Source organism: Myxocyprinus asiaticus, chromosome 4 (assembly GCF_019703515.2).
Source record: "Myxocyprinus asiaticus isolate MX2 ecotype Aquarium Trade chromosome 4, UBuf_Myxa_2, whole genome shotgun sequence".
Taxonomy (NCBI): Eukaryota; Metazoa; Chordata; class Actinopteri; order Cypriniformes; family Catostomidae; genus Myxocyprinus; species Myxocyprinus asiaticus.
Window position 1 is genome coordinate 19,255,508 of NC_059347.1, and position 144,179 is coordinate 19,399,686.

Here is a 144,179-nt window from a genome sequence, read left to right on the forward strand (position 1 = left end):
CAATGACTGAAGAAAAAACAACATGCATTTCATTGTGAGGGTCCACTGATGAAAATATACTCAACTATTTTATCCAAAAAAGGGGTCGGCAATCTATGGCACGCGTGCCAGCATTGGCACGCAGAGGGGTAGTCACTGCTCTAGAATTTCAACTAAATAAAATAGTCTACTCCTCTCTTGCTGTTGCTGGCATCAGCAACAGCGAGAGAGGAGTAGACTATTTTATTTAGATGAAATTCCACACCTGCATTCCAATCTACATCTTGATGTAATCCTTCCTCATGATCACACAAAATGTTTTCATGAGCTGAATGGGAGACTAAACAAAAAGTTAAAATGTGATGAGACTGCAGTATACCCAACAGACTCCTGCAGCGCGTGCAAGCTATTCGCACATCACGAGCCGGCAGTGCTTCACATTCGCTTAATCACGCGAGTAAATGCCATTAACTAAGAAAATAAAAAATGGCACTCCATGTCAAAAAGGTTGCCGACCCCTGATCCAAAACATTGAAAATAGGTGGTAAAATTGGGATAAAACCCAACTGATCCTATATTTTTATGTTATCGTGTAATCAAAAATGTCTAATTTCAATAAAATATTGATACTAATTCATTTTTATGCTATCAAAATAGAAGTTTCCCCTATTCTGTGGACTTTTCTGCGTATTTTGAGCCAACCCACACCTTGATCTGTGATTCACAGCCAGGGCTCTCATTCAACACAGATCAGACACACCGAGGTATTACCAAATGCGCATTGGCTATTTGCCTGGATCAATCCGGCCAATAGATCTCTAGTAATGGTTTGACTGGCAGGTCATGTAGGCAATAGTGTGAGGTTTCCTTGGTTACAAAAAGCTGTAACATGTTTCGACTGGGTTGGGCAGAGGAAACGGGATTCAGATATGGGTTTCATCACTCTTTTATTAGTACTTCATAACTCGAAGTCAGTTTGCTTTTCCAGTGTTCATATTCTGCACACAAACATGTCATTCTTCATGGTGTCTCTCTCCCTCCTCTCCTCTGGTGTGGGCTACTCTTATCACCTTGTCAGGTGTCACTCTTCCTGGATTACTGTAATGAGAAACAGCTGTTAGTCCTAATTATCACCCAGGGATGAATACTTTACTGCTTCTCCTCTCCCCAGACGAACGCTCCACCATGTCCTCGCCACACACCCCCACTGCCTACCACTCCCCCCCCATTTCTGGAGAGGAAATCTGCAACAGCCATCTGTACCCCCTGCATGTGGACCACCTCAAACTTAAAAGGCTGTAACTTCAGATGCCATCGGGTGATCTGCATGTTAATATCCTTCATGCGGTGGAGCCACTGTAGCTGGGCATGATCCGAACAGAGGGTGAAGGCCCACACCAACAGGTAGTACCGGAGAGTGAGGATAGTTCACTTTATGGCCAAGCATTCCTTCTTCACAGTGCTGTACTTAGTCACTCTCAAAGAGAGCTTCCGACTAATGTACAGCACAGGCCGCTCCTCCTCCTCCACCACCTGTGAGAGCACCACCCCCAACCCACGGTCCTATGTGTCCGTCTGTAAAATAAAAGCAAGAGAGAAGTCAGGTGTATGTAAAAGCATCCCACCACAAAGCACAGCTTTCACCTGCCTAAATGCCTGTTGACACTGCTTCATCCACTGGACCAGATCTGGTGCTGCCTTTTTAGTCAGATCAGTCAGCAGGCTGGTGACGGCCGAATAATTAGGTACAAACCTACGATAGTCTCGGGTAGGCCGCAATTGCTGCAGTCTTGTCAATTTGGGGATGCACCTGTCCATGACCCAAGTGGAAGCCCAGATACCGTAACTCCACCCATCCAATTGCACACTTCTTTGGGTTTGCCATAAGCCTCGCTCGCTTCAGCGATCTCAGGAAGGCCCTCAGATGTTGTACATGCCGCTGCCAATCATTGCTGTGAATGATGATGTCATCTGGATAGGGAGCAGCATACACCGAGTGTTGTCTGTGGACTCAGTCCATGAGCCGCTGGAATGTAGCTGGAGCCCCGAACAAACCGAATGGAAGTCTCACAAATTGATGTAATCCAAAGGGTGTGGAAAAAGCTGTTTTCTCACAGGATATTGGGGTTAATTGAATCTGCCAATAGCCCTTTGTCAAACCCAGTGTCGAAAAAAACGAGCTCTACCTAACTGATCGTGCAGTTCATCAATACGAGGCATTGGGTATGCATCAAATTTAGACACAACCTTTGCTTTCCGATAATCCACACAGAACCAGACCAACCCGTCACTCTTAGGGACCAGCACCACCGGGCTGGCCCAGTCACTGTGGAATTCCTCTATTACCCCCATCTCAATTCTTCTCATATAATTTTTTTTCTTGTGCTTGGGAAGTTGATAGGGATGAGTACGTACCACTACCCCAAGCGGAGTCTCAATGTGGTGTTGTATGAGATTTGTACAACAAGGCAGGTGTGAGAAAATGTCTGCAAATTATTTTGCAATTTGGCAACCTCTGTGACTTGAGATGGTGAGAGGCGGTCCCCACAAGCAACCGGGGTGATATGATTGGCTTTTAGGTTCACCTCCAGTCTGTGCTCCACCCTCTCTGGAACCACCATTGCCAACATCACAGGGACCGGCTCCCTCCATAATTTCAGGATGTTGAGGTGGTATATTTGACATGTCACCTCTATCTGTTCATTTCACCTCATAATTGAGATCTCCCACTCGTCGTGTGATCTCAAAGGGCCCTTACCACTTGGCGAATAATTTGGAGCTCGATGTTGGGAATAATACAAGCACATTGTCTCCCGGTGCACAATCCCATAGCCCAGCTCCCCTATTATACAGCTGGCTTTGACGTTCTTGAGCTTGGAGAAAATTCTCCTGTGTTAGTTGACCCAAAGTGTGGAGTTTTGCTCTAAGATCAAGAACGTACTGAATTTCGTTTTTACTGTTAGAAGGTCCCTCCTCCCACGCTTCCCGCATGACATCGAGCAGGCCATGCGGCCGATACCCATACAGCAGCTCCAATGGGGAAAACCCTGTGGAGGCTTGTGGGTCCTTTCGGACTGCGAATAACAGGGGTTCGAGCCACTAATCCCAATTTCTAGTGTCCTCATGCACGATTTTATGAATCATATTATTCAATGTTTTATTAAACCATTCCACCAACCCGTCTGTTTGTGGGTGATAAACACTGGTGTGAATCGATTCAATACCCAATAATTTGTACAGTTTGCATAGTGTATGTGACATAAAAGTAGTGCCTTGATCAGTGAGGGTTTTATAGCCTCCTTGTTAGTGCATCCGCCTCCCATTCCGGGGATTCCCGCTCGGGGCGGGTCAAGTAGGACCGGTGACACTGGTGCCATGACCCTGATGGGAGTGAGGTTTAGGAGGATGAGTGTAACGGTAGTCAGCTGGTACATGATAGCTGTGCAGTGTGTAAACCTCACTCTCCTGACCGTAAGAGATGCATTAATGACAGAGGCTAGAGGCCATGGCTTTATAGCCTCCTTGTTAGCACATCTGAATCCCTTGCTGGGGTTCACCAGTTCAAATCCTGCTTGGGGCAGGTCGAGTAGGACCAGTGACAGCTGGTGAAGATTTTTGCACCAATCAACATGGTTGGTAGTCATGGAAGATACTTAGATTCAAAATGTATGGAATTCGATTTTTAAAATATGACTTTCTATAGCTTGATATTATTTAAGATTTCACAACATAGTCCTACTATCCCCATATGAGTACATACATTTTCAGTAAAACTATATGCACTTCAATTTATTTATTTATTGCATGTTTATTATGTGCTACTAGGTACCAATCAAAAAGAGAAATGAAAAATGCACACACCAGTCACACTTGGGTCTCAGGTGGTTAGTCAATGGTGAGAGTTTGGGGCAGGACTATGAGTTTGCCTGACCAACTGGAGATGCGGGAGTGTTTGGGAAAAACAAAAATTTCAAATCCAGAAATTACACACTTTACCTTTAAATCTTGCACTGTGTGTGGGCAAGGTGCAATTTGTTTATAATTTCCACAGGGTTAACTTCTCATTCATGGAGGCAATGACCCAGAGTTCTAGAGAGTTCCCTATACATGAAAAGGATGTCGGTCATAACAAGATTGGTCTGCTATGAAACTGTAAATCTGGACTAAAAGTCACCAGAGAGGTTTAAGTCCATCCTGACTAGACATATTGGTTCAGTAAAGTCATGTTATCCCTTGTGTTTTAATTCTGGTGACCAGATAGAAAACACAATGAACTAATGTAGAACACATGTGAATGTATAATTACCAACAAGTTACACAATGGATATTGTCTGCACAATTCCAGATGTTATGTAGAAACCAAAAAATAAATCTCTTGGCATCAATGCCCCCTAGTGATGCTCAAATATTAAGTAATTGTCTGACAATGCAAAAGACATGATTTAACTGTTACTTGAGGTTCAGCCTTAGTGCTTGACTACACTTGTATTCTACATTGCATTAGGAAGATGTCATTAGCCAAGTACATGAATATAAAAGTCTTCAGGCAGCAATGCTCCTTAGTCATATTACATGCCACCACATCAATTTAGCACTAAATATTTGAGTCCTCTGAGAAATTTCTCTCATATAAATGATGTTTGTAGAATAATACTAAATGTACAACTTGCTGGTTCTTGAGCCCTCACATGGTCTTTAAAGAGAAATTGTCCTTTTTTTCCAAGACCACACAACCTCTGCAATACACAAGCATAGCACACAACCCCAGCCGATGATGTCATCTCTAACTGACCCATCCCCCATCAGTGAAGAAGATTCAGTGCAGATTCGAGGGCTTGTGCACTGAGACACCTCAATGGTAATTATTAAGCTGTGTCATGAACATCCTCTCTTTTTCCATTTTCTCAAGTCAGTGGGATCCAACAGACATTTATTGCAGATGTTTATTAGATAAATGGACTGTAATAAATTTGAGAGCTCTACATGGACTCCTTTCTTAAAATTTCATTATCATCGTTTTATGTTTTAAGTTTTATAATAATATAGATTTTTAATATAAATTTATTAGTCAGTATTGTCATAAATACCTTTGGCTTGCCGACTGGACATAAGGCATTATTCCTGCTAAAGCTACTTTGGAACAACATGTATTGTGAAAAGAGCTTTATAAATAAATAGAAATGATATCTATGCTCAAAGCATTACCAGCCTTATGTTTCATTCTTATTAGCTAGGCTATATGATGAGCATTTAATGTTTTTGGGAAATAAAATTCATTTGTATATTATTTAAAGTCTGATGAGCAGAAATGGAGAGCCTTTTCAAATACCTTAAACCTATATCTTTTGATGTTCCCCTCCCACTAGAGATCAGTTTTTCTTAACTTTCTTAGTTCTTTGACATTTAGGATGATATTTTGTTCAACAGTGTTGAATGTAAGTGCATCACCTCACTTCTCTCTTCAGGCCATCTGAGGAGAGGTCTTTGCTAAAGGATCCTTTTGTTATTTCTCCTTGAACCCATGTGCTCCAGACTAAAAGAATAAAATATATGTCTGGATATCAATGAATAATAAACTGTTGTTTGAGATAATAAAGGTCTTTAAGACCACACTTCCTTGATCACGTGCCAAGCATCCTCCAGAGAGCAAAGAAAAAGCAAACTACTCTCAGAAACGTCTACAGTTTCACGTTCTTTAAGAAACCATAGGTTTCTTGTGAACTTAAATTCTTCTGCCATATGTATGTCCCAGTGTGAACCTATATCCACATGCAAGCACAAAAAGAGTCATTAGTTGGTCAGATGTTGTCTTTGGATCCATAATCGTCTACAACTGTTATCTCTGACTGTGGTCTTTATGTCCTGAAAGAATGTATTAAAACTAATGTATACTTCTCTAAAATAAAAAATATTTTTTCTCTTTTAAGTATAAAAAAGACAAAGGCTGTAATGTCTCAGTACTGCCAAAGCAAACAGCCTTTGTGTGTGATAGATTCACATCTGAGCATACAGTCCAACCTAGGGAAGCAAGCTCTCTGAAAGGGGTTATCAAAATGATCATTCATACCATTCAAAAAGTAATACATCAGAATTAATCAATGTTACATGAGCAAGAGTGTTGTTGTAAGGGACAGACACACATCTCTCATGTTAAATATCCTGTGAGTGTATCCATTTGGTCTGCTTAACTGGTGGACAGTTTTCCAAATTGTGATATAAAACCTCAAAGTTTGTAACAAAAAAAGATACAAACAGTGAATTGTCCCAGTGCTGTTACCCTTTAAAAATGCTGCATGTCAAATCAGATTAAAAGACCGAAATTGTTGTATTGTATAAATACTAATGTTAGTTTATAAATTTTAGGTTTTTGTATCATAGACTGGAAAACTGTCTACCTAGAAAGTTAATAGACCAAATCACTCACAAGACCTTTAAGTTGAGAGAGGAGTCCCTTTCCATTCTCTCATGCCTGTGCACTCATTCAGTACTGTATGCCTGATAGACATGATGTATGTGATGACAGACGTGAGGATCTGAATGATGGATGGCTGCATTTCCTAGGTTTGTTTAGAGTGTAAGGGCAGTACCAATCAACATATGCATACTCTTCACCTCTCATAAACAATGAAATAAAATCCTTTCTTGGACTTACCTGCTGTTTTGTTTTTGTTCTCCTGATTGAGCGCATAGAAGGGGAAAATCCAGTGATGTTCAAACTGCCAAAGCTGCTAGTAAACTGCTGTTATAACTGCAAAACAGTTACAATGATAGAAAAAGTGAATTTCATGGATTCTTGCCCATTTAAATATGGGCAGTACTACAGCGACACTACTAACTTTTTCAGCAGCATGACAGTAGCGCAGAAGTTTTTTTTATAGTATTGCAGCTGTTTCTAGTAACGGCCTACATTTTCCAGTTTGTGTTGTTGAGCGACCAAACTCCAAGTTCCTGTTTTTCTCACATTGTTTTGTGCACACAAAGCTTCAATCCTGAGCAGGTTGGATGAAGTATCAATAAGTGATGTTTCGTTCGTGAACTAATCGACCTTTTTTTTATTCTAATCTTTTAAGTGTATGAATCTTTCTCGTTCAGCTCAATCGCATGTGCTCTCTCTCATGTGTGGCATTGGAAAGTCATATTCATTCTACAGCATTGACTCATACTAAATGGTCCTCTCTCTCTCATTTGTAGCGCTGAAAGGTCCGATTAATTTGATTGAACCGGATCTTTTGAACAGTTCATGTAAATTAACAGATTCAACAAAAATATTCACTGATTCAAGTCCCCATGAGACACTTGGGGTCTTCATTTATATAGTGGAATATTTAGTTAAATTTAGTTAAACATCTGCTTGAAGTTGATTCTGCATCTTTTTGCTCATCAAAGTCACGTTGAATCTACGTAGTTCACGTCACTGCAAACAAACATAAAATGTATCTAATTGGTTTGCTTACCTCAGTTGAAACGACGTTGATTTCAGTTGGGTACAACAATGTCAACATATTCTCTACTTTTGTTTTTAAAATCCCAAATACTTAAAAATGAATAAATCAGCATATATATGTACTCTTTATTAAACACACAGCACATTCTGTAACGATGCTGGCAAAGACAATGATGAAGACGATGACGACGATGAAGAGATGAGCCCAAGTGCAGTTTATTTTTCAAATGTGGAATCCCAAAACCCTGACTACAAATGTGAACTAAACATAAACATGAACTTGATTAGACTAAAACTAGACTTGACAAAACTTGACTTGGCTTGAACAAAACAACAAGGTTACATTCACACAATACCTGACCCCAGACAATGGCAAACATGAGGGCTTAAATACAAGGACATGGTTAACTAGTAAACAAGACAACCAATCACAAGACTAAACTATAAACAAGATAACAAGACTAAAATATAGCTACAAGCAGCGATGACGGGCCCAAGCACCATGGGTCCATTTCCACTTGGTGGCATTCGGAAAACAAATCATGATGGACACAGCAACATCTCAACATTAATGTAAACTTGGACCCTAAACATACAATGTGTATTAGATATATGCCATATATGCCATGTAAAATTTTCCATCAGCAGTGTCTAAACAATTTAAGCAATTTGGGTAAATGTAAGATAACTTTTTCAAAGTCTGTTGTAAGTGCCACACTTCCTGCTGCCAGTGGGTGGCGCTATGACCGTGACCCACAATGCCCACATACATGTGATTAGCCCCCAAGAAAAAAACTAAATTTTGAACTAAATCACACGATGAACGCAGAAGATATGAGACACTTCCTGTTTGCCTATTTTTGCCATTAATTTAGTGAATCGCCATGGCAACACCGTACGATATTTAAAAATCAGTTCGCAATTTAGCATCTTCGATGTCTTGGCATAATGTTATCTAAATGTGGTGAAGAACAGTCTCATGAATCACCATTCAGAGAATCTATCTATCTATCTATCTATCTATCTATCTATCTATATAAATTTTTAATTGTAATTGTAAATTTTTTACTAGCTGATTAATTGTACATTTTTGCTATAATTTAATTATTTATTGAAAAAAATATGTAGATCTAAAGATTATATTGCAATGAAAATATTTACCATTTTTATTTATCCATAAACGTCTTTAAATTAGATTAACAAATGTAATTCATGGCATTAGGTGTTAAGGTAGTCTAAGTAGATTTTAATATGAGCACAGAAGTCATTTAGGTTTGTAATTTCGTTGCAATACAGTTGTTGCATTTTTTTTTCTATGTGCACTGTCAAAATAAATGAAGTACATTAACTTTGAGTCTGCATTCATTATTCATACGCACAACTGTTTAAATAGCCTCTAAATTAATGTAGGGCAAATGAGGACATAAATTAGTTTAGAATGCTACATGTTCACCCATAGAATAATTATTCAAAGCATAAACTACCAACTGGTACCAACAAACAACTATTTGTCACGGTTCCAGCATTTGTGCCAGCTCATACTGTTATTTGTTTTTCTCTCTCCCTCGTGTCTCACGGGTGGAGATGGCACGCGATCAGCATTTCCATGGGAACAGTGATCGATCTCGGGGAGATGCTGATCACAGCAATGATTTAATCGCCTGTGACCATCTGCTTCACTCTGATTGCACTCCCTACTTATTCATTGTGTGTCACCTCATTATTTGCCTGTTTATGGTTAACTGTCATGTTAAGTGTGCTCTTTCATGTAGTTGGAGCATGCTCGTGTGTCTGTCGGTTGCCCCTCTGTAGAGGTGCGGTTACCTTCCTGCTTGCCGTCACCCTCGCCAGTTCTGTGCGCAGTTCATGTGGAGGAGAATTCCTCGGCCTCTGCCTGCGTCTCAGGGACTATATCATCTGGGCTTTGCTTCGCAACACACCAACTTCAACGGATTCTCTTCGGATTGTTCCTGACTTCCACAGAGCACACTTATCATACGAACAAACCCTTCACTAGCCCATTGCGGCTCGTTGGATTTCAGCCTTCTGCAGCCGGCGCCAGGTGCGCCTTATCTTGACATTGAGAACTTTGTTAATAAAACCATTGAACCGTCATCTCTGCTTTTGTGTCCTTTGTCCCCTCCGTGACACTATTGAACCACGACCTTGCCACAATGTCATCATGACGGACTGGCACTGCTCCAAAGTTACGCTGTGGCAACGAATACAGAAATTACACTTTTCCGGTTGTCACAACGTAATCAGTTACATTGCCACAACTAAAGTTTGGTCATCAAATTACGGTATATTTAGGAAATGGCCATGAAATTTGGCTAGCTGGAATTACAAAATGGCTGAATTTGCTGCTGCTTTTCTCAAATTTTGCAATGCAGTTTTCTGCATTTTTTGGGGTTGTTTTGCAGTGAAAACCCACAAATCATCATTATTTACCTATGTAATTGTGTTAATTACATTTTAAATGCAATTACATGTAAATATTTTAGTGCATAATAACTGAATATTCAGTTAGCAACCAAAAAAAAATTCACACAAAAATAACATTACAATTTTCTCCTCAGAGAATGCAATAAAACTTGTCTAGGCCTTCAGTGCGATTCATGCCATTAAGAAAACACAGTTTCACAATGAATAAGACACCGTATGCCCATCATCTATTACGTGGCAGTCAACTAATAATACCAATTGACATTTTAAAAACACGTCCACACACGAAAGCTAGAACCAAGGAGGTCTAATACAAAGAAAAAGCTCACTAATAATATTTGCGATTTCAATTTTGTTTGCAATCAATTTTGTTTCGTCAGGGTACATGGTTACTTTACAAAACTTGATCTGACACTGAATGCTCAAACAGCCTAATTTACACTTAGAAAACTCCTGATATTGCTATAACAATGCAAAAAGCACCTGAAGTGAAAATGTGCAGCAACAAATAATAAAGAATTGGCAAGTGTGATCAAACTTTTCTACAGAGTTCTAGTCTTACACTGAGAGGCCGTTCATATTGAGTGCGTTTGTGTCTGTCTGTGCTGTTTTATATATGATTTCAATGTAAACATGCGTTAGATAGATGTCTTTGACGGCTTGTTTGTATTTTTAGATGCCATGTCAAGTTAAAAACAATTTAAACTGTGAAACGTCTCGAGTCAAGACACATATGTTTTGCTCTTTTGTGGTGCTGCATGTAATTTTAGTGCAAAAACAAATGCATTCAAGCATGTGAACAGCACGTTGCATAAGAGGTTAAAGGTTCTAATCCATCCATATAAAACTATATACTTTAATTAACAAAGATTGCATCCGCACCTAAGTTGATGTATATAATGAGTGGGGACACATTTATTTGCATTTTTCTATGGGATTCGACTGGAAAAGAGTATATTCTAAAATCTTTTGAAGCAATTCAGGTTAACATAATAGGGATATTTCAAAGTCTGTTAAAAGTGACACACTTCATTCCGCCAGTTGGTGGCACTATGGCCGTGACCCACAATAGCCACATCAGTGTGATCAGCCTGCAAGGACAAACATTTGGCTAAATTGTTATGTAAAATCACACCATGCATGCAGAATATATGAGACACTTCCTTATTCCATTTTTTTTACGTTATTTTATCATTTGTCATGGCAACACCGTTCGATATATCAAAATTCCCTTCACAATTTAGCATCGTCAGTGTCTTGGCATGATGTCGCCCACACTTGGTACCTGTAACATGAAATCCCTGGGAGGAGTATATCAAATTCCCGAGCATGCATTTTTCAGACAATCCCAAATGGCCAACTTCCTTTTGGGCAGAGCTTATGACTGTCAGTGCAAAAATTGTCTGGCTTGATGAGATCTATATGTGTACAAAGTTTGGTGACTGTAGCTCAAAAGGGATGTGCTACATAGCCCCCCAAACATGCCCATGTTCTAGGTGGCACCGCAGAGCCCCTCCCGCACCCCCCCACCTGTAACTCTGTCATGCCCTAATGGCCAGCGACTCTGATGTGTGTGCAAACTTTCAAGAGTTTTCACGCATTTTATGTACCCCAAAAGTACTGAAAACCTTGAAAAGAATAATAATAATAATAATAATAATAATAATACAAATAAAAATAATAATCTTTAGAAGAACAATAGGGCTCCACACTTTCAGTGCTTTGGCCCTAATAATCCTTAGAAGAACAATAGGGCCTCCGCACTTTCAGTACTTGGGCCCTAATTAGGGAGCTGGGGGGTCCTTGACATGTGGCCTGGTAAGACATGGCGTGGGGTGTGGCCTGGCGAGACAGGGTGTGGGGCATGGGAGCAGGGCAAAGCCAATGGAAAGTGGGGCCCTGAGAGGCTCGAGGGGCAGAGCCAATGGGGCTGAGGACCAAGGCGGAGCCATAGGGATGGATGTCCCCGGTGGAGCAGAGGCAGGCCTGGACCATGGAGTAGAGGCGGGCCTGGACCGTGGAGCAAAGGCTTGCTTGTGGCATGGCATGGAGCAGTTTGGGACTTGGCTGTGACATGGCATGAAGCAGAGTGAGATGTTATTTGGACAGGCTCAGGCGTTGTTGTGCCATGGCATGGAGCAGGATGAGGCGTGGCTGTGACATGGCGTGGAGCAGGCTGAGGCATGGCTGTGACATGGCATGGAGCAGGCTGAGGCGTGGCTGTGACATGGCATGGAGCAGGCTGAGGCGTGGCGGTGACATGGCATGGAGCAGGCTGAGGCGTGGCGGTGACATGGCATGGAGCAGACTCAGCCACGGCGGTGACATGGCATGGAGCAGACTCAGCCACGGCGGTGACATGGCATGGAGCAGACTCAGCCATGGCGGTGACATGGCATGGAGCAGACTCAGCCGCGGCGGTGACATGGCATGGAGCAGACTCAGCCGCGGCGGTGATATGGCATGGAACAGACTCAGCCGCGGCGGTGACATGGCATGGAGCAGACTCAGCCACGGCGGTGACATGGCATGGAGCAGACTCAGCCACGGCGGTGACATGGCATGGAGCAGACTCAGCCACGGCGGTGACATGGCATGGAGCAGACTCAGCCACGGCGGTGACATGGCATGGAGCAGACTCAGCCGCGGCGGTGACATGGCATGGAGCAGACTCAGCCACGGCGGTGACATGGCATGGAGCAGACTCAGCCGTGGCGGTGACATGTATGGAGCAGACTCAGGAGTGGCGGTGACATGGCCTGGAGCAGACTCAGGCGTACTGGTGACATTGCATGTAGCACACTGAGGATCCGGGGCAGAAGGTGGCGCAAGCTCAGTGACCATGACGTGGAACTCTGGCTTGGTGGTCATGACGTGGAACTCTGGTTTGGCGGCCATGACGTGGAACTCGGGCTTGGCGGCCATGACGTGGAACTCGGGCTTGGCGGCCATGACGTGGAACTCGGGCTTGGCGGCCATGACGTGGAACAGTTGTGCGGGAATGACCTCTGTGGTTGTGGGCATAGACAGAGACTCAGAGATGACCTCTGTGGTCATGAACATGGACAGAGACTTGGAAATGACCTTTGTGGTCATATACATGGGCAGAGACTCGGAGACAACCTCTGTGGTCGTGGGCATAGACAGAGACTCGGGAACGACCTCTGTGGTCGTGAACATTGGCAGAGACTTGGAAACGACCTCCGTGGTCGTGTACATGGGCAGAGACTCGGGATCAGAAGCCTTTCTCCTCCTCCTCCTCCGGATGGCCAAAGTTGGCAACACTGTCTCTGGGACGGACGAGGTTGGCAACACCGGCTCTGGGACTGATGAGGCTTCCAGCTCGTTGGCCGTGTCAGGCGTGGGCATTGGCTCATTGGCCGTGGCAGGCGTGGGTGTTGGCTCGTTGGCCGTGGCAGGCGTGGGCGTTGGCTCGTTGGCCGTGGCAGGCGTGGGCGTTGGCTCGTTGGCCATGGCAGGTGTGGCCGTTGGCTCATTAACCAACTCTCCTACGTTGAATGGTGAATCACCCATCAGTAGGGCAAGGTCGATATACCGAGCAAGGCCGTCGGCACACCGACCGTTTGGCATCAAAGAGGAAATCGGCTCTTTCAGCCGAAAACAGAAACAGTCTTTGAGGGCCACCTCATTAAAATCCACCCTGCAGGCCAGAGCGCAGAATTCCTCTACATAATCCTCCAGGGGACGACTCCCCTGGTGTAGACGAAGGAGTTGAACTACTGGGTTCATCTTGTGTAGGTCAGGTATTCTGTAACAATGCTGGCAAAGACAGTGATGAAGACGATGACGATGAAGTGACGAACCCAAGTGCAGTTTATTTTTCAAACGTGGAATCCCAAAACCCTGACTACAAATGTGAACTAAACATAAACATGAACTTGATTAGACTAAAACTAGACTTGACAAAACTTTACTTAAACTAGACTAGACATAAACTAGACTAGACATAAACTAGACATAAACTAGACTTGACTTGACTTGACAAAAACAACAAAGTTACATTCACACAATACCTGACCCTAGACAATGGCAAACATGAGAGTTTAAATACAAGGACATGGTTAACAAGTAAACAAGACAACCAATCACAAGACTAAACTATAAACAAGATAACAAGACTAAATGAACTATAACCAATGAAGAGACAAGACTATTAAAAAAGTAATCAAACAATGAACCAATGAAAACAAGACACATGAACAGGGGAAACACATGACAAGATCACATGAGGGAACAGGAAATCACATGACATGACACCATGTGACCTGAACAAGAACTAAACTTGAAAATAAAAGACATGAAAACAAGAACAAAACACATAAACGTGACACATTCAGATACTCATTGTTTTATTTATACAAAATATAAATTTACGAATACAAAATTCTTTGGAGTGAACTTTTTCTACAGTATATAAATCCTAATACTTAGCCAATTATAGGAAAAATGCCTTCAAACTGTTGCATTCACAAATGGATGTATAATAACAAATTACAGGCTAATTTAAAGGTAGTGTCAATTTTACAGTCTAAATGACCATACAATATCTAAAGGTTTTCTTGAAGTGTTAGTTCACCCAAAAAAAAATAAAAAAAATTATTATCTTATCATTTAGTCAACCTCATGTCATCACAGATGTGTATGACTTTCCTTTATCTGCAGAACACAGCTTAAGATTTTTAGAAGAATATCTCAGCTCTGTAGGACCCTACAATGCAAGTGAATGGTGACCAAAACTTTGAAACTCCAAAATCAACCCAATCAGTTTTTGGTGAGAACAGACCAAAACATAACTCCTGTTTCATTATAAATCACATCAGCAGCCTCCTTGGCGATCATGATTTAAAGTTTGATTACACTTCCTAGCGCCATCTAGCACTCTGTGCATGTGTCAAGCACTAGGAAGTGTAATCAAGCTAGAAATCATTACCGTGCCTAGAGACTGCAATGGCAAGATGTACAGAGAGAAAGGAGTTACATTTTGGTCTGTTCACACCTAAAACCAACTGGATCACTTCAGAAGACACGGATTTAACCACTGGAGTCGAATTGATTACTTTTATGCTGCCTTTATCTGCTTTTTGGAGCTTCAAAGGTTTGGCCACAATTCATGTGCATTGTATGGACCTACAGAGCTGATATATTGTTCGGGGGGGGGGATTGTGTTCTGCAAAAGAAAGAAAGTCATACACACCTGGGATTGAATGAGGGTGAGTAAATGATCCAGAACGATCCAGTGCTGGTCGGACCAATCAGACTCTATGCTACAGGACTGTTTTGATCACACGGACTGGGAGATGTTCCGGTCCACCTCTGATGACGACATCGAGGTTTACGCTGATAGCGTAATGTTTTTCATCAAAAAGTGCATGGAGGACGTAGTTCCGACCAGAACAATATGGATCTATCCAAACCAGAAGCCATGGATAAATAGCGATGTTCGCCCGGCAATTAATGTGCGGACCTCCGGTTTCAATTCTGGGAACGCGGAGGAGCATAAATAAGCCAGTTATGCCCTCCGAACAGCAGAACAGCAAAATGCCAGTACAGGAACAAGATTGAAGGACAGTTTAACACCACCAACTCTAGAAGCATGTGGCAGGGAATTAACATCATCACGGACTGTAAAAGGAATAAAAACTCCGCCATGAACACCGCTGCCTCTCTTCCGGATGAGCTAAATACTTTTTATGCTCGTTTTGAGGGAAATAACACCACCCTCGCGGAGAGAGCTCTCGCAGCCGAAGCTACAGAGGTTAGTTCACTCTCCGTCTCTGTAACGGATGTAACCCGATCCTTCCGACGGGTGAATATCCGCAAAGCCGCGGGCCCAGACGGCATTCCGGGCCACGTCATCAGAGTGAGCGCGAACCAGCTGGCTGGTGTTTTTACAGACATTTTCAACCTTTCCCTCTCTTTGTCTGAGTCCCCACATGCTTTAAAACGTCCACCATTGTGCCTGTTCCAAAGCAATCAAAAATAACTTGCTTAAATGACTGGCGTCCTGTTGCTCTGACCCCCATCATCAGCAAATGCTTTGAGAGACTAATCAGAGATTACATCTGCTCTGTGCTGCCTCTCTCTCTTGACCCATTGCAGTTTGCTTACCGCAACAACCGCTCCACTGATGATGCCATTGCATCTACACTACACACTGCTCTCTCCCACCTGGAATAAAAGAACACTTATGTGAGAATGCTGTTTGTAGACTACAGCTCAGCATTCAACATCATAGTGCCCTCCAAGCTAGATGAGAAACTCCGGGCTCTGGGCTTAAACAGCTCACTGTGCAGCTGGATCCTGGACTGGTTGTTAGAATAGGCAGTAACATCTCTTCATCACTGACCCTCAACACTGGAGCCCCACAGGGCTGTGTTCTCAGCCCACTCCTGTATTCCCTGTACACGCATGACTGTGTGGCAACACATAGCTCCAATGCCATCATTAAGTTAGCTGATGACACGATGGTGGTAGGTCTGATCACTGACAATGATGAAACAGCCTACAGAGAGGAGGTGCACACTCTGACACACTGGTGTCAGAAGCACAACCTCTCCCTCAACGTCAGTAAGACAAAGGAGCTTGTTGTGGACTTCAGAAGAAAAGACAGAGAATACAGTCCCTTCACCATCAATGGAGCACCAGTGGAGAGAGTCAGCAGCTTCAAGTTCCTGGGTGTCCACATCACTGAGGAACTCACATGGTCCATCCACATTGAAGTCGTTGTGAAGAAGGCTCATCAGCGCCTCTTCTTTCTGAGACGGCTGAGGAAGTTTGGAATGAACCGCCACATCCTCACACAGTTCTACACCTGCACTGTAGAGAGCATCCTGACTGGCTGCATCTCTGCCTGGTACGGCAATAGCACAGCCCACAACCGCAAAGCACTGCAAAAGGTGGTGCGAACTGCCAGACACATCATCGGAGGTAAGCTTCCCTCCCTCCAGGAAATATATACAAGGCGGTGTGTGAAAAAAGCTCGGAGGATCATCAGAGACTCCAGCCACCCGAGCCATGGGCTGTTCTCACTGCTACCATCAGGCAGGCGGTATCGCAGCATCAGGACCCGCACCAGCCGACTCCATGAGAGCTTCTTCCCCCAAGCAATCAGACTTTTGAACTCTTGATCTCCCACGATCAAAATACATCAGCACTGCACTTTATTACTCTTACTCTTATATCTCACACCGGACTGTCATAAATTATATTATTATTATATTATATTCTCTCTTAACAACTTACTATCAACCAACAGCCTGAATGTCAATACAGTACAATACAGCCTACTGTACATTCTATATATACTACTATATATACCTTTTTATTTTTATTGAATAATGTGTATCTATATTGTGCGTATTGTATACTGTACAGTGTATGTTATTATTTGTATATTGTTGTGTGTAATTATGTGTATATTAGACTTTAAATTGTGTTGTGTTAATTTGATGTTATTGTAAATTGGTATATGTCTCATCACTGTCACGACTGCTATATTGGTTGGAGCTGCACCCAAGAATTTCACATACCATTGCACTTGTGTATATGGCTGTGTGACAATAAATGTGATTTGATTTGAAATGATGAGAGAATTTAAATTTTTGGGTGAAATATCCCTTTAAATTAAGGGATTCTCTGCAACTGGATCAAGTTCTTTGCTCTTTGCATATTTGCATATATCTAATTTTGAAGAGAACTTGCAAGTAGACAGCCATCCGTATAAATGCAGAAAAAAGTCTTGTGTGGTGTAGGTAGGACTGGAATAGACGTCTGTACAGGTTGACACAGATTAAGGCCAACATCTGTAAGTTCTTGGTCTTCAACTGGGGCTCACAGAAAAACAGAAGACCTGCGATAAAAAAACAATGCAATTCAAATATCGCCATATTACTCACTTCAGTATCAAATCTTATCTGGTCACAGGAGTATTCCCAATACTATAACAACTCTTATGATGCCTTTTAAACCCTTTAAAAGAGTTTTGTATCCTGAGCGATACAGCATTTGAGGCTGAAGCGAGGAGCAGTGAGTAAGTTGGCCAAATTTCTGTGAAGATTATTAAAATTGAGTCCCTGCAAATACTGAGGTAATGTGACTTTATTAAAACTCAGGCATCAATTCACAATCTTAATTTAAAGTAGCATGGCAGCATTGTGAGAAATCCACTAACCTCATGGCAAATGTCCCTACCTTTTGCTTGTTGTTTTCATGAAAAATAGGCTACATGCTGCAAAATTGTCTATAAAAGAAGTATGTTGAAAAAAAAAACCGTAAATGTCGAAAAAAATGTAATATGATAGAAAATAGCAATACATTAATTTGTTTTCATAAATTAATTTATGGGGTATTTTTATATTCTTGCCCTTTTAAGTATGTTCTATTTTTGACCTAACAATGTTCTGATGTACCGACCAAATAGTGAATGTTGATTCAACATTGAAAATTGATCAATGACTGATCCCGACCCTTACAACAAAAAATGTACGTTGAATCGACATCTCCTTGCTATCAGGGTATGTTTTTGACCTAGTCATACATTCCAGCATTTCGTTGACATTTGGCCTTTAAAAATGTTGTGTGTTTGTGTGTGTGTGTGTGTGTGTGTGTGCGTGAGAGAGAGAGAGAGAGAGAGAGAGAGAGAGAGAGAGAGAGAGAGAGAGAGAGAGAGATTTTATAATATATCTTCAATTAAAGGTCACAGATCATGATATTACTTTAGGGGATTAGCACTCGTGTTTCTCAAAGATGATTGACATGCAACTCTGGGGACATGAGGAAATAGACATTATCAAAGCCTTTTTAGCAAGTCAGTTCACTTGGCGGCCATCTTTGGAACGTTCATGGGCAGCTATATTCTATGTAAACAAGTGGCATACATGCAGCTCCTTTCTACTTGAATGGGCAAAGGCTGAAATCTCCAAATGGTTGGTCAAGATTATGATCAAAGAACATTTAAATCAGCAGTAAAATCTCACTACACTGGTTTCTTATATTGTGCTTCTTTCCCTCAGATGACCCTAAAAAACAAAATTTTCATGGCATTTGTAGCTGATGTGCATGTGCGTTCTTGAGTTGATTGAAAGGCGACATCTGTATCTGAAAGGTGATTGGCTCTTTTACCTGTAAGGTGGGACTTCCTTTCTACATCTGTTGACCGTTGGGCATTCCAATTTCTCCCATTCATTTTAATAAAATTGACATGTCTCTGCTAAACCTTATTCACAGTAACACTTTGACGTGAATGAAAATGAGGCTGTGAGGTATAGACTTAAAGTGTCTTCAATGCCATGCGCTGTGTAAAGTTGTATAATGATCGTGTACATCACATCTCATTTTCCACAACTCGTGTTATTTGTCAACTAAAATGTTTATTTGAAATGTTATGTTTTTATTTAATATTTTTTCAATATTTCCTTAGTGGAACAATCCAAAACACTTTAAACAACAGTACAACCCATTGATAAGACCATACGTCTATCCCACACAATCTCGTTGACATTACCATCAAAAATCAAACATAGCAGTAACTGTGAAAAAGGTCCAATAATTGAAAAATATTTATGTTATTTAATATTTGACTTTTTGACCCATAGCAGTGTGTAACATTATAAATAGTCTTTATTATTTTTGCCAAGCCTATTAAAATAGTGATCGATTAAAATTAAACAATATAAACACCATTACTTACTGAGGACTTAAATGTCACTGAATTGTAGGAATGACCAATATAAGTTAGGGTGTGCTCTCGTTTCTTAGCTGTCAGCTATTTATTATGAATTTATCTGTTCAAGTTTGATGCTGACAAGATTAACAGAACAAAAAATCTCAGATGAAACAAAATTTGGATGATTTTTATTTGATGGTGTCCAAGACATACAGACAAGACATATTTTCTTTCCAGTGTTTTGACTGTTGCCATTTAGAGTTCCATTCTCATACAGCAATCTTTGCAAGCTTCAGCTCACCCAGAGAGGATGTGCTTGATGAAGGATGTGTAGTTAATGCAGCCATTGGCGTCTTCTTGTCCGGCCATCAGACGGTCCACCTCATCTTCTGTCATTTTCTCCCCAAGAGTTGCCAAGACATGACGAAGCTCAGCACCCATCACTGTTCCATTCCCTTCTTTATCAAAGACTCTCAGGCCCTCAACAAAGTCCTCAAAAGTCCCCTGGTCCTTGGCTCTTGCGATATGCTGCAGCATAGGCAGAAAAGTCTCAAAGTCCAGGTATTTGGTGTTCATTTCTTCTGCCTTGGGCTTTCCCAGAACGGTCAGCACATCAGCATTGGTGGGGTTGTGTCCCAGGGCCCTCATCACATCTCCACACTGGCCATACCTGATCTTCAACTCCCCTGTTGGAGTTTCATCAAAGAGAGTAAAGGCATCTCTGAACTCTTCAATCTGGTCAGCAGTGAAATCCAGCGGGACACTCTTCAGGTCTAGCTCAGGCTCTTTGGGTATCTCTGGAACTGGAGCTGGAGCAGGAGCCGGGGCCTCTTCTTTCTTCGGCTCTGGTTTTTTGGGATCTGGCTTCTTAGGTTCTACTTTTTTCGGTGCCATAATGCTGAGGTTGAGTGTGGAGATGGGAAGATGGAAAGTGTGTTGTAGGATCAGCTGTTGTGCTTTTATACTGACATGTCACAGCATATGATAAGACTTATCAGAACTGGAATAGTGGCAGACTATAAAAGGAAATGAACTAAAACAGACTTGAGTGGTGCTCTTGCCACACTGAAATGCTTCTGTCTATTAGATAAGACCAGACTAACCACCCCTTTCCTCAAATGTAATGAACAGTTTCAGTGAATGCTTTTAGAAAATAAGTAACTCCAACTTTATCAGTAATAGTCTGCAAAGTTATTTTCCATAATCATATAAGCTTTTTTATTAATAGGATAATTAAGTTAGCATAGACACTTAACACATAAGGGCAAAGTGTTTCTATGACTGATAACAGAAAATAGCAAATGATAAAAACAGTTTTGATAAATTAAAATTAAGTGAAAAAAGCCTAATAATTTGATCAACCATGATCAACAAAGGTAAACCATGTGCTTAGGAACACAATTAAGAAAAACATGATTTTAGGAGTGAAGAACATATTTTCTAGCAACTGAGTGCATAAGACCTTAGAGAGTAGAGAAGTGTGAAAACCTTCAGAGCAACAGTTTCAGTGACGCAATTCTGTTCAGGCTCTATGCAGCTTCCAAGGACAAATTACGTATGGTAGTACAAAATTAAGGAGGATATTTTTTTAACATCATACAAAATACAGTGCTTTTGTTTTGTATTATATAGGAGCAGTAATAAGCAAAACTGTACATAAAAACACTTTTTTTTAAAGGTATAATTAAGTAGGTTTTTCCCACAATGACATTTAGAGCTGCTAGTATCTTGCCAGTCTGGTGATAAGGATGGATCTATTCTGAGAGCCAGCACATACCATCACTCAGACACAGTGATGATATTTGTAGCAGTATTTTAAAGGGATAGTTCACCCAAAAGTGATAATTCTCTCATGATTTACTCACCCTCATGCCATCCCAGATGTGTATGACTTTTTTTCTTCTGCAGAACACAAATTAAGATATTTAGAATAATATTTCATCTCTGTAGGTCCTCACAGTGCAAGTGAATGGGTTCCAAAATTTTTGAAACTCCAAAATCCACATAAAGGTATCATAAAATTAATCTATACAACTCCAGTGGTTAAATCCATGTGTTCTGACACGATATGATAGGTGTGGGTGAGAAACAGATCAATATTTAAGTCTTTTTTTATTTATTTATTTTTGTATTAATTCTTCTCCCTACCCATTAGGGGGTGATATGTGAGAAGGATGTGAATCACCAAAAACAGAAGAAAGAGAATGAGAAAGTGAAGAGGAGATTGACTGAGCAGGGAGGAGAATTTATAGTAAAAAAGGACTTAAATATTGACCTGTTTCTCATACACACCTATCAAATCACTTCAGAAAATATGGATTTAATCACCAGAGTCATCTGGAGTACTGTTATTTTGCCCTTATGTGGATTTTGGAGCTTAAAAAATCTGGCAACCATTCACTTTCTAAAAATCTTCGATTGTGTTCAGCAGAAGAGAGAAAGTCATACACATTTGGGATGGCATGAGGGTGAGTAAATGACGAGATAATTTTCATTTTTGGGTGAACTATTCCTTTAAGGACACTTAGCACAAAACGAGATCCCAAAAAAGAGACAGAGAGATACCAAGACTGTTTATGATTATTTATGATGAATATCAGTATCTAGTCTAAAGCTTACTGAGGTACATAGGAGGTCAAGCTTGTATTTAGCTAGTCTCTCTCTAAAACCATCAAACCAGACCAGCAAACCACCTTAAGCTTGTTTAGCTGTTTTCGCTATCTTTTTTTAAACTGGGGAAAAAATTACATGAGTTACAAACTGATGCCTTTCAGGCTAAACTTGACCACATAATTTTAATAATTTTTGCACATCCATATACTAAGGGTCATAACACTATTGCATTAGTATGGCTGAAGTGGTTATATTCATGGGGTGACTCTGGTTTAATTTCTCTTTCAAAACGGTTCCTGAGTTTATAACGTCACGATAACTTTTGGGAAATGAAAGTCTGCCATCTAGTGGCTCTAATGTGGTTCGTTCATTCTTGGACACGTGTTCCCAAAATAGACATCTAAAATTATTCAAGTACAGAATAGTTAGTTTTAAATCAAAACATATTGAAGTGTGATAAACTTCATAACTACTTGTTATGCCACTACTTTCTGTGTACTGTGTGTGTCTGCAGTGCATTTTATTAATTGCATGTGTTGCTTTTGTTTAAATACTTCTTGGTATTTAAAGTAACATTGTTTTGGCACTTCGAGTTTTTGGCCAAGGTCTGTCAGCAAGGGTACCAAGTGTGTGCATTGATGTCCAACTGTGAGAAAGTGGCACAGCTGGAATGAACATCCATTAATGAGAATACAGCCTGAGGACACATCTGTAGTGTCTTTTTTTTTTTCCCTGTCTGATGTGTCAGACTCAGGGCTAAAAACAGCATGCCTTTAGCACACCAGAGATGAATGTGTTTATGAATAAATGGCTTTTCTAAAGTAATTTGTTTAATTTTTTTAATGTCTCAATTGTTTCAGTGACTTTCATTGACTATATGGATTGTCTTCATTTAAATAATGCACTGTGGTGTGTTAAATTAATGTTATTTCTGGCTTAAGGTTCAAAAGTATATCAACCAATTACAACATTAAGAAACTGAAAAATTAGAATATTATAAAATAAAAGATTCTCTTCCACTTTCCTGCTGAACTGTACATTGGAGATATATAATAAAAAAGGTTGTACAGAAAAAAAAAAACCCACACACACACAGTGAACTACAAGGGGGCAATGTAAGTGTATGAAATACATTCCCTCACCCCTTGGGATATTGTTGAACATTTAGAGAAAAAGAGAATATCTAGCAGGCTGGTTGTAAATCACATTTAGGAATTTAATGGCAGCAGCTGTTTGTTTAGATGAAAGTCTTTCTACAGATCCTCAGTACTGCTCTGCAGGAAGAAAAGTAACATTTAATCTATTAAGTATTATGTATAAACACTCTTTCATTTTTACATTAAACAGAAAAAAAATTGTTTGATGGTGAAACCTTTAGTAAAAACCTACTGCATTGGAGTCACCAGGGAACAGTCTCTCTTGTACAATGGCACAAATGTCGGTGAAAATGTCATCCTCTTCACGATCTGCATCCACCTGACCAAGCACAAGGAGATGTGTGTTTTTAAAAACACAAAAAAAAGGCAGCCTTTATACCATGGTGGTAAGTACTGTTATATTCACAGAACTGCATGTTCTGGTTAGGCCCTTACCCTTACAATAAGTCCTCTCTCCTGGTAGTACTTGGCTATAAGTATGATGTTGTGTTTGAAAGTATCTAGTCTCTTCTCAATAGCATGAGTATTGTCGTCAGGACGACCCTGTTGGGAGGCTCTCCTCTCAAGACGCTGACGGAGTTGCTGATTGGAGCAAGCAAGCAAGATCACCATGTCTGGAGAGCCAATCTGTGGGAAACATGGTCAAATGGGGCTTTTCCACTGCACGGTATGGCTCGACTTAACTCACTTTTTGGGGGTTTTCCACTGTGGATAGTACCTGGTACTTTTAGTACCACCTCGGTTGAGGTTCCAAGTGAGCCGAGCCGATACTAAATGTGACGTCAAAACCCTGCAGATCACTGATTGATCAGAGAGAATCTATAAGCTAGATGGCAGGTTAGCTTACCCTCATGCGTCATCTTTGAGCTAACACAGTGATGTCCTCATCTGTGCTATGGTGTACGATTACTCCTATTTTTTTAGCGGTATTTTGTCTTGCTGCCGACAGTCTCTTTTGAAACAAAGATTGTGGCTGTTTTTCACAGCAAGACATGCTGAGAATCAAGAACACCATTCATTCGATATCCTCCATTGCTCCTTTGTGTCACATTTAAGATGTCATGGCAGTAGAGGTGGCGCAACTATGACGATCATCCTATAATCCCACCCATGTTGAGGCTGCACTAAACTACAGTGGAAAAGCAAGCAGAGTCGAGTCGAACCGTAACGTGCAGTGGAAAAGTGCCAAAAGGGTCCTTAAAGGTGCTGTAAGCTTTTGAAATACCATGCATGAAATGTACTGTATATTACTTCACAGATATCACGGATATAGGTGTCCCGAGAAATCAAGCCTGCCTCTGTGAGGACCCTAGGCTCTGTAAACTGCACAAATGAGTCAGAGGAGTGGCCCACCAGTTTTTAGCCAATCAGAGACCTAGTCAATCAGAAATGCTTTGTCTGTGAATAATTTTGCATGGTCCGGTTTGCTGACATCAGGTTTCCTGATATTTGTCTGAATATTTTAGAGAAAGGGCGTAGGGTGGAAAATCATAAAATGGCAAAAGCAAGCAGAATGGCTGAAACTGCTTATGGTACCTTTAAGCATTGCCACACCATACCAATGCATATCATTTAAGTTTTCAATCTAAAAAAATTAAACAATTTTAATCTTTGTATTAATAGTATTTACATCATTCTGCACAAAATAACTTACCTGCTCATCAAAGGTAAATGCCTGTGATATCTCTCTGGGGAATCCATCCACAATGAATCCTTTGGCATCCTGCTTCTTAATAAACTGATGTTTCAGCTCTTCAATGGTCGTCTCCTGAAGGAAATCATGCCAATCCATGAGTAAGATGGCAAGCATGAGGTGACTTAAGTGCAAGCTCAAGCCAACATTGAAAATCTACTATCAATACTATAGCTGTGAATGTGCCAAGTTCTGACAAAGCAAGCAGTTAAAATATGGAGGGCCAAATGACTCATTTAAATCATTAAATAAAGTGAATTCATTAAATAAGTTAAATATTGAAATGATTAAATACATATAGTGAATTGCATGCAAAATTAAATATAATGTGAGGCAGGCGAGGAATGAGGATCTAAATGCAGCTTTTAATGGAAATCAAAAGATAAACAAAAGTACTCCAGAATAAAACGAAACAAAACATGGGAAACCAGGCACAGAACATAACACATGTGAAGACTGACAAAACCAGGGGAAATACAAGGGCTTAAATACATTGTACAAACTAACAGTAAAAAGGAACTAAACAAGAATTTCAACATAAAGTCAACACAAGAACAGTGAATGTGACAGAACCCCCTTTTAAAGGAGCGGATTACAGATGCTCCCAAAAAAAAAAAAAAAAAGCCAATTGTCCATGGGGTGTGGGGGAAAAAACAGGTAGTTTGGGGGCACAAGGGGCAAGGGGATCAGAGGAACAAGATAAAGTCAGGGAGGCTTGGAACCAAGGCAGAGCTGGAGGGATGTAGAGCCAGGGCGACGCTGCAGGCTCAGAGGACCAAGTAGACCAGAGCAAATCAGGCGGCCGGCCCGGAGACCAGAGCAGATCAGGCGGCTGGCCCGGAGACCAAGGAGATGACCTCAAGGTGGGGACTGGGTCAGAAGTCCTGGGAGGCGGCCGCAGGGCCGAGACAGGGTCAGGAGACCTGGGAGGCAGCCACTGGACAGGGACAGAAGGCAGCCGCAGGGCTGAGACAGGGTCAGGAGACCTGGGAGGCGGCCACTGGACAGGGAGGAATAGTCTCTGGGGGAGGGGGTGGAGCTGTGGCAGTCTCGAGACAGAGTCCTGGATGAATGGGAAACATCCTCAGTGGTCACGAACATGGGCGGAGACTCCGGGAACGACCTCCGTGGTCGTGTACTAGGGAACAGAAACTTTTCTTCACCAGATGGCCGAAGTTGACAATGCTGGCTCTGGGAAGGATGAGGCTGGCAACTCTGGCTTGTTGGCCGTGGCAGGCGTGGGCGCAGACAATTTGAGGTAGGTTCTTCATGGACCTACGCAGATCATCAGTGGCAGATCATACAACTTGGAGACAGGGGCCGTGGAAGGCTTCGAGACAGGGAGCCAAAGACGAAAGTTTTGGCCCGGGGTTCCCGCCATAATCCACTGTATAATAGGAACCGCAAAGTTCCAGAGCCTTCTCCATATATTTGCAGAGCATCCAGTGAGGATTAGCCGGAGGCATCATTTCCCTCAGTGCACTATTCAGACCGGCCCAGAAGAAAACCACCAGAGAGCGTTCTGGATAGTGCACTTCATTTGCCAGCTCTAAAAACTCACGGACATGATCCTCAACTGGACGGTCCCCTTGTTGAAGGAATAGAATTCTGACAGCCACTAGATCCATTCCTTGGTCAGTCTTTCTGTGAGGAGACAGGTGAGGAATGAGGATCTAAATGCAGCTTTTAATGGAAATCAAAGATAAACAAAATACTCAGAATGAAACTAAACAAAACACAGGAAACCAGACACAGAACATGACAACACATGTGAAGACTGACAAAGAAACCAGGGGAAAACAAGGGCTTAAATACATGGGGGCAAACAAGGGAACGAGGAACACCTGTGGAAACAATTGGGGAAAACCAATCATAAAATGAAACTACAAAAGGACTACAAACTAACAGGAAACAGGAACTAAACAAGAATTTCAACATAAAAGTCAACATAAAAACAGGGAATGTGACAATTAAATACATAATGAAATTGTAAAATATATATATATATATAGCATTTATGAATAAATTATTAAAAAAAGTCCCTTGCATTTCATGTTAGCACTATTTCATTTCCATTTTCTTTTTAGGGTTGATTTTACAGTTAAGCATGAGCTTCATGTCTTTTCAATTTCAGGGTTATGGTTATCGGCATGTCACTCAATGGCAGTTGGTGTCACCTTTAAAACTGATTTCTTTGGACCTTCTGGTAGTTTGGCACATTTCTCACAATGCAGCTATGGCTTGGCTTGGTACAATCAGAGATTTCTTGTTGACTCTTGCAGATGAAGTTGCTAACCAAAACATTGCAGCTTCTGTTCTGTCTCTGTTTCTTCTTCACTCTTTATCAAACTTTGCACGTTTCACACTCCCAACTTTGGAATGCTGACATTCTAAACCAATGAGTAAATCTCAAATGAGTGCTGATTACACCCACCTGTTTTGATTGGCGTGTCAGTAATTCTCTTGCTTAAATTAAAAAGATCCCAGAGCAAGCTCTTAAATGAAAATGGAGGTAGAGAGTGTCAGGAATACCCAGACTCGAAGATGGTGTTGAACCCAACGGAAGGAGTTTATTGCAACACAAACACAAAATAAACAAAAACCAACAGGTGAATAGTAATCAAACGATTTGGTTCAGATGTGTAGTGACGAGCAGTGATGAAGGACTGGGATAATTCTGGAGATGGATATTCTTAAGGTGGCGAACGTACAGTTGGGTGCTTACATAGGAGAGGAGGATATCAGGATTGCTGGAGAGGAATCGCTAGGAGTCTTGCAAGGAGGATGCTTGGAGGACCAGGTAAGTGAGTCTGTGTTCTTAGTCGAGACCAGAAAATGATTGAAAGTAGAATGGGGTTTAAGTAGAGGAGCTGATTGACGCGGTGATGAGAGGCAGGTGCAGGTGATCAGTAATCAGGAGAGAGAGAGAGAGAGGGTAGAGTGAATGTGGTAGAAGGGTCAGGTGGATCCGTGACATTATCTCCCCCCCCCCCCACGGACCACTCCAGAGGTACGAGCTTCCCAACGCTGTGGCTGACCCCTTCCACGTGGAGCTGGTCGGTTAGGGTGAGAATCGTGGAAGTTGGAGAGTAGGGTTGGGTCCAGGATGTCATCTCAAGGAATCCAAGATCTTTCCTCGGGGCTGTAACCTTCCCAATCCACGAGGTACTCGAGACGACCCCTGCGGCGTCGGGAGTCCAGGATGTCTCGGACTGTGTAGACCGGTCCATCTTCTAGGATAAGCGGCTGGGGAGGGGGTCGTCAGAAGCATCCGGTTCTGAGGGATGAGAGAGAGAGACGGGTGGTAAAGTTTTAGAAGGGAGATGTTGAAGGTAGGGTGAATACGATATTGGGGAGTGGGAGTTGGAGTAGGTAAGTGACAGGATTAATTTGTCTGGTGATGGTAATGGGACCAATGTAATGGGGACTTAGCTTTTTGCATGGGAGGCGTAACCTCATGTCCCTTGTGGAGAGCCACACCTTCTGCCCAGGTTGGTAAATGGGAGTTGGGGACCTCTGGGCATCAGCATGGATCTTCTGGTGACGCACAGCTCGCTGCAGGTGGTGGTGAGCTAAGTCCCAGACCCTCTCGCTTTCTCTAAACCAGTGGTTGACAGATGGGACATCAGATGGTTCTCCAGACCAAGGGAAGAGAGGAGGTTGGTAGCCGAGTATGCACTGGAAAGGTGTGAGGTTGGTGGAGGGTTGACGTAGGGAGTTCTGTGCGTACTCGGCCCAGGACAGGAAACGACTCCAATGGTTCTGGCAGTGATGGCAGAAGGTTCTGAGGAAGTGGCTGATCTCCTGGATCTTCCTTTCTGTCTGCCTGTTGCTTTGAGGATGGTACCCAGATGTGAGGCTGATGGTCACTTCCAAGAGAGAAAAGAAAGCCCTCCAGACTCTGGAGATGAACTGGGGACCTTGGTTGGAGATTATGTCTTCTGGAATACCATAATTTCAGAATACATGGTTAAAGAGCACCTCTGCAGTTTCTAGGGTGGTGGGAAGTCCCTTGAGGGGGATTAATTTGCAGGCTTTGGAAAAATGATCCACGGTCACCAAAACTCAGGTATATCCCTCAGAGGAAGGCAGATCAGAGATAAAATCGACCCCTAGATGTGACCAGGGTCAGCACGGGACGGGCAGCGGAAGGCGTTTACTATATTGCACACTCCGGACATCTCTGGACGAACCTTCGGACATCTTTATCCATGTGTGGCCACCGGAACTGGTCCTGGATAAGCAAGAGGGTCCTATTGGTCCCAGGGTGGCCAGTGCCTAAGGAGGAGTCTACGGAGTCAATGAGTGATAAATGCCGGGATGGAAGGGACATATGTTTTGTTGGTGGGGCACCCCAATGGAGCTGGTTTAGTGGCGGTGGCTTCACGAATGCTATCGTCCAGGGACCATCAGATGGGGCTTACTACGACCTGAGGAGGGAGAATGGTGTTAGGTTCCTCAGGACTCTCTTCAGGAGTGTAGAGGCGGGAAAGGGCATCTGCTTTGAAATTGTCACCTGGACGATAGGAGATGGTGAAATTGAATCACGTGAAGAAGAGGGCCCATCATGCCTGGCAGGGATTGAGGCGGCGAGCCTCTCTGTGGTACTCAAGATTCTTGTGGTCAGTCAGCACCAAAAAGGGATGTTGAGCCCCCTCTAGCCAATGCTGCCACTCCTCCAGGGCCAATTTGATAGCCAGAAGCTCCCGGTTTCCAATGTCGTAATTTTGCTCCGCCGGGGAGAGCTTTCTGGAGAAAAAGGCATATGGGTGAAGTAGAGATGGTTTCCCCTGCTGCTGAGAAAGGACGGCTCCTCCATCATTCATGGAGGTGTCAACTTCAACTACAAATGGTTTGTTTGGATCTGGGTGTACAAGGAGTGGGGCTGAGGTGAAAGCATCCTTAAGGAGTTGGAAGGCGTGTGAAGCCTCGGGGTTCCATGATAGTGGTTTGGGTTTAGATCTGAGAAGGGAGGTTAAAGGAGTAGAGAGGGTACTGTAGTTCCAAATGAAACGACAGTAGAAGTTGGCGAAACTGAGGAAGCGTTGGAGCTCTTTGATGGTGGTAGGAGTGGGCCAGGATTGCACAGCCTTCACTTTCCCCTTGTCCATATGAATGCCCTCTTGGCTGATGATGTAACCTAGGAACTGGAAGGAGGTTTGATGAAAGGAACACTTCTCAGCCTTAAGGTACAGATGGTATTCTCTCAGCTTTTCCAACACAAGTGCGACGTGTAGACGATGGCGAGTCTCATTCCGGGAGTATACTAGAATGTCGTCGATGTAAACGAGGACAAATCGATGGAGATACTCTTGGAACACCTCATTCATGAAGCCCTGGAATATGGAGGGGGTGTTGACCAAAACATACGGCATCACCAGGTACTCATAATGGCCAGTTGGAGTCACGAAAGATGTCTTCCATTCGTCCCCCTTCCGAATCTGAATGAGGTTGTATGCACTGTGAAGGTCCCGCTTAGTGAAGATAGTAGCTCCTCTCAACAGTTCCAAAGCAGAAGGGACGAGGGGAATTGGGTATCGGAACTTGACCGTGATCTTGTTGAGGGAGTGGTAGTCGATACAGGGTCTTAGACCTCCATCCTTCTTTGCTACGAAGAAGAAACTCGAAGCAGCAGGGGAAGTGGAAGGCTGGATGTAACCCTGATTGAGGGCCTCCTCAATGTATTCCTCCATGGCCTTTTGCTCAGGAATGGATAGAGGGTAGATTTTGCAATGAGGCACTGGCTCACCGGGAATTAGGTCTAATCCTATGGTCTATGAGGAGGTAGTTGTGAGGCGCGTAAGGGGCAGAAGATGTCCTGAAAGCAGGAGATAGCAGGATGGGATTTCCACAGGGATGGAAATGGTGGGGCTCTCAATGGAGGTTGTGTTAAGACTGAGGAGAAGAGTTTTCTTGGCAGAAGCCTTGGGTCTAGGAGAGGGAAGATGTGGAAAACAGGAAGGAAAGCACCGGGGTCCCCACTTCAGGATGTCACCGGTAGACCAGGAGATGACAGGGGAATTTTGAATGAGCCACGGATGTCCCAAAATGATGTCAGCGGTGGAACTCTCCAGAACCAGTAGGGTGATGTCTTCAGTGTGAAAAATTTCTACTTGGAGTTTGATGGGACCCACACAGTAACGTATAATGCTCCTTCCTAAAGGCTTGCCGACTATGGAGTGTATTTGGAGCTTGGGGTCACATGAATGTCTTTGGAGTTGGAGCCGGTGGCAGAGCGCGTCCGAGATGAAGTTGCCGGCTGAGCCAGAGTGGAGGAGTGCGTGTACCAATAGAGAAAAACCAAGAGCTTGTGTCAATCAGCTCCTGGACTGGGTCCGAACCAGCTGGGTTAATGGCTTTTATCAGTCTGGTCTTCTGTCAGGAATACCCAGACTCGAAGATGGTGTTGAACCCAACGGCAGGAGTTTATTGCAACACAGGTGAATAGTAATCAAACAATTTGGTTCAGCCGTGTAGTGATAAAGGTCTGGGATAATTCTGGAGATGGATATTCTTAAGGTGGTGAACGTACAATTGGGTGCTTATGTAGGAGAGCATGATATCGGGATCGCTGGAGTGGAATCGCTGGGAGATCGGGATCGCTTGAGTGGAGAGGAATCGCTAGGAGTCTTGCGAGGAGGATGCTTGGAGGACCAGGTAAGTGAGTCTGTATTCTTAGTCGAGACCAGACAATGATTGAAAGTAGAATGGGGTTTAAGTAGAGGAGCTGATTGACGCAGTGATGAGAGGCAGGTGAAGGTAATCAGTAATCAGGAGAGAGAGAGGGTAGAGTGAATGTGGTAGAAGGGTCAGATGGATCCGTGACAGAGAGCTATTGTTTAAATTAAATTGATTCAAACCTAGTGCTGAAATTAAATACATGGGAGGTTTTATGTACCGAATTAATGATGCATTTAATTCATTCACTACATATTTAATGATTTATTAAAATTTTAAATTATTTATTTAATGATACATTTAATTAATTCACTATGTATTTAATGATTTATTTAAATATGTATTTAATGATTTAATGATGCATTGAATCAATTCACTATGTATTTAAAGATTTATTTAAAGATTTAATGATTTATTTAATGATGCAAATAATTAATTCACTATGTATCTAATGATTTATTTAAATATTTATTTAATGATGCATTTAATTAATTCACTATGTATTTAATGATTTATTTAAATATTTAAATATTTATTTAATGAATTAATTTTGAGTAATTTGGCCCTCCATAGTTAAATTGCCAAACCTGAGGTGCAAGTTCTCCGTTGGCAATGATCTGAGCAATCAACTCCCATTTCCTGTCACTGGCGGCATGATGCAGCAACTGGTTCCTTAAAATTTCCCCCACCGACACATGCTCAAAATCATAGTGATGTGCAATCTTTGCTGTCTGAGTGCCTTTTCCACTGCCTGGTCCCCCTGGGAATTTTTGCAACAAGATAAATCCCATTTTACATCACAGACACAGCAGAATGTAAATGCTAATATCAAATTATTATATCAATTTCTACTAAATTTCACATCAACCAGCTCAAAGCAAATAAACTGATGAATTCAGAAAAAGATCAGATCAGACTTTATATTCAGGACTAAATTCTACAAAGCACTTGTGTAGTTTCTTACGCCACTAATGGCACTAAATGGAATTACAAAAATAATGACTATTTTCAAGCGAGTTTCCCACAAGTCCCACCCCAAACAGATGCCATAGGTCATGCCAATGTTGCTATGTCAGGTTGATGAGGATGCTCAAACAGAGCAATGTTTCGAAGTGCCACAGATCCACAGTGTTAACACTTTTCAGGGAAATCAATGGCGTATAGATGGCTACACATTAAATTGGGATGGGGGAAAGTATTTAATTATCAAAAACATTACACTTTTCACCTTAAAGTAACTGGCCCAAAGAATTTAATTAATACCCAGATCATCCCCTACTAACATGAAACTAAATCCATCCAAAAGTTGTGGCCAACATCACACTCTACTGGTTGAGAGTGACTCACCTATTATGAATATGATATGTGGCCGTGATTTAGATGGGTCAAAGACATCATACTCCTGTATGAGCCCAGAGGACTCTGTCATGTCTGAGTCACTTTCTATGGAGAACTGGGCCTGAATTGGTGGTAGCCTGTCATATCGACGGTAAGGTCCAGGGCCAGGGCCAGGGCCAGCATCTGGGAAAAGAATGGATAACATTAATGATTTCTGTATGACATCAGAAGCCCTCTTACTTAAAATGGAATAAATTATCAAATTCATGACTGTAAAGCAAAAGTATTGTTTAATAAAGCTACTTTCAATTGCTTGAATTAGTAGCTACAGGCTTCAATGTGGCTAGACTTTCATTATTGAGACATTTAGCTAATTTTCAAACATTTGAACCATCTTGAACCTTCCTTAATTTCTTTGCCATTCTCTTAAGTCTTCATTTTCATAGCTGTCCTTCAGATTCAGAGCCTGATTAAAACGATTTTTATCTAGAAAATGTGGAGGATATTTCAGTGATTTACAGGTAATGGAGGGACTCAGTATACTGAAAAAGAAAATGATAAATTTACACTGCATCTGAAATGCATAAAAGTATTAGAAAAGTATCTCACTGTACTGTATATATGTCACGTATAACTAACTAATGTAACGAAGTCCATATTTTATTATTAGCTAAGACAATGCTCTCCAAATTGGCTAAATTACCAAGCTTGCAGGGGGCTTTCTTCCCTTGTGCAGGGGTGATTGGTGGAAGTGGTTTTCGATCAGGTGTAATGAAAGTGTCCCAAGACACACACTCGGGGCCTCCCAAATCTCGTGTTTTCCGCAGGCAACCTTCCAAGAATACCAAAGGGTCCTCAGGCCTGTGGTACATCAGCCCTGTTAACATGCTCTGTGAGATAAGTTAATACAATGTTGTTATGTGAATTGCTTATAATTGCCGTGAGTGTTACAGAAATATGACTGCATTTTTTTCAAGATTAACAATTCCATTACACTTGACATTTTTTGGCATTTAACATATTAATCTGAGTTTTCTTGCTTATTTATCTCAAAACAAAGTACAACATGGGAACACATTTCATTCATATGTCCATTTCCCAAACAGAGCGAAAGCATTTCTGGATGATAAGGACATGTGCGATAACGAGAGTTGAGAGAGTGAGAGACACAGATAGAAATTAATAACATCTAGGGGGCGAAAATAATAATTGCAAATTGTTCTATTCATCCCACACGTGTTAGCAGCAATTCAGAGTGAGTAGGAATGGAAAATCCAGCCTCTAAATAATCAGCTGTTATCTTCTTTTGATGCAAATACAACTGCTTGAGAATTTACATGTCAATCCGCATGGGTATCAAACAGCTAAAGGCGCATTCAACCTGAATAAAGGAACAGTGTCCAGACAGAAAGAAAACAAAAGGCTGAATTTGCTTGTGATATTAGTTTCATAAAAGACCATACCATGTTTAAGAACTAAAACAGTATCAATATGGAGAGGAAGCATTTGAAAGAAAAGTGTTTTAATTGTGACTCACACTGATACACTATCTTCTTCAACACAATGTTTCAATGAAATAATGTCAGAATATTTAGTTAACATACTTCAAATCCACCTTAGTAAATGTAGCATTGGGATCTTCCATGCACTAAGTATTGTATCTCATGTGCAGTCACAGACTGAGGACTGAGATGGTAGACCTACTGTAGTGGTATGCACATGAAGTATAACCTGAATGTTTGCATTCCTCAATGAACTGTTCAGGCACAAGACATGCTTGCACACATTTGCTCTCTCTCTCTCTCTCTCTCTCTCTCTCTCTCTCTCTCTCTTGATTTCCATTGCCTAGATTTCCCAGGATGAGTCATATAAAGTAAATAAAGTAAATTTCTTGTTGCCTTGGTGACAGCCAAAGTGTTCCTCATGTGCTAAAACTCATGTTTACAACCTTCACCCTTTGTTTCCTGCCAAAACAGATGTGCCTGAAATATAATGACGACCTACACGACACCTGAAAAATTGCACATGGAACATAGTAATAGAATAAAATAATATTGATAAACAAACCACTGTCAGAATGGTTTCTCATGTGATATGTTCCTCATAGATGGACACTGTATTTTGTATGCAACTGAATATCTCCCACACAAGCACAAACACTTGTTGACGCTGTCTGAGGAGAATCCTCCCTCATGCAGACAAGATTTAGACTTGCCGCTTTGCAATTAGAGCACCCTACTTGAGGATCACCATAGAGACACCTTCAAGTACTGTATCTAATTTACCATGTAATTTTGCAAGCTAAAGAGATTTTGATTAATTCATGTTCTCATCTGATTCATTACTCTAGTGAGCCTAAGATTATCTGACGTAATGATAGTTGATAGTGCATATAGCCACCATTCTATCAATATTTATCATAAACTCTAAAGAACTAAAACTAAAGACCTGTTGTAAAATCAAAATCAAATCAAGTGTAAGGTGCATAATAGTAAGGGTTATTTGTAGCTTTAGCTCTTAACCACCTATTGTAAAGAGACATAAGAGAGATGTTGCAGATGTGTTTTACACTAACTGTTATTGCTAGGCTATTTTACATTATATATGAGAGAGAGAGAGAGAGAGAGAGAGAGAGAGAGAGAGAGAGAGAGAGAGAGAGAGAGGGCTGGATGCTTAACCTCACCTCAAAAAGGTGCGGGATCTGTCGTTTGGAAAGGTATTCCTTTGCGTCGCTTGTGTTCATTGTGTTCAAATATCCAGAGGAGCGTTTGTAAGTCAGTAGCGCAGCAGCTGTGTGCTCATCTGTTGCGCTTCACCCTCAGTGCAGCTGCGCTGCCTTTGACTATCTCTTTGGTGTGTACGCCGCTGGGCTTTGACGCCGATGACCTCCAGGTGATGTTTTTATTCAACAGCAGTTTTAGTCATGCTCACGAATACAATGCACAAAGTTAACCTTAGCACCACAGATAGACTATTTGTAATCAGTACCAAGTTTTGACAAACTAAAGATTCCTGAGATAGACGTTTTCGGTATACGATTTTCTAATGAGGCTATTATTAGTTTTTTTTCCTTTCCAGTGTGACGATCTTTTATGTTGTGACAGAAAAAAGCATGCCTACCATATTCTACCTACTTTGATCAAAATAGCAGCCACAGTTCCGCACGACTACTTCATTTTTCTTACTATACTAAACATATAAGTGGTATAGTCACCAGTGTAAAAAAATAAACAACAAAAGGACAGAAATATTCTAAAAGATTCTTGAGGGCTATTCACACAAAATGAGGTGCTTTTTTGTACGCCCAGTGATGTGCACAATCCAGGGATGACAAAAGTTGATATTCAAACTGTTCTGAGGCCAGTTTCCATAAGCAGTCCATTCATACAAAAACTCTGTTCGTTAAGCTATAAACTGATTAGGCAGCAAGGCACAATGTCAGCTGCTTTCGTTCGCAGCTCTGAACAGAAGTGTTCCACGATTCATAATTGAAGCCTATATTCATTTTCCGGTCTCCAGCTTTTTAGTGGATAATGTGATTTTTAGTGTATTCAATAATAATAATAAAAAAAGCTAAATAATAATAATAATAATTAATAATAATAATAAAAAGCTCCAAAGTGCCCATACTTTACAGAATCATTATAACCATCTTTTGACAGGGCTTCACACCTCAGTAGTGGGTTGATGCAGGCTGTTTCTGAGCTTATGGGGGCCCTAAGCAAAATTCTGATTCGAGGCCCACTGCTGTCACATCTTGCTACAATTCTTTCCTTGCAGTTACATTCACCCTTCCCTCTTATGCCAGAAGGAGGCCCCCTATAACTGTCTAATTGAGCCGTAACAGCTGCCCTAGTCTTACCTGCAGCTTTTAGTACATTTAAAAATAAAAATAAATAATAAAAAACGGCCTTGCTTTGTGGGGCCCCCTGGTGGCTTGGGGGCCCTTAGTGGCTGCTTATACCATTTATAGCTAGAAACAGCCCTGGGTAGATGACAAATGATGACACATGGTTAGTTGCGTTGATATCCAGGGACATGCACAGATATTTTGAGGGGCAGGGGTTCTAAATCTTTATGAGGGAAAGTCACTTCAAAATTGTCTGGGGTTGGGAGTGGCATTAGGGGAATACAATCTCCGTCTGACAATAACATTTTTGCTATACTTATTTTTTTTTAACCCTGTGGTACTTTTAAATACTTTATATAGGTGTACTTTGTATAGGTAGGCCTGTTAATGTATGAAAATAAAGTATGCTTAATAATTTAAGTATTTTTTATTCATAAATATTTTGAATCACTTCATCTCCTGCCTTCTGTATCCCCCCTGCTGACTCTTGGGCTGGTAGGAGAGTAAGTTAACATAACAAGCTGTTGATGTTGACTGGTTTTGGATATCAGACAGAACTCTGATATATGGATATCTTCTGACGGAGAGAGAGGACTCGTGTACACTGGATCTAACATGCATTTTCACTGCCTCATGTTTTCATATTCTAAGCATATCATTGAATATTGTACATGGCATCGCATCTCTGACTATAGGCTATATACATAAGTGGTGGGTGAATGAATTGCAGGGTAAAGGTACATCAAATAAAATTAAGTAAATAAATAAATAATATTTAAAATACAAATACATTTTTCCCATCTGAACCCATACATTAATTTCAAGATTTTCAAATTGTAGGTTCTACCTACTGTACAATGTTCATACTCCATACAAAACACTCCAAATGAATAAATAGTTGATTATTTTTATTTGCACAGATACCAGTATTCATACTGATAATTATACATCTCAAATTTATGCCTATCAATCCATCATTCTTTATATAACACGTAATACTCGTGCGCATGACGTCATCGTTTTCACAAATTCGCGTTTTTGTATGTTTACACGGAGACGATAACGGCATCGTTTTCAAAAACTTGCACTTTGAAACCCGTTTTCAAAAGTTTGAGTTTTCAGGCCCCAAAACGCCATTGTCATGTAAATGAACAGCCAAAACGCATAAAAAGTTTTCCGTTTTTAGTTGAAAACATTGTCGTGTAAACGGCCCCTTAAAAAGAAAGGAATAGAAAAAAAAAGAAAAACAAATTGAGTTTAGTTTACATTCACTCATTGTTGTTACGTTAATTATTGAGCCGAAATTATCACAATGGGGTGACGGTGTTGACGCATTGAAGCTGTGACCTCAGAGACTTAAACATTGTTTTTGTTAAAAATAAAAAAATAAAAATTAAACTTACCAGACCATGTGTCCTACTGTTGCATCCACTATGAGCAGGAAGTGGGAAAGGGGTACTCAGACTTATAGCTGATCATGATATTGTCTGATTTATTCAGGATTATAAAAATATCTGTTGATGCAAAGTGAGGACATAACTTTGATAGGCAGTTTTTGATATATATATATATATATATATATATATATATAATTTAAAGTTTACTTTATGTATTTCTTGATATCTTACAAATCCCTACCTTTCATTTGATATTTATATGAATTGCATTTTTAAACACTTTGTTTGGCAGTTTAATATTGTGACCTGTTGCTGAGGACAGGAGAAGTTACATGTGCTTCCAAGTATAGTGCATGCATTAAAAAAAAAATAAATAAATAAAAAAAATGAATGCCCTGACTATACACATTTCCTTTAGATTTAACTTTTTCAGTATTTTTATTATTCTGAATTTCTTGTTTTTTAATATAAAGAGGACTTTTTCATGTACGACATGTTTTGTCCCTTATCTCAAGAATCAGTGCAATAATTGAAATATAAATAAAAAGTCTGATCTTTAAGCCAAGCAGGCACACAGAATAAAAACTTAATGGCGTGTAACACGTTAAGGACAAAAAATGATGGCGAGTATCGGCGCAGTACAGTATCGCCTATGTTACCAAGTGTATTCTCCAAATATTTCACAATATGCATAATGAATTGCAATTGCCGAAGAAAAGAACAACAATTAACTTATTTTGCTTACTGTATAGAGACGTGTGCAATTATGAACGAGGCAGAAATCGGAACTAAATGTTCTTAATTTAAAGTGTGCTTTGTTTCCTCAGTCACGCATGTTGCGAGAGTGCGTGTGTAATCTGAGATGGCCTCTGTAACTCATTTGGGTATTATTATAGTCATTATAATTGATTTTTACATTCCGTAATCGATGCATCGACATTTCAATATAATATTGATGTATTTTACAGCCCTAAATACTATTGTTAAGTGTAAAAAAAAAAAAAAGTAATTTAATTTAGGTGTGCAAACTTTCATTTTGGGTGGCATTTTAGGGGCACCTCAGAAAAATGGCAGGGGCTCGAGTCTCTAGAGCCACCCCCTCTGCACGTGCCTCATGCTGATATAATTTACTACTTCGAGTTGTTATAAGTCATGGCAGCTAACAGCTGTACATGTTGAGCATGAACTCATTTTTACTCCAAAGTTACACTTAAAATGGTTGTTGTTCTCCATCTGGATTGCTCCTTTAGTTTTCACATTGCTTCTGATGGGGCCGAAACCAGAAAGCAGTCCAGCGGCATGAGGACCATGGTTAGTCATGAAAACTGTGGATGACTATGCATTGCGATTTAGCTTCTTTTTTTTTTTTAGCGCATGAATGCATTTGGTCTGAACGGCCCCTTACACCGTTTGATGGAAATTCCAGCAGTAACAATAAATGTAGTAAATACGGTATGTTGGGGGAAGCTACGGTTACCATGGAACATAAGGGCACTGATCACACTATGTCCATTGAAAAAACAATGTAAAGACATACTGAAATCATACCTACTAAAACATCACTTGAAACAAAAAGCCATGTAAAACAGTGCACCTTAAAATGACTTTATCCACTTTTCACAGACAATATATATATATATATATATATATATTCACAATTTTAATGCTACAGATGGATTAAACTTTACATCTTTATGGGAATCTGTTACTATTAGTATTTAGTTCATATTACTTATCAGCAGAACTAGATGAACTGATCCCAGCCATGGAAATCCAGTGTCATGTCAAATGCATTTGCTTCTATCTGCTGGGAATCAGCAAATTCATATTCAGGGTGCTGAAACATACTTTCCACTTGCTTCTAAATTATGCAGAACAGTTGTTTGTCACACCGATCTATATCGTGTTGTGTGACAGCAGTTAGTACTATTACCTTTCAAAGGCCTCAGTATGTTAATAATTTTCCATGGTGTTGTTTTCCTTGAAATCTGCACAACCACCTTTGTAAAATAACAATTATTGGAACAAATATGCTCCAGCAAACAGGTGAGTTTCCATTCCCTCTGAATGACATCAGGTTTTACGATCACCTCTGTGTAATTTGACTGCAAAAATATGAAATAAATCAACATGAAATAATTTTGCTAGTGTCCTAAATTACTACCCCCTAGCCCAAACCTCTGAAGATCTCCTAAAATGAGCAGCCAGAGAGTCCTGTTGGGGATTTCTGAAGCACTTTGTGGAGGTCACATCAGAATGAGCAGTCTCTAGCCTGAGTCCTCAAAGGTTTTGGACTTGTGATTTAAGTCTGTTTCATCCTTTTTATCAGAGTGAAAAGAAACCCGTTGTTCATCCATCCGTTTGGATTGCACTCTCTGAATTAGGCTAAAGAAGTCTTCATCTGGGTCTGGTGCTGGAGGCAAAGAGCATCTCTGAGCATTGATTCTGGAGGACTGGGGAGGAAGAGATGTAATATGGTAAAAGGTTCATGCAGTCAGGTCCCTTTAAATTGATAATGATCCAAAATAATAAAGAGAATGACAAAGAAACCCTGCTTTCATGATGAGTTAATGGGCATTTGAGCAGGGGCGGATCTACTGTGGTGGCATGGGGTGGCAAATGCCACCCTAAGAAAAAGCATTGCCACCCATCTGCCACCCCAGCATAAGTATCCAAATGTATTAAATACAAATTTAAGTATATTATCGTTGATTTTGACATTGTGTAGGGGTTTATTCATGTCAAACTGCCTAAACTCTCACCGAGCAGCAACCAGTCACAGCATCGACCAATTGCCTACCTACAATTGCAGTGCATGTACAGTGTTTGGGCTCTTGTGGGTTGATGAGCTTATTTGCTCAACAACAAAGACCACATGGACAAATACGTCTAAAATGAAAAATTCTCAGTTGTTTCCAAGTATTCACTGACTGATTATTAGATACATCGTTGTCAGATGTGGGTTGAGACGGGTAAGAAGTGTCCTCACCACTTTTTAAAATAGCTTTCATCAGGTATGTGTATTATCCAGATGAAACATCTCCAATTCTTGAGTAGGAGTTTCTATTTCATCTGTGTGTGTTTTGACTGGCGATCCGGCGCTGGAATGTTTTATTTTGAATGTTATGATAATTGTTTGTTGCGGCTGTTATCAGTGTCGTTTAGTGTCAGCAGTTTTGTGATCTTTTCTGTGTCCCCCACTGTGATGGCTTTCTTGGCCGTATTGTTTGTGTGTATGTAGTGTGTGTGTTGTCTTTTTCTCTTTCTCTCTCTTAATCACTCTCAGGTATGGGGTAAACAGGTGAGCTGATTGTTGATGGGGCGCACCGGTGTGCAGTGTGTTTCCTTCCATATATAAACTGAGTGTTTCATGGCTGGGTTGTGTGATGGGAGACCGTTGTTTGTGAACTGTGTCATCTCGTTCAAGAGCACTTAGGTGCATTCCGGGTTCCCGCTGCTGGTGCGGAGAGTTTGTGGTTGTTGCTGTCTGAATTTCAGAGTTTGATGTTTTTCATATACAGAACTGTCAATAAATATGTCTGTGTTTCTCGTCTCCCCGCATCTTTTATTGCATTATATTTTTAAAGTGTAACACCCATTCACTGACGTACAGATGCAATCTTGTTTTATTAAAATAAAAAGTTATATTTGGGTGAATTAGAATCCAAAACCTCTAAAAACTAAAGGCTAAAGGTTACCACTAGATCAACCAGTCATGTTCTTAATCAAAGTGCTGATCTATGTACTCATCTACTGATTAACAAAATCCCAAGACTGATAGTGGCAGATGTAGAAATGAAATTACCATATTATGTGAAATATTTATTTGGGTGCTTGAATCGGACATTAAGAATGACTGTTGATCAAAACAGGTCATTTAAAAGAATCTTTTAATGTGCATAGCATAATAATTAATTAATTAATTAATTAGTTTTGCAGCACTGCCCCCCACAGTACAATTTTCTGTACAGTTTATTTTTATTTAGACCTAACTTTGTCTTAATATTCACTTTCAAATGGATTATTCCAGCTGTTACAAAGGTGATAGGCCTACAGGACTTTATTAGCAGAATAACATGGGATATGCATGCATTTTATATCCATGTGTACACTTAACAAAGGTGGTGACATTTAGTCCAGATTGCCGGTTCTATATGTGAAGCATAGGAACATTTATAATTTGTTGATGTGTTTAATAGACAATGTCTTGGTGCTTTGGAGATATATTGTTACTTATTTTTTATTATACAAAAATATATATATTTTTTAATGTTGGCAAATTAGTATCAAGATGTTTGCTCTGTGGTTGCTCTGAAAATGCAGTTCTATCACAAATTCATGGACATTTATAATTTGATAGTGACTTCAGTTAATGAACTAGTACTTGTTGCAATGTAGCTTGGTACCTCAATCCATAAGAACTCCGCATGGGTGCTTGCTTTAGTGCTGCCACCCTTCATAGTCTGTATGCCATACAATAAAAAATGTCTAGATCCGCCCCTGCATTTGAGACTGCTGAATTTAGGCTAAGCGTTGTTTAAAGGGATAGATAACCCAAAAATAATAATTCTCCATTTACTTTTATTTTCTGGAAAAAAAGATGCAATGAAAGTGAATGGTGACTGAGGCTAACATTTTGCCTTACATCTCCATGGAGGAAAGAAAGTCATACAAGTTTAATGTTGACAGAACTTCCAGTTTTAGATGAACTTTCCCTTAAAGTGTTAATCCCTCATTTATGATTTTATATTTTATTGGGTTACCTGATATTTTATTAGCATGTTGAAGAACTCATCACTAGGTTCCTGTGGACTACATGCTTCACACAACTGTCCCAAATTGTTCTGTGCTATTCTGATGCCCAGGCGATCCCCTATACTGGCTCTCTGGTCATCCAGTCTGCGGCTCTGGGAACTGGCTATCAGGTCAAAAAACTCCTCAGTCTGGGTAAGGGAGATGAGGGAGGAAGCTCCAGACAGTAAAGTGGACTCAGGCATGGAGGACAGTGACCCGGGTGAGGCCTCTTGGGCCTGGGCATTGGGTTGTTGAGGGTGTTTGCAGCACCGGTTCTCCATGCCGCTGCATGTGGGGTCTCTGAGCACAGTGAAAGGGCAGACCTCATTAGAGGTGACTGGGCCTCACCTTTAAAAAAAGAATACAGAGCAAATTTAATACATTCTTTTGTCAATTCATGAATTTGCTTGTCATGATGCCTCGTTTGTGACAAAAGCACATGGTAGCCAATCTCACACAAGTGACAACCTTGAAAATCACAGATCAGATGAAAATTAGCTGAAAAGCATGGGGAAAGTGTTAGTAACCATTTCAGTTAGATTGTTAATAATCAAGTCATATGCGAAAACTGTGTTTTCTCATTCCCAAAATTAAATAAATATATTCTGTCCTCATTAAGGTTATTATAAACGTATTATATTCTGATAATGCATAAATGTTTGGTTGTATTGTTAATGCACGCTGGCTTCTGTGAACCTGAAAAGTTTACTTGCCAACATGTGAACTGTGATAATAACTTATTTAGAGCTGGCATGATGCGTAAGTTGTAGTCCTGCAAACAATTTGAATTAAAAACAGCATTTACAACCATTTGCTCCCTTTAAAAATAACAATAATAAATAAAAACATATATATATATATATATATATATATATATATATATATATATATATATAAAACTGAATACAAGAAGCTTTTAAAACATAATTATAATATTGTAACATCACAGAAAACCTTTCATATAGTTTCATCATAAATGCATCATTTAAACATGACATATTTCAGACATGACAAAGTTTTGAAATGACTTACAGTTTAATCCTTTAAAAAAAAAAAAAGAATCCAAAAACAAATAAAGTTCACAAAGGCGCTCTCTGGGACCTCATCTGAAACCAGCCATACAGCAACTGCCACATCCTCTGGCACTAAATTATTTTCTTTGCAGAAATGATAAACAGACCTTTCTCTCCCAAGATTGAAACGTGTGATAATGAACAGGTGGTGTCCAGCTTGCAAATCTTCTCTAGCATAAAAACAAAATAAATTCAAGGAAAAATGGCTTATATTCCATCAACAATGTGAATGACTTCCCTATCTTCCACACCCAGCTTTCATGTGTGCTGGGCTGTCTGTTTTAGACAGAGAGAAAGGGAGAGAGTGTGTGTGTGTGTGTGTGTGTTGGGGGGTGGGGGGTGTTTTGGGTTGCCATAGGAACTGGAAACCGGCTTCCAAATCTCACTCCCGTTGTTCACTCACACAAAGACATAAACACACCAACAAAAACACACAAACATACACACACTGTCTGGCACATATACACACACTGGGTTGCATTCCTGCATTGTTGAGTCCCATTCATTGCCTCCTGGGGGATCAGTTGCCTCTCTCTTTCCACAGTCAGGAAAACTGGAGCACAGTTATACTAGCATACAGTTGCCAATATTGTTGTTATACCTGACGTTTTCATGTCTTTCTTGTAAGCGATGCTGAGACACTGTTAACAGAGCATAAGGAGGAGGGGGTTGCTTGGAAGCAACCATAAGGAGGAGGCAATAACCAATAAGACTGGAATGAACCAAAGGAACATACTGTTGGCCTTTTGGGCCCTTTGGCTGAAATGAATGGATGAATGCCACTCCATTTAGAATTCCCCGGAGGGAATGTTCCATGTGCCAACCAGCAGGCAGCTGCTAGTGCAGTACTCCAGATCTTTAGTTCTTACCACAATACATGTGCAGTACACATCAGTACAGCAGCAGGAGTATTAAAGTTATACAGTGACATTCAGAAATCATCTAATATGTTGGTTTCAAATACCTAGTTCAATGTTTTTGTGTGTGTGAATTTATCATCCAAACTAAAATTCATCATATATACTTTTTATATACAGTAATTCATTTTTTCTTTTTAATATATTTATATATTTTTATTTACTACATGATATATTGACATATATAATATCATCATATATTTACTATAGTTGTTGGATACACTGTGAAGACAATGAAAGCACAGACTGGCAAACATTCAGGCAAAAAATGTATTTATTTTTAGTACATTTCAGTTCGGGGCAAGTTGTTAAATTTTTTAAAGCAAGTTGTACAATAACTTTTTGAGGCTAAAACTTTAAGGTTTGTGTTTATAAAGAAATTGATTTTCAAAAGTAATCCTACAACGAGAAATATACACTGGAGTAAAAAGTGTGAAAACTAGCCCCGGTCTCCCCTATATTGACATTAATTACATCAGCAAGAAGTTAAGGTTTTAAGTTCAAAACTTAGAAATAACCTCAAAATTAGAAAGACATTTCTAGAGGTTGAGATGGACAGCAGCACTGTGGATATATTAATGGTTTGCATGAATGATTCAGGTGGACCAGCAAGGGGTGTGTTGTTGTAATGAGCTTGGATGGTATTAGTCTCGCATAGCCAGATCTTTGACTAAAACGGGATAGGTTTTGTCTATAGAATTGGCCAAGAATTTCCCACTTAGACAGGAAGAAATGTCTACCTGACATGTAAAGCAATCAATCACAGTGTCAGGTGTATTTTGTTGATTCATGTCTTTTATTTTGAAATTCTAGTTCCTGGTTCATGTCATGTGTTCCTGTTTCCCTTGTCATGTGATTTCTGTTTTCCCTCCATGTTCTTGTGTCATGTTTTCATTGGGTTATTGTTTAATTAGCTTGTTATCAGTTCTGTTTGTTCATTGGTTTATGTTCTCCCATGTCTTGTATTTAAACCCTCATGTTTTCATTGTGTAGTTGTCTAGTATTGAATGTGATGGTATGTGTTAGTCAAGCCGTAGTCAAGCCGTAGTCAAGCCGTAGTCAAGCCGTAGTCAAGCCGTAGTCAAGCCGTAGTCAAGCCGTAGTCAAGTCTAGTCCATGTTCATGTTTTGTAGTTAGGGTTACTGGTTCACGTTTGTAAATAAACTGCACTTGGGTTCTTCATCTCATCATCGTCTTCATCATTGCCATCATTGTCAGCAGCCAACAACGTTACAGAATACTTGACCCAACCATGAACCCAGCAGTTTTACTTCTGCACCTACGTCAGGGGAATCGCCCCCTGGAGGACTATGTTGAGGACTTCTGCGGTCTAGCCAGCCAGGTGGACTTTAATGAGGTTGCCCTCAAAGACTGTTTTAGATTTGGTCTGAATGAGTCCATTTCTTTTTTGATGCCTGGCGGTCGCAGTTCCCTCAGCCTGGCTCAATATATCGACCTCGCCCTATGGTTCATCGGTTCCCCGTTCACTGTGGGGGAGGCGGATGCCGAGCCAGAGTTCCACGTCACGGCCGCCGCCGAGCCAGAGTTCCATGTCACAGCAACGCCTCAGCCTGCTCCATGCCACATCACAGCAACGCCTCAGCCTGCTCCATGCCACGTCACCGCAACGCCTCAGCCTGCTCCATGCCATGTCACAGCAACACCTGAGCAGTGGGACCTGGAGATGGTTCCCACCCTTATACCCACCCTTAGTTCTCCTGAGCAGGCAAGGGGAACTTTCGGCCCTCCGATCCCGCCTGGACCCTCCAAGCCCTGGACTTCGCCTTGGCCTGTCGGTCCCTCGACATTACCTCATCTCGGCGTTCCCTCGGCTCCACTACGGTCCTTCAGCCTGTCGGCTGTGCCGGGGTCCCTCGTCCCTCCGGCTCCTCCTTGGTCTGTCGGTCACCTGGCTCCGCTTTGGCTCTCCGATCCTCTGGCTGCGCCTCGTCCCTCCGATCTGTCAGCTTCACCGGGGACCTCCTTCCCTACGGCTTCATCTTGGTCCTCATTCCCACCGGCTCCACCTCAGTCTTCCGATCCCTCAGCTCCGCCTTGCTCCTCCGAGCCTCCAGCACCGCCTTGGTCCTCCCTGCCATTGGCTCCACCCTGGCCCTTCGAGTCTTTGGCTACTCTCCGGGCACCATGTTCCATGGCTCCGCCCCTCGAGCCTCTCATGGCTCCACCCCCCACGGACTTTGCCTTGGTCCCATGCCCCTCGCCCTTTCTTGCCATGCCACGCCCCACACCTCAAGACACCCCCCCCCCAGCTCCCTACAGAACTTTGAATTTATGTCGTGTTTTACGTGTTTTGTTTATGTGTTGGGGTGTCAGGAGCCACCCCTTAGTGGGATGGATATGTCAGGTGTATTTTGTTGATTCATGTCTTATTTTGAAATTCTAGTTCCTGGTTCATGTCATGTGTTCCTGTTTCCCTTGTCATGTGATTTCTGTTTTCCCTCCATGTTCTTGTGTCATGTTTTCATTGGGTTATTGTTTAATTAGCTTGTTATCAGTTCTGTTTGTTCATTGGTTTATGTTCTCCCATGTCTTGTATTTAAGCCCTCATGTTTTCATTGTCTAGTGGTCAAGTATTGAATGTGATGAGTGTAGAAGTTTATGTCAGGCCACGTTTATTGTCAAGTCAAGTTTTTGTCAAGTTAAGTTTTTAGTCAAGCCATGTTCATGTTTATATTTAGTTAGGGTTTTTGGATTTCACGTTCTGTAATTAAAACTGCACTTGGGTTCTCATCATCTTCGTCTACATCATCATTGCCAGCAGCCAGCACACGTTACACACAGTTGGTTTTGACTGCATACAATTTAGGAACGAGGTTACTTAAAGCTAGACTAAGATTTGTTTTGTTAGAAATGAACAAAATGTAATGAATGAGAAAGTACACCAACAACCTGTCTTCCAAACCATGTTTTTGCCTTACCCTGATTCACTACGGTACGTCTACAAAAGAGATTTTTATATAGAGCTGTCGGGATGGATTTGGCACAAAATCACAGGCATACGTCATTCGTCCTTGCATGTTAACGTCATGTCCGTAAGTTCAGAAAGAAGGTCCGGCCCTGGCACAACTCATGCGAGTGTTGGAGAAGCAGGAAGCGAGTGCAACAGCTGTTCAGCAGTGGCATGAAATCACTCTCCTCATGGATTTTTAACTGTTTGGTGAAGTTGTTTACATGCTATAATGCTTGCGTATGTTCTCTGGTAGCCTAAGGTTGTTATGCTCTAATGATTCAAATGTGTACTGATCGTGATGTGTTTATAAGTTTCTTTTTTTTTTTTTTTGCAGTGAAGTTTCTGTTTACTAATATTCATGACTTCTGAGCATTTTATAAAATTGCTGAAGTTTCAAGATTCCCAAAGTGTGTGTCTCTAACTATGTGTGTGCCACTGTTTTCTTAAACTTTTTTTTACCTCAGTCAAAGAAATGCACAAGTTGAAAGATTATTATTGTTATTTATTTATTTATCTTTTGCCTGATGAAGACCTGATGGTCTAAACAATGCAAGCAAGTGTAAGCCAATAAAGTATTTTTGGAGAAATAAGTGTTCAGACCTTGCCATTTTTTTCCATTAAGCAGATCCCCATGAATGCATGCTCATCTCAAGTTGTTTAGAATGTACCGATTTCATAGAACAGTAATGTACTGTATATTAATTTGTTTAGCTTGTAACCAACTCTCTGTTGTTACTTTACTTCCAAATAAATGATTAAACATTCTTTAATTGTAATATTGCATATTTCTGTGAATTATTTTCATGTTCAATAAAGCATATACTCATTATTTATATACAGTGTTATTGTCTGCAGTGCATAGACCTACTATTGTAGTATTATGTTCACTCACATTCCCCACTGAGGCTGTTGACTGTAACATAAAATGTCGTCAACTGAAGTCATATCAGCCATTTCACGAGTTTCACCTCTTAAATTGATATGTGTAGTACAATGCAAACACTAATGTGTATTGTGTAGTGGATAAAACACTTTAATAATCATATTAAAATATAATTAAGAATGTTGTTTATCTTCCTCAAAGTAAATATCAGTTATAAATGTTAAAGCGAATAACATAATATCAACATGAAAATAGCTCGTCATGACTCCGCTCTGCAGGTAATCTCTGAGTGATCGCTCAAACCATCAGATCCATCCGACAGAAGAGCAGTGCCGAATCACAACTGTTGTGAAGTGTTCCTCCGCAAGTGTAACGTTTGCTAGCAGTAACAGGCAGACGAAGATGATGACGTAGTGAGAACCCAAATGCAGTTTATTTACAAAGTGCTATCCAAAAACCATAAATCCAACGTGAAAACAAAACAGACATAAACAACTAGACTTGACTTGACTTAACATGAAAGAACAATGACATGATGTTACAAGGACATGGGCAAACACATGACAATGATAACCAATCACAAGACCAAACTAATAACAAGATAATCAAACAAAGATCCAATGAAAACAAGACACATGAACAGGGGAAAAACAGACAGGCTCACATGAGGGAACAGGAAATCACATGACATGAACACATGACTATAAAACAGGAACTAACCTAAAAAATAAAAGACATGAACACAAAACATAAACAAAAACACATTTAAACATGACATATGCCCCCCACAAGGGGCAGCTCCCAATGCCAAAACACAAACAAACAATAGGCTCGGAGGACCAAGGCAGCGCCAGAGGTTCGAGGACCAAGGCGGAGCTGGGGGATTGGAAGACTGAGGCGGAGCCGGTGGGGCTGAGGACTAAGGTGGAGCCATAGGGATGGAGGTCCCCAGTGGAGCCGAAGGATCGGAGAGCCAAGGCACAGCCGGAGGATCGGAGAGCCAAGGTGGAGCCAGGTGACCGACAGACCAAGGAGGAGCTGAAGGGACGAGGAACCCCGGTGAAGCCGATAAGCTAGAGGACCACGGTGGAGCTGAGGGAACGTAGAGCTGAGGTGATGTCGAGGGATCCAAAGGGCCAAGGTGGAGCCCAGGGCTCGGAAGGTCTAGGCAGAGTCAGAGGGTTGAAAGTTCCCCTTGTCTGAGATGTCACAGGGGGCGATGGTCGAGCCGGTGACTTGGGGGGGGAACCGGCTGATTAGGAGAACTCAGGGTGGACACAATAGAGGGAACCAACTCCAGCTCTAATAGCGCAGTGAGAGCTGGCTCTGAGATGGACGAGGCTTGCAATGCTGGCTCTGGATCAGACGAGCCTTGCAACGCTGGTTTGTTAGCTGTGGCAGGCGTGGGTGTTGGCCGTGGCAGGTGTGGGTGTTGGCTCGTGGACCGTGGCAGATGTGAGTGTTGGCTCGTAGACCAGAGGCAAGCCTGTGACATGGAATGGAGCAGACTGAAGCTTGGCTGTGACATGGCATGGAGCAGATTCAGGCGTGGCTGTGACATAGCATGGAGCAGACTCAGGCGTGGCTGTGACATGGCATGGAGTAGACTCAGGATCCGGGGCAGAAGGTGGTGCAAGCTCTGCGACCATGACATGGCACTCTGGCTCGGCGACCATGACGTGGGACCCTGGCTCTGCAACCATGATGGTGGACGGCTCTGACATGGCAGTCAATGTAGGAGTGCATAGTTCCTCATCAGCCACTCCTACAGTGAAAGATGAACCACTCAGTTGTGGAGCTAAATCCATGTATTGAGCCAGATTGAGGGTAATCCGACCATCAAGCATCATGGAGGAGACCGGCTCATTTAGCCCAGAATGGAAATAGTCCTTGAGGGCAATATCTTTAAAGTCCACAATGTAGCAAAGTCCACAAAACTCCTCGACATAATCATCCAGGGACGATTACCCTGACGTAGGCGCAGGAGCTGAACTGCTGGGTTCATAGTAGGTCAAGTATTCTGTAATGTTTGCTAGCAGTAACAGGCAGACGAAGACGATGATGTAGTGAGAGCCCAAGTGCAATTTATTTACAAAGTGCTATCCAAAAACCATAAATCCAGTGTGAAAACAAAACAGACATAAACGAATTGACTTGACCTGATTTGACTTGACTTGACTTGACATGACATGACATGACATGACATGACATGACATGACATGACATGACATGACATGACATGAAAGAACAATGACACGACGTTACACCAAACAATACCTGACAAAAGACAATGGAAAACATGAGGGCTTAAATACAAGGACATGGGCAAACACATGACAATGACAACCAATCACAAGACCAAATTAATAACAAGATAATAAAACAATGAACCAATGAAAACAAGACACATGAACAGGGGAAACACATAACAGGATCATGTGAGGGAACAGGAAATCACATGACATGAACACATGACTATAAAACAGGAACTAAACTAAAAAAATAAAAGACATGAACAAAAAACATGAACAAAAACACATTTAAACATGACACCAAGGAACATGCAGTTTTATGCTTCAACCGCTATAAGGCCAAAAGTTACATAGTATAGCTTTAAAAAAAAAAAAACATTAATGGCGCAACAGTCTTGTGAGTGGTTGCACATAAACGCACATAAAAATAATGGAAAATGTGTAGAGAGTCTACACACAGGACACAAAACCACAGCACAGACTATTTCACAGACATAAAGAAAACAAAGCTAAATGTAAAGTTCTGCTTGTGGATATCCACTTTACTTGCTACAACGGGCCTCAAACAAAACTCTGAATATCTTCTAAAGATTTGATGTCACTAACCTGGAAAACTTTGGAAAATCCAGTGATTGTTTCATCCTTAAAAGTACTCGTTGTATCAACCCAGAACATTGTGAACACAACTCAGTTTCCAGGCAGAATGATAAAATGTTCTGCGTGCTTTTACTCACCGAAGGTCCATCAAACCTGTCAATTGGATTGCTGCTTAAAAGAGATAGAAAGCATTTTCCAGTTTTGAGTGCAATATCCATCAGACGGTTATTGCACGGACTGAGGCTGAGACAACTGACTGATCATGAAACTGGTGAAAAATGAGATTTTGTATAAGGACACATGTAAATAGATAGAAGAAATTCTCTTGGCAGGTTGACATATGGTAAGACATAACATACTCTATTTTGCTATTTTTTTTACATGCAGTTGTTATGATCATATTAAGTTGAGAGACTACATGGAATAGTTATACCTTACGCTCATATTTGTCACCATAGGACCATTTAAAATGAACTAGTGAATGCAATAAAATGATTCAAAATGGTGAAAAAATTAAGAAAAATGGTGACCAAATACACCATATACACCAAAATACATACACACATTTACATAACTTATAATCTAAAATCTTGTTTTTTTTTTTGTTTTTTTTTAAAGCTTTCATTGTCATGTCAACTATGCAAATACACTCTTTGGAAATTTAAGATAATTTCTCAAAAGCACTACATGAGCCATGTGAGACCTGCAAATACAAAATGCACCATCTTCTGATGCCCTATTAAGCCATCAAGGCCTTTACAGTCTTTAGACACAGCACTGGAGAGAGAAAACAAATCTTTCTGTTTAAATGCACTGCCAGAAGCTTTTCAACTCTCCATTAGGGAAATGCTCTGTCAGATAGGAAAATCCATCAACTTTTGTTAACAGACCCACTGAACCATACCTGTCCATTCAGGGTTATCACTCTCCATTTAGCATTACATAGACTTACACAAAATCTTCATTTGTGGATGCAAATTTACCTGCCAACATAGGTAATGTTTGCTACAGCATGTGTGTCAGAGCATCACAAATAAATGCATTAAAGGCAATATCTATTGGTAGTGCATCCTTCATGTTGATGTGACAGGAAATTTCTTTGGCTTTCTATGTGAACATTTGGATTCATGTGCAAATATTAAATTGGGCACTCTGTAAGGGCAGGAACACGTTTACTGAAACACCCAGCATGACTGCAAACAGGATGCCACCACCTGTGCACCATGGGTTCCCATTGATCAGATGCCCTTTATTATTGCCACATAAATAATATTACAGTTAAATTTTTTGGTCCAGCTAAAGCTAGAGAATCTCTGTTATCTTTCCTATTTCCACATCTTTTTTTTTTAGCATGTTTTTAGGTAATTGAGATGATAAAAGTTGACTATAGTTTGTGCAATACAATCAAGATAACGCTGAGAACGTGAGACGAGTACCCCAACAGTTTTTTTATTTATTTATTTTTTCAACCTTAACTGGCAGTTTCTTTAATTTCAGGCATGTTTAGCATGAACTTGTTTAAAAGTAATAAAAGTAAAGTCTTGTTTTAAACATTTTTCACACTATTTTTTTTTTTTTTTTTTTTTGTAAAAATTTTTAATTTTTTTTATCTACTAACAATGTAAATCACAAAAGATGTGACGTTTTTGTAATTTTTTCTTTTCTTTTCTTAAAGTCATGAATACTCCCATCACAGTGTCAGTTTCACCACATCTCAAATTCTGTATTGTGTTTACTAGAATTCTTTTGGTGGAAAGATAAATGATAAGCATGGTCTTCACTGACACTTGTTAACTTGGTCGATGCTAACATTTAAAATTATAATTTTAATTGTAATAATAATAATAATAATAATAATAATAATAATAATAACTTTATTAGAGGTGAAATTGTTTAATGTGGTGGAATTCATGCCATAAATGTGGGACAGTCGTAATTTTTAAAACATTTACAGAAATCATTTTCACACTACAAATCTTGATATGGTTTATGTTTCTTTCACTCTTTGTTTAGATTAGTGTACTTTTAAACATGTACTAATTAGAATTTTTATAATGAATTTTCATAGTTTATTATTGAATGTCTGTTTGGGACAAGGCTGAAACAACATAATCTATACATAATAGCCATATGAAAAGTACAAAAAATAAATAATGATGGCATGGTAAAAACGTCATCTATTCAGTAATGTGACCTTCTTAACAACAAAAGTTTGAAATCTGTTAGTTTTAATAAAAATCAACCTATGACATTACAATTAAAGAAACACCCAAATGACAGAGTATTCAGAAAGTCTGGCATTTCCATTTAAAAACTGCTCACAGTTAAAGTCATCAGTCCGTGACTCTAGCTTGTTGCGTAATTTTGGCGCTTTATTTAGCGTGATTGTCCATCACACTCTAAAGCCTTTATTGAGTTGCGTAGCGTTACCATGTGCATTAATGTCAACAACAGAGACGGCGTTACGGACAGACAGCAGGTGACGCTACAATTATCGTGATCCAGTGATTTTTATGGTAGGATGGCTTTATGTTTTTAAATATATTCTATGATTTAATGCCTGTTTATGCATAGAATTGTATTCATTTTACTACGTTCGCTGCTGTTTTAGTGATTTTCGTGGCATCCGATCCAATGACTTGCTCACGTGGTTATCAGCAGGTAACATAAATTCAGGGACTAGGGCAGTGTTAGACATAAAACAACTCAAAAGTGTCAAAAAGCTATGTCATATTGTTATTTGAATGGTGTTGACATTATCAATAAAATTGAAGATGCCTGCATGCGGATAGATAAAACAGTTAAAAAAAATAACTGCATAATAATAATAATAATAATAATAATAATAATAATTTATGTATGTGTGCATGTAACGTATTCACAGCCAATATTACAACATGAAAGCAAACCATTTACATTATGATTGTGTTGAAGAACGTGGTAAAAATTTACCACTTGATGTCATGGTTGTATTGAGAGAGGAAAAAAATGGTCATTTTAAAAAGAAGTATATAAAAATATAATAAATATATATAGTGGCAAGCATATGGAGTGGAAATAACATCTGTCTATAAGTACACATTTTTAGAGAATTTATTTATAGTGTATCAGAGTAAGAATTGCTCTAACTGTTTTATGTTTTTTTTTTATTTTATTTTTTTTTTTACTCTTTCTTTTTCTGCAGTTATTCTTCTGTCTTCTGTGTCTATAATCTAAAGGAACTTATTCCAATTTCTGCAACAGTTACAGTGTCATTTAGTAATTTAAGTAAGGCTTTATTAAGACCATATTTATAGACTATAATGAATATCATTTGCTTTCCTTTCAAAGACACAAGTGCATGCAAAGTCACCTCAGTAAATCCAGAAACAATCATGGATGTGTCACGTTCTTTAGATACAACATGTCACAGGTGAATGTTTGATTTTCACACTTTATTTAGCATCTCATGTCTTGCTATCCATGAAGCTTAGTGTGTAATCTCATTTTCAGTCCACTTAGGATCCAGTCAGACTGTGACTTGTCCGCTGTCATATTCAGGATGTACTTTCCTCCTGAACTCTTCTGATCCAAACAAATCTGTGCAAAAAGGATTTTGCAATGAGCATTTATCAAACAATTCCAAAACTAATGCACCAAAGACACCTCAACTTCTGCAGACTATGACTCATCCCCAAAAGTTCCAACTTTCTCCAAAATTAGACTCACTGTCTAATGCAGAGTTGTTGAAGAAGAAATTACCCACATCTAAAGCCTTGCACAGTCTTCTACTGAAGATCCAACAGCAGAGACTTCAGAGAGAGACCATAACTTCAGCATCTGAGGTGAAACATCAAGAACATCTAACTAGGGAAGTTTGCAGGTTGAGAAGCAAAGGTCTGTAATGTCACTGAGCATTGTGGAATATAAGAGGTTACAGAGCACATTTATGTAATACATACAGAGGAACATAAATATGTCAATTATATGACCTAGAACTCTGCAAGGCTGTGTTAAATTAAGTTACATTGTAGTTTGGTGCTATCTCTTCGGCTAGAAGCAAAACCAACACTGTGCAAGTGGAGTAATCAGATTGCCTGTCCAGAAGCACCCTGTAAGCTGTTTTTCACCCAGTGCCTGCCACCAAACATCTGCTCACTGGGGTGAGACTCTTATGAAATATGAGAAAAACAATTTAATAATTCTTCCTGACACAGAATACAATGCAAGAATGTTTCAGAGGTTTAAAGGCACCTTGGCCTACAAAATGTCTTACATAACAGAGATATAACAATCTGGTTACATACTAAAATAACCTTTTTAACCAATTTCTTTCTAACCATACAGCAGAGCACTCTACATACATAACTGCTTGGAGGAATGCCCAGGGGCTTGTAAAACAAATTTTGAACTCACAATGTTCTGCAATTTCAAAGGCTGAAAGGGTCAGCAGAAATCGTAGGTTTCAACAGCAGTTCACTCATAAATTTACATTTAACAATTTGGCATACACTTTCATCCATATCAAAAACTGACAGTGCATTTAAGCTATTTTTAGTTTGTTTGTTCCCTGGCAATGTTGCCTATGAGCTCGGCATCGCTAGCCTCATTAAATGTGTACAAAGTATCAGGCTCATCATCTTGTGCATGTTTTTTAAATCACAATTTGCATATTTGCATTCTTTCTAATTTACATGCAGTAGTTCTCAGATTACCCTTAAATGCATTTTCTTTACAGATCAGAGTGAATGCATAAATAAGAGGGTCCCTCAGCCAAAAGGTTCAAGCAAGTTGAAAAAGGTTGAGAATTCATTTGAGAAGCATATCAGCTGTGTGCAAAATCAAGATCTGTCTCAGCCAATCTTATATTCTCCTATATCTAGAATGATGTTTAGCAGCAGTGCTGAATCTTCATGTCATGTCAAGGAACCTCCATTGAGAAACATAAATCAATACATTTCTAAGGCCTCACAAAAATCCAACCTTGAATATATTGACTGAAAGTTATCACTTTGGAATCACAAATACAGCAAGACCACTAGCAACAGATAAAGAAAATAGAGGCCAAAGAAACTCAAACAAACAACCAAGATATAATATCCAAGAGGTGTGTGAATACATGCATCACCAGGCCATTGAGAGGAGGAAAAGGGCACTGCAAATGAAGAAAGAAGCAGAGCTAGAGGACAAGTGAAAGCAAAAGAATGTGCAGGAAGTGGCCAAGAAACAAAGGGAAGTGCTCCACAGGGCCAAGAAAAACAGCAACAAGAGTTTAAGGTATGTAAATGAATGTTGTTTAGAAAAAGCAGTAAGAAAATGTTGCTTTGTCATTTTCCCAATACCACAAATTGTGCTTAAACAGAACAGAGGCAGTTTTGAGGAAAAGAAGAGGTGTGCTAATTTACCCGAGACTGCTGAAAGACAATTGCTTGCCTTTCCTAGAACCTGAGTGTAATAGTGCGAGTCTATGGCAAAGCCTGTTGTACCTTCTCTCAGCCTTAAGAGGGCAGTATTAATCAGCTAAGTGTTTACTGTAAATGACAGAAATAAACAGTGGGGTCCAAAGTCTGAGACCACATCAAAAGCTTGGGATTTTAATTTTAATTTAAACCTGGAAATTCTGAAATATTTAAATGAAAGTGTTCTGAAGATTCTGTGCTATTTCTTGGTCATTAATTAAATAAGCATATTCATAATATTGACCATAAAAAGGGAACAAACCAAATACAAAGAAATTCAGATTTGTTATTTTATTTTTTATTTTGTAATTGTTCAATTTAACTTTTTACTTAAAGTGTTACACTAATAATATCATTTGTGTGTGTATATAGATAGATAGATAGATAGATAGATAGATAGATAGATAGATAGATAGATAGATAGATAGATAGATAGATAGATAGATAGATAGACCCATTTCCAGCAGCCATCACTCCAACATCATGCTGAACTGCTAATTTGGTACTAGAAAATCACTTGCCATTATATCAAACACAGTTGAAAGCTATTTGGTTCATTAAATGAAGCTTAACATTGTCTTTGTGTTTGAGTTGCCACAGTATGCAATAGACTGGCATGTCTTAAGGTCAATATTAGGTCAAAAATGACATAAAAGAAACAGCTTTCTCTAGAAACTCATCAGTCAATCATTGTTTTGAGGAATGAAGGCTATACAATGCTTGAAATTGCCAAAAAAAAAAAAAAAAAAAAAAAAACTGAAGATTTCATACAAAGGTGTACACTACAGTCTTCAAAGACAAAGGGCAACTGGCTCTAACAAGGACAGAAAGAGATGTGGAAGGCCCAGATACAACTAAACAAGAGGAGAAGTACATCAGAGTCTCTAGTTTGAGAAATAGACACCTCACATGTCCTCAGCTGACAGCTTCATTGAATTCTACCCGCTCAACACCAGTTTCATGTACAACAGTAAAGAGAAGACTCAGGGGTGCAGGCCTTATGGGAAGAACTGCAAAGAAAAAGCCACTTTTGAAACAGAAAAACAAAAAGAAAAGAGTGGGCAAAGAAGCACAGACATTGGACAGCAGATAATTGGAAAAGAGTGTTATGGATCTTAACCCCATTGAGCTTTTGTGGGATCAGCTAGACTGTAAGGTGTGTGAGAAGTGCCCGACAAGACAGTCACATCTATGGCAAGTGCTACAGGAAGCGTGGGGTGAAATGTCACCTGAGTATCTGGACAAACTGACAGCTAGAATAACAAGGATCTGCTAAGCTGTCATTGCTACACACGGAGGATTTTTTGATGAGAAATCTTTGAAGTAGTCTGAAATTTTTTTTTTAAAATTGTAGTAGTCAATTTTCACGTTATTAATGTCCTGACTATACATTGCGATCAACTGAATGACACTTTGGTGAATAAAAGTACCAATTTCTTTCCATAAGAGCAAAATCTGTACATTATTCCAAATTTCTGGCCACGATTGTATATATATATATATATATTTACAAAAAATTTGATCTCAGTGATTTAGACTGTGGCATGATTGTTGGTGCCAGATGGGCTGGTTTGAGTATTTCTCTAACTGCTGATCTCCTGGGATTTTCATGCACAACAGTCTCTAGAGTGTATAGAGAATGGTGGGAAAAACTAAAAACAACCAGTGAGCGGCAGTTCTGTAGGCGAAAATGCCTTATTGATGAGAGAGGTCAACGGAGAATGGCCAGACTGGTTAGAGCTGACAGAAAGGCTACGGTAACTCAGATAACCTCTCTGTACAATTGTAGTGAGCAGAATAGTATCTCAGAATGCACAACATGTCGAACCTTGAGGCGGATGGGCTACAACAGCAGAAGACCATGTTGGGTTCCACTTCTTTCAGCCAAGAACAGAAAACTGAGGCTGCAGTGGGCCTACCATTTGTGTATCTCATCAGCAATCCACATTTGTCAGACTAGGCAATGTTTTTCCAATTGTCTGCTGTCCAGTTTTGGAAGCCTGTGCCCACTGCAACCTCAGTTTCCTGTTCTAAGCTGATAGTAGTGGTACCCGGAGGGGTCTTCTGCTGCTGTAGCCCATCCGCCTCAATGTTCGATGTGTTATATATTTAGAAATGCTTTTCTGCATAGAACTGTTTTAACGTGTGGTTATTTGGGTTACTGTCACCTTCCTGTCAGCTTGGACCAGTCTGGCCATTCTCCATTGACCTCTCTCATCAACAAGGTGTTTTTGTCCACAGAACTGCCACTCACTGTTTGTTTGTTTGTTTGTTTGTTTGTTTGTTTGTTTGTTTGTTTGTTTGTACATAATAAAGTGGCCAGTGAGTATAATATATACTCTGTATGCTAGCATCATTTATTCACAGCTGTTTTTAATCAGTCTGATTGTACTTCAGTTGCTTCAAAACTCTGATGCATCTCTCATCTTTGAGCCAGCAGAACGGAGCAGGTTGACCAGGGCTCAGGCACACTCGCTGAAGTTGGTAGTCATGATGCGAGCAGTACTCAAAATGATCAAGCCGTTCAGAGACACAAAGTGGAGGCTCCCAGCAAGACTATCTGTAACAAGGTAAATGGAAAGAAGGAGGCAAGAACTGGCTTGATAATATAAATAAAGGTTTAATGATAAACTTAACCAAAAAGACAACACACACAGGTGTCGGATAGCTGTCCATAACTCTCTCTGTTGGACTGCCATCTCCAGTCAACCTTATCCCTCTCGGGTTTAATCAACCTAATTAGGGGCCGGGTGTGCGGAATCACGACTCGGCCCGTCCTCCGCCCTGCCACATTCCTCCATCGTTCTCTCAAGCCAGGGAGCCCCCGGCATGACGTACATCCCCCCCCACCTCTCTGGGGGGAGGTGTGCCCTTCCGGCCCCGTCTGCCGACAGGTCGTCCCCACCTTCCTGGAACTGGGTGGGTGACAAGGGGAGGGAAACAACAATAAAAATAAAAAAACGTACATACACGCCAAAACGGCCGATGATACCAACTTAATATAATAATATTTAAAAAGAGAGGGAAAGGCCAACGCGGAGCGGCAGCGGGAGAGAGAGAGGAGAGAGAGAGAAAAAAAAACTGACTCGCCGGTTCTCCGATACGCCATAGCCTGGTCCTCGGCCACTCCTCCACCCTCTAATGGACGACAGCCATGCCTCCCCAGGCGGATCGGAGGCAGTCCTCCGGCCCCTGGCGGACGGAATGCCCTGCCGCGTTTTCTGTGGACGGAAGGGGTCTCCCCCGCCCCTGGCAGCAGTTCTCCTGCTCCAGGCAGTCAGCCAGGAGCCCCTCCCCGCTTACGGTCGGCGGTCTCAGACCCCGCCACGTTTCAGCGGCTGGTAGGGGACTCCTCCACCCCTGGCAGCGGCCCTGACTGCTCCAGGCAGTCGGTTAGGAGCCCCCCGTCCCCCGGCGGATGGCTGTGGCTGCTCCGTTGGGGTGGATGGTAGTGGCGAGGACTCTACTATGGCACATCCCTCCTCCTTCCCGGGTTTCGGCACCAGTTTAACAAGGTAAACGGAAAGAAGGAGGCGAGAACCAGCTTGATAATATAAATAAAGGTTTAATGATAAACTTAACCAAAAAGACAAACACACACAGGTGTCGGACAGCTGTCCGTAACTCTCTCTGTCGCACTGCCGTCTCTGGTCGGCCTTATCCCTCTCAGGCTTAATCAGCCTAATTAGGGGCCGGGTGTGCGGAATCACGACCCGGCCCGCCCCCTGCCCTGCCACACTATCGCTGCTCTAGATACACGCATGGACGTTGAGGCAGCCCTGCTGAGAATCACAGGCCAAAAAGAGCCTCTGAGACAGTCACAGTCTGCTGGCCAGGGCATCTGTGAAGCTGAATCAAGGGAAATTTTGTCTGATTGTGCATCTGTGGATAAGGATACAGAGACAGAGATAGAACAAAAAGTCATGTCCATAAAAAAAGAGATCAAAGATGAGAAAGATGATGTGGGTATGTGCTCGAGAGGTTATTAGAATAATCTAAACCATGATTGGACATTTACAGTCTTTGAAAGAAATGTATGTCTTTATTTATCTATTTATTTATTTTCCATTCTAGATTTGGGACCATATGCTGCAGAGACAGAGTTTATGCCACAGATTGATCAACAAGAAAAAGGACAAGAAGTAGAAAGTAACAGCAGTGAGAGCACCGACTCCACCAGCAAGGTGTTGAATTGTGACTTTGCGGACTTTGAGGATAACATATTTAAAGATCCCATGAAATGGCTTGATGAGCACAGCTTCCTTTCCTGTGTTGACAAACACTACATTTACTAGAATTACTGAAATAGCCAAACCATTTAATCAGAAGAGGGTGTCCACATACCTTTTGATAATTTACTGTATTTCCTTTTGAAACAAGGTGGGGTGGGACATATTGAAGTCTTGTCCTTTTAAAATACCCAAATAACCTATGGTTCACACATAGCTTTGGACCATGATTTGCTAACAGTTCAAGATCAATTAACAATATTTTTGGTCCATTTTTTAATTTTAAATGCGTATATCTGCTAAAGGTTAATTTTGTCAACTATAGGTGTATTCATGACCTCAAGCATAGGCTATTGATGGGCTCAAAGCTAACAGACAAGGACTAAGAGCCACCAAAGTCCAATTCTGATTTCATGTTTTCATAAAACCATGAATTAATGTATTCATTAATGCATAATGTATGCATTATTGTATGTAATCGGTTTACCCTTTGTCTTAACTTACAATGTTAATTTGTTAAGATGTAAGCATCTTTCTGCTGCATAGCTACAAATTGCAAATCACTAGAGCACTAAAGGTCATATGAGGCAAGTGTATGTCAAAGTATTGAACACACTTTTATATCTGGCTCCTCAATTTATTGAATTTGTAGTAGAGTGACCTGAGTGAGATGAATAGCCAGCAGCTCCAAGGCCACCTCTCTTTGGCCCAAAGCCAGCAGTTTCTACGGGAAGAGGAGCTACGGGCACGCCAGTACAGTGCCCTTTTCAGGCTTAGAGAGAAAGTGCTCTGGGAAAAGACTTAAGCTGAGCTTGAATGGTTGGAGCATTGCAAAAGGTGAATGGGACGTCCCCCTCTGTATCATAATCTATTTTAAATCAAGTTGAGTTACTCATAATTTCATGATTGACGCAATTTGTTTATTCAACTAGTGTTTTATCACTCATTCATGTTTTTGGTCAGCATTAACAGCAACATGCATATATTTCTTTTAGGGATGTTTCTTTGAATAATGCATAATTTTTGCTGTTATTTTTCCTGCTAAATGGCATATCATTGATCTGTAATGTTATGTTTTCATCAATCAAGGAACAGCACAAGATGATGTACATGCTTTGGCTGAACTCAAACAGAAGCAGGAGGAAGTAGTCCACAGATTCCGACAAGAGCAGGTGACTTCATGAAAAACCTTTGGAACTCCTGTGACAATTGTTGCACTGTAAATTATTAATTATTAATATTGAAAATATTAAGCGGTAACAACAGAGTCCTGTATTGTGGCATGATGTAATTTTTTTCATAGTTATTTGTGAACTACTCAAATACAGCATGATTCAGAGAGTATCAGTGACAGAAAATAATACTAAAAATTATTATTATATACATGTGTGTGGGTGTGTGTGTGGGTGTGTGTGTGGGTGGGTGGGTTTGGGTGGTTTACGAGGACATTTGTTTAGGTTACAAACTGGTATTTACGAGGGTATTATGCTATAAATGTGGTTTATGAGGACATTTCTAGTGTCCCCATAATTCAAATCACTTAAAAAACATACTAAACGATGTTTTTTTGAAAGTGTAAAAGTGCAGAAAGTTTTTGTGAGGGATAGGTTTCGGGGTAGGGTTAGGGTTAGGGGATAGAATCTATAGTTCGTACAGTATGAAAATCATATGTCTATGGAGAGTCCTCATAATGATAGCTGCACCAACATTTGTGTGTGTGTGTGTGTGTGTGTGTGCATGTGTGCTTGCTTTTGTGCGTGTGTGTGTTGATTTCAGGCAGAGATCCACCACTGGCGTAACATATACAGATCCTGTTGGCAGCAGAGGTGGTTGCTACTCCACCATCAGAGAGACATTCTTGATATCAAGCAATCAGCTGTTCATTTCAGACAAGTGTTGCAAAAGCAGACTGCCAAAGAAACAGCAGGATACCAAACCAAAGAACAATGCCCAGAATATGGTATCCACGAATCAGAAATCTCTCCTCTCTCTTAATGTGGTACTAAACTGGCATCATATCCTTTATCTCAAGCAGGATATGAAACAGCATTTGCAGCTTATTTACTGTGCTTCTGTAATGTGAGGTATTTCAGTGTGAATCAGAATATGCAGGACAGGACATGATTTTATCCATGAAGAATTGACTGGATTGTGAAAAGTAGGTGATCCAGTCAGATCTGAATGTGAGTGAAGGACTCTATAAGACAGGTGGCTGGAGGGGCTGAAAAAGTTAGAGGAATTGGTGATGTCAGTTATAAAAGGAAAGTTGTTTCAGAGGTGAATGAAGTTATTACATTTGGGTAAAAGATTACAAAGACAAACATTTAATTTCTTTGGAATAATTCAGAAATATTCTGATGAATAATTTACATTAATACTAGTAGCATGCAATATGAAAATAAAAAAGGTCAATTGTAATTTCATGTTGACTTTATGAATATTGGGATGCACCATACCTACAGTACATGTTGTCATTGTAATAAAGTGATGGAATGGACAGGAGAGCAAAACCAGGTGATAAATACTCCAAATGCACAGATGACACATTAAGCAGTGAATAAAACCTTCTCATTTTTATGCTTACGTTTTGCAGCTGGAAGAGTGTGTTATGCATCATGGGATTATGCCAGATGCTAGAGGTACAGATAAAACACCCAGAGAGGAAGGAAGGCAAGTATAATTAGACTTTCTTTTATTATACACTAACACATACTGTATGTTTAGGATGTTTAGATCAGAAATACAGTAAGCAGAGGCATTGCCAACAAATTTATGTAGATTACCTCGTCAAGGCTTTCTTAAAAAGGAAATACTGCAGTGCACCACTTACTGTCTACCAAATCTAAATCCGTACTGTATGACACACAGCAGACGAGGAAACAGAGCAGAAGTGTGTGCATATCGCAGGCTTGTTGTATGCAGCATTTACTGTATCTGTGTTGGTCACAATGCAGCACTCACAGTAATTACCTTTTGAGAGAGAGAATTGGAAGGAAGTCAGGGAGATAGATAGAGTCAGAGGAGGGGTGTGTGTGTGTGACTGGGGTGGGGGGGGGGTTGGCTGGATGGGAGGAGAGCATTATTAGATGAGAGAGAAAGAGTGAAGCAGGCAGGAGGAAGTTAAAGAGAATAAAAAAGAGGGCATAGCTGTAGACAGAGATGCAAGATGACTGCTCTCGCAGCCCCTGGCTCAGCTGGCACTGCAAGTTGACACGATATCTGGGGAGTGGCAGCAGCATCTCACAGGGGACCTAAAGGAGGAAAGGCTACTGTTCCTCTGGCTGCTTGCTTCCAACCGAGCCCCTTGTGATGGCAGTATGCCAGTCATGAACAGGTCAGGGTAGGTGGACAGCATTTCTCTCTCTCTCTCTCTCTCTCTCTCTCTCTCTCTCTCTCTCTCTCTCTCTCTCTCTCTCTCTTTCTCTCACTCTCTCTCTCTCTCTCACTCTAACTCATGCACTTTTTACTCTCTCTCTAATTGCATGTGCAGACATTAAATCTGTGAAAGTGTGTACAATTATACAGTACTGTATTGTGGACTTTTGTGGAGAAAAAAGTTATCAGAGTATAGATCTCAGTATATTTCAGAGGATTTGCTTTCATCTGTAGCTCAACTGGTAGAGCAGAGCAATTTCAAGGTCACAGGTTTAACTCCCAGGGAACAATAAATACCTTGAATGCACTGTAAGGTGCTGTCCACAAGAATATGATATTTCTCAAAACATAAAGTTTTCTCTGTGTGTGGTCACTGAAAACAGAGCTTTTTGAAAACGTTTTTCAAAGTGCAAACTTTTCAAAACAAAATTTTTCATGATGGGTGAGGATAGGTGACAGAAGTTTTGGAATACAGTGACATCTTGAACACAATTTGTGCATGGCAGTGGTTTCTAAAATATTGGGCAAATGCTAGAAATTAACAGGCAAGAATTTGACAGCGATGGCTGAACACTGTTTTTTTTTTTTTTTTTTTTTGTGGTCAGCTTTCATAGGTTTGCTGCCATGTTTACAAGTCAGCCTACAATTGCCTAATCATTATACTGCTATACAGAGGTGTATGCATAAACTACATCCGTTAATTAAGTAAACCTCTTCGGTCGGGAAAAAAACAATTAACTTCAAAATGCATGCCTATAATTTTCTTCTGTGGTTTTTGATATAAAAGCTTTACTGCACAATATCGCCAACTCATGGCCTGGCATGGTTGTGTGAGCATTTAACAGTAAAGTGTCATTGCCTAAATGCTGTTTAAAAAGGATTTGTTTAAATTATTTTTTAAATGGAGGGCTGCAAAAAAAAAAAAAACCCTGCATTTTCAGAAATATCCATCTATGTGTGGACAAGGCCTAAGTTGCTTTGGAAAAAGTATTTTCCAAATGCAAAACTTGTTCTTTTCTTTCTTTTTTCTTTCAGCTTATTAAGTAAGGCAGGTTTGATGAGGCTGTTGTCTTCAGATGAAGTGTGGAGTTTAGGACGGAAGAGAAACCAAGTGGAACTCGTCCCAGCAGAGCAGAACATTCTACAAATCTCAGAATCACATCATCCTCCATCCAGTCCCTCTCACAGGTATAGCCGACAAAACCAAGCTCTTCTTCGCCTTATAAGTCCAGAAAGAATAGTCAAGACGGACAGTGGGAACACTCCATGCCAGCAAGACTCTGTGAAGACTTTGAAACCAGGATCTAAAACTGATGGTATGTGAAGAAGTTTGTATTATTTGGATTGAGAAGTTTTACACAAACACATCTGGAAATATCTGTTTCTAATTGCTATCTATATTTTTTTTTTTACCCATATCACTGAATATTTGACTATCAGGGAATAAGCAGCTCTCAGGCTTCTGAAGTTTAGACTTAATTTCTTAAAGTAAAAAAAAAAAGAAAAATTCGACTTCATATAGTCTGATTTTACCTTTGCACTGACTTTCTCAATACATTCGTCTTGCTTTTACTATTGAGCAGACTGTCATTCATATTAAATGCTGATTTGCAATCTGTCTAGTTTATGCTGACTAACTACCTTAAGAATAAATCAATGCCCATTCTGATTTACTGTGACATTTATAGTATGTGCCTGCACATAAACACCATAAAAATCAAAACTGTTTAACAGTTCACAGAAGCAGTCCTTATAAATACTGTCTAGTCTAGCTGGTGGACCAGCACAGCCATTTTGTCCTCTTAGAATCAAATAAGACTGAAGATTTAAGACTGCACTGAACACTGAAAAAAAATAAAAAATAAAAATGACAGAAAAACAAGAATTACAGTAGAACCCTTTTAGATTTAGTGTCTGATCCAATTAGCATTTGTTCCAAAATATTATAGAAGTTTAATTTCTTAAAGAAATGTTCTGGGTTCAATACAAGTTCAAGTTCTAAAAAATAATTTTGAATCATCTCATGTTTATTTAAAAAAAAAAAAAGGAAAAAAGAAAAGAAGCTCAAATTGTGGTTAAAGTAAGGCATGTACAATGGAAATGAATGGGGTCAGTCCATAAACGTTAAAATACACACTGCTTCAAAAGTATAGCAACAAGACATAAACATTATACGTGTTAACATGATTTAGTGTGATACTAACCTTATCTGTGTAAAGTTATATCCAATATAACAATTTATTTGCCATGAATACATAACACCGTATAATCACTGCAAGCTATTTTATTACACTAAAATCATGTAGAACAGAGATTTTAACACATTAAGATCATATTAATCTTTACGTCTTTTGGCTATACTTTTGAAGAATGTGTATTAACGTTTATGGACTGGCCCCATTCACTTTTATTGTAATGGCCTTACTGTAACTTTTTACTTACTGTAAATAATTTTCTATGGTAATCAAAATTATGCTACAAATGCTGCCTCACTATTATTTAAGCCTCACTTTTACTGAACTTGGAACATTCCTTTAAGAATTTATTGACCATGCAGAGTATTGTATGTGACTTCTGTCTTATACTTTGAGAAAAACAAATATGCACCTCACTTTAATATCAACAAGAGGAATTCATTAAACAATTTGAATGGACTGTCAATGGTTATTGCTTTCAGAACAAGAGACTCATCTCAAGGTACAAGGATTTTATGAGGATGCCTGCACACCCAAGTTTAATGAGGCCTGCAATGAAGAAGTGCTGGCAATACTACAACACCCAACTGAAAGACCCCTGAAGCCTGTATTGAAAATAAAACATTTACCATTCGGCCATGAGTTTGATTCAGATTCAGAAAGGACCACTATAGAGTCTAGTTTGTCATCTGACACAAAAGAGGATCTGCTATTTGACTCTAAGAGTGGCCATTTTAAACTTAAAGGGCAAGATAACATAAAGAAGACAAGTGTAGTTCATGGCAGTCCAACACCAAAAATCACCGCTCTTAATGTGCAGAACAATCAGACATTGCAAAGTGTACTGTCATTAAACAACAACCTCTGTGACAAGGATGCTGGGGGGCAGTGGAAATTTTCATTTTCAAACCCTAAAACCAATAAAACTTGTACAGACCATGAGTTTCTTGAAGAAAAAACTCTTGCAAGTTTAAATGAGACAGTCACAGACAACCCATTAATTGAAAACCTGATCCTGGAAGCAGGAAGTGCTGATTTAAGACAGACTCAGGATAGTCCATCTTGTGATGTCAGTCTGTCTGAAATAGATGAAAAGTCAGAGGCAATTTCGTTTCAGAGTGAAGCACTTGCTTGGTCTGAAGAAGAGCGAGACTGTCTCAATGAGGAGAAGACTGAAGCAAGCTCTTGCTCTTTAGTCTATGCAGAAAAGTTCATTGTGGTTCCAGACATTTTTCAGCATCAGCTTTATTTGAACAATAGACCTGCTGAAGAATACAATACATCACCATGTTATGAAAGGCAAATGACTGTAGAGTCCACCCTCTCAGAGATTCTCTCTCCTGTAGATGAGGTCTTGTCATACGGTAGTGCAGAACTTCCTCCCTTGGTTAAAGGAGGGGCCAGGTCAGGACTAGACAGCTACAGTTATCCTCCTCCCCCACCTGCCTTTGAGATAATTACATGGACCAGTGAGGAGGAACTGGCAGCTCCACCTGATTGTGAGGAAGATCTCTCCATTAACAGCGAGAACATCCCACCTCTCCCTGTGGACTTATCTCACAGGAGAAGAGAGTCTCAAAGTCTAGCCTCTAACAGTCTGAGGGCAAAGGAAGTAAACAATGACGATCTTAATGGAGATCTTTGTAAAACCCTCCCCCTAGCACTGAGCATATGTGAGGACATGGAGAATGATTGCTCACTTTCTGAAGATAGGAATGAAATCTCAGATCCTTTCTCCTCCTTTCAGATTGGAGACAGAGTTCTTGTATGTAACTCCAGACCTGGTGTGCTGAAATATAAAGGGCTCACAGCATTTGGAGATGGCTTTTGGGCAGGTGTGGCATTGGACACTCCTAATGGAAACCACAATGGAACCTTCAGAGGTGTGAAGTATTTTCACTGTCATAAGAGCCATGGTGTGTTGGTCAGAGCAGAGGACATCTCTTACATACACAGAGAACATGGTAGTGATATAGACACTGGGGTGGATGAAGATCCCTTCTCAGATGAGGAGCCACCTAGTGCACAGAAAGATAGGAAACAGAAAGACACATCATCAACAGGAGGACAAGGAGGACATACAAATAGTCAGTGTCCTCCTAGAGATGATTCCATAATGCCAAAAAACTCACCTCAAAAAGAACCACAAGGAGATATGTTAGATGGAGCAAGAGACCTCTCACATCCCTCAGAAATGCCTTCACCTAAAGTAAGTCATGCTCACAAGAGTATCAAATATTAAAGCTGAAGTGCGTAACTTTCGGTGTTAGAATACTTTCTCTTATTCCAGCTTAACTTGCAGAGACAAATATTATGATATTATAATATAATATAATACGTTATTCACAAAATAAGCTGTTTGAAAACAATGTGCCACTAGTGGTGCAGAAATTACACACTTCAGCTTTAAAGGAATAGTTCACCCAAAACTGAAAATTCTGTCATTATTTACTTATCCTAATTTTGCTCCACACATGAATGACATTTATCTTCCATGAAACACAAAAGGCACATTTTTAAAAAGTCTTCCCAGAGTCTACTTGCTAGAGTTAAGGCTACTCAGGGGGCACAAAGCTGGATCGCTGTAGCCTTGAGGGCCACACTATTTTATAGTAATTCTGCAGTATATACAAATAGATATTTCATTATATATATAAAATGTATTACTTTTTGTAGTAAGAATTGTATATTATTTTATTAAATAATTATTTATATATTATTTAAAAATATATATTATTGTACATTATATAAATAGTACCATTTCATTATGCTTTGGTTTCAGTTTTTCAAAGAGCCATTTTCTACCACATCCTTTGCAATATAGAAAACAAGATCAGTTCTTTTTTCACTGTCAAAGACACTGTCAACTAATAAACACCATGAGAGTTCCGCATCATATACACCAGAGATCCGTTCAAAAACAAGAGATATATCAAATATTAATTCTGAAACTGCTCCAGTGACAAATCATTAGGATTTGTTCACCCTCTTTAGCGTTTTGCGGTAACTTAGAATACTAATACGCATTTGGATGAAGACTCAATGCCATTATTGCAGTGTAAGCTATTATTTTTTCCTGATATTATTGTTGTCATGACAAGCGTATATCTCTGTTGAGCTATTCTAACAGGTTTGAGGCAAATTTGCACTGTAATAACTGACTCTCAATTGAGATTGAGAGCACGCATGTTAGAGTGACGGGCTGTGCGTGTTCGCACATTCTATCTTTATGAATGCATATGCAGACTGACCACGGCTCTTGTGTAACATCAGCCCTTGATGTTACCCTCTCTAACTGTACTGTGATTCAACCATACAGAAAATGACCGTAAGTATTTTTAAAATTGACACCACACAGTTCATACACATTTTATATTGATAAATATATTTTTGATGGTGACATCATAATGCGGGCAACAAAAAGATGGGCTGAGTGTTTAGTAGCGCTGCTGTAATTGAATAGTAACTCCTACAGCTATATTCATTAACCCTCATTGGTTCTCATCTCATGACCAAACTGTCTGGATTTCTGGGTGATCTGGTGGTGAGTTTGTTATGTTGTGGCGTGTTTATGTTTCCCTTGTGTGTTCCTCTGTTTGTTACATGTGCTCGTCAGCGCTGCAGGGTTGGTGGGCTCATTAACGTTATCATCTTCACCTGTTCCTTGTTTCTCTCCTCCTATATAATGCCCTCGTGTTTGCTGTCTTGTGCCAGATTGTATTGTGTGTTCTCCATGCAGTCAGCCTCTGTCTATCGGTCGGTTTTGTTTGTTCAGTGTTTCTCCCAGATAATTCCTCCTCATTATTCCCAGTGCTCATCGGTTCCCTGTCATCTACCATTTCACCCGCTGCTGTTACTTACCCGCTCTGGATCGCTGTTTACAGCAATCGTATAAGTCCCTTCAGTTACACTCTCTCCAGCGGTCATTATCCATCTTCCAGCTCCTTTGCCATTCTCCACCCGAGGAAGGATTCCCCTCAGCATTCTCCGGCCGCTGCCCTCTGCTATGTTTATTGAATTGTTTTGGTCATTTGACTGTCTGTTTTCTGTTGTTAGTGTTAAATAAAATGTTAAACAGTAGTCCTGTTTGGGTCCTCCTTGTCTGGTTGTAACATTACAATCTGGCCAACATGGACCCCTAAGAGCATCCGGATCTAAGAACCGCTGTTTCCCAGCAGGGAGTGCTTCTCGGCCGCCATGAAGAGCAGCTTTCTACCACCAACCAGATTCTTGAGGCTGTTGCTAATCAATTCGTGGATCTTACGGAGCAGACGTGGCAGCTTCGGAGCATGGCCATATCCGGCTCTTCTTCCTCGACCCCTCCGCCCGCTCCTCCTCCATCCAGCCCTCCTGTTCAGCGGAGTTCGGAACCATGCCTAAATCCACCTGCTCTGTATGACGGCAATCCCAAGTCCTGTCGTCCTTTCCTGTCCCAGTGTTCATTCATATTCTTGCTGCAGCATTCAACGTTCCCCACGGAAAAATCGAAGATGGCTTACGTCATCACACTTCTCACTGAACGGGCATGTGAGTGGGGAACGGCTTGTGAGTGGTCGGCCCTTGCTCAGGCTGCTTTTGACAAATTCAAATCTTTATTTACTTCAGTGCCCATTCTTCTTTTTTTAGACCCTACTCGTCATTTCGTGGTGGAGGTAGATGCATCAGAGGTGGGCGTCGGAGCAGTCCTGTCACAACAATCTCCTCATGATGGTCTGACTCATCCTTGTGCTTTTTTTCTCACCGTCTCTCGCAGGCTGAACGGAACCATGACATCGGCAACCGGGAGCTTTGGGCGGTCAAGCTGGCCTTGGATGAGTGTTGTCACTGGTTAGAGAGGGCTAAAGAACCTTTTGTGGTCAGGACCGACCACAAAAATCTTGAGTACATTCGGTCTGCTAGGAGGCTTAATTCACAACAGGCTCGCCTGGCTCTCTTCTTTGGGTGGTTTGATTTTAAGATCTCTTATCGCCCGGGCTCTAAAAACATTAAGCATGATGCTCTCTCTCATGTCTTTCACGAGCCCGAGCGCCCGACCTGCCCCAATGCCATTGTCCCTCCTGAACGTGTGGTGGCGGCGGTCTCATGGGGGGTTGAGGCTCGGGTCAAGAGAACACTTAAAATGGTTCCCGCCCAGAGAGGATGCCTGGAGGGTCTGTTGTTTGTCCCAGAGTCGGTCAGATCGCCTGTCCTCCAGTGGGGTCAAGCATCCAATGTCGCCTGTCATCCAGGAGTCAGATGCACTTTGGCACTGGTGCGTCAGAGGTTCTGGTGGTCGACTATGACAAGGTTTTCGTGCTTGACAGACAGGAGTCACTAAGAAAGTCATATATGTTTGGAGGACATTAGAGTGTGTAAATAATTAAATAATTTTCATTTTGGATAAAATTTTACTTTAAAGGTAACATTTCTGTGCCATTAGTGGCACCAGAAAGAATTGCAATCTGTTTATTGGAGTGACCCGGCATAAAAACAATGGCTCAACAAATGCTGTGAGATTTGAGCAGGACAAACTGTTTGTCTGGGTGACAGGGGAAATGTTTGAAACTTCTTTGAATATATTTATTTATTTATCTATTTATTTATTTATTTATTTGCAATTCTGTTTGGTGCCATTTTTGATGCAGAAATTACACACTTCTGTCACAAAAATTACTCATTTAACAATACCCCATTCTGTTTATGATATGGTAGACTGGCAAATTTATCTACATCACTAAATAATATCTGCTTTTTGGCTGTGAGTGTTCTGATGGGGAAAACATGGATCATTCAGTTGCTAAACTGACAGAAGAGTTGGGGAAAGATGTAGTCCACTGTACTCAGGATACCAGAAAGATACAAAGACAAAGGATGAAATTAGTGCATGATTATATATCTATTGATACTGTAAGTCACAAAAATTATCTTTGAGTTTAATTTGATAGCATTTAGGAATTAAATAACTAAAGTTAAGTATATACTTGACAGAAATTTGATATTTGAAATCACTGGTAAATATAATTTTCTTACCAGCACGGGACTTTTCTCTCTCTCTCTGACCTTTAGGACATCAGAAATGGTGAAGAAAGATATTTCATGCCATGTCTCTTAGAGCAATGGCATCAGGCCCAACCCGACCTGCCACCAAAGATAAAGGTACCACCCCATGAAGATGGTATCATATACAGATTAGTGGATGCTGCAATGGAAATACTATGTGGCCAAGCAAATTACAATGCTTTTGAATTTTATGAAACACCAAGCTATCTTTACGATGATGACAGTCGCAAACGTTATAGACAGGTAAGTCAATCCCATTTAGGACATGTAATGTCCAAGGTTCCGTATGTTAACATTTGTTAACATGAATTTGCAATGAACAATACATTCACAGCATTCATTAATCTTGGTTAATGTAAATTTCAACACTTAAACATTTTTAAAATCAAAAGTTGTATTTGTTAACATTAGTTAGTGCATTAGTGAATTTGTATTTCTATTAACATTACAAAATATTAATAAATGCTGCAAATACAGTATATATATATATATATATATATATATATATATATATATATATATATATATATATATATATACAGTTGAAGTCAGAAGTTTACATACACCTTAGCCAAATACATTTAAATTCAGTTTTTCACAATTCCTGACATTTAATCGTAGAAAACATTCCCTGTCTTTATTTTAAGAATGTGAAATGTAAGAATAATTATATATTTCAGCTTTTATTTCTTTCATCACATTCCCAGTGGGTCAGAAGTTTACATACCCTTTGAAAGTATTTGGTAGCACTGCCATTAAATTGTTTAACTTGGGTCAAACGTTTTGGGTAGCCTTCCACAAGCTTCTCACAATAAGTTGCTGGAAGTTTGGGCCCATTCCTCCAGACAGAACTGGTGTAACTGAGTCATGTTTGTAGTCCTCCTTGCTCCTCAGTTCTGCCCACACATTTTCTATAGGATTGAGGTCAGGGCTTTGTGATGGCCCCTCCAATACCTTGACTTTGTTGTCCTTATGCCATTTTGCCACAGCTTTGGAGGTTTGCTTGAGGTCATTGTTCATGTGGAGGACCCATTTGTGACCGAGCTTTGTGAAGTGCACCAGTCCAACATGATGCTGCCACACCCATGCTTCACGGTTGGGATGGTGTTCTTCGGCTTGCAAGTCTCACCCTTTTTCCTCCAAACATAACGATGGTCATTATGGTAAAATCGTTTATCAATTAATGGTTACATTTTTGTTTCATCAGACCAGAGGACATTTCTCCAAAAAGTAAGATCTTTGTCCCCATGTGCACTTCTGTTTTGGAGCAGTGGCTTCTTCCTTGCTGAGCAGACTTTCAGGTTATGTCGATATAGGACTCGTTTTACTGTGGATATAGATACTTGTCTGCCTGTTTCCTCCAGCATCTTCACAAGGTCCTTTGCTGTTGTTCTGGGATTGATTTGTACATTTTGCACCAAACTACATTCATCTCTAGGAGACAGAATGCATCTCCTTCCTGAGTGGTATGATGGCTGCGTGGTCCCATGTTTATACTTGCGTACTATTGTTTGTACAGATGAACGTGGTACCTTCAGGCATTTGGAAATAGCTCCCAAGGATGAACCTTGGGATGGATTTGTGGAGGTCCACAAGTTTTTTATTTTATTTTTATTTTATTTTTTCTGAGGTCTTGGCTGATTTCTTTTGATTTTCTCATGATGTCAAGCAAAGAGGCACTGAGTTTGAAGGCAGGCCTTAAAATATATCCACAGGTACACCTCCAGTTGACTCCAATTTGCCAATTAGCCTATCAGAAGCTAATTGGCTAATTGCCTAAAGGCTTGACATCATTTTCTGGACAAAGTAGATGTCCTAAATGACTTGCCAAAACTATAGTTTGCTAATATGAAATCTGTGGAGTGGTTAAAAAATTTTTTTTTTAATGACTTCAACCTAAATGTATGTAAACTTCTGACTATATATATATATATATATATATATATATATATATATATATATATATATATATATATATATATATCAATGTTTGTTAATGACATCTAATGCATTTACTAATGTTAACAAATGGAACCTTATTGTAAAGTGTTACCAATGTAATAATGTTCTAAATGAATAGAATAGAAACACAACTCTTATCCAGACCTATTTGTTGAACAATGTAGGTGATCTTTCAGTTAACATCTGATGTACTTCATGAGGTTTTGGGTGATCTGTTAAGGACAAAACAACCTGCTCAGATTACTGATAATGAATCTGTGATCTCAGCTTTGAAGTCAAGGAAAATTTCAGTCACATTTTTGAAGGTAAAAGAAATTACATATACAAAGAACTATATAAACCATTCTCACCAACATTTGAAATTATATTCATATAGTTTTTTTTATGTTATAATATTTTCAAGGGATGATTGTACTTAAGGCTGTTATTAAGCAATGTGTATTTGTAAATTTTCAGTGTGTTAATCTGAAATTATTTGCAGGCATCAGTAAGAACAGAAATACAGAAAATCCTTTATTTAGAGCGAAGTGAACATCAGATGAAAGAGATGCTTCAAAAATTGTGCAAATACTGGTATGCCAAGAGAGACAGAGTGGATTATATACTGGTGTGTACTTTATAGCAGGGACTGGCCTTTTATTATAATGTGCATATGAAATTAGTGGTTTGATCTAACTTCAGCTCATATATTATTTAACATCACAGTTAGTATGAAAGTAAAACTGAAAAGGTCTTATTTTGTCTGTTGATCTAATTCCAGATTCAGGAACTTCACAATGAGAAGAGAGCTTGGCTAGACTACAGGTCTGACCAGGACACTGTGAAAATGCGTCTGACTGAAGAGATTTTCAGCCTTCTTTTGGATGACACAATATTAGTCCTAAACCATATGCACTTTTGAACTTAAAATACAAGTTTCAGAATCTTCACAACATTTTCATACTTTACATTTTTGTACCTTTCATAACTCATTATTTTTAGGTGAATCTCACATAACTCATATTTCACCCCTTTATCAAGAAAGAAGTGGCGCAGAAATTCACACTTCTGTTGCAACCAATATTACTTTCAACATTAATCCGATATTGCTCTCAAGACAATTAAGCAACCCCCCCCACCCCGCAACACTTTACTGTATAGTGCAAAACATCTTATTGTCAGTACTGTAATACAGAATTTTTTTTTAATGCAAAATAAATAAATAAATAAATAATATAATATATATATATATATGTATGATTTATAACTTAAATTGTAATATACATCATGGTAGCTTTTGGGGCAGAAAATGGTTAATTGTCATGAAAATAATGCAATAATAATAATAATAATAATAAATCAGTCCTTTATGGAAAATACAATGTTTTGTTTTTGTTTTGTTTGTTTGTTTTAATTATATTCACCTTTTTTCTTCTAAGTATTATTTTTGGTTTTATTTTAATTATGCTTTCTTGTGTAAATTAAGCCACAATCAAACTGAAATAGCTATATTTCGGGGTTTGTAACATTTGCTGTGTTTGAATTTATTGAAAATAAAGCAGCAAAACTTACTAAAAGACTTGCTAATTATTTTTATTTATTTTGTAAAATGCAATGAAGAACTGTGTATTTCACATTAGCCTAGTTTCCATCCACTTTTCTCTCTATTTGTTATCGACAAAGTGAAAATGCGTAAAACAAAATTGCGATTAAATTAATCACAAACAGTGGCCATTAATTTGTTCTCCGTGCACTTGTCGATGTGCATGATAGGAGATATTTGTGTTGGCACTCCTGGAAGTGTCATGTTTGCAGCATCAGATCTAAATGCCATTAAGATCAATCCATAATCACGTACAGTGAATTGGCTTTCAAGGATGTATTCCTTGTCATCATGACTAACACAGGCTAATGATTGGGGTAAATTCTGTCATGTGACATTTTTGCGTTAATGCCAATTTTCGACGTAATATTTTTCCATTTAACTGTAGCGCATAAACTCTGTGTCGACACTTGTGAAATTTTAGCGATAGTTTGCGTTTACATCAGCTTTATTTTGATGCGCTAAAACTTTTTTCGCAAAAAATCCTTGGATGGAAACGTAGTTAATGACGGTAAATGTGCCACACACATACTATGCGTCGACAAGACGCTGATAGGATGCGCAAGGAGGAATTCTGCGTCCTGTTAACGCAGTAACGATGCTCTCGAAGATGCACGTCGCCCTACTGTAGTCATCAGAACGAGCGAGCAGAATCTGACTGAATGTAGAGAGCTCAGTTATCTGTGTGGCTCCACATCGCACGGCGTTTCCTTCATCACCTCCGATGGCAGCTGTGTTTTGTCTAAAAATCATTATTTTGATGGCACTGCTGTTTGCTGATGGTCAGTCTGCTCGGTTATACACAGAAGAGGATCCAGTGGTCATCCTGACCAGCGATACTCTGAAGCCGTCCGTGTTCAACTCGTCCACCGCCTGGATCGTTCAGTTCTACTCGTCCTGGTGTGGACACTGTATCCAGTACTCACCTACATGGAAAGCACTGGCAGACGACGTGAAGGGTAGGAGGATTTCCTTACAGTAATAATCTTGCTGTTTATTTACTCTCCTGGAAAAGCACAGTCGTTTTTCCCCCCCCCGTAAATAAAGAATAGTATGGGAAGGTGTCATTTAGAAATGATTGCCCTTAAAAAGAGTACTGTAGTGGTCCCATGGTATAGTGATGGGAATACAAAGTTTCTTTTGGACATGTATCAATGCAATAATGTGTACAGACACAAATCATGGGAGTATCTTGTTTTCAGACATGTACCATGTCTGTACCATGTTATTTTTGAAGTACAGAAACAAATACCAGGGCAAATTAAATGGCAATCACTTAGTATCAAGTACCATAGTTTTGCAATCACAGTTAAAAATAAAAAATAAATAAAATAAAAAATAAAATAAAACAAAACAAAACAAAACAAGGATTTGCAATGATATCAAATCCCAAAATTCCTGGTATTATTACCAAGAAACAAACTGTTTGACAATAATTGTCATTTAAAATTAATAGTCATGTAGTTGTGGTGTCTTTTATAATGGTAGGCAAAACATTTTCTCTAAATGATTTGTCTTTTGATTATCACATTTGTTCACTGTAGATCATTACATGAGTATTACTTAAACAGGTGTAGTGTGTGTGTGTGTGTGTGTGTGTTACTTAAGTACAGGAGAGCTTGTGAGGAAGTTGATAAGCCCTGTGCTGTTGATACACCTGTATGTAAATCCACGAGAATTGCAGACTGTTGCATTTTCACACCTACCTGATTGTGATCAAGGTCTCATGTTCACCCAAAACACTCACTCTATTTGTCTCTGTTTTGTGCAACAAAATGCACAATAATAGTATCATGTTTGAGTTATTGGACACCACTGTATGGCAGGCCAAACTGACTATTATTCATTCGCATGATATGAATTGTTGATATCAACAATTACATTTTCACCAGTTAAAATGCTATTTCCTGACATCTGAAATTAAATTACAACTAGTGGAAGTGCCAATTCTTGATATCAGTAATTACATATGTACTCGTAAAAACATTAATTCTTGATATAAAAAATTACATCACTCGCAGAAACGCACATTATTGATATACATTTTTTTTATTGTAATTATTAAAAACTGCGCAGGTCCTAGAGGGGGCGTGGGAGTTTGCTCATCCAGTTTACATGTGTTTTGATGGACTTGGAGAAGGCATATGACCGTGTCCCCCGGGATGTCCTGTGGGGGATGCTGAGGGAGTATGGGGTGTGTTAAGGAGTGTGTCCAGTTTGGGGGCCTCAGCATTGCATCCCTGCTATTTGCAGATGATGTGGTCCTGTTGGCATCATCATGCTGTGACCTCCAGCGTGCACTTGGGAGGTTTGTGGCCGAGTGTGAAGCAGTTGGGATGAAGATCAGCACCTCCAAGTCTCTGCCAGAAAAGGGTGGATTGCTCTCTTCAGGTAGGGAGAGAGCAGCTGCCCCAAGTGGAGGAGTTCAAGTATCTCGGGATCTTGTTCACGAGTGAGGGAAATTTGGAGCGTGAGATTGACAGGTAGATCTGTGCAGTGTCTGCAGTAATGCGGTCGCTGTACTGGACCATGGTGGTGAAGAAGGAGCTGAGCCTGAAGGAAAAGCTCTCAATTTACCAGTTGGTGTACGTTCCACCCCTCACCTATGGTCATGATCTTTGGGTAGTGACCAAAAGAATAAGATTGTGAATACAAGCGGCTGAAATTAGCTTCCTTCGTAGGGTGTCAGGGCTCACCCTAAGAGATAGGGTGCGAAGCTCTGACATCCAAGATATATATATATATATTTTTTTTTTTTTATTTTATTTTTTTACATTTAGACCACTTAAATTATTGATTGCTATCAGGATGTGAAGAGACTTTCAACCAGTATAAAAAAAAATTTCTGGAAAAGATTGCACACCCTAGTTTTAACTGGTGAAAATTGAATAGTTGATATTAACAATTCATGTCTTGTGAATGAATAAAAGTCAATTTGGCTTGCCATACCACTGTGCTTTTGAACATGTAGGAATTGTTGATGGGTAGTTTACAAATAACATGGATATACTTCTAAACATCAAGATTTTTTATTAAAATGCATATGTACAAGGGACTGTGTATATTTGAGGTCACCATTTCTTGACATAAAAAATAAAATAAAAATAATAATAGTGGTGCACCAATCAGGAAATTTGAGGTCGATACCTAACACAGTTTTTTACACTGAGATCGTCCGATACTGACCCGATCACAAATTTTTCTTTATAACATGCCCTTTGCTTCACTTTTGCTACAATTTATACAGTTTGCTGCAGTTATATGTTTATGCCCCATGCTGGAAAATTACATTCAATTTACATTAATTGTGAAATGCTAATATTTATTTGAATTGAAAACAGTTATGAATAGTCCTGTTGTTACTATCAAAGATCATTGTGACATACTGGCCACCAGTAAACACCATGAGAGCATCACACACAACAGAGAAAAGTTCAAAAATAAGAGAGATATTTCCATTAAGCTCCAAAACTGCTCCATTGAGAAATCACTAGTATTTACAGTATTTGTTATCTGTCTTTGGTGTTTTGTTGTAACACAAATCACTAATTATTAAGTAACGTTGTGAAAATGCTGTGCCGTTATTGAAGGTTAAACTGTTATTTGTGATACTGTGACAAACATTTATCTCTGATTTAAATCGGGGTTCTCACAAAATAGCGCTCGTATAAGTGACTAACGACAGACTGAGAGCGCCTGGGTTTCATTCCACTTCATTTTAAACATCCACTCCCTGACTTCCCTAAGCGCTTCCCCTCGGGGAAATCCCCGCTGCCATTTTGGAAGTCCATTCCACTTTGTTAAGTGGGAAAGTGAAGTTTCTAATGACAACCCCTCAATTCTGACTGAGTCAGCAAGCCTACTCAGATGTAGGCTTCAAGCAGCTCCATATCCAATACAACTCGACTGTGACAACAGAGATTGCACTTAACCTACTCCCACACAACTTTAGTGTATGGTGGAAGTGAAGTTAGGTCAGTTAAGCAATTTAGAAAAGTTATATTGAGATATAAAAGCATAATACTTGTAGCTCCCTATGTGTCCATTGTAATGTTACCATTTTTGTTTGTGTAAAACTTGATCAATTTGTTCTAACAGTTTATTCTAATAATAATTTAAAAAAAAAATGGTTTCTTCACAGACAAGATTTATACATTAGCCTCTGAAAATACAACTAAACTTTACCTTTTTAGATTGCATCAATCCCCAAAAACTTTGTCTTCTCAGGTGCAAAAAACACAAATAATTCCACAAAATCAGCGTGCTCCACGTGATCAAGGGTTTATGGTGTTCCAGTTAAACTCATTGCATGAGTTCTGTCAGTAGTGGGCCCTCCAAGTCCATGAGATGAAGGGAAGTTAGTGAGAGAAGGGCATACAAATTTGGAGTTGAATGCAGCCCTGGAGAGGAGAGTCCGTATGTTTAAAAATGAAACTGAAAGCGCGCGTGATCACTCAAACTGTCTCTGTCGCTCCACACACACATCTTACTGTCGCAACTCACGCAACATTACATATACTCAGATTTGTATTTGCTTCTTTATTTGTTGTTTAATTAGTTTTTACATCCATTTGAAGTATCTTTGTCCTATCCATGTCTAACTGTACAGCGAGTCAGAATTACTACCGCAATGCCTCTATAAAATGGGGATCTTACAATTCATACACATGTAACACACTTTTAAAAGAAACCAACATATTCATCTAAATTACAGCATATCTGAAAGTGTAAATTCGCAAATGCTTATTTTTTATTTTTTTGCCAATAAGAGCAAGTGCTCATTCATTAGAGTAGCAGTGAATGTGTGATTTCGTGCTTGCAGCAATTAAAAAAAAAGTGAAAAAGATTGGAATCTAGGCACCATCGGCCTATCGCCGAAGATGCCGATCACAAATTTAAGAATGTTGTGCTATGCAACTAAAATATGTCTGTTACTAGCCACTAGCTAGTAAATGTTCAGATTTCACTAGCCAGTGATTGAGTTGTGTGGTGGTGAAGAACTTGAGCACAGCGATCCTTTTACTGAATAAGAAGCTGGCGATTAAGAAGCTGGATTCAGCCTTGTCTTTTACTGCGTGTTGTGTCTCTGGGGCACACTCTGAAGGAAATGTAACTTATTTGGCTGCAGTGGGTCCTGAGGTGTCGTGATCGCGGTGTCACCATCGCTTAAATTGAGCTATGATATGCCATAATTACGTTTACATTGCATTTAACAACGTCAGTTCTGATTTTGGTTCAACTTTTCCATTAATTATTTTCACAACATTCTCCATTTTAAAGAATGGCCAGAGATCAGTGTAATGCACCTGTTGGACGTCTGTTGGAAGGTAAAAGTGTTGCAAAACTCAAGAGCTTATACATTTGAATTTGAGAACTTGGACAATAAATATTTGTACACAGATTACATTATGTACAACACAGATTATGCAAGTAATAGTTTCCTTTTGCTTTGTTCCGTGTATTGTGTATCCAAAGACGAGATCCAGGCACTCCATTTTCATTTTATGTCTCTTTTCAAATCCTTTCTGTTATTTACAGGCAGTTGGTGATCAAAAAGATAAAAAGAAACGTTAATTCTAATCATACATTGCACAGATGAGGGAAGAACAACCGTGCAACTTCTCTTTAATTAATGTGCGCTCATTCAACCGTAAAAATTTGCTCACAGAGCTGCAGTTCTCTTAAAAAGACAGTACCAATTTAGTACTTGTTATACATATCAATGTAAACTCAATATAAATCACACAAGTTCATATAAACAAACATGTAGCAAAATGTAGTAAGTTTAATAAATGTGTAAATACATAAATATTTAAAGGCATTTAAACTTTAAACTTCAAAAATCACTGTAAATGTTGAAGAATTTAGCAAATAGGCTCATGCATCATGTATGCAAGGGTTTGGTAAAAAAACCTTTTTGAAAATAGTTTTGAAATAGAAGCACTTAAATTATTATTTTTATAATATAATTATTTAAAAAAGAATTGTTATATGTGTAATTCTGTTGTCATTATTTGGTTGCAACCATGTGAATATTTTGTTAAAAATGTGCATGAAATTTCAAACAGTGACAACAGCTTCTATCATTATTAAAAATGCAATTTTGTGACAAAAGCGAAATATGAAAATAAAATATACAATCTCACATACTATTTTGCATGAAGTCATATATGGGAATATAACATACTGTATATGTGTGTGTGTGTGTGTGTGTGTGTGTGTGTGTGTGTGGGCAGGTTTAAGTGGTTTACGAGGACATTTTTTTAGGTTATAAACTGGTAATTACAAGGGTATTATGCTATAATTGTGGCTTATGAGGACATTTCTAGTGTCTCCATAATTCAGATCGCTTAAAAAACATACTAAACGATGTTTTATAGAAAATGTAAAAATGCAGAAAGTTTTTTGTGAGGATTAGGGTTAGGGTTAGGGGATAGAATCTGTAGTTCGTACAGTATAAAAATCATTATGTCTATGGAGAGTCCTCATAATGATAGCTGCACCAACATGTGTGTGTGTGTGTGTGTGTGTGTGTGTGTGTGTGTGTCTGTGTGAAGATGCCCCCTTCTCAGTTTGCTTAATATATTTTTCAGCCACTCGTGTTAGTTGCAGTGAAGTGTGACAGCAATGAAAGGTCACTATAGACTGACACATTTAATCTAAATTAGGGCAAATAGATTTACCACCTTGTCTCAAAGATGCTAAAAGTGATAGTTTGCATAGGCTAAACCTTTCTACAATCAATGTGACAGCTTTAGTGTTTTCTCTCACTGCTGTTTTTAAGCTTTACGACCCTTACAAAAAAGTAATGTGGAGATAAAATTGTACTGTGATGGTATCAGTTGGTAATACCGTGGTGCGTTGTTAAACAGTCAAAAGTCTTAGCCTATAATTAAAAAGATTCTCATATTGCATTTTTCTAATTTTAGTACAATTTACTTTCATTACAAATTATTTATAAGCATAACATCCTTTCGAGCTTACAGTCCTCTCGAGCTTACAGTTTATGAAAAATCTGATGATCCATGTTATCCCAACATAATTTGAGAATGTTCCAAAGAACATCTAGTGTGCTTTAATGGAAGGAAACCTGACCTTTTGCAGAATGGAGTTAACAAGGTGGTCAAAAAATGTGTGACCTAGAAATTGTGCTATTATTTTTTTTTTTATGTTAAAATTCTAGCCTACTATGCAACTATAAGTGAGCCATTTGTAGGTTGATTTCATGTTAAAGTGTAACATTGATAGCTCTGTGGCGCTATCAAAACCTTCTTCTGTTTGTTTGAGCTGCTCGTCCAGCCCGAAATGGCAACATTGGCACAACCAATGGCGTGAATTTGGGGTGGGACTATCTGTTTGCGCAACCAAAGGAAGATGGGGGGAGTTTTCTGTAAAACAGTGATTATTTTTGCAATTTGATTTGGTGACAGTTGTGGCACAGAAATTACAGCTTTAAATTGGATTTTAAATCTCAGATTTCAGATCAAATCCACTATATATTCTCGTGGTTTATTATTCAAAGAATATCATTGTATTACCATGATACATGTTCAGGAATCCATGGTAAAACTATTTAATACATTTTTTGTACCTAATAGTTATTGGATAGGGCTTTCTTCAAAAGTGAATCATTGAAATGGAAGTAGATATGAAGACGTCATACTTTTGACTCACAAATGCATATGTGTCAACCTACTGTAGGGTATATGTGTTGGAATGCCCTGTCTGATTTTCTTCTTCAGTGGACTGGGAACAAGGGGATGATGCTGTTCTTTAGATGACTAACATTGCAAAGACAAGTCTTCTGTTAAATGCATTCAGTTTGCCTTTGTTGGCACAAACTGTTGGCTGGGTGGCTCGTGAGTGGCCGCCTACCAGCTGTTACCTTCACAATGAGGGTCAGATGGCCCTATTGTGAGGGCATGACCCCGCTGTGCATTCCCCCACACATCTCAAAACCCACAGTGTCCCGCCCTCAGGTGAAGAATAGAGCATCAGAAAGGGCTAAAGAGCCCCCGGCTGTCTCTTCTCTCTCATACAAGTTTGATATCAGCTGCCTTTCTCCTGTTTTTTTTGTTTGTTTTTTTTCACACTCCATCTGCTTCATCTTTCTAAAACAGGTTTTACAGCTGTTCACCAAGTTTATAGGTTTGCGTAAAAAAAAAAATAAAACCCACCTGGCTACAGAAACCCAACGTACAAATTTACAGAGTATGAAACCATGATTTATTGAGGGACTGTATTTTCTTTCAGAAAACTGTGTGTGAAAGCCCTAATATCACCAATGTTTCCAATGTCAGGGATCAAAACTGTGTTATAAAGAAATAAAAGATTTTATGCTACCTGCCAATGTTCCTTTTACCTATCCACTTAAGCCAAGCATACACTATACGACTTGCAGTCGCCGCTCTGCGACTCAGTCTTGTTTTCAATCGTGCTGGTACGCACAATACAGGACTGTAGTGTATCAACTACATGACCATTCGTTCCCGACTGAGACCATGTGTACACTGGTATTACAGTGCGTTTTGGGTGATCTGATCACAAATGTAGAAGTGAGACACATCACCGTTACACCTGGTCATCTCTTTTGACCACTTCTGTTCGGATTTCGAGGAGAGAGTTTCTGATTTCATGAGGACATACATCAATCATTACGTCTGTGTATTACTAAATGATAATAAAGCACAAAAAAGTAAAAGACAAGAAAGAAAGCGCAAAAAACTGGTGCACAGTTTCTCTTAATTATTCGCAAACATGAGGTTTAGAGCAGAATTCTGAGTTATTTCTAGGGCTGCCACCGACCAAAGATTTTCCTAGTCGACTAGTAGGTGTTAATTTAAGCCATTAGTCGACTAGTCGTTGCACGTTTATGATATTAATTTAATTACTTAAATATATATTTTTGGGGGGGGGGGCATCAGAAAATGGTTTGAGTTCCAGGGCTGAGAAAGAATAAGTAACATTGCTAACACTGTTCTACATTACAGAGAAATACTAAACCGTAATAATGAGCCTTTAAAATATAAAGCGTAATGATTCTGAATGTGTCGGAAAAACCAACAAGGAGACTGTCTGAACATTTTGTTAATTTATAGAGAGAAATGCACATTAGGGTTGTGTCAACAGACGATGATCTCGGGGATCGACGATGGTCAGAGTGATCGCCAATAGCTGATGCCTTTAACGATATCAAGATGATATTTGGCTCGTTTTCCCATTAATGTATAACATTATTATTATTATTATTATTAGGCTATTATTATTATCAACTTATTATATTACAAATAATTTGCCCGTAGACACACAGACACGCGCTTGAAGAAACACTTTATTATATTATTAAGAACAGATGACAGAAAAGCCGTCTGTATGCATGTATGACGCACTGTTTGTACAGAGGCGTGCAGTCTCGTGGAACACGCACATGTAAAAGTTTCTAACTCTTTCTTTGTTTTTGTCTTCTGAATTTTTCGTTTTTGTTTTGCAAGAACAGTATCATCTATAAGTGCTGCAACTGACCTCAGACATCTCCGTTCAGGAGGTGCTTTGAGTTCAGTTCACTTTATTTCCACAGAGCAGTTTGTTGTGACCAACTCTGCAGCCTATACATCTGTGATTAAAACATAAAGTAATACAAAAACACATTCACCTCCAACCATGATTTATATTTCAGTGATTATTTTCATCATTATAATTATTATTTTTACATTTATAATTGTTTTTATGCCTGCATGTTTAGACGGACACTTGCCTGACGGCAAATGGAAAGGTGGTTATTTTATATATATATATATATATATATATATTATTGTGAAGGAGGGAACAAAATTAATTTATTCACACATCAGGTATTTTCCCGGACAACGAAATACCCATCTGGTAGAGAACGCACAGATGAAGTAGGTTCTTTGCCAGAGAGATGTTCACAACTGTTGTAAAGCCATCTTCAAAAAGTTGAACAACACACATTTTAATAGCACTTAATTTTTTTCCAGTTTCATTTAAATTTTTTGTTAAAATAAATAAAAAATAAAGTTCAAAGTTTGAAATCAAGGTGTCTTGCTTTATTGTGTAGGGTTAATAAACCCTGCTTAACGAAAATTACCCCATAGTACCACCTAGCGTCCAACCAGTGGTAATACCAGTGTTCGTCAGTTTCCTGTGGAGTTTTTTTTTTCTGCAACCAACCGACCAATCAAAACTTGGTTGACCAATACTCTTCTCATCGACTAATGTTTGGTCGACTATCCGGGGGCAGCCCTAGTTATTTCAGTGCAATACCTGTAACTGAGCTTCTAGTGGGCATGCTGCTCATATCTGTGTCCCTATTGGGCATGTTCATGCATTCACTTTTAAAAAATTTCAGATTGTACGTTTATTTCCCTTTAAATCCGCATGTAACCAGTGAAAAGCTGTCCAATACAGCTGCCTGTAGCATTGTCCTGTTTCAAACGGATCGCCCCAAAATGCATCTTAAAATTAAGGTAATGAAATTCATTCTCAAACTCGTGCAGTTTATTTTTGATAACATTTCAACAAACCTGAAACAATGGCTCTCACCCGTTTTTGCGCTTATTAGCACCATTTGCAAAGGAAAAAAACAATAAAAACAGCTGAAAATAATAATAAAAGCAGGTAGGGAGATGTGGGTGAAATTTTATTTTATTTTCTAATAATATAATATAATATTTTTTGTCTTCTGCTTCCTAATACCTATCTCTCCTCTTGCGCTCTCTCTATATTTAATTGGAATTGGATCATAACGGTCTCTCACTTATCAGGATAGTGCACACACCTGACCAAGACATCTAGATATCAATCTGTTTTGAAAACTGTCGTAAAGTCTGGGAATAGTCTCAGCATGTCGCAGGAGTGTGCACACAATAAGACCGTTTGTCTTGAGATCTAAGACTCAAACATCAAAGGAGATGAGCTTGAGTCGTGTAGTGTCCACTAGGCATTATCTGACAACTGTGCTGGCAGTCAGTACAGATAAAAGCGGCATCTCACTAGCCAATTTTAGTTAGCTTCATTAACATAATCACCGGACAGGCAGAGGGAGAAAGAGTGCACATTAGTGTCTCTCAGCAGGAGGTGTTAATCACTTGACTGTCCGGACTGAGTTAATGGATTCAAGGACTGAAAAATCACATCCGTTTTGTTTGAAAAAATCATTCTGTCACTGAGGCGGGGACTTGTGTTCACGTCAAGTGACCAATGAGCTTCTTCTTTTACTGAAGAACAGACAAGACGTCAAGAATGATGTGAATGTTCATCACACTCAGATTCTGTCACCAGGCTTTTTTATGTTATGTATAAATATGCATAGTTTACAAGTTTGTACTTTTGTTTTATTTTAGTTCATGGAGCTTCAATATACTTTTGATTAGTTCACTTTCTTCCAAATAACACACGTTTGTTGCCCAGCTCTTTGCACAATGTGACAATAAATGTGTGAAAGAAAAGGACGCAGTTTCTTTTTGCTCTGCCTTCTCAATAAGACATGTCTTTAAAAACAACCAGTTATAGCAGATGCTGCAGACTCTTGGAGTAATATTGAAAAATACCTGTGTATTCAAAAGCTTCAGGTTGATTGGCTGTGAAAATATAGTGCTTTCACAATATATATTATTCCAAAGCAGCTTTACTGAGAATTCGGCGAGTGAGCAACCTCCAATGAGCAAGCTAAAGGTGACAGCTATAGGTTCAAGGAATATATATATATATATATTTATCACAAACCTATATGCAGATGATTTTTCTTTTTTTAATTTTATATATTACAGTTAAAAACTAGGAATCTCAATGTTATAAAATAATCATGATTAATCTCATGATTTCCAAACAGTTTTTAGAAAGAAGAACGAACAAGTAACAATGTCAAATTTGGTAATGTTAAACTTGTTTTTTTGTTTGTTTATTTTTTACACTTATTTAAGACCCCCTAGTACCCCCTCGTGGCCCCCTTTAAAAAAAAAAAAAACTGGATTAGACAGTGTTTCCATATCATGTATTCTTTTCACAGACTCTCTGTGATTATGCATTTCCGCCTTATTTAGCAGCGTAAATCAAGCAAACATATTTTGTATTTGCTTTTTTTTTTTTTTTTTTACTGTAAATTTGTCAAATTATTCTTTGTATTATATTACCCTGGAATTAATAATAATAAAAAATAAACAAGTTATCACAGATGCGATGAAGTTTCTAATGCAGCTGCTGAGAGCGTGATAGTGCTGGTGCACCTCAATAAATTAGAATGTCGTGGAAAAGTTAATTTATTTCAGTAATTCAACTCAAATTGTGAAACTCGTGTATTAAATAAATTCAATGCACACAAACTGAAGTAGTTTAAGTCTTTGGTTCTTTTAATTGTGATGATTTTGGCTCACATTTAACAAAAACCCACCAATTCACTATCTCAAAAAATTAGAATATGGTGACATGCCAATCAGCTAATCAACTCAAAACACCTGCAAAGGTTTCCTGAGCCTTCAAAATGGTCTCTCAGTTTGGTTCACTAGGCTACACAATCATGGGGAAGACTGCTGATCTGACAGTTGTCCAGAAGACAATCATTGACACCCTTCACAAGGAGGGTAAGCCACAAACATTCATTGCCAAAGAAGCTGGCTGTTCACAGAGTGCTGTATCCAAGCATGTAAACAGAAAGTTGAGTGGAAGGAAAAAGTGTGGAAGAAAAAGATGCACAACCAACCGAGAGAACCGCAGCCTTATGATTGTCAAGCAAAATCGATTCAAGAATTTGGGTGAACTTCACAAGGAATGGACTGAGGCTGGGGTCAAGGCATCAAGAGCCACCACACACAGACATGTCAAGGAATTTGGCTACAGTTGTCGTATTCCTCTTGTTATGCCACTCCTGAACCACAGACAACGTCAGAGGCGTCTTACCTGGGCTAAGGAGAAGAAGAACTGGACTGTTGCCCAGTGGTCCAAAGTCCTCTTTTCAGATGAGAGCAAGTTTTGTATTTCATTTGGAAACCAAGGTCCTAGAGTCTGGAGGAAGGGTGGAGAAGCTCATAGCCCAAGTTGCTTGAAGTCCAGTGTTACGTTTCCACAGTCTGTGATGATTTGGGGTGCAATGTCATCTGCTGGTGTTGGTCCATTGTGTTTTTTGAAAACCAAAGTCACTGCACCCGTTTACCAAGAAATTTTGGAGCACTTCATGCTTCCTTCTGCTGACCAGCTTTTCAAAGATGCTGATTTCATTTTCCAGCAGGATTTGGCACCTGCCCACACTGCCAAAAGCACCAAAAGTTGGTTAAATGACCATGTGTTGGTGTGCTTGGCTGGCCAGCAAACTCACCAGACCTGAACTCCATAGAGAATCTATGGGGTATTGTCAAGAGGAAAATGAGAAACAAGAGACCAAAAATGCAGATGAGCTGAAGGCCACTGTCAAAGAAACCTGGGCTTCCATACCACCTCAGCAGTGCCACAAACTGATCACCTCCATGCCACACCGAATTGAGGTAGTAATTAAAGCAAAAGGAGCCCCTACCAAGTATTGAGTACATATACAGTAAATGAACATACTTTCCAGAAGACCAACAATTCACTAAAAATGTTTTTTTATTGGTCTTATGATGTATTCTAATTTTTTGAGATAGTGAATTGGTGGGTTTTTGTTAAATGTGAGCAAAATCATCACAATTAAAAGAACCAAATACTTAAACTACTTCAGTCTGTGTGCATTGAATTTATTTAATACACGAGTTTCACAATTTGAGTTGAATTACTGAAATAAATGAACTTTTCCAGGACATTCTAATTTATTGAGATGCACCTGTAAATGCCAAATTGCCATCTTCTCTGTTTTGTCGTATTCCATGGCTCACTATTTTATTTTTTCTCAATTTGAAAAGTTGTGGAAATGTAATAGTGGTGTTTTTCTTGTGATGTTGGAGCAAATGGGTAAGCAAAAGTTATATTTGTTTATATTTGTCTCCCATTCACTCTCATTCACCGCTATTAAAGTTCAACCTGCAATCGTTTACTTCCACGTTCCTAAACCCTGAAGTGTTAAAGGGGTCCATTGAACATACAGTCCACAGCAATCCATTTTGCAATTGAATTTGTCAATCGGTCAAAGGTAGACAGACTTACTTTAAGGGCTTTTCTAGGGACGCGTCATTCTTGTGGTTTCGTGATAGTCACCCAGTTGGGCCTTATGCTCAATGTCAACCAAGGCTGGTGGGTCATGCTTGATTTTGTTTAATAATGTTATTTGTAGAAATTTCACATATCTTGTTGAGGTTATTTGGTTTTAATTATAAAGTCATTTGGTTGGGAGAGTTTTAACTTTTAAAAATTTCAGTTAAGATGAAAATTATGTTTTATCTCTGAAATGTCTTTACTCTCTTCTGTCATAGACTGGGCAAAGGTCATTCGTATTGGAGTTGTGGACTGTGCTCATGAGAAGAACTTCGACATATGTAAGGAGTTCGGAATCCACTTCTACCCCACATTCAGGGTATGCAAATACTCATGATAATTATTAATAAGCTAGAAGTTTCTTGTTCTTTTCTTTCACCGTGTCTTAACCAGTCATGACACAGAAAAGCAACATGTGAGAAAAGGTTTATCTTCCATATTAATTCAGAGTTAAACAACCGGTACAAGCGTTGTGCGATTGGACATTCTGTTGATCGTTCGGTTTCTATTTGTCCAGCGTTGTGCCAGGTAGCCCTGCCTACTGTGAACTCTCATTGGTCTAAATCCATTTGATGTACATTAAACATCAAATACGTTATTGAAAGTGATTTTGCCGTGTTGCGAAGAAGTTTCGTGTCCCCTGTTGACAAACATTTTGCTTGTCGCTGGAATATTATCACAACACATCTGGTTAGGACACTGTTTCAGTACATTAAATCGGTAAAACAAGTTACGCTGTACTAGTAAGGTTTGACATGAAATAGTGACAAGCTGTCTGTTGCATTGCACGAAGTAGCCCCGTCCTCAGCGAAATGTCTTTGGTCCAAAATCTTGCTCTGCATACCTGTGTATCAAACATCAAATGTTATTCGATTGGCTGACATTGTGTGTGATTACTTGCATGACAAATTACTTGTTGCTTGAAACTTGTGCAGTGCCAAATATGCATAGTTATAATGTGTAAAGAATGAAGATTTAGGAAAATGTATGATGTCTTGGGGATTTCATTTCGGAATAATTTTTTTTTTCCTTAGTATTTCAAGGCACATGACACCACAAATGATTTTGGGAAGACCTATCAAGGTGGGTTTTATATTTGCTCTGAGTACAATTTAAGTTTTTTAAATTATTGCTGTTATTATTGTTACTGCTATTGTGTAATGAATATTTGTGTTTGACATTGTTGTATTTGTGTGTTAACAGGAGCTGGCAGAGATCTGCAGACAGTGAGGCAGCTGATTGTGAACTTCCTCCAAAACCACACAAGACAAGACTTGCCTGTTAGCTGCCCTCCGCTGGACCCTGCCAGGTGTGCTCACAACTATTACCAGCCAATTTAAGTCATCATTTTAGCATACATAAGTATAATACCTGCTGTTTTTTTATGTTTGATAGATGCTTGTTAAGAAATTTTCTATTTACAAATCATACTCTCGCTCACTCTCTCTCTCTTTCTCTCTCGCTCTCTCTCTCTCTCTCTCTCTCTCTCTCTCTCTCTCTTCCTCCTCTTCTTCCTTCCTCCAATTGGTTACCCTAGATTGTTTATATAGCAGACACAAATTGCATGATGCATAATGGCAGTAAGTCTACAAGTATACTAGTTTGTTGACAGTAGTGAAATGTGTCTCAGATTACTATTTAGAAACATTGACCCCCTTTTACACCTGGTATGATGGTCTCGGGTGATCCCATTTTATGTGGTCAGGCGAGACAGATCACTGTTTACACCTGGTCACTTAAATGCGTCTCATGACCACTTATGTTTGGATTTCGAGGGGAAGGTCTCTGATTTCATGACAAAATACATTAATCACTATGTTACTATGTTACTACATGACATTAAAGATGCATCTGAAATTTTATCTAACCACAAACATAACATTTTGAACAGAAATATCCATTATTTTAGTGGATTACCTGTATTAAAGGAGATTCAGATGTGTGTGCTTGTCATCTGTGTCCCATGTTGATTTCAGACACACTGAAGAAGATCTGTTAAGTTCTCGTGCTTGTGTATGTATCTGCTTTTTAAAATTTTCAGAACAGATGGTTATTTCATTTTAAAGCCGCACGGAACAGGCAGAGTTTAAACTCTTGTTTAAGAGTTTTAACAGGTAAGGGCTAGTGCTTCACTGCTGTCTGGGACGCATTCAGGACAGATTAGCGTTTACACCTCAAATACGATATGGTCACATGCGTTTTTGACTACCTTCGTGTGTGGTTTGTGATCCAATAACAAAACATTTTAGACCCCGTTTACACCTGTATTTAGCACTGACCACATGTGATCGGATCACCCGAAATGCATCTTAATGCCAGGTGTAAACGGGATCATTAAATCTGTCATCTGTTGCAGGGCTGAGAACATCCTGTCCTTAATTGGGAAGAAAACGGAGCACTACACTGCCGTTATAGTTGAGGAAAGAGACTCCTATGTAGGCAGAGAGGTATGAAAAATAATTGCTGTCTGTTTCTCATACACTTTTTTTTCTCAGGACAGACCTTGTTTAATCATTTTATTTTTTATATACTGTATGTTATATATGTTAAACAGTCGTAATTAAAGGAATAGATCACCCAAAACGATAATTCTGTCATCATTTACTCACATTTACTGGATGCAAACCTGTATGACTTAATTTCTGTAGTGGAACACAAAAGGAAACTTTTTGAAGAATGTTTACACCTGCACTGGTAGCTGAGGCTGTAGAGAAAATTGCCACTCATTATTTTCACATGCAAATGAGCTTGTGATTTGCTGCAAATGTTCGCCAGAAGTTTGCAGCTTTTTACAGGTAGAGGTGAACCTACAGCAAACCTTTTGCAACAATGAAGAGTTTGCCACAAAGCTCATTTGCATGTGAAAATTATGAGTGGCAAATTTGCGGCAGATTTGCAGCAAGATTGCAACAAGTTTGAAACAAGTTTGCCAGAACTCTAGATTTTTGTAAGGGTAACCAGTGTCTTAACCGGAGGTGTGAATATACCTGCAAACAATGGAGACGAATTCAGTGAAATTCGCTGTTTTGATTCCAAAATATATAATGTATTTGTATATGTAATGTCATCGGTGGATCTGGCGAGTTTTTTGTTGTTGTTTTGTTTGTTTTTTTCTGGGAGGGGATGGGGTATAGATGTTGTTGATTAGGCCACACGTCCATGTAAACGATTTGGTAAACTTCAGCGTTATGTGAACAAGCATTTTCTGTGATCATCAAAAATTTGATCAACAACTGACAGTAAAGAACTAAAGGATATTCAAAGAGACTAAGAGAAAACTGTAACTCCATTTTATAGGTGACCCAGGTGTCGTTATCATAGATTTTACAATCATCTAAACTAACGTCGCTCGTTTTTACGATGGCGTAACGCCTGTTTCCCAAACCAGCATGTAGATTGCTCGTTATAAAGTAGAATTTAAGTGCTTGGTTGCGGGAGCTGTCCAGTCTTAAGGTGCTGAAACTTATGCCAGTATGTACAGAAGTTTGCCTTCTCAACATGAAAACAATGCAGAAATACAGGCAAAAATGGAAATTGTATGAAACCTTGTCGAGGCACCAAAACGTATTAACTATTACTGAATTCAATTAGAGAAACATAAAGAAACAACGATGGCTTTGGCAAGACAGAGTATCAGATGTATCGACTTCATAGAGATTAATGAAAATGACACAATAAATGTAATGTGAATGCACATAATGAAAATCATAAGGGGCTCTCACAAAGACTAAAGTTTTGTTTCTTTATCTCGAAACTGAACAAATTCACACAGAACAGGATTAAAATGATGAGCATTAATATTAAACTACTCATAGACCTATCTTAATGTTAATAATTTGGTTAGAGTTCTAATAGGCACTGTGTACTTGTAGACTTACTGCCATTATGCATCATGCAGTTTGTGACTGCCATATAAACAAACTAGGGTAGCCTAGGGTAGGGTAGAGGAAGGAAGAAGAGGAGGAGGAAGAGAGAGAGAGAGAGAATTTTGAATTTTAAAAATACTTTTATTACAACTCATTCAACTTCAGTTATAAACTTCCAAATAAACAACCACACATACCCCCCCCCCCCCCCCCACACACACACACACACAAATAAATAAATAATTAAAAAATAATAATAATTACATAAATTGTGCAAAATAAAGCTCATCATCAATGGCAAAGCACAATTCCCCCCATGACACCAAATGTCTTCAAATGTTGCTAAACAAGCAATAGTTTTATTAAAAACGAAAATCATTTTGCAGTCTTGACTTTATCATAGCACCAAAAACACTGAAATCATGATCTTGTTCAACTTTTCTGGTCATATATATTGCCATTTTAGCTTTGCCTAAAACAAAATGTAACAACTGACATTCCCTCTGTTGTCTCTGTGTATACTTAAAACCAAAAATAGAAATTGCATTGAAAATTCTTCATTAAAGCGCTTAAACAGTTCTTGTAAGACATTAAACAAAGGTTGAAGTCTACAACAGTACATAAAAGCATGAAAGACAGTCTCTCTGAGAACAAAAACGGCATTGATTAACATCTGGGTTCAACACAGATATAAATGCATTTACAGCAATAATACAATGTAAAATTCTCTACTGTAAATCTCTTTTTTGTTAGTGGTGGCTTATAAAGAGCTCTCCATTGTGGTTTTACCTCTTTGTTCAGACCTAGAACAGTACGCCAAGTTGAATCAACTTTTCTATCTAATGCTTTCTTATTGAAATATTTTACACATGATTTATATAACTTCTTACCATTATCTGACTCCAAGAATATTCCAACATATTCATCTAAATTAGGTGATATCAGCAACTTTGGAAAACAGTCTTTATCATTCGGAGTAAGTTTTCCAACAAAATATTCTCTAAGCATATTTTTCCTCTATTGCATGAAAAGTCTGTAACTTTTGTAGTAGCTTAGCAATCACTCGAGTGGATCTAACTCCTAAAAGTGCTGCCACTTTATCCACTTCTCCAAAGTTTGGTCCTTCCAAACTGATTAGATGACCAAGAGTTGTTATTTTGGCATTAATAAAAGCTTCAGTCAATGAAACACATGTACCAGTTATATCTAATCTTGCACCATACACCAGAGGTTCTTTAAGAAGCCAATATAAGGATGTTGTGTTACTTGTCCTTTGCCATTGAAAAGGTTCCAGACTTTAAAAAGGTTCTGGTAAAAAACAGGCAATTTTGCTGTGTTGAAAGTTCCAGAATTCATTAAAAACAGTGATTTGTCCAAGCTCAGACCTTCAACAGTCTTTAAAATAGCACTGGCCACTGAACTCTGGTCCTGTCAAAAAACATTGTATAAATTGTGCTCGGAAGGTTGCAGTTCTGCTCTGCAAATTCACAAGTCCTTGTCCACCTTCCTCTTTTGATAGATACAGAACATTATGAGTAACCCAGTGCATTTTGTCCCAAAAGAAGTCTATAAGCATTGATTGAATTTTTCCAAGTAAAAGTGGTGGTGGGTCAATGTAAGTAAGCCGATGCCACAGGGAGGAAGCGACAAGATTATTAATTATAAGGGTTTGGCCCCTATAAGACAATGTTGGTTTAATCCATTTCCATTTATCCAGATGGCCTTTCAGCTTTTCAAATATCCCTTCCCAGTTCTTTGACTGAAAAGTTTGAAGTTTTGAAAAAATTGAGATTGTTTTTTGTTTTTTTACACTTTTTTGATCCTCGTTGTACACACAAGTGTACAATGGCTTTCCAATGATTAAAATACATAAATGCAATTTATTAAATGTTCCATTGAAAGATACATTTAAGTTGCACTTAACGGATTTATGTGCGGATCAAAACTCTCATTAATTTACGAATGTTTTTATGTACCTACTTAGATAACGATGCTTTTGTAGTGCTTTTAGGTGTTAGATTTTCAGTAAACAGTGACAGAAATTTAGATCTTTTCTTCACACAAAATGTTGTATTGCTTTCAAAACTAGCACATCAAGTCAAATGTACTAGTTTTTAATTGTACATTTTTTTTTTTTTTTTGGAACTTGACATTGAGTTGTCGCAACCTGCTGTATTTGAATTGTATGAGAAAGAGTAGCTTGAACATTCTGCTAAATAATTCCTGTGTTCCATGAAAAGAAAAATAAGATTGGTATCGACATGATGTTGAGTAGATGTTGATATATACTGTATGTATGTATATATATATGTGTGTGTGTGTGTGTGTGTGTGTGTGTGTGTACAGTTGAAGTCAGAAGTCATTAAAACTCATTTTTTAACCACTCCACAGATTTAATATTACCAAATTATAGTTTTGGCAAGTAATTTAGGACATCTACTTTGTGCATGACATGAGTAATTTTTCCAACAATTATTTACAGCAGATTGTTTCACTTTAAATTGACTATATCACAATTCCAGTGGGTCAGAAGTTTACATACACTAAGATAACTGTGCCTTTAAGCAGCTTGGAAAATTCCAGAAAATGATGTCAAGCCTTTTTACAATTAGCTTCTTTTAGGAGGTGCACTGAATTGGAGGTGTACCTGTGGATGTATTTTAAGGCCTACCTTCAAACTCAGAGCCTCTTTGCTTGACATCATGGAAAAATCAAAAGAAATCAGTCAAGACCTCAGAAAAAAAATTATGGACCTCCACAAGTCTGGTTCATCCTTAGGAGCAATTTCCAAATGCCTTAAGGTAACACATTCATCTGTACAAACAATAGTACACAAGTATAAACACCATGGGACCATGCAGCCATCATACCGCTCAGGAAGGAGATGCATTCTGTCTCCTAGAGATGTACGTAGTTTGGTGCGAAAAGTGCAAATCAATCCCAGAACAACAGCAAAGAACCTTGTGAAGATGCTGGAGGAAACAGGTAGACAAGTATCTATATCCACAGTAAAATGAGTCCTATATCGACATAACCTGAAAGGCTACTCAGCAAGGAAGAAGCCACTGCTCCAAAACCACCATAAAAAAGCCAGACTACAGTTTGCAAGTGCACATGGGAACAAAGATCTTACTTTTTGGAGAAATGTCCTCTGGTCTAATGAAACAAAAATTTAACTGTTTGGAGGAAAAAGAGTGAGGCTTGCAAGCCAAAGAACACCATCCCAACTGTGAAGCATAGGTGTGCTTTGCTGCAGGAGGGACTGGTGCACTTCACAAAATAGATGGCATCATGAGGAAGGAAAATTATGTGGATATATTGAAGCAATATCTCAAGACTTCAGCCAGGAAGTTAAAGCTCGGTCACAAATGGGTCTTCCAAATGGACAATGACCCCAAGCATACCTCCAAGTTGTGTCAAAATGGCTTAAGGACAACAAAGTCAAGGTATTGGAGTGGCCATCACTAAGCCCTGACCTCAATCCAATAGAAAATTTGTGGGCAGATTTAAACAATTTAAAGGCAATCGTACCAAATACTAACAAAGTGTATGTAAACTTCTCACCCACTGGGAATGTGATGAAAGAAATAAAAGCTGAAATAAATCATTCTCTCTACTATTATTCTGACATTTCACATTCTTAAAATAAAGTAGTAATCCTAACTGACCTAAGACAGGGAATGTTTTCTACAATTAAATGTCAGGAATAGTGGAAAACAATTTTAAGTGTATTTGGCTAAGGTGTATGTAAACTTCTGACTTCAACTGTATGTATATATATATATATATATATATATATATATATATATATATATATATATATATATATATATATACAGTTGCAATCAAAATTATTCAACCCCCCGCAAGACAGTAAGGATTTACAAAGGTAAGCTTTTCTGATGACCCAGAATTTTTTAACTTTACGTCTATATCAGTTGAGTGACACATCCAAAGTCATAGTGTGAATATATAACCTAATATTTCTAAATAGAAGGATTTTTATAAAATACAGCCATGTCATAATTATTCAATCCCTATTGCATGTAGCTGTTTGACAATAAAGTGATTTGATTTTATTTTTATTTTTTATTTATTTTTTTAAATATGTAAGGCTACACAAGTAATTGTTTTAAAACAAAATTAAGTCATCAGTCTGCAATGGCACTTATTTAAGTTTTAAAATGTAAGTTTAGCGTTGTAAGCAAAAATGTATTTCTATGCAAAAAATGCAATTAAAAATAAGCTGTCTCAAAAGCTAATAGTGGAGATTATTTCATTACACAAGAAAGGTCATGGCTAAAAGTACATTTCCAAGGCACTTCAGTTTCCAATAGACAAAGTTGGCAGCACCATTCATAAATTTTTTAAATATGGTACAACAGCAACCTTCTTGGGGTGTGGAAGAAAGCAAAAATTCACCAAGGGAAATGTTGACTTGAATATTCAAGATGTAATTAGGAAAGACCTGTGGAGTCCTGGAAGAAGGTTTTTTTAGACGTATGACACTAAACTGAAAATGAGTTTTAGACCCATGTGTCAGCAGTACGTCTGGAGTAAGATGACAAGGTGACGACAAGAACGACACCATCCCCACAGTCAAGCATGGAGGTGGGTCAGTCCTGTTATGGGGTGTTTTGCGGCTGCAGGAAACGGCTATCCTGACTATGTGACTGATGCCATGGATTCTTTCAGGTATCAGGCCATTTTAGCATGAAAAATGTGATGCCTTCAGTGTGTAAATTGAAGCTTGGTGATCACTGGACTTTCCAGCAAGACAATAACACCAAGGATACATCCAAGTTGTCCAAAAATCTGGTTCAGGGATTGGTCGTGGAATGTCCTTAAATGGCACTTTCAGTCCATCATTAAAATCCCATTGCAAACCTTTGTTGGGATTTCAAGGAAGCAGTGGCAGCACAGAAACCAAAGAATGTTAATGAGCTGGAAGCTTTTGCTCATGAGAAATGTGTAAAAATTCTAATAGAGAGGTGTCCGAAGCCTGAGAACACTTACCTGAAACATTCATTTGCTGTTATTAAGAATAAAGGATGCTCCACAAATGATTGACTTTGGGGGTTGAATATTTTTGACATGACATTTGTGGAGAGAATTAGTTATTTTTTATTTAAAAATTTGGGTAAACTGAACTCTTTGGTCTCAAAATCACTCAAATGTGTATTAAAAACTTACTTTGACTGTTTACTGAGGTTTTAGTTGATGCGTTTTAATTCACATAACCAGAATGTATTGCTGGTCAGGGGTTTGAATAATTTTGATTGCAACTGTATGTGTGTGTGTATATATATATATATATATATATATATAAGAATTTTTTTTATTTATTTATTTTGTAAATAGATGTGCAATGCGCTAATTTTATGCTTTGTGTGCTTTTAGGTAATTTTGGACCTAATGCTATATGAGGGTTTGACAGTGAAGAGAGCGCTGAGCTCAGACAAGCTTTTAATGGAGAAACTAGGGATTAGTTCAGTTCCATCAGTGTACCTCTTCCACCGCAACGGCACACACAGTGTCATGAATGTGTACGTTTACTGCCTCAGTTGAATTAACTTTGACGAAACTATCAAATTCAAGCCTTGTTTATGTGTTTTTTTAAAAATTGGGTTTGTGTTAATAGTCAGAAGAGGCTGCGCTTCTTCTTCTCTTCCTTTCTGAAACTCCTCCCCGGAGTGCACAGGAGACAGTTCACCTCGTCCCTGCAGCGTCCTCAGCCTGGGAGTAATAGACAGGGAAACCAGGTGGAGTGGAAGGACTTTAAAAAGTGAGTTTTATTGTCCTGTAAAATACTTTTTTTTATTTTTTTATCTGAAGTTGAAGAATGTGATGAATGTCTGCACAGGACTATTTTTTTCATTCCGCTCTCGCAAGTTTCTATCACGCACCCGAACGCTCCCTCTGAATTTTACTTCATGTTTACCTGCGCACTGCCCACAGTGATTTTCTACCCGACCGCTCCCTTTCCCGCAACCCCGCAATTGTTTTCCACATAGGGCAAAAGCCATACAAACAGACAACAAGTGTACACAAATAATGTTTTATTTTTATTTTATTGATATTATAAGATAACCCATGACATGATGCCCATCTGACTTCTCTGACCGCCCACTCCCACACACAACTCGTGGACGTACCGTCCGCTACCGCCTTCAACTCGGAAATGTAATTCCACACCAGCACCACAAGAAATCTGATCGGGTCCCGCAGGTCCTTCAGGAGTTCCTCGGGAATGCAGACCTCTAGTCCAAGTGTCAAGTTTAAAGAACTTATGAAATTGTTTGACATTCAAAAATGTATTTCCTGTGTTTACATTTTTCCTTTTGAAACATAAAGATTTTTATTGAAAAGCTTCTTTATTTTTGAATAGTCAATGGTCAGTGTTTTGTCAACTTTTAGGAATACACATATAGATGACCTCAAATGACATGGACATTTTTTATTTCATGGGGGTCTTGAACATTTCAGGAGATGAAATCTGGCTTTTTATTCCTTGGTGACTTAGTTTAATGCAATGAAGAAGTTACCAGTATGAATGTGAATAATGTGTTTCTCCAGGTCTATGGTATACATGGCTGATCTGGAGTCTGGTTTACATTATCTATTGAGGGTTGAACTCGCCACTCACAAGACCTTAGAAGGAGAAGAACTAAAAACGTTCAAGGACCTTGTAACGGTTGTCGCCAAGGTAGTGTTTCAACACAAACATAACTTTTTCTTCACACTTGAACTGTCTACTCAAACTGCAATTGTTTAATGTGTTCTTTTTAGAGCTTTGAAGTTCACAGGTGTGTCTTTCTTGGCCCTTTGATCTCAGCTATTTCCAGGTCGCCAATCAGTGGTTAAACTTCTTGAGACTTTACTAGAGTGGCTAGTCAGTTTACCTTTGAAGAAGATCCCCTATGATGCTATCCTGGACCTAGTCAACAACAAGATGAGGGTGAGAATGTTTCTCATTAAACAACTTATTCAATTTCAGTCAACTATTATTAAAAACATAATCCTTACAAAGTGTCTGTACCTCATGTTATGAAAATATGGCATATTATACCAGCTATGCTTGAAAGTCCTTGGTTGTTTTGTTTAATTGACAGGAACACTAATCAGTATGGTAGTGGATTTAAGCTGCCCTGTTTGTTTTATGTCTCAGATCTCAGGGCTGTACCTGAGTGAGCAAGTGCAGTGGGTTGGATGCCAGGGTAGTAGTGTGGCACTTAGAGGATATCCCTGCTCCCTCTGGACTCTGTTTCACGTTCTGACTGTCCAGGCTGCCAACCGACCTGATATTCTAGCCAACACAGGTATGAGTAGGGAAATGCCTTCCTCTCAGTGAGCCTGAGACCTGTTTTGATTAGTTGTAATAATAATAGATTTTTCCATTTTCCACTTTTAAAATAATAGTAACATCTTCAAAACTGTGAAATAAAAAGTTTTGAAATATGCAAATTATGTAGTGACAGATTAAAGGATGTTATTAAGCTTCTACATAGTTGCTACCCTTTGCATAGATGCTGCACACTCTGGGCATGTTCCTAACCAATTTCATGAGGAATCCACCTGGGATGGTTTTTAACAGTGAAAGAGTTTGAAAGAGTTCATATGTATGACAAACATAAATTCAGTCAAGTGTGTCTAAACATTTGACTTATAGTGTATATGAAAACACCTTAAAAAGAGTCAAGCCCTGTACACACATGCAGCGACTTCCAGTGACAATGCAACGAGATCTCGTCCAGCGACACGGATGACAGTGACCTCTACTGATTAGATGTGGGCATGTTCAGCGACTTTAGAACGTTTAGAAAAGTTGATATTTATGCAAATGAGGAGTGACAACCATTAGGAGTGAAGAGAGTGTCGTTGGACCTCACTTCACTCCTCTCCTTTGAGATAATGGAGTCGAGTACAGACAAGACAGAGGAGCATTGTGATGTTTCTGTGAGCGATTTTACTGTTCTATTTGGTTTGTGTGCAACCACATACATGGATATCATAAAAAAAATTATGCATGGAAAAGACATTGTCGGCAGTCTGAGTGAGAGATTGTTCATCTTATTAATGATATGATGCATTGAGCACTTCTGTAGTTCATATAAATACACTCTTCAATGCAGAATGTGTAAAAACTGATTCCTTGTCAAATTAAAATGAAATCTTAGTTTTACTGGCAAAAGTGCCTCAACTTTGATCTGATTTTCAAGAGATTTGGCCAGACATGCAGTCAACCAATAATGTTAAAGCGGCAGCAGTAGAAACGCCCACAGGCGACTTCACAGTACAGAGACTAGCAACTTCAAACAATAAGGCCACTGCATGTGTGTATGAGGCTTCACACTCTTCTGTTACTTTTTGGACAAGTCACTCTTCCTCATTGTAGCCATTTTCTGTTTATGTTTTTTTATTGCTATGACTAATTTTAAATAATGCCCCACCATTTTCACCTCAGGGTTTGAAGATGATCCTTTGGCAGTACTTCAAACTATGCGCCGTTACATTGGAACTTTCTTTGGTTGCCAGGAGTGCGGAAAACACTTTGAAGAGATGGCACAGGAGTCTCTGAACCAGGTCAAATCAGTGGATGAGGCAGTACTATGGCTGTGGAGAAAGCACAATCAGGTTAACACAAGACTGTCAGGTAAGATAGATGTGCAATAAAGTGCAATAATGCATCATATCATGCTCTTGAGGAGAAGCAAGCAACTAATTAAAGCTTCTGATGTGTAGAGGTGCTATAATAGGCCTTTTCCCACCTACAGTCCTGGTACTTTTCCCTTTGTAACGTTTTATATGAGAACTCTTCATAGGAACAGGACACCCGTGGAGACATTTTCCCTCTTGCATTCACACTCACAAAAGTAACCCCCGTAGTGACTTTATCTAGTATCAACCATTTTTCTTGCGATGTTGTTTGCATGAACGATTCAATGGCAACAACAACCACATCAAAACACCGACGGAGGATGCTGGGATCAGAACTACACTTTGGTTAGGGCTGTTTTATACGAACTTTGGATGTATCCATAGACGCAGACAGCTGACTAATCAGGTAATGGTTTAACTGACAGCAGTTTTGCATGAATGGAACTCTAAGAAAACTGGTCTCTGAATAGTTTAAAAAGAACCTTATTTCATCCTACCTCTTTATACAGCCTCCGAAGGCAGCATTTTCCAGTTTTTGGATGCAGCCTGTGTCTTCAGGTTACAGTTTAAACTGGGCACGTGAGCTGTGCATGCAGTGTCCCTGTAGTCGGAGTGAGAGATGAGACAAGGCATCGGAGATGCTGTTTATCCACACAGCACATGCTGAACTCCGCATCAACATGTTGAAAATGCACTATAAACCTATTTATCAACATAATCTTTTACAATAAAGGCTCTTTTGACTCCAAAATTACTTCACGGAAATACTCACTCATATAACTTAAAAAAGATGTCTTGATGCAAGTTAGCCACACAGTATCAGGCACGCAATACTTCCCTCATGTAAACTAGGTTTAATGATGGTTTGTGTGTAATTGAGTTCAATTACCCTCTTTCGATAAACATCTTATTTATATCCGTCACCCTAGGAACAGTACAGATGCGATGAAAACTCAAAGCGTTTCTCCCGATGAAGTCTCACATACATATACTGTATGTGAAACGGGTGATCCTCTATGGATAGTTTGCTGGTTTTATTTTATTTCTGTTATGGGAATTGTAAAATTAACACAGTCCTGAGTAGCAGGCTAGCATCTAGTTTGTTTACAAAGGGTGGCTGTGGACTCCTCTCCTTTCTCAATGCTTTGGGTGTCAAAGGGTTTTGACCAATCACAAGCTACAGCACCTCCCACAGTCCCTATATGCCCCAAAAGTATCTACCCCGGTGTAGGAGCTAAAAATATCCCATAAAACGGCTTCCAGGAAATGTAAGCGCAGCATAGTTCTAGTGGGAAGACTAGCAGCTGTACATCATCGCACCATTAGCTAGGTTACTCCTAGCCAATCACAAGTAAGCCATTGTTTTATAAGTTTGCTCACAATCTATCACATTGCTGTTTCAGTGTGCTAACATGGCAACCTCCACCACCCCACCACAACCAGTCGAGTCCCGTCCTGCACGGGGGTAGGCTCCTCGCCCCTGCCTCCTATCTCCGGCAGGATATGACGGTTCGGAGTACAACTTCTTCGGACTGCCAGACGGGGCTTACGCCAAAGAGAGACATTACATTTCTGTTTTATATTCATAAAATAAATGTCATCTTAAATTTCACTCAAGTCTGCAAGACTTCCTGATAGAACTACAGTTCCTCAGGTACGAAAACGATGAAAAGTACTAGTCCCGGGGAAAAGTACCTAAAATGGGCTTTAGTACCTGCAGTGGGAAAGGGCCTAAGTACTTAGTTCCATCTCCTCAAGGGTAATACAACAAGTGTAGTTTTTTTACACTAATATTTTTATCTGTCATTATATCATTGGAAGTTTTAAAACAATGGGAAGAAAGAAAGGAAGAACAACAGGAGGGAAGGAAGAAAGACTGGAAATCAGGAAGAAAAACTTGAAGGAAGACAGGAAAGAATGAAAGAAGAAAGACAGTAAGGAAGATATGACCATAGGAATAAAAAAAAATTAAGGAAGGAAGGAAGGAAAAAGATGAAGGAAATATGAAAGAGGTGTAAAGGAACAAATGAAAAAGACAAAGAAAGGGGGGACTGGGTTACTTATCAAGTAAAGACACTGACTACCACACCTGGAGTCGCAAGTTTGAATCCAGGGCATGCTGAGTGACTCCAGTCCGGCTTCCTAAGCAACCAGTTGGCCCGTTTGCTAGGGTGGGTAGGGTCACGTTGGGTTAATATCCTCGTGGTTGCTACAGTGTGGTTCTTGCTCTCGGTGGGGCGCGTGATGAGTTGTGCGTGGATGCCACGGAGAATAGCATGGGTCTCCACAGTGCGCTAGGTCTCCGCAGCTCAACAAGCCACGTGATAAGATGCGCGGATTGACGGTCTCAGACACGGAGGCAACTGAGGTTCGTCCTCCGCCACTCGGATTGAAGCGAGTCACTACCCCACCACGAGGATTTAGAGCGCTTTGGGAATTGGGCATTCCAAATTGGGGAGAAAAGGGGTGAAAATCCAAAAAAAAAAAAAAAAAAAAGGACAAAGAAAGGATAGAAAGAAGAAAGAAAGGAAAAAAGACAGTATGGAAGGATGAAGAGAGGCATGAAGGGAAAAACAAGAGGGAAGAAAGAAGGAAGGAAGAAAAGAACAAAGGAAAGATTGATGGGAAGGAAGTAAATAGACCATAAAGGAAGGGAAAATATGAAAGAAAGTAGGAGAAGATACTATGGAGGTCTGGAAAGCAGGATGACGGAAAGGAAAAAAGTAAATGGAAGAAAGATTAAAAAAGCATTAATGAAGGAAGAAGACTGCAAGGAGAAACGACAAGAAGGAAGACAGGATTGAAGGAAAAAGAATAGACCGAAAGGAAAACAGGCGGATAGGAATGAATACAAGAAGAGGGGGAACAAATACAGGATGAAAGACAAACAGGAAGAAAGGCAGGAAGGAAGGAAAAAGATGTAAGAAAGACATGAATAATAAAGGAAGAAATACATGAACGTAGATAGATAGAAGGAAGAAGGGAATGAATGAAGGAAGACTGACTGGAAGGAAATAAGAAAGAAAAAGATGTAATGGGAGAAAGAGATTGAAAGGAAAACTGGAATAAAAGGGGACATTTTGAAAAAAGTATAATTCTCTTATGTGTTCATTAAGCTGCATGTAATATATGATGTCAGACATCACCCATATAGCTCATTGTCCACTCTTTATGCAGGGTCAATGAGTGAGGACCCCCTGTTTCCTAAGATTCAATGGCCTGCTCCTGATCTCTGTCCGACATGCCATGAGGAGCAAGAAGGCCTTCATGTCTGGAATGAACAGATGGTACTTGCTTTCCTCAAACAGCACTATGGTGCTTCAAACATCTCCCCAAAATACACCAGTAGCAGCCAAGCAGAGCCAGGCCCTCCGGCCCTGGATAAACTCAAAGCTGTTACCAAATCTGACAGCAAAATTCATCTTAACCAGAATATAAAGCCATCTGAGAGGGTTCCTAAACATCTCAAGAGAATTGATACTGATGGTGAGAAAGGGACAGGTGTCCAGAGAGAAACCAGGCCAGGCATGACATTTCTGGGTCTGGGGTTCTCCAGTGTGGATATGAGTCTTTGCGTGCTGCTGTACGCTCTCTCCTGCATGTTTCTCATGGTTATGTTCTTCATCTTTCACGTTCGATCAAAGAGGTGGAAGGCCAGAAGCATCAGGCCATACATATAGCAACACTAAGAAAGAAATCTCTTCAGGATAAGGTGAATGTAATATATGAAACCCCTGCCAAGTGTTGAAGGAGACTGATTTTAATTTATTTGATGACTTTTATTTGTTCTGTTGTGTTTGTGTTGTTTCTTTCAAGCAATTTGTAATGAAGAGCTTGTCTAAGTACTGATGAATGTTTGGCTTGTTTATCAGGCATATTTCTCAATCTTAAACAAACAGATAGGGTGGTTTTACATGAGAAACTATTTTATTATTCTAAAACTAAAGTGAGAAAGCTAGGTCAGAAGTATATTTTTATGGAATATTCTGCATTAATTTTTTCTCTGTGAAAGTCACTCTGTTCCCATATTTCTATTTGATGGTAAAACAACAACAACAAAAAACACTTGGGAATATAATTTATCCTGTCGTTCCAGGTCACTAGCTGAGAAGCCAGTGACACGTAACACACCGCCTTGTCAATGACCAGATGTGAAAAAACCCTCAGATTTGATTCAGTCACCATTCATTGAAATCTACTTTGTAGGTTGCTTGAACATGTTTTCTTTGTCCACATGTGAAGTCACAAAAAGCTACAGTGACACCTTATTTTAGAATTCCTGTGAAATCTTTGATGGATCTGAATATAAGTAAATAATTGTTTTAATAAGAAAAGAAACTTGTTTTATATTCTTTTTAAATCTTATTATTAAAGGATTAGTTTGCCCCAAAATGAAAAATCTGTTCATTTACACACCTTTATGTTGTTCCATACTCCTATGACTTTCTTTCCTCTCTGGAACTCAAAAGGAGATGTTAAGCAGAATGACCATCTCAATCACAATTCGCTTTTATTGTATGGAAAAAAGCTGCAATGAAAGTGATGACTGAGACTAATATTCTAAGTAACATTTTGTGTTCCAAGACATTTCGAAAATCAAAGGGTTTGGGAACAACATGAGGGTGAATAAATTATGACATTTATTTTGGTTGAATGAGCCATTTAAGCATCATAAGAGGTTGTATAAATTTCTGCTGCAATGCATTTATAATGACAACATTGATCTCTTCATACAAAAACATGTTTAGCCCAGTTTATAAAACATTTCTCATAAATAGCATGACAGTTTGGTACTCAATTATACTGAGCACACTTTGGTGACTTAAAACTGTCTTTTTTTACTAGTTTATTCATAATCTCAATTGAATAGGTTAAAATAGCTGTCTTTTCCTGTGAATTTCAGAGACACTTTTAAACTGGATAATGCTTTTATTGTATGTATATATATATATATATATATATATATATACTATATATATATATATATATATATATACACACACACACACACACACACACACACCGATCAGCCACAACATTAAAACCACCTGCCTAATATTGTGTAGGTCCCCCTCGTGCCGCCAAAACAGCACCATCCTGCATCTCAGAAAAGCTTTCTGGCGGCACGAGGGGGACCTACACAATATTAGGCAGGTGGTTTTAATGTTGTGGCTGATCGTGTGTGTGTGTGTGTGTGTGTGTGTGTGATATATATATATATATATATATATATATATATATATATATATATATATATATATATATTATGCATATCTGTTGTAGAGCTCTTACAAGTCACCGTTTATGTCTAATTACACTGAAAAATAGTGTATTCACAATTCTTGACTCTGAAAAGAAGGGAGCGTTCAGGTTACACGTGTACTGCTACAACAGTATTTTGATTTTAGGTTTGGAATCCAAAATATTTGTACGTATTATGATGATTAAAGCATGTCTAATAGCATTATTGGCATTTGATTTATGGATTGATTTTTAGTAATGTGTTCAGCTAGTGATATTTTATTACTATCTAATGGAGCAGTGTTAATGTTAACTGAACTTTTGGCTAAATATTTATGAAGCATTCTAAATAAAGTATGGTATTATGACTTGCACATAATGGTGGCCTTCCAAGCTGCTCCAAATGAATGGCCGTACCTTACATTGTGTGTGTTTATTTTTGTATTGATCATTATTATTATTTTAATTTCCAGTGCTTTAATAATTATATTTTTATGTGAAGACTTTTATGTGTTTTTGGGGGCAGTTGTTCTGTATATGTAGTTTTTCTTCACAGGGGAGTTGTTGTATTTTGTATGAAGAACTCTGTAATTTGTCTTAAAAATAAAACACAAATTATAATTTCATCATTAACTGGTTCATAACTTGCAACAAATGCAGATGCATCTGAGATTTAGCACATTTGTGTTTTGGTAACCATCAATACTTTATACGTAGTACCACTATAATGTACCTGGACATGGGCTGTAATGGGAAAATGTTGGTTTTGCGTTTCCCTTCAACATCATTTTGAGATCAATCAGTAGTGAGTATGGTTGAATATCCCACTCTGAGAACACTGTAACTGCAACTTCAAGTCTAAGCACATTCTGAGGTCATTTATGTTTTCATTTTACTGCTGTAGTGTCTATGTCTGTCCTCTAGGCGGCAGTATGCAATCTCCCCTTCTCCCCCAGCTCAGACTGCAGTCTTGTCTCCCCAGGGATGTCATACATGTGACCATACTAACGCTGTCTATTACTAGGAGTCCAGCTGTCAACTTAACAGATGTCTGAACAGGCACTGTTGTTTTGAAATGTAAAATAACTGCCTATGTGATCTCTTTGAACTGGATGAGGACATTTGTCTCAATGAAGGTGTGCCTTTCACACAGGAAATAAGTTTGAGGGAAATTTCCACCATAAATATCTTAAACAATTTTAGAGACAGCTCAGTGTCACATGATTTCATGTAAATCCCTTGCCTTTTCAGTCTGACATAGTTGCACTGCTTTCAAAGATACCAGACATACAGACATGGGTCAAGTTATGCAGTATTTGCAGGGCATGTGTCTGCCACATATTATTGAATTATTATCTTTTTTGTTATTTAAAATGAGATGCAAGCCTGGAATTTGACAGACCTTTTATATGTTTTTCTCTAATAGTGCTGAGTCACGCTGTAGCTAAACAGCGTTTTGGCATTAAAAGCTAGTGAGTCAAAGAGAGAAACAAACCGCCTTTCCTTTTAACTCACTTTGCTGAGAGACGCTACTTTACTGCCCCACTGCTCTGTACACAACTCTTACTTGCACATACTGTAGTCTTCCAGCCATAGGTCTCCTCTATCACAGACTAATACATGCAGTCTTAAAATGCTACTCAGTTGGATGTACTGATCTGACATTTAGGGCAGCTTTGAGGCTGAGTGTTGCGTTTTTTTCTCTTATCACTTGAGTATCTGTCTGATGCCGTGTTGGCACATCTGATTGGGTATGCAGACTCTGTACTGAGCATGCCAGCCTGTGACAGGGACTGCAATGCAGAGCTGCTCTCCTGGCACACTCCATTTGTCTGCCCTTAATGTAAATAATCCTGAGCACGGAGCCGATCGTGGCAGAGACAGCTCCTGATGGATTATGTGTCTACACGCCTTTTGGTTGGTGCATGGAGGTTGATATGGGGTGAACGCTCCCGTTCTATTCTTTTCTTCGTCTTCTACGAATAAAAGTGAGCCATTACTCTCTCTCTTTCTGTCTTGTCTGTCTTTTGTCTCCATCGCACACGAACACGTTTACTCTCTGCAGGGCAGTTATCCGCATCAGGCTCTCTCTCTCTCTCTCTCTCTCTCTCTCTCTCTCTCTCTCTCTCTCTCTCTCTCTCTCTCTCTCTCTGTGTCCTTAAATGACTTTCCTTCAGTCTCACTCCCTCCCCCTCTCCATAGTCTCTGTGTCTGTGCCTATAGCCTCTCTCCCCATTTCTGTGACATACAGTAGATGGTGCATCGATTGCACACAGACGCTCGCTTTACCTCTCGCTGGCTCAGTCCTGTGCGGGGAGGAAGAGGACGGATTGAGACATATCTCTCTGCATCTCAAGCTACCTTTCCTTATGCTGGGTTAATGTGAGGAGTCTGTCTGCGTTCTCTCTCTCTCTCCCATCTCGGAGGATTCTGCTATAGAGGTCAGGTAGTGGCAGGGTTGCGAGGGAGGGTGGGTGTGTTGGTGGGTCACTTTTCAGCTTCTTTTGAACACTCAGAGCAATCTTATTGCTGAGTTTCCAAACATGCAGACTCTGGTAATGTTGGGGTGAAAAAAGCTGTTTACCAAGGGAGTTGCTGTGCAGAGTATCTGTCGCATTTTTTTTTTTTACATTTCTGTTTGTGTAACAACATTGCAATACTTGTCTTAAGCCTCAACATCTCGCCATCCACCTTGACACTATCTTGACTCTCTGCTGTCTTAGATGTCTGGTGAGAACGTCCTGTCTTCTCCAATAAACTGAAACTGGCATGATGTCACAGCTCTTGCACATGGAGATCCCAAACTTTGGCAGCACGGTTCTGGACAGCCTAAACGAACAGCGGTTGCTGGGCCAGCACTGCGATGTGGCCATCATGGTCAATGGACAGGCCTTCAAGGCCCACCGTGCCGTGCTGGCGGCCAGCAGCCTGTACTTCCGTGATTTGTTCAGCGGTAGCACCCAGACTCTCTTTGAGCTGCCCTCGTCGGTGGCCCCATCTTGTTTCCGGCAGATCCTGTCATTCTGCTACACGGGCAGGATGACAGTGAGTGCCAGCGATCAGCTGATGGTCATGTACACTGCAGGCTACCTTCAGATCCAGAACATTGTGGAACGAGGAATGGACCTCATGTTCAAGACCAGCGCTCCATACTGCGACTCCCAGACATCTGCCACAGACGATCCCCCCAGCCCAAACAACAACAACAACTCCTCCCTGTTGCTAGGTGACCACACAACTGTCTGCAAGATCAAGGAAGAGAAGCTGGAGACCTCGGTGTGTGCTCAGAGCGCAGAGCAAAAGCATGCTGAGGAGGACAGGGGCACAAGGGGCAGATCTTCAAGGATGAGCACTCTTTTCTACAACGGTGGAGGTGGGAACGGGGTAATACCTGTGATGCATCCCTATGAGCACTCCACCAGGGATCACGCCAGCCCTGGAGCCTCAAGCCTCCCAACCACAGACAGTCCAACGTCACATCAAAATGAGGAGGAGGATTTTGAGGATGACTCATACGAGAGCCTAACAAATGGAAAGATCTATGGGGGCACGGCCAGTCTCTTTGGCAGTAAATAACCTGTAATGAACTTCTCTTATGTGCCAAAACAGCTCAAAAAGCTAGGAATTAATTCCTGTTTTGTCTCTTTACAGTACAAGAAAAGATGGAGGTGTCCTCCCTACCTCTGTCCTTGGAGAACCGCTTCTGTGTGCTGCTGGGAGGAGACAGAGAGGCTCTGCCCGCTGGTCTCATTAGCCAGATCGGCTACCGTTGCCACCCTGCTCTCTACACAGAGGGCGACCCTGGAGAGAGGCTGGAGCTTATTGGAGGTGAGGCCTAAATAATGCCACCCTATCTGAAACTCCATGTACAGCTGAATTATTTATCAATTCAGACTGAGTCATTTGAGTCACTGATTCAGAGCTAAGGTCTCCTTGTTTCTCTGTTGTTCGTGCTGTGGAAGGATCTGGTGTCTTTATGACGCGTGGTCAGCTGATGAACTGTCACCTCTGCGCTGGGGTCAAGCACAAAGTCCTGCTGAGACGCCTCCTAGCTGCTTTTTTTGACAGGTCAAACATAACAAGCATGTGTGTGCAACTATAGAATGTATGAAATACAACAACACAGTTTTACCATAGAAATGAACAAGCCCTGTAAAGCAGATATGGAATCATAGTCAGCTACCGGGGCTTAAGTCACAAATGTTTTGTAGTAATGTCAGAAGTACCAGTGCTTCGGTATTAAGCTGATAATAAAACATATTACATTTCAATATTTAACAAAATATATTAATATTAACTAATAGATATAAATTAATGATATCTGTCTTTCTACAGTATTGATAACAACATATACAGACTCAATTCAGTACACACGTGCAGTCTTGTTGGTAGCTGCTTTCCAGCATTCATGTACGTGCACGCGTTCGTTGCTGTGTCTGGTCAACATTTCTGTCTTGGTGAAATATTGGGAACTGTGTTGAGTTGGTCCATACAGATGCAGTATCAAATATTTAGATACTGTATGTAATCCTGAAAACAAAGCGTAATAGATTTAGCCTGCTATCTTCTAAACTAACTTAAAGCACTCAAAAATCAATTATATAAATCTGTCATGTAATGTTGAACTACGGAAAGCTGAAAGGAACAATATAGTGTTTTTTTTAATCACATTTTAGTGTCAAAAGCACACAATTTCTGATCTTTGAGCGCATCTGAAGCTGAGACAAAGTGTTAGTGGGACCTTTTTCTTTTCAGATTCAGTAATATTTAAATTTTACAATATAAGTGACATCTCACAGATGTAAATTCTCTTCATTTAAACCTTTATTATAAAGTGTATTATATTCCAAAATTTCATCAAAGGATGGCCTCATATGTATCAACAGAGGTCTTGGCTAAGTCCAAATATCCACTGACCCTAGAACCGCCCCTGTATGGAATATATCATTATACTGTATGTGAAGACTGTGAGGACTGAATGGTGTTTTAGAAAAATATTGTATGTGTGCCCCCCAGTGGTTGACTATGATATTTTGTCTGCAGGAACACACTTGCTGACAGCTGTGGTACAGGAATTCGTTCTTCTAACTGTGATCCAAACCGCAAACCACTGGACAGCCGCATCCTCAACACGGTCAAACGTGAGTGGCCCTTTTACAATCCATTGTACAGGTTCAGTCACACTTCAAGCAAAAAAGAAGTTGTTCCAAAACCTAGAGAGCTGCCTTAGGAGGCAGCATTTTAAGGCATCATAGGCACGCTCCAGATGTAAAAACGGTTCCAAAAGATAATCATCTTAATTATGCTGCCTCCAAAGATACCTAATTTTGGCCAAAATCTAAGATAGCATCACTTGGTTTTGAAACAGTGCTAAAGTGTTGTGTGACTGTAAAGCAGTGTCAAGAGCTACTATCTAAAAGTAGCAACACTACAAACTTAACTGCATTTTTTTCAGTAGCGTAACAGTAGTTCAGTTATTTTCACAATAGTATAGCTGTTCCAGTATAGTTACATTTTCCAGTAAGTAGTTCCAAAAAAATGCTACATTTATCTCTTTGTATTGCGAACGCAGCAATGGAGCCAAGGGAGCAATCAAATGCACACCTAAACTGTTCTAAAGTGTAGCGCTAGAAATTCCAAATCATTTAAGTGAATCGGTTCTTTTCGACGGTTCATGGAAATAAACTGCTTACAATAATCAAATCACTTAAATTTAGCATTGGGAACTCCAATTAATTTTAGTGAGTCCGTTTGTTCGGATTTTCATGTAATACCGGCGTCACATCAGCCAATTCCAAACAACTTAATTTTGGCTGAGGGTGTCACACTTGCTGACAGTTTTGCTGAGATCTCACTCTCTTCAGTTGGAGGTATGGCACACTTGCCGATCCAGAATGGTGGAGGGGTGACAGACATACCGATTCTCTCTTCGATCCCTGTCATGTGAAGCTCGCCGAAATAACAACAGGAGTACCGCATGAACATAAACAATTGAAATAGAGTGATTTAGGATGCAATTAATGGAGTAACTTTACCCTGCGAATGTGTGTGATTGTGTATTTTTCCCTTCAGGGCTTGCCGTAGAAAGCGTATGTCCATATGCAGCTTTAAGTGAGTAAAGAAATTATTTTAGTTGCCACAAACTTGAAGCAAATTCGTCACTCATTAATTTTCACATGCAAATGACACTTCACTGCAGGTTCACCTCTACCGGTAAAGATCTGCAGAGTTCAGGCAAACATTTGTGGTGAATAACAAGCTCATTTGCATGTTCAAATAATTATTGCTGAATTTGTGGCAAGTTTGCAGCAATTTTGAAGCAACTCTTGATTTTTTGTAAGGGTTACGTTCAATAAAAACTGTAGTGCCTCTGCTTTCTGATTTCATTAGTCATTTTAGTGTAGGAGAACCCCAGGAAAAATGCTTGATGACAGAATCACTGTGGATTACAAATGGCTCTGTGATATCGCTGAGTGCGATCACTGATGAAAACGTTAAGAAGAAGATCATTGGTCTCTTGACGAGAACGGAAGAGCCTGCCCCAGCAACAGAATGTTTTTTCTGTCATGTTTGATGTGCTTTTCCAGTTGCTTGAACCATTAACTGGGAGTCCTGTCAATGAAGGGATTAAGGACCTCCCGCTGGCAGACGCTATTGCACGCTTCGTCTCTCACCTACTGGCCGGTGATTATGTAAATGAAGCTTACACCTTAAAATTGTTGGAAATATCGGCTTGTGTGACGCCGGCTTAAATGAATTCGTTCACATAAATGTTCACTGATTCACTAAAGCCCATGAGCAGCCTTAAAGGACTTTGCTTTCTTTTTTGAAGCAAAATATTTAGTTAACTGATGTTTTTTATCATTATATTTCAACTCAGTCATATATAATAGGATGTTTTTACTAGTTTTATTATTTTATATTTTGTATATAGTATCTAGTATAAATTCATGTTCAGTCTAATGTTGAACTATATATTATTCAAATTTAAATATAAATATTCCTATTTAAAAAATGTAAACTAATTGCTATATATTACAATATATTTTCTTTAAATATAGCTTCAATGTTGTTATCTTCTTTTTGTTAGTAAATGTAGTGTATCCATCTACTTTTTTTTAAAGAGTAGCTTGACTGCAGGGGGCCTGGGTAGCTCAGTGGTAAAATACGCTGGCTACCACCCCTGCAGTTCGCTAGCTCGCTAGTTCAAATCCCAGGGTGTGCTGAGTGACTCCAGCCAGGTCTCCTAAGCAAGCAAATTGGCCCGGTTGCTAGGGAGGGTAGAGTCACATGGGGTAAACTCCTCGTGGTCGCTATAATGTGGTTTGTTCTCGGTGGGGCGCGTGGTGAGTTGAGCGTGGTTGCCACGGTGGGTGGCATGAAGCCTCCATACGTGCTTTGTCTCCGTGGCAACGCGCTCAACAAGCCACGTGATAAGATGCAGGTTGACGGTCTCAGATGCGGAGGCAACTGGGATTTGTCCTCCGCCACCTGGACTGAGGCGAATCACTATGTGACAACAAGGACTTAAAAGCACATTGAGAATTGGGCATTCCAAATTGAAAAAAAAAAAGAAAAGAAAAAAGTAGCTTGACTGCAGTTTAACTTTTATGAGTAGCTTGTAGCTTAGGAAGCTACAGTTTCAAAGTAGTCTTGTTTAAACTGCAGTTTTTGGCATATCTGCATTAATATTCATCTTTGTCCTTTCTCTCTGTCCTCTCATTAGTCTACTGTCAGAACTTTGCCCCTAACTTCAAAGAGAGTGAAATGAATGTGATTGCCGCAGACATGTGCACAAACGCCCGGAGAGTTCGTAAACGCTGGCTCCCCAAGATCAAGTCCATGCTCCCAGAAGCCATCGAGGTGTACAGGGGGACTGCAGTCCTAGGCCAGGTGGAGGGAGCCACCCAGCCAAGTGGTGGTTTTCCATTTGAGTCAGAGTTCAAACACCTGACAGCATCAAATCTGACTCTGGAGCAGCATCTCTATGGAGACTGCAGAGAGACACTGAGGAACAGCTCTCACTTCACAGGAGTCAGTATAGAAGAGAGATCCAAAGGTGAAGCAGCCAAGCCTGAGCCAGGGCAAGCCAGAGAGTCAGACAACCCACAGGACTTTGAGAGGCTTCCAGAGAGTCCTGAGAGAGCGGCCAGTGTGCTCGCCCTAAACCCAGCCAGCAAGAAAGGAGAAAAAGAGCGGGCAGCCAGCAGCCCCAGAACACAGAGAGGAACAGAACAGACAGAGACCACATAAAGAGGATCAGTGACTTCTTCCTCTTCACAATATTATAAACTGGTCTGCAGCTTCTCACATTAAAAAGGATCACTATCACTAATGGCAAATCTCCCATGTCGCTGAACACACAGTGGCCCCAAGACGTATTGAGACACTTAAGCCAGGCTTACAAAATGTATGAATGTCTTAGCATTACAGTATGTAACAAAATATTAAACCAATTTATTTTTAAAGAAATATAGCACAAAAAAGCACTTTTCAAGCAAAATATTTTACAAAAAGAAGTTGAAGTCTCAAATTAGAAAAAAGATATAACATTAAAAATGAAAACAATGAGTATTGGGACACTTTCTGGTTGTCAAAAGTTGTGGAACATGTTCAAAGTTAATATGATGAACAACACAGTTACTCTGCTAGGACACATGTGTGAACTTGAGCTCATACATTTACTAAAATCACTTTGAGATCAGTTGGTTTTAAGTAAATGCAAAAATGTCTAAGTTAGTTCTGAGAAACAGTCTAGCTTAGTTTTTTTTTTTCAAGTACCACTTGGATACAGTATATCTATATCTATATATCTATATTTATCTATCTATCGATCTGTCTATCTATCTATCTATCTATCTATATCTATATCTATATCTATATATATATATATATATATATATATATATATATATATATAATGCAGTGTATTCATACCTTTTTTTAAATGTGACTTAAATGTCCAAATACTACTTGTGGCAACTTGAACATAAACGATGCATGATCATGGGAACTAGACATTTAACAATATTTTCCAGGATTAATTTGAAACTCTGCATCAAATATAAGAAATTGTAAGGATCTTACATGGAGTCATTTAGCATAAATACAGTTACATAAACAAACCCCGTACATTAAGGGCAGTCTGCAGTTTGTTTTATATTTTTATTTTTTTATGAATGCATGTTACTCATAACCTCTGGCATTTCTTATACTCTTGCCAATTAAAGAAACAAATGGATCATGGACTTCTGCATGGCAAAAACAAGTGCAGGACAAAGGCTCTCTTTAATATAACACAGCATACATGCTTCAGAAATCAGAATTATACTGCTTTTGGACTCCGGTAGAAGAGAGTGGTTGCTATGTGTAAAGCTGACTATGGGACTGCTGAGTTCAGTACAGTAAGGGAAGCTGAACCAAGAACAACAGTTCTCTAGAGAGTACGCTAGACTCTCAGTTTTCCCCTCCCAAGCTTTTTAATCTCACTCTCATTCTCAAGCTGCTGTATAGTAAATGCTTGCCAGTTTTTTGCACAGCAGCTGGCCTGGACATTTGAAACACAATTGTATGATGTTTTTCGGAAGTGAAATAAAGGAAAGGATTATTTTGAGGGATATCTATGTGATGCTTATTTGGTCATCATTATTAATTATATTTTATAAAAAGGACTTTTGCAAAACTATAGTAATACTTATTGTATAGTGTTAATAGATGAAACATAAAACATGAACTAAGTTCCCTATCTGTCACTCACTCGACGTTGGTGTCGATGTAGTGACACTAGGGGTCACTCTTGGGAGCCTGAGATACCTCTGGTCTTTGATAAAAGGCCAATGAAAATTGGCAAGTGGTATTTGCATGCCACTCCCCCGGACATACGGGTATAAAAGGAGCTGGTATGCCACCACTCATTCAGATTTTCTCTTTGGAGCCAAACGGTCATGCTCATTGAGCTGAATACTACTGTTCATTCACCTCTGCTGAATCTGACGGCGCATTTCAGCGGCTTCTCCCACCTCTGCACTGCTGCACTGCAGAGAACGCCCCTGGGCGCTTCGGCAGAAAAACTAGAGAGTATATTTTCTGAAAGAGCATTTTTCCCCTCTAAAAGAGTATATATTTCTCTAAAAGAGCGCACACACGGAACGTCTTTTTAAAGACGCATCTTTTTAAAGATGCTTCTCCGATTGTGTATTATTCCTGGTTGTGCTCGTTATCTCTCGCCTTCTAACGGTCACGATCACTGTCTTTCGTGTCTGGGCACTGCTCACGCAGAGACAGCATTCGTGCATGTTCTCATTGCGAGAATATGTCTATGGCAACGTTGCGGTCGCGGCTCACCTTCGTAAGAAAGCGAGCCACCCCAGAGGCTCCCGCCTCTGTCCTTTTTCCCATGGGTATGAGGCCAGCGTGGCTAGCACTGGGGGCGATTTGGGGACCCCAATGGGACCGCCTCCACCAGGTATCCCCCCGCGGACCTCCCATTCCCCAGCACGCTCGTCTGCCCCGATCGGGCTTCCGGGTGAGTCTGCCGGCTGAGGCCGAGGCCTACGGTGCCACTGGACAAGCCGCCTCCGCCCTGCACGCCGTGGCTCTCCTGCAAGTCTTCCAAGGCGCTAAAGGAACTGCATGAGGGTAGTTCCGCCCCGGGATTGATGCAGGAACTGCGCTCGGTGACCGACTTCCCTCTCCGAGCGACGGAGGTCACAGCGCGGTCTCTCGGGCGGACGATGGCCACACTAGTGGTCCAGGAGCACCAACTTTGGCTCAACCTGGTCGAGATGGGTGAGGCCGTCAAGACACGATTCCTTGCTGCCCCCATTTCCCAGGCGGGCCTATTCGGCGACACCGTTGAGGACTTTGCCCAGCAGTTTTCGATGGTAGAGCAGTAGATGGATGCTAGCCAGCATATCCTGCCCCGGTGCAGCTCAAGATCCCGCACCCCGTCTACTCATCGCCAAGGGCGTCCCCCTGCGGTGACTGCACCAGCTCCGCCGCAGCCCGCCCCTTCGGCCCGGCCCCGGCATGGAGCCCACCGCAGGGAGCAGACGCCACCCGTCTCGCGGCCACCCAGAAGACTTGAGACGCCTTGAGACGGGCGACCCAGGGACAACGAAACCCACTGCTCTGGAGCTGGTAAGCAGATCTCCATCTTTTTGTTACCTTTTGCATTTAATTGCGCTGCATGCCCAAGTGGCTGCAGTACTCAAGAGCTCAGCAAGAGCGGTTTCCTTGTTCCCTGGGTCATGTATCCGGTGTGTACGGCCGTCATCACGACCTCCGTCCACCACTCTATTTGGCAGGTTTGGCACTCCAGCAGCGGCGGTCTCCCGCCCCTGAGCACCCAGCTGTGGCACACATCCGCCCCCGATGTGACAGTCTCCACAGGTCACGAGGACAGGCCTCTTCCTCCCCGTCCCAGGCTGTTCCGGGGGTGGTCACAAGGAGCCAGGTAAGTGCTTCGATGTCCTTAGACTCAGCATGGCCATGACATGGTGTGGCACCTCGAGCTCCGCCCCACCTGCCGGTACATCTGATGACATTTTCCCTTTGGTCCCCCTTGCGCGGAACTTGGACGCATGGCTTGCGCTTTCCAATCCATCACGAGGGCTGGTCCGGACTGTCCGACTCGGCTGTACGATTCACTTCACCGGGCATCTGCCCAGGTTCAGCGGTGTCCACTTCACCTTGGTGAAAGACGAAAATGCTGCTACCTTGCATGGAGATCGCTACTCTCCTACGGAAGGGCACGATAGAACCTGTCCCTCCAGCCGAGATGAAGGGGTTTTTCAGCCCCTACTTCATCGTACCGAAAAAAGGTGGTGGGTTGAGGCCAATCTTGGACCTGTGAGTTCTGAACTAGGCTTTACACAGACTCCCGTTCAAGATGCTGACGCAAAAACGCATTCTAGCGAGCGTCCGGCATCAAGATTGGTTCGCGGCAGTAGACCTGAAGGATACGTACTTCCACGCCTCGATCCTTCCTCGACCCAGACCCTGCCTGCGGTTCGCGTTCGAGGGTCAGGCGTATCAGTACAAAGTCCTCCCCTTTTGGCCTGTCCCTGCCTCTTCGCGTCTTTACGAAGGTCGCAGAGGCTGCCCTTGCCCCGTTAAGGGAGGTGGCATTCGCGTTCTCAACTATCTCGACGACTGGCTAATCCTAGCTCACTCTCGAGACATGTTGTGCGCACACAGGGACCTGGTGCTCTCACACCTCAGCCGACTAGGGCTTCAGGTCAACTGGGAAAAGAGCAAGCTCCTCCCGGTTCAGAGCATCTCTTTTCTCGGTTTGGAGTTGGACTCAGTCTCCTTGATGGCGCGCCTTACGAACGAGCGTGCCCAGTCGGTGCTGGCCTGTTTGAAGGCGTTCAAACAGGGAAGAGCGGTTCCACTGAAACTTTTTCAGAGGCTTCTGGGGCATATGGCATCCTCGGCGGTGGCTACCCCGCTTGGGTTGATGCATATGAGGCCACTTCAGCACTGGCTCCAGACTCGAGTCCCGAGATGGCCATGGCGCCACGGGACACACCGCGTGGCCATTACGTTGGTCTGTCACCGTCTTTTCAGCGCTTGGACCGACCTCTCATTCCTACGGGCAGGTGTTCCTCTAGAACTGGTCCCCAGGCGCATCGTGGTCACGACAGCCGCCTCCAAAATTGGCTGGGGTGCTGTTTGCAACGGGCACGCAGCCGCCAGCCTCTGGACGGGTCCGCGACTGCATTGGCACATCAACCACCTCGAGTTGTTGGCAATTCTGCTCTCCCTGCAGAGGTTTCAGCCGTTGATCCAGGGCAAGCACGTTAGTTCAGTCAGACAACACGACAGCGGTAGCATATGTCAACCACCAAGGTGGTTTGCGCTCTCTTATGTCACAACTCGCCTGCTGTCTCCTCCTCTGGAGTCAACAGCACTTCAAGTCGCTGCAAGCCACTCACATCCCGGGCAACCTCAACACTTCAGCGGATGCGCTGTCACAACAGGTTACCCTCAGGGGAGAGTGGAGACTCCACCTTCAGGTGGTCCAGCTGATTTGGAGTCGATTCGACAGGCACAGGTGCACCTGTTCACCTCCCAAGAATCCTCCCCACTGCCCGCTCTGGTACGCCCTGACCTCGGCATAGACGCGCTGGCACACAGCTGGCCCCCTGGCATTCGCAAATATGCGTTTTCCCCCAGTGAGCCTGCTTGCACAGACCCTGTGCAAGGTCAGGGAGGTCGAGGAGCAGGTCATCCTGGTAGCACCCTACTGGCCTGCCCAGACATGGTGCTCGGACCTCATGCTCCTCGTGACAGCTCCCCCCTGGCAAATTCCCCTGAGGAAGGACCTTCTTTCTCAGGGAAGGGGCACCATCTGGCACCCATGCCCAGACCTCTGGAATCTCCATGTCTGGCCCCTGGACGGGATGCGGAAGACCTAAGCTGTCTCCCACCTGCGGTGGTAGACACGATCACTCAGGCTAGGGCTCCCTCTACGAGGCGCCTGTATGCCTTTTAAGTGGCATCTGTTCGCTAAGTGGTGTTCTTCCCATCGGGAAGACCCCCAGAGATGCACAGTCGGTTCAGTGCTTTCCTTCCTGCAAGAGAGGTTGGAAGGGAGGCTGTCCCCTTCCACCTTGAAGGTGTACGTTGCTGCCATAGTAGCACACCATGACGCAGTCGACAGTAAGTCCTTAGGGAAGCACAACCTGATCATCAGGTTCCTAAGAGGCGCCAGGAGGCTGAATCCCTCCAGGCTGCACCTCGTTCCCTCATCGGACCTCTGTAGTTCTTCAGGGTCTAGAGAGAGCCCCCTTTGAGCCTTTGCAGTCAGCCGAGCTTATGGCACTCTCCTTGAAGACTGCCCTCCTGACTGTGCTCACTTCCATCAAGAGGGTAGGTGACCTACAAGCGTTCTCTGTCAGCAAAACGTGATCCTGAGACCCTGACCGGGCTATGTGCCCAAGGTTCCCACCACCCCTTTAAGGACTAGGTGGTGAACCTGCAAGCGCTGCCCCAGGAGGAGGCAGACCCAGCCCTGTCGTCGCTGTGTCCGGTGCACGCTTTACGCATCTATTTGGATCGCACACAAAGCTTTAGAATCTCTGAGCAGCTCTTTGCCTGCTTTTGGTGCGCAGCGGAAAGGAAGCGCTGTTTCCAAGCAGAGGATTGCCCACTGGCTCATTGACGCCATAACTATGGCATATGTCGCCTAGGGCATGCCGTCCCCGGTAGGGCTACCAGCCCATTCTACCAGGGGTGTAACGGCTCCATGGGCCCTGGCCAGGGGTGCCTCTCTAACAGACATTTGCAGAGCAGCGGGCTGGGCAACACCCAACACCTGTGCAAGGTTCTACAACCTCCGGGTGGAACCGGTTTCATCCCAGGTAGTGGCACACAACACAAGCGGATAAGCCCGGGATAGCTGGCCGGGTGTATCGCTTGCACATAGCGCCTTCCACCTCCCTTGGAGCTGAAGACATGCGCCATTAATTCCCAGTAGTGTTCACAGACTTTGTTCCCTGGTTGACTTTCTCTGAGCCCTGTGGCAGTCGAGTTTTCGGAGAGACTCGCTGCCGGCCCAGTACACGTGCTAACTAAGAGCCCTGTTCTGGGGTAGGTGCTCCACATGTGGCGGTTCCCTGTAAGGCTAACCCCATGCGATCTATATCTTCCGCTAGTTTGTTTCCCTGCTGGCAAACTGCGTCTTCCTTGGGCAGAGCCCCTCTGCCCCAGTCTCCATGTTTGTAGTAACTCCTCCCCCATTGGGCAGGATCTACCTTGAAGGCTCTCCACATGGTTGGAAAGACCATGTGACGTATTCTTCCACTTAAATATCCCCCTCTCTCTTGGGGCGAGGTGTGGTCTCCGTGATGTCTTCCCCTTGGGAGGGACACCCCCCAACTAGACCTGGCGGCCCAGTTGGATAATCCCTCTTCTTTTTTAGGGAGTGGAAAAAGAGAAGGGGAAAAGAGGCCACGACTGGGTTAAGCCTGTCTCTATCTTTTATGTAGTCGACTTGTCCCCAAAAAGGGCCGTTCGACACTCATAACTGTGTTGGGGGAGGTTACATGTCGACCTGGTGTGCTGGCTATGAGGCACACAGCAAGTCTGCCCACCACACACTGCCAGTTCACGTAACACAGTTCAGCCTTGTGGCATTTTGTATAGGGACCCCTAGTGTCACTACATCGACACCAACGTCGAGTGAGTAACAGATAGGGAACGTCGTGGTTACTTGTGTAACCTCCGTTCCCTGATGGAAGGAACGAGACATTGGTCCCTCCTGCCACAACGCTGAACTACCCGCTGAAATGGCCGGACCTTATATCGGCTCCTCAGCGTAAAACCTGAATGAGTGGTTGCATACCAGCTCCTTTTATACCCATATGTCCAGGGGAGTGGCATGCAAATACCACTCGCCAATTTTCATTGGCCTTTTATCAAAGACCAGAGGTGTCTCGGGCTCCCAAGAGTGACCCCTAGTGTCACTACATCGACACCAACGTCTCGTTCCCTCCATCAAGGAACGGAGGTTACACAAGTAACCATGACGTTTTACTTAAATGCTAACGGTTAAGATTTATTGGATGATACTTATATTATCTTTGATCTTATTTGCTTATCTGCATTACACCAAACATCTTAAAAAGAATGCAGACTTTCTTTAAGGTCACACAGATTTTCTTCCATATATAGAGTACATGGATGTACACTGCCGTTCAAAAGTTTGGGGTCACTTGACTGAAATGTTTCTCATGATCTTAAAAACATTTTGATCTGAAGGCATATGCTTAAATGTTTGAAATTAGTTTTGTAGACAAAAATATAATTGTGCCAACATATTAATTTATTTAATTACAAGAAAAAATAATATTTTTTTTAATGTTTTTGAAATGGATGACTTGGACCGAATAATTATGAAAAGCAGCCACTTAGTGCCCAGCATACAGATGGGAACTCCTTCAATACTGTTTAAAAAGCATCCCAGGGTGATACCTCAAGAAGCTGGTTGAGAAAATGTCAAGAGTACATGTCTGCAAAATCTAGGCAAAGGGTGACTACTTTGAAGATGCTAAAATATAACAGTTTTGATTAATTCTGGATTTTTTTAGTCACAACATAATTCCCATATTTCCATTTCTATTATTCCATAGTTGTGATGACTTTACTATTATTCTAAAATGTGAAAAAAATAAAGAATGAGTAAGTGACCCTAAACTTTTGAACGGTAGTGTAACTCTGCATCTGTTCCTACAACAAGCAAGTTTGTCCACTTTGTCCAGGCTCTGCAAAATAATTAAATATTGTTCATTATAATACATCATTGATTCTGCTTTAAAATATTAAAATACTATTTTAAAGCACACAATAACCTCTGATTTCTGAAAGGAAAACAGCATTGTCATAATGCAAGACGATGAGGAGTTAGGGAGGATCTAGGTTGGCACAATAAGACAAGATGGGTTCAGGTAAAAGTGCTCTTTTCAGTATTTGAAGTCTGGCAAAGGTGGCTCTATTTATATTAATGTGCAAAGAAGAAAATCACAAAATAAATCAAAAGAACAAAAATATTTACAATTGTGCTATGACTCAGCACATTTTGATTCAAAACACAAACCAAAATTGCTAGGAGCAGCAAAACCTAGGCACTAAACAATGTATGTAGCACCCTCATATAACACTCTTCAGATCTCGACAAAACTCAAACAACCTCAAAGGAGCTTAACTGCCCTCTAGAAAATCCAATAACACTCATTTTATTCAGGCTTTCTTCACCGCCAAACCATAACGCAGCATACCGATCAGGCAGTGGCAGTTCTAGCTTGTATGGCGCCCTGGGAGAAACCCGCTTCACCACGCCCCCAACGGCACATGTCACCCATGCCTAAATCCGCTACTGACAGGGTAGCGCTACTTCCCTATTTTACACTCGACAGTGAGTATGTCTTCAGGCCGATTTTTATGTCTGCGTCGAACCTACATCGTAGACTACGCATAGCTACGCCAGTGACAGCGTAGCCTGAAATGCATCTCTTCAAAAATGTAACTGTGCGTCGTGTCGACGCAGACCACAACAGCTGTGATTGGTCTATTTTATAACCAGAGACCGTCCCCCAGGATGAGGACAAGGGTATCATTATATCCAAGATTATTTTGAGATCTATACATTATTGGCCTATAACATTATTTGGATTCGGGACCATTAAAGCAATTGTTTTAATCAGGAGCATCTACTGTTTTTATATTTTTGTGTTTCATGAAGTTACAAGCGAAATGCGACAAAATATATCTGTTTAAAGCTTATAAACTCGCAAAGTTTTTTTTTTTCTGTCTCAAAGGGTTGAACTTAATAATAATTTGATATGTGATTGAAATAATATGTGTTGCATTCTACTCACGAACTTTCCGATCGGCACGATGATTTGACCGTATGTTTGACAGTATGTGTACAGTAAATAATCATATTTCTTTACTTCTAATTTGTCAGCAAATTAAAAAGCACCTGGAGTTGGTTATATTGCCTATATGTATTGTAAAGTCTTTAAAATGACACCCAATTTGTGTTATTCAGGCAAGTAGATATTAATTAGCTAAATTCTTTTTCAGCACAGAACGTCAGAAGTATGCCAAAATATTTATTTATTATTATTTAAGCAACTCAAGAGCAAGCTTACAGTAATTTCCTCATTTATTTTCTCCCTGCATTGCAGGCAACAACATGTATAATAAATCTTCTTTCGGCTGCTCCTTTTAGGGGTCGCCACAGCGGACCATCCAGCAACATGTATAATAAATAACGTGTCTAAATTTCAACATGATCACATACTGAACTCGTTTTTGATGCAACAATAATTTAATAAATACTTTTGAATCCAGGAATTAAATTGCTTACATTGCTTTTGTTTATTTATTAAATGTATTGTTAGCATTTTGTCTGTATACTCATGCAGACTCAACAACGCAGAACTATAAATGCAAACCTACGCGTTGGCCACTACGCGGAGCCTACATCGAAGGTTCGACACAGAAGTATAAATCAGCCTTTAAAGTATACAGTCATGACATTTTAAACCATACACAGAAGCAGAATGAAAACCCTTTCATGACAATAAACATACATTAAACAAATTACATCAACACAAATATTAGTGACACCTTGAATTGAATAAATGGTATATCCCTTGCCAATTAAGTGTGCTCCTTTGATTACACATGATCACCAGAACAGACAAAGAAACCAAGGGAGAAACAGATATATATCAAACTATATAACATAATTGTGTAGAAACAAATTACCAATAAATGACTGGTTGCAACATTTATTGACTCTGTGTGGTTATTTGCATGAGATAATGCTGGCAGATAGTTGTAAGGAGATGGAATGTGACTTGCATGATGTCCGTGAATATATGAATATTTGTTGACAATGTTCGCATGTCCAAATGTATTAAACACATAAATGAACACAGAAGCATGATGAAAATGACTAAATGAAATTGTCTCTTAATTGTAAAAATAAACAGTGTACTGATCAGATACAACAATACACAGAGCAGTGTGCTGTAGCCGGTGGTCATGATGAAATCAGCACTGCAGCTTGTCATCATGCAAATTCTCTCCCTTTAAGCCAGCCGCTTCTCAGAGTGGTGGGACAAAAAGTCAGCAATTATGTTCAAAGGTCTGGCCCTTTACTCAACCTTAAACTTAAAGGGCTGGAGGGAAAGCTACCAACAGGTAAACCTTGCATTACTGTCTCTCATTTTATCAAGCCAGTGCAAGGCCAGATGATCAGTCTCTAGCTCAAAGTCTTTGACAGTCAAGTACTATTTCAAAGTATCTAATGCTCACTTTCTCAATTGTAGAGTACTTTGTTTTCAGAGGAAACAACTTTCAACTAATGTACTGTACAGGATGGCAATCCTCACCCTGTCCCTGCAACAGTACAGCACCAATACCGATCTCTGAAGTGTCAGTCTGTACCGTAAAAGGAAGACTGAAATCGAGGCTCTGCAGCACAGGACTCTGACATAGACAAGCCTTCAAAAAAAGCTTGGTCACACTCTGGTGTTCATATGACTTTTTGGAGACTATTCCTCTTCATCAAGTCAGTAAGTACTGCCACTCAGCTGGAGAAATTGGTATGAACCTGCTTAACAATCCGCCTAGTCCCAGGAAGGATCTGACCCTCTTCTTGGTTGAGGGTGGAGGACAGGAAAGGACGTCATGTACTTTGTTCACTTGTGGTCTGAAGGAACCTCCTCTGAGTACATAGCCCAGGCTCTCCTCTGGCTCAACCTCTGGCTTGGCTAGATGACACTTCTTGACATTGACCCCCAGACACTGTCTTGCCACTGGAGCCAGCCAGATGTTCTGAGTGCTGTTCCTAGTAGTGCCCGACTGATATATCGGTCGGCCGATATTATCGGCCAATATTAGCCTTTCACCGATATATCGGTATCGACGTATATTTTACTGATATGCGCCTATATAAAAACTTTTTTTCAGAACATACAGTATAATGCAGAAAACAATGCTTTAAAATTGGTGTCATAACGTAGTTTGTCCAGCAGAACGCGCTCTGACTCCATTGTTTACAGAGCTGAACTGACGGTGGCTCTGCAGACAGGGCGGAGTTCAGCGGTGTCATCACAGTAAGTTAACTAGTCTGTTAAATACATACTGGAAACTTAATAAACAATGACCACATCATTTTCTCTTCTCAATATAACTAATATAATGTTAACCTTGTCCCTGTCCCTTATCGTTAAAACATAAGACAAGATGTTGCTTTGCTCACCTGGATTATCCCCTTCCCAAGCCTCCTTCAAAATGTCCAAAGGTTCTCGAACTTGCTGTCAGTAGAGCAACTCCAAGGGTGAGTAGACTTATGAAGACTGGGGAATCTCTCGATAGGCAAAGAGTAGGTATGGCAACCACTGGTCCAGTCTGCTTTCAAGGTTTTGTTGAACCTTTCAACCATACTGTCAGTCTGAGTGTGTAAGGTGTGGTCTTAATGGGTCATATGCATAACATGGAGTAGACTTGCTTGATCTGCTTGGATGTGAAATTGGTACCTTGGTCAGTGATTATCTCTTCTGGTCAATGTTTTCTGCTGACCCAAATGCCCTGCCCATGGAACTGAATGGCCCACTTCCAACACCTTAAACCTCATGAATTCAGGAACCACCAACCTTTCTCCCTCAGCAATCAAAGCATGCCATCATGACTCACACTGCTCACTTTCTTGAACAGAGGATTCAACATCTTGTCCTGCCTCTGTAACTCCACTGTTGAAAGGAATCAACTCAAGGTCATCAGTACAGGGCTTAGGCATCTTCTCAACAATAACTGTGCCCTAAACCCTACTTTCACGCCTCTCACTTGTAGAATGAAAGTCAACAACCTTGGGGCCTGTACCATGAAGCCGGTTTTGGTGGCTAGCCAGGTAATATTAGTCTAGTTTGCGTTAACCCCTGGTTTTTGGAACCATGAAGGTGGGGCAGCTTTTACCAGTGTTCATTGCCATAGTAACTTACGCTACACAGCTAACCTGCTCCGTGGCAGGTTTTGTTGTGGGTAACAGATCGCTAACAAATGATGAACCAATCAGCTGTGATTAAAATGACATCACTGACGAAATTAAGTCACTCCTCTCTCAAAGCACACTATACAGAAAATGATCGCAGAAATTCACAAAATCAAATCTTTAGAGTCTAAATATAGATTTACAGCAGTCTTATTTTATTTAAATATGATATTATTTTTTTACATTTACCTACTCGCCATAAAAATAAAAAAATCAATGAAAATATAAACATAAATATAATATTAGGCTTTCTATAATAGAGCTCGTAAGATAGATTAATATAATGCCAGCTAATAATGATCGAATTTAAAATATTAAATGTTCAAAGCTGCACTACGTAAACACTAAATTTTTTTTGGTTAAAAATGAACAAATTACCATTATTGATTGCATACAAGGGCGTAGATTTGGCTTGAACATTGGGGGGGGGGTGGGGGGAGGGTTTCAGCGTGAAGCATTTACATGTTTCCACTGATCAAGGTTTAAATATTGGGGGGGTTGTACTTGCTTGTTTTGATTATTGGGGGGTTACCTCCCCCACATTCCCCCCGGAATCTACACCCCTGATTGTGTAAATACACAATCAGTGTTCAAACACTGTCCTGACCTAACCCCGATTCACTACGATAAGCTTATAAAAATGTATTTGTATTTTGAGCTGTTGGGTCGGGTTGCAGCGTGAACCATTTACATGTTTCCACTGATCATTGGGGGGGTTGTACTTGCTTGTTTTGATTATTGGGGGGGTTACCTCCCCCACATTCCCCCCAGAATCTACGACCCTGATTGTGTACATACACAATCAGTGTTCAAACACTGTCTTGACCTAACCCCGATTCACTACGATAAGCCTATAAAAATGTATTTGTATTTTGAGCTGTTGGGTCGGGTTGCAGCGTGAACCATTTACATGTTTCCACTGATCATTGGGGGGGTTGTACTTGCTTGTTTTGATTATTGGGGGGGGTTACCTCCCCCACATTCCCCCCAGAATCTACGCCCCTGATTGTGTACATACACAATCAGTGTTCAAACACTGTCCTGACCTAACCCCGATTCACTACGATAAGCCTATAAAAATTATTTGTATTTTGAGCTGTCGGGTCGGATTTGGCACGAAATCCCTGGCTTATGTTGTTCATCCTTGTGTCATTACGTCATGTTTGTAAACACAGAAAAGAAGTACCGGCTGTCGCGTGTTCTGGCTGGAGAAACTACGCTGTTCAGTTCAGTCATACTCGCACAGTTCAGGACAGCATCGCAGCAATCTGGATAGATGGATTTTTTATGCGTTTGGAGTTGCTTACCTGCTATAATGCTATAATATGTTTTCTGGTAGGGTTGTTGAAGCTAATATTGTTATTATATTGATTGTGATCATGATTTTATGAATTGAGCATCACTCGTGTTTACCGATCTCAATGTATCTACGTTGTCAGGGGAAGTTACTGTGATGTTTACTAATGTATGACTTCTGAAATTGACTTCTTGTAATTGCTATATTGCATAAATAAGCATATCATTTTCATGTTTAATAAAGTATATTTTATCCCCATCATTATTGTATCCTTGTTTTATGTTTTTAATTTACAGTATTATGTGTGCATTGCATAGACATACTATTGTAGTATTACAGTTTACTTGCATTATCAACTGAGGCTGTACAATATAATATAAAATAATAAAGTTTTCCATTGAACTTGAACTCGAAGGGCAGTGCCAAAACACGACTGATGTAAAGTGTTCTTCTGGAAATTGCTTGCAATTTTAAGTTTCAACCACAGATATCACTAGAGAGCACAAAGCTAAATAGTGCAGCTTTAAAGGAATATTCCGGCATCAATACAAGTTAAGCTCAGTCGACAAAATTTGTGGCATAATGCTGATTATAGCAAAAATTATTTCGACTCATCCCTCCTTTTCTTTAAATAAAGCAAAAATCGATGTTACAGTGAAGCACTTACAATGGAAGTGAATGGGGCCCATTTTTGGCCCCATACCAAAAATGCACACTTTAAATCTTCTGTAAAAAGTAATGTAATATTTGAGCTGTAATGTTGTTTAAATTGTAATTTTTACAGCCATTTTATGACTTTAGGGTTTGTTGACATTTCATCGTCATGGCAACAAAGTTGTAAAATTGGCTTTAACTTCACACAGAAAAGGTTAGTAAGTGATTTTATCACACTATAATCATGTTTACATGCATAATGTTTATGTCTTGTGGCTATACATTTGAAAAAGTGAGTATTTTAACATTTAAAAATAAAGTACCTCACTGTAACCTCGATTTTTTGTTTTTAAGAAATGGAGGGACAAGTCGAAATTAAGAACTGACACTTCAAAACAAGTGTGTTTGTGTTGGGGGGGGGGGGGGTATATGTATAATGTATAATGTAAAATATATTTCCAAATTCATAACTTGTAAAATACATCTCGAAACTAAGTTTGTTTCAACGTTGGAGCACAGAGACTAGGACCATCTAAATCAATGGATCACTGTATCCCCCCTACTGGCTTTGAATGTTATTTCATGTCTTGTCATGTATTTTTTTGTCCACCAGATGGCAGCAAATGCTCCAAAAGCCTGACACAATCTGACATTTTCTTAATTTGTCAGATAAATAAAGTTTACGTTTTTACATAAGTTAAATTAATATAATATGTGTCTATTTTTTTTATTATTTTTTTTATCTAATTAAGTCCAAACACCATTACATTCCAGATTAAATGCAAGAGTTTAATATCATGAATTTATTGACATTTATTTCCTTTATTAAATAATCAGTTCAGTGTATGATTACAGGTGGGGTCAATTTGACCCCGAACAGTAAAGGTGTATCACTCACACTCTGCAGTAGCCATTCTGCTTTCTTATGTCCTGGCTGGCAAAACCCATGATATGTGATCACAGATCTGACTTTGTGTTTAACTGGCATTTGCTGTTTGTTGGTGTTATTGTAGGGCTTGAATTATGAGATGTATGTGTATGGGCTTTTGGCTCTAGAGTTGCTAAGACCACTACCAAAACCACCGCCAGACTTACCAGTTGAGCTTCTGGTGTTGCTTCACCCTTGCCTCAGTTGGTAAGTGGACCTTCTTGCAGGTGTTAATGTCTTAGCCAACTCTGCCGCTTGCCTTGATAATGTAGGGTTGTTCTGTTTTACCCATACTCTGGTGTCAGGGGCTTGAGAACCTGTTCCAACACAGTCTCGTCACCAATCTCCTCCTTAGTCTGATGCTTGGGAGTCATCTACTTCTCATACAGGTCCTTTTGTCTACTTGAAGCACTTTCGGAGTCTCTCCCTCTTTGACGATGTACAGCCTGAAGTGGTGATTGTAAGTCTCTGTGTTGATTTCAAACTTGTTGAGGATAGCTTGTTTGATATAATTTTATTTCAAGGACACATCAGGTTCCATCATCAAGTAGGATGCCCTTACCTTGCCTGTTAGGAGGGGTACAAGATGCAATGCCCAGTTTTTTCATGATCATCTGCATGCTTGAGCGATCCTTTCAAAGGTCGTCAAATAATGTTCGGTGTCCTCATCATCCTGCCATGGTAGCATTGTAGGACTCTGCCAACTTGACCAAGAAGATCCATGCTACTGAGATGTAGCCTCCTGTGAAGTTGATGGCAAAGCTGTATCCTCTAGGCTAGCATGCTGGGTCTGTTGACGTGAATGGGTGGGTTGGGGGCGAAATCTGGACTGCAGCCGGTGGTGAGAAGGCCGGGACTGGTGCTGGAGTACATGCTATCTGTGCTGTTGTCTTTGGGCCTCTTTCTCCAGATGCTTCTCTGTTAGCTGCTGCTTCTTAAGAAAGGTTTGTAGCATGAAGGTGAGTAGGTCAGTTGCCTGAGTCTGAATGTATGGCTGCTGCTGCTGACTGGTCTGGACCAAACTCGTCAGTCTCATATACCTCCACCACTTTAGAGGTGACTTGCCTTTTGGTTGAAGGCATTTCACAAAAAAAAAAAAAAAATGCAGTCTCTTAATGCCAAGTGGCTTGACAAAATAACATTGCCACAAAATGTCTAACTGCCTCCTAATGGACAGCAAGAACCATTGCCACAATGTCGACCGGCCACCTAATGACCTGGAAGCACTGCTGCCACCATATGTCATAATGCGTGATATTGAGGGGTGATGGAGGAGCTAGGTATGACATGCTGGCTCTGATGCTGGCATACAGAACAGTCACTGGGTCTGCTCCAGCATACCTAAAATAATTTCTGCAGAGCTACGTTCCCACCAGAAGCCTTCGGTCGGCTAAGGAACGACACCTGTTGAACCAGCACAAAGTGGCACAAAAAAACACTTTCCCAGACTTTTGGTTTCATTGTACCACGTTGGTGGAATGACCTTCCCAACTCCATCCATGAAGCTGACTCACTTTCTGTCTTCAAAAAAATGGCTAAAAACACATCTTTTCCATGAGGAGTTAACCAGTCACAAAAAAAATTAATTAAAAAAATAAAATACAAATAAAAATTATTGTTGCACTTTAATCTGTTTTGAATACTATCGTTCTGATGCTAGTGAAACCTTGTAATACAGCACTTTTCGTACCACTGTCTCCTTAAGATGATTCGCTAATAATGTATTCCTCTTTTGTAAGTCGCTTTGGATAAAAGCTTCTGCCAAATGAATAACTGTCTAGCTGATCAAGAGGTTTGACTTCCTCCACATGCAGCGCTTAAAACTGCAAAATTCTCAGTAGAATTCAAATGGGTCACATACATTTTGTCACCTGCACCATGATATCGAGGGAAGTCTGGTTTCACTTGTGTAAGTAATCTGCTCTGTGCTATATATCTCAAGAATACAGTAGGATGGAGCAGAGCACTTCACATGTGCCAGTGGTTCTGTGATAGCTCTCTCCACACTCAAGCCCCGAATGTTTTGCCCTTGTGACGCCCCGGGTACATATCAAACAATACGTTGTCTGACTGTGTACGGACAAATTACCAATAAATGACTTGTTTCTACATATTGACTCTGTGTGGTTATTTGCATGTGACATATATGAATATAGACTCGCCGACCACTTTATTAGGTACCCCTTTACACCTACTTATTCATGCAATTATTTAATCAGCCAATCACGTGGCAGCAGTGCAATGCATAAAAGCATGCATATATGGGTCAGGATCTTCAGTTAATGTTCACATCAACCATCAGAATGGGGAAAAAATTTGATCTCAGTGATTTTGACCAGCATTGAACATTCCTTGATTGAGAACTGTCCTTGCCCTGCATGCCTTCTAGCACTGGTGCAGTGTTCAGACTGGCAAGCCAACCTAGTTCTTCTGTGAACTAAAATAAAACTTCAAGTGTGTTATTTACAGAGTGGTAGGATGAACATTTTCACTGATTGAGTCTTTCAAATGGTTGGATTAATTCATCCGTGGATAAACTGGATTAAGACAATTTACTTTTCATACAAGAACTGTGACAACATTTAATTCTGTGGAGTGAACAAACATTCATAAATTTGAGTAAATTTGAATCAATTACTGAGTTATGATGGGAAATAATTGAATTGAGTTTGTAAATCTAAAAATTAACTGAACTTGATATTGTGCAGAAATATATTTAGCTTTTTTATTTAATTTATAACAAGGTTGCTGTATAATTATTTTATTTATTCATTTATTTTATTTTTTATTTTCTTCTGACATCCTTGTAAGTGAAGAAAAAAAAGGTCCATGGTGAAATCTGAATTCAAAATAAAAGTTTAAATCATTGGTGAAGCAAAACTAAAGCAACAGTTAGTTAAAAGTACACTTAATTTAAGATTAATTCACAAATCTTAACACAAAATATAATTTAATAGATAATTAACAAATCTAACAAAAAGATAATAGTATTGACAACTAACTATACATGTTATGTGCTCAAGACAAAATAACTAATTAGTGTTTAAACTGAAGCTACTGAGTTAACTAAACTGAGTTAAAATACAAACATTAATTGTAAATCTAACTTCTAAGTAAAATTCTTATTTATCTAAAACTGTGTGAAATTTAAAGATCTTCTTGACCTGAAAAAAAGAGGAATCAGTTATCCATTATTGTGGAAAAGTTGAGAGTTTGTTACAGAACATCTTGCCAGATGTTATTTGTTTCCGCTTAATTGTTGTTGTTGTTGTTGTTGTTTTTTCAAAATTTCAAAATATCAAAAAGAGAAAAATAAATTTCCTTTTTTCGACATTCTACCCTTGTTTCAGTGTGATTGTTTTCCACATTTTGTTGTTGGTCTCTCTCTCCAAAAGCAGAGTCTAATCTTCAGAAGTCTGGTCCTTAAAGCAAATAGTATCGTGCTCTGTAGCCATTACTCTCATAAGGCTAGGGTTACATATGCTTGCACCCAAGAGGAATGTAACATGGTGAGTGCTCCCAAGGAAACTTCAATACACCTTTAAACTGTGTTTCTGGAAAGCTTTAAATGCAGATGACTGTGCAATTAGTGCTATATGAGAAATGGGACAAAATAATCCAAATTTAGATTAGCATTTTTGTTTGGATTTATTGGTGATTTGACATATTATTGAACTCTATGCTTGCCAAAGATTTTTTGAAGATTCCTCTCTTTCCCCATTCATGTGGATAAAAGTTGTAATTACAAGACTGGAAATAGCTGTATAAGGATGTGACATGAACTTCATGACATTTGTGTTAAACTTGCAGAAGGGCTCAGGCAACCCAATGTGGCTCGTTGATCTAGGGTCATGATTCTTGCTTTGGGTGTGAGAGGTCCTGGGTTCAAATGCTGGATTAGCCTGCCTTGGTGTTGGAGCTTCAAGCTACATCCCACCCATGGGGTGCTGCTCCTTTGTGTTGGTGTTAGAACCAACCAAGCATTTTATGGGAATTTGGGCCAGTTTGCAGTTCAGCATGGCTGGTTGGTTAGAGTGTGGTGCTAATAATGCTAAGGTTGCATTTCGATCCCCCTATGGGCCACATAGGCTTTTGTTCTGAAGCTCTCTTCTGCTCAGCTCTCTCATGTGGGTGATTTCATTCGAATCAGTATGGAACAAAGGAATGAAATGTGAGGCTGAAATAGCTCAGTTGGGACAGTGTTAGACTGCAGCTCTAAAGGTCCCTGGTTTGATCCTGGGATTCAGCAACAGACTCCATCAGCTGCTTTTGGTCCATGGCTGCCCACATCCAGAGCTCCATACCCCTTTCCACAGCACAAAAACATTCTCCACCACCAGGGGGCCTGTTTGGAAAGAGGTGGTGTAATGGTCAGCACTCTGGACTTTGAAACTAGCTATCTGAGATCAAATCTCAGTGGAACCTCCTAGCTCCTTGTGCCCATAAAAAAGTGATTGGCATGTTTACATACCTCTAATGAGGCCTACCATTTGCCTTGTTCTTGATAATTTCCATAATGCAATTACATTCTCTAAATCCTTGGGACCACTTTTGAATAGGCATCAGTTCCATTGTGTAATGGTTGAACTCTGCTCTCTGAATCCAACGATTAGAGCTAAAATCTCTGTGGGAATTTCTTTATCATTTGTGCCAAAGGTAAGGAAGACCCATTTAGAAGGAGTTTTCAAAAGCGGTGAGCCTCCGAAGCTCCTGTAGGGAAAGCATTGATATTCTGCTGGACAGGTCTATCACATTCATTTTCTGATGCCCAGGTCTGTCACACTGAAGAAGTGGGTGATCCTCTGCTTGGAAACAGCGCTTCCTTTCCGCTGTCCACCAAAGCAGACAAAGAGCTGCTCAGAGACTCTAAAGCTCTGCATGCGATCCAAATAGATGCGTAAAGCGCGCACCGGACACAGCAATGTCAGGGCTGGGTCTGCCTCCTCCTGGGGCAGCACTTGCAGGTTCACCACCTGGTCCCTAAAAGGGGTCGTGGGAACCTTGGGCACATAGCCCGGTCGGGGTCTCAGGATCATGTGAGACTAGCCCGGACCGAACTCCAGGCACGTTTTGCTGACAAAGAATGCTTGCAGGTCTCACCCTCTTGATGGAAGTGAGCACAGTCAGGAGGGCAGTCTTCAAAGAGAGTGCCTTAAGCTCAGCTGACTGCAAGGGCTCAAAGGGGGCTCTCTGTAGACCCTGAAGAACTACAGAGAGGTCCCATGAGGGAACGAGGCCCGGTCTGAAGGGATTCAACCTCCTAGCGCCTCTCAGGAACCTGATGATCAGGTTGTGCTTCCCTAAGGACTTACCGTCCACTGTGTCATGGTGTGCCGCTATAGCGGCTACGTACACCTTCAAGGTGGAGGGGGACAGCCGCCCTTCCAACCTCTCCTGCAGGAAGGAAAGCACCGATCTGACTGCACATCTCTGGGGGTCTTTGCTTTGGGAAGAACACCACTTAGCGAACAGACGCCACTTAAAGGCATACAGATGCATACACCGTGGGTGGTCCCATCCAGGGGCCAGATATGGAGATTTCAGAGGTCTGGTCATGGATGCCAGATGGTGCCCCGTCCCTGAGAAAGAAGGTCCTTCCTCAGGGAAGGGGGGCTGTCGCTAGGAGCATGAGGTCCGAGAACCACGTCTGGGTGGGCCAGTAGGGTGCTAACAGGACGACCTGCTCCTTGTCTTCCCTGACCTTGCACAGGGTCTGTGCAAGTAGGCTCACTGGGAGAAACGCATATTTGCGAAGTCCAGGGGGCCAGCTGTGTGCCAGCACGTCTATACCTATGCCTCGGTCAGGGCGTACCAGAGCGGGCAGTGGGAGGATTCTTGGGAGGCAAACAGGTCTACCTGTGCCTGCCCGAATCGACTCCAAATCACCTGGACCACCTGAGGGTGGAGCCTCCACTTTCCCCTGAGGGTAACCTGCCGTGACAGCGAGTCCGCTGCAGTGTTGAGGTCGCCCGGGATGTAGTGGCTCGCAGCGACTTGAGGTGCTGCTGACTCCAGAGGAGGAGACGGCGGGCGAGTTGTGACATACAACAGGAGCGCAGACCGCCTTGACGGTTGACATATGCTACTGTTGCCATGTTGTCTGTCCGAACTAACACATGCTTGCCCTGGATCAACAGCCGAAACCTCCGCAGGGCAAGCAGAATTGCCAACAACTCGAGGCAGTTGATGTGCCAACGCAGCCGCGGGCCTGTCCATGAGCCGGCGGCTGCATGCCCATTGAATAGAGTGCCCCAGCCCGTTTTGGAGGCATCTGTCGTAACCACGACCTGCCTGTAGACCTGTTCTAGGGGAACGCCTGCCCGTAGAAACGTGAGGTCGGTCCAAGGGCTGAAGAGGCGGTGACAGGTCGGCGTGATGGCCACGTGATGTGTCCCGTGGCGCCATGCCCATCTCGGGACTCGAGTCTGAAGCCAGTGCTGAAGCAGTCTCATATGCATCAACCCGAGCGGAGTGGGCACCGCTGAGGATGCCATATGCCCCAGGAGCCTCTGAAACAGTTTCAGTGGAACTGCTGTCTTCAAACAGGTCAGCACCGACTGTGCGCACTCGTTCGTGAGGTGCGCCGTCAACAAGACTGAGTCCAACTCCAAGCCGAGAAAAGAGATGCTCTGAACCGGGAGGAGCTTGCTCTTTTCCCAGTTGACCCGAAGCCCTAGTCGGCTGAGGTGCGAGAGCACCAGGTCCCTGTGTGAACACAACACATCCCGAGAGTGAACTAGAATTAGCCAATCGTCGAGATAGTTGAGGATGCCCACTTCCCTTAGCGGGGCAAGGGCTGCCTCTGCAACCTTCGTGAAGATGCAAGGGGACAAGGACAGGCCGAAAGGGAGGACCTTGTACTGATACGCCCGACCCTCGAATACAAACCGCAGGAAGGGTCTGTGTTGAGGTAGAATCGAGACGTGGAAGTACGCGTCCTTCAGGTCTACCGCCACGAACCAATCTTGATGCCAGACGCTCGCTAGAATGTGTTTTTGTGTCAGCATCTTGAACGGGAGTCTGTGTAAAGCCCAGTTCAGTACTCACAGGTCCAAGGTTGGCCGCAACCCACCGCCTTTTTTCGGTACAATGAAGTAGGGGCTGTAAAACCCCTTCTTCATCTCGGCCGGAGGGACTGGCTCTATCTCATCTTTCCGTAGGGGGGTAGTGATCTCCGCGCGCAAGGTAGCAGCATTCTCGCCCTTCTCTGAGGTGAAGTGGATACCGCTGAACCTGGGCGGACACCTGGTGAACTGAATCACGTAGCCGAGTCGGACGGTCCGGATCAGTCATCGCAAGGAGTTGGAAAGCGCAAGCCACGCGTCCAAGCACCGGGCAAGGTGGACCAAGGGGACAATCTCGTTGGACGTACCGGCGGGTGGGGCCTCGCAGCGGGGCAGAGCCTGAGGTGCCACGCCGTGTTGTGGCCGTGCTGAGTTCAGTGACATCGAAGCACTTACCTGGCTCCTTGTGACCACCCTCAGAACAGCCTGGGATGGGGGATGAAGAGGCCTATCCTCATGACCCGTGGAGACTGTCACACTGGGGGTGGATTTGTGCCACAGCTGGGCACGCATGGGCGGGGAGCGCCAAACCTGCCAAAATGGAATGGTGGATGGTGGTCGTGATGATGGCCGTGCACACTGGGCATGTGACCCAGGGATGCGGGATCTTGAGCCACGCTGGGGCAGGATAGCCTCCATCTGCTGCTTCACCATCGAGAACTGCTGGGCAAAGTCCTCGACGGTGTCGCCGAATAGGCCAACCTGGGAAATGGGGGCAGCAAGGAACCGTGCCTTGTCGGCCTCTACCATCTCAACCAGGTTGAGCCAAAGGTGGTGCTCCTGGACCACCAAGGTGGACATCGCCCACCCGAGAGACCGCGCCGTGACCTTCGTCGCCCGGAGAGTGAGGTCGGTCACTGAGTGCAGCTCCTGCATCAATCCCGTTCAGTTCCTTTAGCGCCTTGGGTTGGTGGACTTGCAGGAGAGCCATGGCGTGCAGGGCGGAGGCGGTTTGTCCAGTGGCACTGTAGGCTTTGGCCGTCTGGGACAACATAAACCTACAGGCCTTGGACAGGAGCTTTGGGTGCCCGCGCCAGGTGGCGGCGCTCTGCGGGCATAGGTGCACCTTATCCACCGGGGGAATCGCTGAATAGCCCCTGGCCGCCCCACCATCAAGGGTAGTGAGGGCGGGGGATCTGAAAGATCGGGACTGGGCAGTAAAAGGTGCCTCCCACAACCTTGTCAGCCCTTCGTGCACTTCCGTGAAGAAAGGAACTGGAGCGGGGTGTGGCTGTGTGTGGCGCCACAAGCCCAGGAACCTATCATCGAGCCGCGAGGGTTCAGGGGAGAGCGGAGGGTTCCACTCTAGCCCGACACTCATCGCTGCCCGGGAAAGCATGTCCGTCATTTCCGTGTCAGCCTGTGACTGGGCGACCGTACCCAAGGGGGGGAGCCCAGCTGAGGCTTCCACGTCCGACTGGACGAGCCCGCTCTCCGATGCTGCGCTCGAGAGCTCATCAGCTTCGTGGGCTCCGAACAAGAGGTCGAACTCGCCATGAGACGAGCTGGCGGACTCATCCAGAAGCCTGATCGGGGCAGACGAGCGTGCTGGGGAATGGGAAGTCTGTGGGGGGTATACCCGGTGGAGGTGGTCCCATTGGGGTCCCCAAATCGGCCCCAGTGCTAGCCGCGCTGGCCTCATACCCATGGGTAGAAGGACCGAGGCAGGGAGCCGCTGGGATGGCTTGCTTTCTTACAAAAGCAAGCCGCAACCACAACGTTGCCATGGTCATGTTCTCGCAATGAGTGCATGATCCATCCACGAACGCTGTCTCCGCGTGGTTCGTGCCCAGACACGAAAGACAGCAATCGTGACCATCAGAAGTTGAGAGATAACGACCACAACCAGGAATAACACACAAATGGAAGACATCTTTAAAAGACACGTCTTTAAAAGACGTTCCGTGTGTGCCGCTCTTTTAGAGACATATACTCTTTTAGAGAAATAGACTCTCTTATTTCTGCTGAAGTGCCCAGGGGCGTTCTCTGCAGTACACCAGTGCAGAGGAGGGAGAAGCCGCTGAAATGCGCCGTCAGATCCAGCAGAGGTGAATGAACAGTCAGCTCAGTAAACATCGACCGTTCGGCTCCGAAGAGAAAATCTGAATGAATGGTTGCATACCAGCTCCTTTTATAACGTATGTCCGGGGGAGTGGTATGCAAATACCACTCGCCAATTTTCATTGGCCTTTTATCAAAGACCAGAGGTGTCTCGGTTTCCCAAGAGTGACCCCTAGTGTCACTACATCGACACAACATCGAGTGAGTGACAGATAGGGAACGTTAAAATCAGTTCATTAGTAAAAGAAGAAGCTCATTGGTCACTTGACGAGAACACAAGAGCCCGACCCGGCGATAGTTTTGCTTCTAAAGAAATTAATTGTAATTTTGAAACATATGTATAAAATCATGACTACTCACATGAGATGAGGACTCTAGTCATATCAGTAATCTTATAAAAGCTGTTTTATTCTACATGGGACAGGGGCGCCCTCATGGGGGCTGCCATTTTAGAATCACATGACCATCTGAATATTTGCTGAATGAATGCTTAATCTCAGTAACCGTCTTATTACTGGACACTTTCACTCTTGGATTAAATTAATCATGGCTGATTGTGAATAGTGAATTTCTACAATGGCATCTGTAACTGAAAAGTATTGATTTTGAATGATGCTGCATCCACACCACTAGCAAAACGTTACTGAGTGCACCTTAAAACTTTATCCCGCTCGCTGTTTTTGTTCTGTGTCTCCCGTTACTGTTTTACTGAGTGAGCAACCTTGTGTTTTCTGACTTGCTGTTGTTTTCTGACTTGTCGTTGTGTTTTTAGGTTTGTTTCTTTGTTTTGCACTTCACAGCCACCGTAGATGCACATCCTGATTTTGCTTAGTGAGGGTGTTTTTCATTTCTGAAATTGTGCGTCTTCGTTTCCTTTCCTTGCTTCCTTTCCTCGTTTCCTTGCTCCACCCTCTTAGGAAACGAGGAAAGGATGGAAGGAAAGGAAACAAGGACAGAGAAATTGAGGCCAGACAGATTTGTAAATTTAAATGTCCTGCTTGCTCAAATGTGACTTCAGAGTGTGTTTTTGCACAGTTGCAGTACCCTGGTGCACTTGCCCTTATGTTATTGAAACTTTACTTATGAATATATTAATAATAAATCCAAACAATTCAAGATGCACTGTTAAAGTGCATTGCTGCCCCTCCTTTAAAAAAAGCAAAAATCTGGGTTACAGTGAGTGAGGCACTTACAATGGAAGTGAATGGGGGCACATTTTTGAACATTAAAATACTCACTTTTTCAAAAGTATAGCTACAGACAAACAATATGCATGTAAACATGATTGTAGTGAGATAAAATCACTTACTTACCTTTTCTGTGTAAAGTTATAGCCAATTTTACAAATTTGTTCCCATGATGTCATGTCAACAAACCCTAAAATTGCTGTAAAAATGACATTTTAAACAACTTTACAGATCAAATAATACTTGCGTTTTAACTGAATAATGAATGTAAATGCTTTTATAAAATGTTAAGCTTCACATTTCTGCTTTTGAACCCTCCAAAAATGGGCCCCATTCACTTCCATTGTGAGTGTCTCACTGTAACTCGATTTTTGCTTACTTTAGAGTTAAAATAAATTTTTGTGGTAATCAACATTATGCCACAAATGCTGTTGATTGAGCTTAACTTGTATTGAACCAGGAATATTCCTTTAAGTGTAAAAAATGGGGCAACTTGGAGTATTTTAGAATCAGGTCACTTGGTCCCTATTGAGAGAAAGCTATCAAACAAAGAAGTTTGATTCAGTGATCTGGCCATAGACACACCTGGGGATTGCATGGAAAATCAATTTTTTATTTTATTTTATTTAAATGTTGGTAGACTAGGAGAAATTAAAATAGCTTATTTTATTTGCCAGGATTCTTAAATGATGTTGTGAAGTTATTTACACTATCTGTACCAGATATTCATACTGATGTTTCATGATACTAATTTTAACTGTCAATAAAGGATAGATTCCTGTTAAAAGAAATCCACATTTTCAAGTAAATATTTTCAAAATTCAGCACCATAATTATGACAACAAAAGCAAAAAATAAAATAAATAATAATAATAAATAAAGTAAAATATTTGTCAAATGTAGTCATTGTGACACATTGATTTTATTGGACTGGTTTGTCATCAAAAATCGATGTTAAAGTACCTGAAACACAGCTTGTGCTTTTTAAACCTGTTTCCTCTTAAACCATGAGAGGATAACTTATTTACAGGTCTAAACCAGGGTACATCTAATAAGACACCATAATAGTGACCTGTTTGCAAAAGTGTTTCCTGTAATTAATTAATTAACAAAAATTAAAGGCTAATTGTCTCTGTGTAAAACTTAGGCCACATCTGACTTGAAATACATTATCTCCATTATACATTTTTTTATAAAAATGGGCTCATACAGTGTGAACAATTTATTTCAATTCGGCATGCACAGAAAATGTGCTCTGTTTCATAAGCAAAAGGCAGCATTTCAATTCAGAGCCAGGTATGCAAAGGCCACTCATAGTTTTGTCTTACAAATTACCAATATTAAAATATCCTCAAGGTTCTTTACCTGAAAACCAAAACAATACACGTGTTAAATGTGTCTTTTCAAAGTAGCCTACTAAACATTATTACAAACACAAATAATACATTTGTTCCACTCAAACTTTAAATCAATTACTCTGTTAAATAGTATTCTTTCTCACTCCATGCCATACTTAATTTAAATAAGTGTCAAATGCAAAACATGTCAAGTTCAAGCTGAAATAGAATTCCCTTCATTGGATCAGTATTTTGGGGGGATGACTACAGTGGGCTCCCCATTTCTTGGCCGCCACATTAGAACCTGCGCATCATTGGCATTGGGCTTAACCAAGGCATTTGACGGGATGGGTTCATTCTTAACAAGGACCTGAGGCTGCTCCTGTATCAGTGGTTCCACAAGCCTTGCTCTTTGACCCAGAGGCTTCTTTGGATCCACTTTAATACAGAGCTGCATCCTCCAGCGAATGGTTCTGAGTAGCACCATCTCGGCGGTGACTTCATTTATGGCCACCAGCCAGGTGGTGAAATGTTGGTCCCTCTGGATGGAGGT

The 144,179-nt window shown here is 40.5% G+C and overlaps 8 protein-coding genes across 13 annotated transcripts in view; 4 read left to right on the forward strand and 4 right to left on the reverse strand.

Moving 5' to 3' along the window:
- Positions 1–19,714: 19,714 nt before the first annotated feature.
- Positions 19,715–20,492, reverse strand: LOC127440114 (myosin light chain 4-like). The gene has a single exon (XM_051696514.1). The coding sequence runs from the start codon at positions 20,445–20,447 to the stop codon at positions 19,851–19,853; it is 597 nt and encodes a 198-aa protein (XP_051552474.1). The 5' UTR covers positions 20,448–20,492; the 3' UTR covers positions 19,715–19,850.
- A 2,294-nt stretch (positions 20,493–22,786) lies between these two features.
- LOC127439711 (adenylate kinase isoenzyme 5-like) lies at positions 22,787–35,775 on the reverse strand. Its single transcript, XM_051695973.1, has 8 exons — positions 35,716–35,775; positions 33,736–33,922; positions 33,042–33,215; positions 32,282–32,454; positions 24,978–25,091; positions 23,759–23,950; positions 23,556–23,642; positions 22,787–23,440 (listed from the first exon to the last, which is right to left on the reverse strand). Exons 1-8 carry the CDS (start codon positions 35,773–35,775, stop codon positions 23,420–23,422), a joined length of 1,008 nt encoding a protein of 335 aa, XP_051551933.1. The 3' UTR covers positions 22,787–23,419.
- A 4,104-nt stretch (positions 35,776–39,879) lies between these two features.
- On the reverse strand, positions 39,880–44,394 carry LOC127439795 (G-protein-signaling modulator 1-like). 2 transcript variants are annotated; one of them, XM_051696006.1, is made up of 3 exons: positions 44,254–44,394; positions 43,043–43,421; positions 39,880–40,732 (listed from the first exon to the last, which is right to left on the reverse strand). In XM_051696006.1, exons 2-3 carry the CDS (start codon positions 43,352–43,354, stop codon positions 40,547–40,549), a joined length of 498 nt encoding a protein of 165 aa, XP_051551966.1. In that variant the 5' UTR covers positions 43,355–43,421; positions 44,254–44,394; the 3' UTR covers positions 39,880–40,546. The 2 variants fall into 2 exon arrangements, with proteins under 2 accessions (XP_051551966.1, XP_051551965.1); XM_051696005.1 differs by having other exon boundaries at positions 44,106–44,394.
- A 16,571-nt stretch (positions 44,395–60,965) lies between these two features.
- Positions 60,966–68,256, forward strand: LOC127439712 (uncharacterized). Its single transcript, XM_051695974.1, has 8 exons — positions 60,966–61,170; positions 61,279–61,388; positions 62,089–62,186; positions 63,210–63,393; positions 64,616–64,773; positions 65,844–66,124; positions 67,486–68,072; positions 68,230–68,256. The coding sequence occupies exons 1-8, from the start codon at positions 60,966–60,968 to the stop codon at positions 68,254–68,256; spliced, it is 1,650 nt and encodes a 549-aa protein (XP_051551934.1).
- Positions 68,162–76,536, forward strand: LOC127439624 (centrosome-associated protein 350-like). 3 transcript variants are annotated; one of them, XM_051695831.1, is made up of 5 exons: positions 68,162–69,212; positions 73,049–73,285; positions 75,169–75,309; positions 75,486–75,611; positions 75,765–76,536. In XM_051695831.1, exons 1-5 carry the CDS (start codon positions 68,307–68,309, stop codon positions 75,903–75,905), a joined length of 1,551 nt encoding a protein of 516 aa, XP_051551791.1. In that variant the 5' UTR covers positions 68,162–68,306; the 3' UTR covers positions 75,906–76,536. The 3 variants fall into 3 exon arrangements, with proteins under 3 accessions (XP_051551791.1, XP_051551792.1, XP_051551793.1); XM_051695832.1 differs by lacking the exon at positions 75,486–75,611; XM_051695833.1 differs by lacking the exons at positions 75,169–75,309; positions 75,486–75,611.
- Positions 76,537–77,217: 681 nt separating this feature from the next.
- LOC127440182 (sulfhydryl oxidase 2-like) lies at positions 77,218–108,263 on the forward strand. 2 transcript variants are annotated; one of them, XM_051696637.1, is made up of 13 exons: positions 77,218–77,545; positions 90,983–91,083; positions 91,799–91,847; positions 91,968–92,073; positions 93,121–93,211; positions 100,031–100,176; positions 100,272–100,415; positions 101,207–101,336; positions 101,466–101,588; positions 101,799–101,949; positions 103,095–103,283; positions 106,466–107,000; positions 107,385–108,263. In XM_051696637.1, exons 1-12 carry the CDS (start codon positions 77,311–77,313, stop codon positions 106,966–106,968), a joined length of 1,968 nt encoding a protein of 655 aa, XP_051552597.1. In that variant the 5' UTR covers positions 77,218–77,310; the 3' UTR covers positions 106,969–107,000; positions 107,385–108,263. The 2 variants fall into 2 exon arrangements, with proteins under 2 accessions (XP_051552597.1, XP_051552596.1); XM_051696636.1 differs by having other exon boundaries at positions 106,466–108,263.
- A 2,533-nt stretch (positions 108,264–110,796) lies between these two features.
- On the forward strand, positions 110,797–118,140 carry LOC127439579 (nucleus accumbens-associated protein 2-like). 2 transcript variants are annotated; one of them, XM_051695756.1, is made up of 6 exons: positions 110,797–110,975; positions 111,253–112,097; positions 112,181–112,357; positions 112,492–112,597; positions 113,573–113,670; positions 116,256–118,140. In XM_051695756.1, the coding sequence occupies exons 2-6, from the start codon at positions 111,299–111,301 to the stop codon at positions 116,780–116,782; spliced, it is 1,707 nt and encodes a 568-aa protein (XP_051551716.1). In that variant the 5' UTR covers positions 110,797–110,975; positions 111,253–111,298; the 3' UTR covers positions 116,783–118,140. The 2 variants fall into 2 exon arrangements, with proteins under 2 accessions (XP_051551716.1, XP_051551715.1); XM_051695755.1 differs by having other exon boundaries at positions 110,797–110,970.
- A 25,069-nt stretch (positions 118,141–143,209) lies between these two features.
- Positions 143,210–144,179, reverse strand: part of LOC127440192 (protein FAM78A-like) — a 7,345-nt gene continuing 6,375 nt past the window's right edge. The window contains exon 2 of the mRNA XM_051696654.1: positions 143,210–144,179. This exon is cut by the window's right edge and continues 220 nt beyond it. Coding sequence (XP_051552614.1) covers positions 143,871–144,179 — 309 coding nt within the window. The 3' untranslated portion in view covers positions 143,210–143,870.

Coding starts and splice junctions, on each gene's coding strand:
- LOC127440114 (XM_051696514.1), bottom strand. CDS start 20,447: ATGGCACCGAAAAAAGTAGAACCTAAGAAGCCAGATCCCAAAAAACCA.
- LOC127439711 (XM_051695973.1), bottom strand. CDS start 35,775: ATGAACACAAGCGACGCAAAGGAATACCTTTCCAAACGACAGATCCCG. Junction 23,951..24,977: donor CATTTACCTTTGATGAGCAG/GTAAGTTATTTT, acceptor TGTTTCCCACAG/ATTGGCTCTCCAGACATGGT. Junction 23,643..23,758: donor AGAGAGGACTTATTGTAAGG/GTAAGGGCCTAA, acceptor GTGCTTGGTCAG/GTGGATGCAGATCGTGAAGA.
- LOC127439795 (XM_051696006.1), bottom strand. CDS start 43,354: ATGGAGAACCGGTGCTGCAAACACCCTCAACAACCCAATGCCCAGGCC. Junction 40,733..43,042: donor ACATGCTAATAAAATATCAG/GTAACCCAATAA, acceptor CTTCCTCCCCAG/TCCTCCAGAATCAATGCTCA.
- LOC127439712 (XM_051695974.1), top strand. CDS start 60,966: ATGGACGTTGAGGCAGCCCTGCTGAGAATCACAGGCCAAAAAGAGCCT. Junction 66,125..67,485: donor ACCAGGATCTAAAACTGATG/GTATGTGAAGAA, acceptor TATTGCTTTCAG/AACAAGAGACTCATCTCAAG. Junction 68,073..68,229: donor AGGATAGTCCATCTTGTGAT/GTCAGTCTGTCT, acceptor TTGTGGTTCCAG/ACATTTTTCAGCATCAGCTT.
- LOC127439624 (XM_051695831.1), top strand. CDS start 68,307: ATGACTGTAGAGTCCACCCTCTCAGAGATTCTCTCTCCTGTAGATGAG. Junction 69,213..73,048: donor CAGAAATGCCTTCACCTAAA/GTAAGTCATGCT, acceptor TCTGACCTTTAG/GACATCAGAAATGGTGAAGA. Junction 75,310..75,485: donor TTTCAGTCACATTTTTGAAG/GTAAAAGAAATT, acceptor AATTATTTGCAG/GCATCAGTAAGAACAGAAAT.
- LOC127440182 (XM_051696636.1), top strand. CDS start 77,311: ATGGCAGCTGTGTTTTGTCTAAAAATCATTATTTTGATGGCACTGCTG. Junction 91,848..91,967: donor TTTTGGGAAGACCTATCAAG/GTGGGTTTTATA, acceptor GTGTGTTAACAG/GAGCTGGCAGAGATCTGCAG. Junction 101,950..103,094: donor TGATATTCTAGCCAACACAG/GTATGAGTAGGG, acceptor TTTTCACCTCAG/GGTTTGAAGATGATCCTTTG.
- LOC127439579 (XM_051695756.1), top strand. CDS start 111,299: ATGATGTCACAGCTCTTGCACATGGAGATCCCAAACTTTGGCAGCACG. Junction 112,358..112,491: donor GAGGCTGGAGCTTATTGGAG/GTGAGGCCTAAA, acceptor GTGCTGTGGAAG/GATCTGGTGTCTTTATGACG. Junction 113,671..116,255: donor CATCCTCAACACGGTCAAAC/GTGAGTGGCCCT, acceptor TCCTCTCATTAG/TCTACTGTCAGAACTTTGCC.